This window comes from Nelumbo nucifera, chromosome 8 (genome assembly GCF_055504915.1).
Source record: "Nelumbo nucifera cultivar China Antique chromosome 8, China Antique-T2T, whole genome shotgun sequence".
Taxonomy (NCBI): Eukaryota; Viridiplantae; Streptophyta; class Magnoliopsida; order Proteales; family Nelumbonaceae; genus Nelumbo; species Nelumbo nucifera.
This window is the reverse complement of record NC_142656.1, coordinates 10,539,890-10,684,068: the sequence shown is the minus strand read 5'-3', so window position 1 is coordinate 10,684,068 and position 144,179 is coordinate 10,539,890. Positions and strand designations below refer to the sequence as shown.

Genomic DNA, 144,179 nt, shown 5'->3' with positions numbered 1-144,179 from the left:
AAATGTTATATATATATATATATGCATGTATGTATGTATGTATGTATGTATTTGTATTCCTTCGAAACTGAGTCTTTGGTTGCATTTGATTGCAATACAATTTTATTTGCACTAATACAATTGCATGTGAATTTTGGTTAATTTTTGTGTTGAGTTTTATTTTTATTCTGCTTAAGGCCTTATTTTACTTCATTTATACTGCAATATACAAACAGAATAATTAAGGTAAAGTTTGAAATAAAAATAAATCAGAATTTGCACCCAAATCATTTGCACTATCATAGTTTTGCATCGCAACCAAACACAGCTTTTGGAGAAAATCACAAGTTACCATTTGTTTCAGCTAGCTTCTTGCAGTGTTTTCAAAATCATTACAACTAATAGCACTAGATATTCGGGGTACATCTCTAATTTACTCTATTAATGATTTTAACTACTATTTGGTATCTGTTGATTCATTTTGTCATTTTTCATGGATTTATCCTGTAAGATACAATTGTAAAGCTCGTTCCATATTCATTGAATTCAAGATCTATGATAGACTATGATCGAGAGACAGCTAAATAGAAAAATTCCTAAGGCTCAGTTTGAAAGGAGTATAAATACAAACATGTACAGTGCAAATAAGTGTGAATGCAAATATGTAGAGTGTAAAACAGTTCATATAAATTGCAAAATTGGGTCAGTTTTGCACTGATAAATCTACCTTCTCACCAAACAGCCTTTTAGTTGTAATAGATGCAAACATGAATTCCAATAAAGCATATGTTTTTTTTTATCAAAATGCCACTTGAATACAAATTTATTTCTTTTTTATTAATGTACTTTTACATCTTATTATCAATGTAAATTTGCATTTTTCTGTCATTTGTCAATACATAAATGTAATGTTGCCAAACATAGACAAAAGTGAACCAGAGTGCAAATTTACCCTCCATTTACATCGTTTCCAAATGCAGCCTAAGTTGCAATCCAATTATGTTGCTGAGTTCAAGGTTTTTTTTTCCTTTATCTCTTAAAGGATAGTATTCTCTATCAATTTAGGGGAGGTGATCTACAACAAGAATGTTTTTTGTTTTCATTTGTTATAGAAATCGCCACATCAACAAAAAAGTAATAAAAACATGTTCTTGAACTAAATGAAAATATGATATTATATGATTTATAAAACATGATATTATATAACTAGATGAAAACACGTTTTTTAAACCAAAATTCAAGAACATGTTTTTTATTTTTATTTTGAAAACAAAAAACATATACAATCAAGGACATTTTTTTAAAAGCAATTTGTTTTCAAAATTGGCAACAAGAAAAACAATTTACGTTGTAGAACACCCCTTTAGCTGTCATGACACCCAAGTTCAAAAAAATGATCTACGTGTCATTTGGCAAGTGTTTTTAGGAAGATCTTCCAACAGCCTAAATGGCCGAAAGATGCAAAACGCTTTTTGGGTTGTTTCTTTAAAAATCTAGATTGTTTGATGAGTATCTTAGTATACCATGATCTAAAAAGCTGTCAAATGAAAGCTTTTAAGTGCATAAAGATAGGAGAAGCAAGCTTCATTTGAAGCTTCCATATTTTTGGCCATTCTGGGCTTCATCCATGAGCTTTTTAGGTTATGGGCCTATTTGGCTTCCTTTCTTTCATTGCCCAACAGGTGAAGACCAAATTTTGATCTCCATGGTTTTTAAAAGCCTGAAAGACCATAAGAAAAAACTTGCCAAATGCCTCCCTAGTTAAGTGACATCACCACAAAACTGTGGAATTTGGCCTTGCTATTCATGCCCATGCATATGTTCCCCATGAGTATTGGTGGAAGAGCCTTATTTATTATTATGCAAGTAGCTAAATTTTTAATTCTCTTGAGGTACTCTTTTAAAAAGCACAAATTATTGCATGCTTAGAGTATTTGGTTGTGAATGTTTTGCTCTCATACTCGTGCTATTTTTTCTGGTAAAAATCAGAAAGAGTTACATAAGACGGAGGGGGTAACTCGGCCTCAAACATCACACAAACAAATTTGAGCTAGATCACTAGGCAAATACTCATGCATTTATCTATCATTAGATGGAGTTTCAATCTACTTTTTGTGTATTTATTGGCTATAGCCTAACAAGTGCTTAGAGATCACAAATTGGGTTGCATATATGTATCATGGGTTGTGATTTTTTATGAACAGTCCTTTTCGTTTTACTCTCATAATTCTTCACATCAATAGTATAAAATTAAGGTAGAAAGATGGTTCAGCCCAGGGTCAGAATTTATAGGCACAGAATACTGTTGAAGTAGGTGCCAGCACCGAATTGATGCCAATTCACGGGAGGGTGTTGGTGCATATATAAAATGTGGATTGTTACCATTTTTAATATTTATAGCTCTGCAGAGAAAATCAGAAATCTGCATATTGGGCCTGTCCGTACTTCTCCATAAAATTAAATGCGCAAAAAAACAATCTCCAAAAGTTCTTCCATAGAACTTTCGGATGATGAATCGATACGTTAGACTCATCTCCAAAACCAGGTTCATTACAACCTATTAATATATACTCACCTTATGCAAACTAGGTATATCTACAATTTCAATTTGAAAATGCTTGAAGCAGGATCTCATCATGGTGCTCACACTACTAGTAAGCATCCCATTGCAGATCCGTTTTTTGAATCATCTTGTTTCTCTTAGTCCAAGCTTGAACCAAGATGGTCTTAATTAGCAAAGGTAGAATAGAATATTAATACACTAGTACTAGTTAGAGATGGCACTTTGAGAACTACACTCTTGTCTACCTATCAGACAGTGGATTTACATAAGTGCATTAACCTGATGAACCCAGCACAAACCTTGGTCAAACCGGACCAAAGCAGACTGGTCCTCTTTAGCACTGACTAATTAAAGGCTTAAATATTCTAACATAACAAATCAGCATATGATTTAGTTAATAAACATTCTAGAAGCAAGATAACCTAAGATAGACATGTGTTTTAAATGATTGGACAAGAAATATTCTAGAACAAAAGGGTAAAATTGGAACTAATGATTAATAGGAAAACTCATGAATCTAGCTGACCTAAGAAAACTATAAATAGGGCCCATTCTAACCCATTAAGAGAGGAGTCTCTCTCTCTGAACACCACCAAATACTTATGTTATAGGGTGTAAATGGGTATTTTATATAAAATAAAACAGAATGGTTCTATTAATCAATTTAAGGCTCTTCTCATGGCCAAGTCAAAAAGCGAAGGGATGCTTAATTACCATGAGACATTCAGCCCTTTCACTTACGATTTGTTCTTTGTCTTGTTATTTCAAAAGAAATGGACTTTAAAGAACACCATCCGTGAGATTTGTTTAAGGTTGTTAATTGGACCGAATTCGGTACAATCTGATTTAGTCCAATATAAGTCTATTACAGATGGACTAGGTCCAGTCTAATCCCATGAATAATTCGGACCATTTTAGATTGGTCCAATTCATTGTCTAGACCATCCAATCTGTTCAAATTGATTTTAATTTAGGTTGGTTCCTACCCAAATCTGATCCATTGGCATTTGTATTCTTATCTTGTACCAATGGACTGGATATTGATTCAATCCAACCCAATCCAATATAAATCCATATGGATGAACCAGGTCCAATCCAATCCAACAAATATTTTGAACCATTAAGTCTAGACTGATCTACTTCAATATGTCTTTATTAGTCCGTCCAATCTAGTCCAACCAGTCCAACCCAAAACCGGTCCATTGACTACCCCTAGCTTTGTTTTGTCCAGTTATCCTCTTCCCAATCTCATGCAATTGTTTAAACTCTAATGAGTTACTAGCTAGGTCAGCTGTGCAGAAGATCAAAATTCACAAAGTGGGTTTTGCATATGTTTTAGAGGTAAGTTGGTTTCTTGATCATCACACAGAAGCAATCTACTGCGTCCCTGCTCCAGCACTAGGCATTTGCTTCAGTCACTTCCGAGTTATTAATGGTTGAAATCACTTTTACTTGAGTTGGGCATTACACCATCTAGCTAGCTGTCCAACTCTATGGTGTGATCCAGGTTTCTACCGAACCAAGAACCAAGTATATATAGATAGATGTCCACTTTGTTCGAGATCAAGCTGCAAAAAAGACATACAAATTCAATACATATATCTCAATAACCAGAGACCAAGTGACAGACCTTTTTATCTCAAACATAATGTGAGCGAGTCTTCTTTTTAACTAATAATTATCATCATTTTTTCTTTTTCAATTTTCGTAGATAACTAAAAGCCTTACAAAAAAGTGATATTCACGTATATATATATAAATTCTTTTGACTCCTCAACAATTCTGAGTGAATCTTCTTCATCAAATTCAGTTTTTGATATAAACTATCAAACTTATGCCCTGGTTCTTTCTCTTATACATTTTCGGCTTCCCTCCATTTCTTGTAAAGAACGAGTTATTCATTGTTGGGTTTTCACGTCTAACATATAGTTAGGAGCCCAGCTGGCTCAATGAAGTACTGAAGCTGGAAGCTCATTTCTTCATTTTCCGGTGGCCGGCCGGTGAGAGGCTTCTCTTTTTTAGCTTTGGAACCCACATTCATTCGGTTTTATCATGTCGTGGGCATGCGCACTATCTTTTCTATTTCACATGTACGCCATTACAGGTGCATCTAAAAACCTCCTTTTTCACTAATGCGTCTTTATTACACCCTCTCTATTTTTTTTTCTCGCTTCCTTTTGGTGGGGATTGTTCTGTCATCAACCCATTAAGATATTAGATATTTATTTCTTCTCTCTTTTTGGCTGGTTCCTTTGAACGTATATATATATATATATATATATATTAAGAGTGAGCGTGAGTGAAGAACTCTACTCTGTTTCTTGCCTTGTTGTTCTGATCTTGTATTGTACCTAATTATCCTTTTTCTCCCAGCAAGGATCTAAGTACAAATTTGGTTAAGAAAACACATAGTTTGAAGGGGATTGGCATATGTTCTCCTCCTTCCACCAACCAGCTTAAAAGATACCAAAAAGCTTCTAAAACTAGTAATCGTGTACCCACTTAGCAATTTGTGGTAATTATTGATGCAAGTAGTAGCTAATAGTTTTTTTCTAGTCGACTGCGAAAAGCTTCCATGGAATAAAAGCGCTTTATATTATGAAATGTCACGTCCCACCGACTATCTAATCAAAGCTTCAGATCAGTAGCTAATTAATGCATAAATTACCTTCTTTAAGGGCTCCTGAGAAAAGGTTTAGAGGAGTGGAAGACATGATGTCCACACGGATTCTGTATCTTATGCTTGTCCCTTGGAGGGATCAGTGGAAGAAATGATTTTCATAAAAGTTTTTTTTTTATTTCTTTAATTTGCTTATAAATATATAACCATGACTTGTGGAATGCTGCCTTATAAATATATAACCTTTACAAAGATTTGCAGTCCTCCATTTGTTTTTTTTTTTTTTTGATGATTTCCTATTCCTATATGTCTTTATCCAATAGACACATCATTTGGACACAATGATACTTGATGAAATTTAATTAAGGGGTTTTGTTAATTCAAAAGGCTTCAGAAGGTTCACATTCCAACTTATATTTAATAACCAGCTCGCAATCATCAGAGTGAGAGGAACCCACTAACGTTTTCAAGTAGATAAAGCTCACATGTTCATGGGTATCATGAACAGTATACAGAGAATGAATCCCTAATTGGTTTTCTCTTCTTTTTTTTTCTCCCAAGGACACTGTTGATGTTGGTTCTCTATGCAATCAGCCTATTCTGTAACTTCATTATTTTAAGAAAAACGACATGTATTAGAAATGGTAACTTTCTAAACAACGTACGAGTTCTATTTAATTTTAAGTTGGTTTCTGGGACCCAAAGTTTAGATGATCTTATCTCTATTGAAGCTCCACTTGTAAATATTATTAAGATAAACTTATTCATTTCTGAGCACCATGGATGCCCATTACAGAGAAGAGAGATGAGATGATAATGATGACCAAGAAGTAATTCATTATAATCCAAGATTTCCTTAATTAATTTTCTGGGGGGTTATTATGTAAGATAATTGGGTTTTATTCTACCTATCTATTTCCTCTTGGATTTGATATTTCCTGAATCTGTGTTGTAACTCGTAAATGGATTGATAGCTAGTGTCTTCATTTGGTGTTGAAATAGACAGTCTTAAAACTTCCACATAGACAACTGTATCCTTTTTGAGATTTTCTCATTTTTTCTGATACAATTAACAATTATGAGGTGTTAAGTAAAACTCTGTAGTATGTACAGTCTGTTTACTGTTAATGGTTGTTCTTAAAGCAGGCAAGTGGCATTAATTGGGCTAAGTCCAAACACAGAGCAGTTCTGATGTAGACTAGGCCAGAAAATCAATTACTGCTTGATATAATGCCTTCTAGCTCTTGGTAATAGCGGCATATTCTCTATTCAATATTGTATAAAACAACAACTTTTTTTGTCTGAAGTCTGTTCAGTATACTGTTGAAGTGTCAAAATTTCTTCATAGTTGAAGGTGTTTCTGAGTTGAAGCTTATCACATCAATGGAGGGCGCATTGCTCTCCCTTTTCAGCTCTCAGTAGTGGATGACGATTTCATGCATTTTTCACACACGAATAAGACTATCACGTTTTCTTCTTCTTCTTCTTCTTCTTCTTCTTCTTCTTCTTCTTTTGCCGCCACATAGAAGAGAGGCCTTTAAGCTGAAATAAGCACCATCAAAGGAGACTGATGTGGAAAGCCACGTGGACCCATTTGGAGTTGCCACCTCAAGTGCCACTTGCAACAATAAAAAGCTTGTTTTTGTGTCTAAACAGTAAATTTGCACTCATATGAATTATAATATAATAATGTATTGTTTATACTATCAAATGCAAGCAAGCTTATAATTATACCATATATTCAACCAGGTCGGGCCAGCCAAGTTGAATGGTATTCAAACAGTAAAGCAACAGTTGAATGGTATTATATGATGGGCCAACCAGGTCGGGCCAGCCAAGTTGAAAGTTCTTGCCACCTGTCAGCATACTAGTGGGAAGAAACTTGCCACATAAGAAAGAGGGTTGGCAAATACGAGGTCCAATTTTGAGCTGCCACCTTATCCCTCCGTGACTGATTCGTCTGAACAAAAGGGTTGGGGACATCATTTCCATGATTAAAATGTAGTATTGGTTGATGAAATGGGTGGTGATTCATTAAGCATATATACCATGAGCTAGCATTCTAGCTACTGTAACTATCACTCACTTGTCTGAAAAGAAGAGTAATTCCAAACTTTTAATTTCTTGAAGGAATATATGCTAGTAAACAACGATTTTATATATGCAACTTTTTCTTAATTTGCTTTTTCCAAGAGACATGATACTGGTAGAAGCCATGAAAGGAGAGTATAAGAAAGAGTTAGGCATGTCTCTAAATGGGTTCTACCTTAAGGCGAAAAATTAAAATTATCAAGAGTTGAAATTACACAATGAGAGTGCAATCACTGGATCATCACCATTCCACTGATGTTCTTTATTTTTATATTCAGACTGGAAAATAAAAGATTCCAATCCAATGCTTTTAAGCAATGGGAAGCCCTAGACCCCACCTAGGTCTATTTCATCACCTCCTTTACAATAAAAATTAGTGAAATCCGTACGGGAAAACCTGTATATTATGACCGTTAAGTCAACAAGTTATAATTTATATGTATATTATGCCTAAGAATGTCTGCTGGATTACCAAAACATAAAATATCCCTTCTACTTTGAAGGCTGAAAGTACTTTGGACAAAGCATAACAAGATAAATTGCTCAGAGCTTATATATGTAAAGTATTGAAGACCCACTATACAATTTTCTATTTAATTTACCTCTTTTCTCTCCACTTTTTAAAGAAATCATTTAAAATCGGCTCCAAACTTCATACATAAGTTGTTTTGTTTTTCCTTTTTAAATGGGATCATACAAAGATACACCATCTTTCCCATTAGCACAATAGAAGGATTTCATTGTTCAGTGCATAACTACTTAATTACACTTCGAAAGGGTGACGCTCAAGCTACTTTCTTCTTTCTTCATGTCTCACTTTAATTTTGTGATGATTAGATCTATTTGAATAATATATCTGTCCTAAATTTCCCTTACATGATCTAAGAGCTAGAACAAGTATTGATGAGTGACCCTTTCTTTTGATTCGGTCCAATCCAATCCAACCCAACTAAAATATGATACATTGTCAACTTAACCTACATTTCAAAATGATTTTATTTGCTAAGTACTAAAAGCTTCAAGACATGCGGAATATTATATGCATATTTACTGATTTCTTTCTTCTTTTTTAAATCCTAACCTCACCCCTAGCTCCAACACTCACACAAAGTAGCAGAAGTCGGTTTCATAACTAATTGTGTGGTTTAGGCTATTTCTCTCCGTCTTTATTGGTAGGTGGAGGTGTGAAAATTACCAGATGAAACTGATGGAAAATTAGGTTCAGTGCCTTTAGTTTGAGGAAAGTACAAGAAACACCATCTAGCTACTAGATTTATTTTGGTAGTTTCAAAACCAAGATAGTTTGTGGAGAATGATTAAGGGCAAGTTTGAGTCAGTAATGGTACTAGTTTGTTAGGTATCGCTTTTTAATAACAAATTGAATATCCTTTTTGAACATATCAACACCTACAATCCATCTTGTATTGGCATCAATTCACATTGATACCAATCCAACGATTAAAAGTAACATTGCACATTATGGAACCATTACTGATTTAACCATGTTAGACCAGTACAAGCTTAGTGTAAAAAAAAGGCCATTACTTAATGTTGGTCCCAACTATTTGGGGTTTTGGGAAGAGTAATAGATATGATCCTAACCTTTGCCGTTTTTTGGCAAAGTGCACCGCTTGCAGAACCTGCATTCGCATGCTTGTCACTTGTCAGCCCAAGATTTTATCATTAGAGTAATACAAATTCAGTAAAAAAAAAAAGGTTATTACCTAATACTGGTCCCATCTATTTGGGGTTTTGGGAAGAGATCAATACCGTCCTAACCTTTGGCATTTTTTTACACAAAGTGCACGGCTCTCAGAACTTGTGTTCTCATGCTTGTTAGCCCAAGATTTTATCATTAGAGTAATGCAAAGTCAGGGTCTTTTTTATTTGCACAAAGGATTCTACTTGCAACTATATCAAGTTCAGGAAAGGTGATTACCAAACTGCAGGAGAGATATCAGTAATTAATAACCAAAAACTTCAGAGGAGATTTCAACAATTTACCCTATTAGTTATTACCAATATTATTAAAGATTCAGCTTCGGATCTTCAAATTGGAGACTAAGAAAAATAGAAGAAACCCTGCCATAAACTCATAACATATTCCCAGAGGAAAATGACAAGGACCATATGAATTATAAGTTTTTGAGACGTTATATATAGGTTCTAGTGAAGCTTCTGTGGGGTTAGAAGTGAGAAAACTTTTATATGATCATCATCTTTTCATTTTTTTTCTAATTACAATATTATGCATAAATAATAGTTGGATGCTTATCTCTCTAACCTAAGTGGTTTTTCAAAAGACTTCAATTTGATAGAAAAAAGTAAGATCATAGAAGACCCACCAATTCCATAAGGCCCTACCAGTCCATCCCGACATCATGATTTTACTAAGAAAAGGTATTACATATAATTATAGTTAGGATATATATATAGAGAGAGAGAGAGAATGAATTAGCAAGCTAGTAAGTGACAAAGCAACCCAGTAATTCTTAGCCATGAGGTCTGGCCAGGGAACTACAACAGCCTATAAAGACTAGTTGAAAGGGTTGGTGTTAGGCTCTTGAGGGCACTATGTAACCCATTTGTGTCAAACCACTAAGGCCTCATTCGTTTCGTGGATTTTAGTAGGGGGAAATAGGTCAATAGAATCGTGATTCTCATTGGCCGACTCTCTCACATAGAGTAAATGCTTAAAATATAATATGTTTAAAAATACCCATTAAAACAATATAATCTAAAAAGCATGCACTTGGGCCTAAGGTCAAAATGACAAAACATAGAAAATAACCACTTACCCAAAAAAGTGGGTGAGGCAGAAGAATATGGGAAAGTTAAAGAGTCTCATTTACCTGGGTAAATTTAATAAAAAAGAACATAGGTAAGTGAACTTACCTGGGCAAATAGCCTCTTTGTAAACAAAAGGCCTAAATGGAATGGACATATTGCACCCCTGACATAGTATTTTGTGAGTTTTTTAATAAATTAAGCAAATACCTGCACAAATATAGTGGAAAAAATGCACTCTGGGTGGAAGTTGAGACAAGAAAGAGGTCCATTTGGCAGCTTGGTGAGGGAGGTGGGGGGAGAGATGAGGCTATTTAAGTGGCATGAATAATGATACGAGGTGGGGAGGGATGTGTAGACTAGGGTTTGATATTTTAGAAAAGGAGGAGATCCGATCCACATCTAATCCGTATTTGTATTGCTTTGCAGTACACTGCAAAGACAGCTTGAGAATTGAAAAGATGGTGTCTGTTGGTGACTCACAGTGTCCTCTCGTGACTAACAAAGGTGAGGCTTTCGTTGGTTTGGGCTTTCAGGTTTCCTTGTCATGGGCCCCGGCCCAAGTTATGGACGTGGTCCCTCTTCTCCCCCAACTGGGAGCGACAAGCAAAGAAAATCTGCTTCTAAGTTTAGCAACTGCTTTTTGTATCTCATTTATTAGTGTTTTTTATGTGGCATAGAAAGTACAAACTCCCTCCCATCTTGGAGACTCAGCATCGACCTCACTTTCTTTTCTTTTTTTCAGCCCCAGTTTCAAAACTTTAAAATTAAGGATCATTTTATTATTCACAGCAATCACTACCATTTCAGCAAAAGTCATTTCTTCAAATAATTCAGCAATTAATTATACAGATTCCCTAAAGATATTTGAACAAATAAATCTTCAATTTTCTTAGAATAATGATTTGTCAGCTCAATCATCATCAAAGTTAAAGAGAAGAAAAGTTGATAAATTGCTTATCTAATTAAAAAATCTTACCATGATCAAACGTTCAAGGATCTGATCCCCCCACTCACCCAAAAAATGGAAAAAGTAAAAAGGAAGCCAAGGTTTATGTGAATGTATGAAGTTCCTTTTTTCTTCTTCTTCTTCTTCTTAGGTTTTCTGGGGACAGAATGCAGATCTCTGTAGACAGATTGGGCTACTCCATTCAAAGTCACACTCGTGAGAATGGGCAGGAGCTTGGGTTGTTGTAGCTATATATAAAAACTCAAAGTTGCATGCTTTAACAGTTGATTCCTAGGTTGACTCTGTAAATCAAAATATATATTATTTCCCTAATCGACACGTCCAGAAACAAGATAACGATCAAATCAAACTTTGGGCTATGGATACGTTTAAATGCTCTGAAGAATTCGCATGGCTGATGAAGCTGCATCACTGTATTTGTAATCTGAAGAAATGGATGGATATCGCCACATGTCCACACTAAACCTCATATTCCTTTCGCAGTTGAAGGGCTGAATTGATTCTTCCAAGACATCATCAAGGGTTTATTACACCCTCCAAATCAATCTGATTGGTCTGCAACAGGACTCACAGATACGAGAGTGGCTTAAAAAATTCGATAAGTTCCTTTCGTGATCGAGACGTGTGAGGCGCCAAACTCATTCACTGCAACATCGCCTTGAATCAAGCAACGACTTGATCATAAATCTGACTATCTGAGGGGCCCGGCCTTAGCCTTACTCTCTAATATATTAAGATGCACTGCGTGCATTTAAGTAAGCAGCTAACCAGGGTTGGTTCTCACAGTTACATGGAGTTAGAAAGAATTGCAAAAGAAATGAAACCTGGAGAGTGGAGACCCCTTTTGTGAACCAGGGAGTTTGAAGAGAATCAGGGATATTCTGATAGCTCTCTCTCTCTCTCTCTCTCTCATAGTTCCTGAGGATTGTATGGTGGGATCTGTCCTTTGCTCAATGCATGATGCAGTGTTCACTGTGCAACGTACTACCATAATATATGCGCATGCATTTATGTATGTTCAAGTTGGAATTTTTATATTTGATCTGCATGTTTCCAATCCCATGAAGCAGAATAGATGAACTTTAATTTGTGGGTTTTATGTCTGCACCATTTTACACTCATCAGAGAAGAGAAAGGAGAAGGTTTGGACCCAAAGAGGAATAGGACAGATTGGAGAGGGAGAAGGAATGTCTCCTCTGGTGCTCTTCTAAGAGGCCTCCAACTCCAAGGCTACAACCTATAATTGGATAACTTCTATCATTTCTCAATTTGGGTCCTACACGTGTCTCCCACAACTTCTAATAGTGACACGTCATCCAACTTCTAGGCAGACAAATTTGCTGAAATGGCACACACCTGGCACCAAAGTTCTTACTATAATCTGCACTTCTGCAGAAATTTCTATCCACAAAATGACCATTCTTGGCCTGCCGTTAATGATCTTCTTTTGAAGAATGAGAAATGCCCATTAGCAAAACATTTTGGCATGTTATAGTTAAAAAAAAAAAAAAAACGAACGAATAAGCAAGCATCATTTATGCAATCTGACTGTCAATCATCCTATCTTTTGTTTTCATTTGAAGTCATTTTAATATGATAGATTATAACCCAGAATTACAGTGTCTTGTAGTTAGAAGTAGATAGAAGGGGAAAAAAACTTAAAAAGCTAGTATTCAAATGTGATGGCCTGTAGAGTTCGATTAGAACTTTTGTTCTTTCTCTGCACAAGTGTGTGGTGGGTCCAAAGACCCCTTAATACAATAGGGTAACCATTCAATTTGTTTTCTGAAAAACTGGAAATCGACTAATTAATAGTTTAATTAAGTTTCCTTTACCAATAATATTATATTTTAGGGTTTGTCATGTCCTTGCCGAAAGGGCAAAAAACGTTTTGTTACTGACTGTAGATCATTCATGAAACATTTTGAAAATCTTGTTATTTGTTACATCCCCAGAGTGGCTCATGAATTGACCAAGATGGCAGTGACCCAGAATAAGATAGATCACTGACCTGGTCTGTCAATTCCTGATTTTATTAGGCCTTTATTCTTGGAAGAGATGTAATGATTTCTATTATAATTCAATGGGTAATTTGAGAAAGAAAGAAACCCTTAAAGAATTTAATTTCTTCTTTGTCTTTTTAGACACATTCCCTTCCCTTCTCACTCACAGATCAAGAGCAGTTGTCGACGTTTTGAGTGGGTGAAGGGGAGGAGGTTGTTTAGTTATTAATGTAGGGATGCCCCACTCGCATTATTTAGCGTTACCACTTAGCCTTCCATATGTATATGTATATATATATATATATATATTGAATTCAATTCAATAGCATTGCTAACATAAGGAATATAAGACATCATATCTAAACTTCTCTCCCTCTCCCTCTCTTGTTCTATTCTCCTCTCTCTCTCTCTGTGCTGATTTTACTCCCGTGGCTCTCGCTCTGCTCCGTTTTCTGCTCCATTGAACGAAACAAATATCAAAAACCTACTCCCTCACAAAGTGGATAAGAACCCCTCTTGATCCAACCCACCTATTAAGGAATCCCCTATTTTTAGCCTAATCTTCCCCTCAGAATCTTAGATAAGGGAAAAAATGCTATCACTAAATCCGGCCTAATCTCATTTTATAGAGAGTTTATTTATGAGTTCTATTCTGTGTCAACCAGGTCTATGGGCTTTCACCTCCTGTTTTGTAGTTGCTCTCTCTCCAAGGTTACCAGGATAGTAAGTTAGAGACACAGTTTAACTGCTTTTTGTTTGGAATTCATATTTGCATATATATATTTTGTGTTCATGGACTTTCTGAGAGAAGTGGAAGGCAAGCGAGTTCATGATCGGTTCTTGGACGAGAAGATGAATAAAGCTCCAAGGTGTCTTTGGGTGCCAGGCCCTGTAATCGTCGGTGCCGGTCCATCGGGGCTTGCCGCAGCGGCATGTCTCAAGGAAAGAGGAGTTCCCAGTTTGATACTGGAGAGGGCCAACTGTATAGCTTCTCTGTGGCAGCTCAAGACTTATGATCGTCTCCGCCTCCATCTTCCCAAGCATTTCTGCGAGCTTCCTCTCATGCCATTTCGCGCCAGTTTTCCCACCTATCCCTCTAAACAGCAATTTGTGGATTATTTGCAGTCCTATGCTAACCGCTTCGATTTACATCCAGTGTTCAACGAAACAGTGGATTGTGCCGAGTATGATCACAACCTTGGATTTTGGCGTGTGAGGACTGTGGGACTGAAGAAGGACGACAGGACTGAGTACGTGTCTCGGTGGTTGGTGGTGGCTACCGGAGAGAATGCAGAGGCCATCATCCCAGAATTTGAGGGAATGAGTGAGTTTTCGCGACCTGTTGTTCATACCAGCTCCTACAAGAGCGGGAACGTCTTTCACGGCAAGAGAGTATTGGTAGTTGGGTGTGGGAATTCAGGAATGGAAGTCTGTTTGGACCTCTGCAACCATGACGCTAGCCCATCTCTTGTGGTCAGAGATTCAGTAAGAACACTAACCCATGGCTTTTGCTGTATCATTTTTATCCAAAGTATTAAATTTAAGCGAAACCCATTAGAGATTTTTCATCGTTTCTGTTTCCCATGCTGTGAAATATACATACAGCCGATTTCCAGCTTCTCTCTTTTACTCTCTCTGAACTCTTAACATGAAAGCCGAACCTATAATCAGACACATCTCCTAGAATTCGAAATATTCAAGCAAACCCCAATTGATTAATTTTCAAAGGGAAAGCAACTTAAGCAAGGCCGAGTTTAATAAGATTTTTCACTTTTATTGCCTCCAATCCAAAGCTGTAAGTTGAGCCGGTTCATTCTAAGTGGGCGTTTATTCTCCTATGGAAGTAATATATTATATATAACTGTGTGTGTAACTTTTGTTAGTGAGTTCAACCTCCAACGGATTATTGAATTCACAAGAAGACGAACTCTGACTCTGTTACTAACTTACTATTATTTACTTATTATTTTATAAGTTTTCCTCTTTCACTTTCTCGGGTGCGTATATATTTCACAGAGCCCTATTTATACAAATTGTTATTGTTTCTCTGCGATTTTCCTCTGTAAAGAACCACACTCACACTTCCACTCCCCAGATTGATGACATGCACATATGATAGGGGAATGGGAGGGGGGGCTCACCCATCAATTGATCATCTCTTTCTTTAGTCAATTGTTTTTTTTTTTTTTAAGTCGATCTTCTTTTCTTGTGTTGCAGGTGCACATCTTACCACGAGAGATGCTGGGAAGATCAACTTTTGGGCTTTCTATGTGGTTACTGAAATGGCTGCCCATACGACTAGTAGACCGTTTCTTACTGCTGGTGACCCGCCTCATGCTCGGGGACACGTCCCGGCTGGGCCTCGATCGCCCAGACCTCGGTCCCCTCGAGCTCAAGAACATAACTGGCAAGACACCAGTGTTGGACGTAGGGACCCTCGCCAAGATAAAATCCGGTGACATCAAGGTCTGGGTCCTGCTCCATGTCGTCTTCCTATACTTTTATCTTTACTGTATAGTATCTGGTAGATGTTCTTTCTTTTTGAATTTTGTTTTTCTCAGTTTGTATATCGTCTCAGAGTAGTCTCAACTCTCAAGTATATGGATTTAATCTTGAGTGGTGCAGGTGCGCCGGGGCATAAAGCGACTAACACAGCACTCAGTCGAGTTCGTGGATGGGTGCGTCGAGGAGTTTGATGCCATCGTCTTGGCAACCGGCTACAAAAGCAACGTACCATCTTGGTTAAAGGTAGCTTTTGTCATAAAAGTAGTTCAGTCTTGTAAATAAAAGAAAAAATGAGTTGTCGTTCCACATTGAAAGAAAAAAAAAAGAACTAAAATAAAGGGAGAGAGAGGGATGGGTTGATTGGATTGGATTGAATTGATTTGAAATTGAAATTGTTTTCAGGAGAGAGATTTGTTCTCGGAGCAAGATGGGTTTCCGAGGAGGCCATTCCCAAATGGGTGGAAAGGTGAGTGTGGGTTATATGCTGTGGGGTTCACCAAACGTGGCCTACTTGGTGCCTCGATGGATGCCAGACGGATAGCGCAAGACATCGAGCATTGCTGGAAAGCCGAGGCCAAGCATCATCTCACCGCATTCGGCCGCCCACCACCACAGTCACTGCCATAACCACAATTAATTGTGACTTTATTGATTCCATTTGAGAACTCAGACATCCATACAGATAGAGAAGACTATACATTGAACTAGCTAGAGCTCCTTGAATTTTAAATCTATGGTGGTGGTACCAGACAAGGTGATCCTTCCTTTGAGGAAATCAGAAGAAGAGTGGTTGGATTTGATCAGAATATTTCTATGCCAATTATGTTGGCCTGATGCCTTGGGAATTAGGAGGAGCTGTGACTGAACAAATTGTTTGTTGCCCTGTTGGTAAGGGGACCTCCGACCTCCACCATATTGTACATCGTGTACATTTTGCCATTTTTCTCTAATTAGGCATGACTTTTTTTAATGTGAGAGAGAGAGAGAGAGAGGGAGGGTGTCGGTGTTTTGGTGTTTGTTTCCAAGATGATGGGATTGCTGATTAATGCTTCCAAGAGAGAGGGGGGTTGTTGGTGTTTTGGTGTTGTTTGATTTCAAACAGATTTGGGGATGAAAGTATAGAATTCTAATGTTTTTGCTCAGGATCATAAACCCTGTATTGATATGATATTGATTCTCGATTAAGTTGTGGTACTTAAATGGGCTGTGTCCATCATGATTCATTCTGGGGCCGTTACTGTGCAAATTAATGAATCATAATCTGGAATTGGATGAATGCCATCAGTCAAATACTGCATTCAAACACCAAACCAAAGAGGTGGCCAACTCGATCATTAACAGTCTAATCATACATAGAGTTGGCCATCACTGATCTGAATGCTGCTTTCCAATAATGGAGGTAGTGTATGAAGTCTAATCAAAGAAGGGTCGACACTCCCCAACTCCCTAAACAGTTTAATCAACCAAAGAGGCAGCCACTCTGAACAGTCTGCATTAGTGCATAAGCAAACAATATCAAATGATGCATGTATTGTGACTATAAACTTTGATTGAGTTAGTGGCCCTGCATCATCATGGTATATAGATAAATAATATATCTACATCTAAAAGCAGCAGAGCCCCTCGCTGTTGCTGTTGGTCTCAGGAATACTATATATATATATATATAAAAGAGGGCCCATACCCATACAGAAAGAGAGGAAAGTTGCTCTCAGGGGGGTCGTCAGTTACTGATACAGATATCACTACTGGTCACCTACACTCAACAAGCCGTATGAGTTGTTCATTATCCTTTTTGCCATATGACTTATGTCTGTCATCCTCATCTTGGAGTGTCAAGTCGGCATCACCAAAGGGCACGGACCACAGCTGATCTACTCTATCGAAAGGCCACATACATTGATCTTGGTATATATATATATATATATGTTAAGAGTACTAGTTGAACAAAGATTATATGTAGTGCATTGTACGTACCATGTGGATATACCTGGAAAGGAACACAAAATTGATTGAATATTTCTGCTTCTGAAACTCAGAAGCCAGGTACGTACCCTTTGAAGAAAGGATTTACCTTTGACGATTAATTTAGACTAAACAATAAACAATAGTTCTCGTAAGAAGGAAGGGAAATTTGAAAATGACTTCCAACTACTTTTTTCATGGTGAAGTGACCAACCCATGTACATAAAATTACTATAAGCATATGGTATTTACAAGTAATATAGAGGTATATATACGGATGACAGTATGACTATATAGTGGTACAAAAGGGAGGAATTGGATGGGAATTTAAAAGCTGTGGGTGGTGGGGTTTATTCCGACCGAATAGGGTTGGTGATGAGCAAAAACAACACCGAATCTTTGAATTGAGAATAAAGACTAGACTCCTCACATTTCACATATATAGAAAATCAAAGTGAGAGAGAGAGAGAGAGAAGCTATATATCAAGTAGTATCAACATCAAAGGGTTATATCTTGTGAATCCTAATTAGGGCAAGCAGGGTGGGGCTCCAAATAATTGCGTGGCCCATCAGATCCCAAGTGGCCATCCCCATTGGGTCCCCTTGGCCTTTACTACCGTCAACTGCCGGCTTTTTCTCTTCTTTGCTCTGCCAATTAGTACATATAAAGTAAGGAAGAAGAGGGGGAAAAATGCGATTGATTGTCCAACCACCTCTTACCCAAATGCTATCTTTGCATATTTCATTCACTACTTTTAACTTTTAATTAACAGCCCACTTAATACTTTGGCAGTGTTTATTGGAAAATGACTCAGAAAGCAGCAGCTCCATCGTTCTCACAACGCGCAAACATAATGCTACCAATCGTAGAAGGTAGAACTACTACTGGAATCACTTAACATCATCCACCTGAGTGAAGAAGACTATTCTCTCTTCTCTGTCGATGCCGCCATGTGCCTTCTGAATCACTGAGGAGAAGATGCTTCATCACTAACTAATTAATTAACTCGAGTCCTTCCTTCACAAGTCGTAGTGACAAGTCTAGTAGTCTCTCAACTGCTGCACCGTTATACATAACCACCCCCGAGCTGCCTAACCGTATATACATGGTACGTACAAGCTGGCGATGGTCAGAGTCATTTATATACATCGACCCCGCGGCCAACTCACACTCTTGCGAGAGAGAGAGAGAGAGAGAGAGAGAGAGAGAGAGGCAGATAGCACATGCTCAGAGACCCCCCCCCCCCGAACCAGAAGCCAGCTCTGGACCATCTCAGTGATGGGTTTTGTGCTTTAATTTTATTGTGGGTGGTCCAGACAAATTGATGATCATCACCACCATTTGATTCATATATACCTTCTGTTGGACCATTTTCCATGGCTTTATTGACCTGTACCAGTCGGCATCTCATGATCATAGGGTGAAGGGCATTCAATCTATATGATGAGAATGAGATTTGCCACCCATGGATTCTATTCTAGTCTTGTCCAAATCATCACCTCCTTTAATTTTACATGGCTTCTAATCTCACTTTCTTTAAATTGTAGATTGGTTTCAGATATATGATTATGATCAATTAATATATGTGTGACGTGTGTGAAATGTTATTAATTTAGACAGTTAATTTGCTTTGCTTGTGTATTTTTTTTTTTTTCTTTTTTCGCCTTTCTACCTTCTGGTTTTTGCTGGGTCTTATTGGGTACAGTTACCTACCCACTACCCACCTAATAAAAATAACCGACAAGTACGGACAGGCGCAATGCAGTGGATATCTGAAATTCCACTGCACGAGTGGAATTTGAAATTCAATTATGCTCCGTATATTCCTTTTTTCGAGGAGCAGTGGATATTTGAAATTCCGAGGGTTGTGTTTGGATGGCATGAGTGGAGTGGGATTCCATTGCAGTCCTGATTCCAGGGAATTTAACCCCACCCCCTCCCTCTTTCATTTGATGATTATAAATTCTGCCTGCCTAGAGCACGTCATTCAAAATTGGATATATAGGAAAGTAATTGAATTCGCTATTAATTCTAATTTCACCTCCATCATCAAAATCCAGCCTTGCTAGGTAGATCATCACCATCTAAGACTTGTTGGGGTGGGCTACATGAATCTCGTTTCACCATTTCATTTTGCTCCATATCAATTGTTAAAAGCATGGAAACTTAAATCATTCCTTATTATTTAAGTAATTTTTTTATCTGCCCCATGGTTTTTAAAATCGAACCGGTCAAGGGTTCGGTTATTGGTTCAAACAATTCGATCGTTCGACCTGAATGGTTGGCCCGTTCTAACATAAAAAAAAAAAAAAAAAAAAAAAAAAACTTAAAAGAAAATTAAAAATTTTGAAAAACCGTCAAAATTGTTCGAACAGTTCGGACGGTTCGAACGGTTAATCAGTCGGTTCAGCGGTTTATTGACCAAAATCAACAGTTTTGGAGAAAAAAACGGGTTTGAGGAAAAATGAAACTGGTCAAGTGACTAGTTCCCGATTTTTCCGGTCTGGTCCGGTTTTGAAAACCATGATCTGCCCTTGAGTCTTCTAGTTCTTCCAATTTGTAAATGATCACTTTACTTAGCAGAAATATACTCTCTCTCTCTCTCACACACACACATTTATAGGGGTGGAATCAAGCCGAACCAAATATTTAACTATTCAAGCCCTCTCTCTCTCACTCACTCACTCACATTTATAGGGGTGGAATCAAGCCGAACCAAATATTTAGCTATTCGAGCCCAACTTGCTATGAAAACATGAGGGTCAAGTTCAAGTTCAAGCTCGATTTAAGTTAGATACCTGAGATTGAATTCTACTGAACTCAAAGGCCCTATTCATTTACAAATTTCTCATTTACCCAGGTAAATGCAGTTACACAAGTAAATGTTTCTTTGGTAACGCTCACCTGAGTAAGCTCACTTACCCATAATGTTTTGATTCCCAGGTAAATAATATAATGACCTTTTAACCCATAAAAAGCTAATATTAAAAAGGGTAAACTTGTTTTATCATGTTTTATAAACTTTTCCCCTAAGTGGGAAAGTTAGGAGATAGGTAAGTTTTACTTTGGTAAATAAAGTTCTCTTTACTATGGATCCCAATACTTGATTCAAAAAGAGCATTGTAAAATTAGTCAATGGAAAGAGATACCTATTAACCAACTTTCTCCCTCTTATTTACTGGTAAACAAACAGGGTCAAAAGCTCATATTTCATCTTAGTTCAACTCAAGCTTAATTATGAGTCAAACTTCCTATAAAAAAATAAAAATTATACATATAAAAAAAATTATTTCTTATTGTACATATAAATAAGAATTATAAAAAAAATTATTTATTATTATTAGTATCTTAAGATTTGATCAAACACAAAACTTAAAAGTCTTTTGGGTGATGGGTCAAATGGTTTGACCGTTGGGCTAAACGGTTTGATTTTTAACTGCGAGTTGCATAAAGTATAAAAATGATTTTTAACTTATAACATAAATGTTAGTGGCGACTAGATGGTTAAGGTGTTGCTTTTTAGCATAAATAAAATGACCAGGACTCAAGTTTTGCTACTTGTGGATACATATTTAATCAATATATAATATATAAAAGACATATAAATGAGAATAAAATGAATGATGACTTGATGGTTTGACATCAATAGATACAATTATGAGGCCTTATGTTCAACTTCAAGCTTTGCCATTTGCATTTTAAAATATGTGTATTTAGTGACTTGGGTGTTTCGTTGAAACCTGATCAATTTTCAACGGTTCCATTGAGTTTTGACCGGTTCTTCTGTTTTTTTTTTAATGAAAATTGGGGTTTAAATAATTGGATTCCCTTCCAATTCCCGGGTTGAATGGTCAGCCATCCGATCCAAGTCTTAAAACATTGATTGTTATGCATATAAAAAATTAAAAATAGTATTCATAATATAAGCTCGGTTAAGTTTAGGAACTTCATGAACTTGGAGTCAAGCTTGACTCAATTAACAAACAAGTCTATATATTAAGCTTGAACTCCACTCTAAGTTTGGTTTAGACCGAGTGAAATTAAACTTTTTACAAGTCAAACTTGAATAACTCGTGAAAAACTCAATTCATGTTCACTCATATTCTCCTTATCATCTATTGGAGTTATTAGTACATTTTTTTTTTTTGGTATGACTTCATTTTTAATCGTGTCCCTTCTAACTTTTCCATTCATCCATTTAAGCATTACATTTCTATCATACTCATTTTTCAATAGATTGTTTCTTATCAATCCAACACCCTCTCCTCCACACAATATATGTAGCCTAACACTCATTTTTCATTTGATTGTTTCTTATCTCTCCAACACCCTCTCCTCCATACAATATATCTAGCCTAGTTGGAGAGAAACTTTTGAATTCCGTCAAACTGGATAAGAGAAGAACTGAATTTCCCTTGCATTCAGGCAACATGAAAAGGTGATTTGTTTAATCTAGGTCATCTATTAGATTAGGACAGAATTAGATATTAATTCAGTGCATGATGCACCCTTCTTTTTCCTCACTGAGCTACTGGTTGTTAAGTTGAGTCATTTTGAGAAAATAGTTGTTTCATTTCTTGACCAGGACTACCAGGTGGCTTTTTGCTATTGGGCAGAAGTGTGCCACGTAAGCAGAGGCCATGCGGAAAATACTACAAATATTTAATTCTAGCCCCCATCCTGCAACGTGTAAGACAGCAGACCATGCAAAGCCTTCGATTGCTGGTTGAACAACCGGTCCCTATACCATTAATGGGGGCCATCCTGTTTACAAAGCAATCAGAACATTGGTCCTTAAGCACAAAATCTAGATGTTTATTTGTTTACACCAAACCAAAAAAAAAAGTGTAAAAACTGAGGAACATATTTAATATACTTACAGATTTTTCAGTTTCAGTATCTATTGTCCCTTCAGGCATTTACCCAAGAAAAAAGGCAAAAAAATAAATGCCAGCTGCAGTGTGATTTTTCTTCCCCATCGAATTAGAATCTTCCACTCTTAAAAAAATAAAGGATCAAATGATCAATGATGTAGGATACTTGGCGGGCCTCAGATTATGTTACATGGCATCAGTCAGACCAAATCCTGGTCGCACATCACCAACTACTTCCAACCACTCCTTAAGGCAAGGTTAGTTATAAAAGGGAATGCTCATTTCAAGGTAAACACATTCAGGATCCTAAGAAAATCATTCTCGGCTATTAAGGACTAAGTTTTGAGCTCTCATCTCTTGCCTGGTCTGACCCCTCTTAAGCACTCATCTAACTTGACCATCCGAATTTTTACACTTGAGATAATATTTGGGGCCTCTGACGTGTACTCTTCTCTTATTTATAGATCAGACATATCAGCCTCAAGCACTAAATCACTTTATTGCCCTCGACCTCATATTTGGAAGCAACAATCAAGAATCAGTAGGAAGCTTGGGCTTAGATTTGAAATTGATTCATCTGTGTCGAAAATGAGAAGCAAGATATATATATATATATATGAATCAAAATCACACAATAAAGCCAAGCAAAGTGGACCATGACCTTATTATATTATTCATTAATACTATATTTTGGCCTCACATAAACCAAACTATACGAGGTAGGAAGAAACTATGCACCACATGAGTCTATGAATCTAAATAAATTTAACTTGGAATGAACTAATCACAAGAGCAGCGGGCACATGAGCCCTGAAATCCAGGATCCATTATTTTGGTTAATTGAGATGTGATAGAGACATGAGTCCTACCCAGTTCCCACTCTGGTTGAGGTGCGGCTAACTACCCCACCAGCCCACCAAATCCTCAGCCCAATCTGAAGCAGTCATTATTACTTAGATGAAAAGGGCAGCACATGCGGGCCAGAGAGAGAAAAAACCTTCAAAAACTTGGGAATGTCGTCATCATCATCATCATCTCTTTCTTTATTTTTGGTTGGACCACCCCAATTTGCTATTTGTTCAATTTCTCATTTCTGACCAACTTTCTTCAATCCACATGTTCAATCATCCCTTTCTTCTTTGCTGAAAACGAGGCAAAAGTGTATCTCTCTCTCTTTCCAAGGCTTGTATCACACTCAAATCTCCAAAACTTCGATCTTTAGACTTGACATTCTACTCTTTCTCCCTGCTAATACTTGAAAGTTGAAATATGAATAAAACATTACATAGAAACGATCTTCTCTCTTTTCTCTCTTTACATACATATATCTCTATCGATGCACAGTGCATTTTAAACACTTTGATTGCAATGAATCAAACCATTGGCCGGCAATCACGTCAATTTATGAAAATGATTGTGCATCAGCCAATGGGGTTTCATGGATATCACCTAATAACGTCATCCATATGTCAATTTTATATTTGCTACATCTATTCTTCGCTTCCGATTCGACCCCATTACAACATGCATCTGCTTTAAGCATGCCCTTTTTGAATTTCTTCCCATCCTCGCTCTATGTTTGTTGTTGTGCCTGTGAGAGAGACAGCAAGCAAAGACGGCTCCTTTATCTCCTTTATTTGCTTTTCTTATTTGAGGAGGAAAAGAGCACGTGTGTAGAGAGCACACAGCAACCAACCCACTTTCTCACTTTTTTCTGTGGGGCTTTGTCTTCTTCTTCTTCCGGAAATCCCAAGACCTCTGAGTACAGTGACATCTTAGCACACAATTGCATGGGTGATATTCCAGACGAGAAGCTCTTTTGGAGTTTGTGCTGGAAAGCGAAAGCCTCGACACAACCCCTCAACTCCCTTCCTAGCGCTGCTACAGAGATTTCGTAGCATTTGAACGGTGACAAACAACAAGTGGGATGCAGATAGATTTATTACAGAGAATCTATCATCAGGTCACTCGGGATTTCCTACCCGCCTTGAATTAGAGTCATACATCTCTATTATGAATTGAGAATGGATAGGAAAAGTGAATAAGAAATCTAGGCTCTCATCAAGTGGCTTTAAGACAATGAGAAAGAGACTCGGGAATTAACAAGAAATGCTAAGCGAATTAATCTATACTAATAACTCTAAATGCAGTGTTTTAGGCATCTCAGCTCAGCTCCCAGCACTCCTCAAGTGGTGGTGGGGACTGGGGACTCTCGGGAGAGTAGGGAGATAGCGCCCTTAAAATGAGAAAGAGACTTGTCCATGGCAGAGGGTCCAATTCAAAGTCCGGCGACGGCGAGACATCCATGAAAAGATCCCAGTGTGGGCCAAGAACAAAGCTATAGCTGATCACCTTCAAACAAAAGAAGGATCAAAGAAGTGATAGAACAAAAGGGGTAATGGGTAACTGCATCGAACATATGATGGTCACAACTTAATAACGAAGACAACCCAGCTATTCGCTAGACCACTAATTCACCCAAGTGTCGCATCCTGATTGACCCACCACAGTATGGGAGCTTCTGGGTCGGATTCTGACTGCTGGCTGACCAGACCTCCGCCGCCGGCACTGTTACCATCGGATTGGAGGAGGACACATGCAATTGATGGCCACGCGCCCATACCATACCTGACCATGGATGACATGAAACGTGTCCACGGCACGGCCACGACGACACCATTGAACATTTGAACCCCTGTCATGGCCTTCTTTCAATTCCCAAACCAATTAATAGCAATGTTGGGTGCATGCATACATCCCCTCTTGTGCTCAGCAGTTGCCTATCAGCTCAGCTGCCCATGAGTAATTATTATTACTCTGCGTAGGCTTTGCTTTCTCATTTGCATTGATCAGAGGAAGTTCGATTGAGATCGATACCTGGGTCAAGGTGGGTCAATTGGAATTTCAATCTTTCCTTCTTGCCCGGCCGGCGGCCGCTTGATATAAACTGGACTGAATTGACTGATGAGGTACCCATTCATTATTAATTAATTAATCTCGTTGCTTGTGACGGGGCAACTTGAGCATCTCAGCCATACCATTCAAGATTGAACTAATGAATGAAAAGAAATTGAGTGAAAGCAAACCAAGCGTGGCATTTGGCTTGTCCACTCATTCTATAACAAAATATCATATCAACTTTGTGTATTTGGTGTACAAACCATGGCCAGACCCTCTCTATCTATGCTCATGGCTTTTGACTTTTTCTAACAGATGAATTAAGCAACCATGATATAGTTAAAGAAGTAATAAATGCATTGCTCGATTCACAGGGCCAAAGCCTTTCAGATGATGATGACTTGAGCTCAACACCTTAAAATTATACAAGGTGGCTGCAACTTGGGTGGGTTTGGGTTGAGCATTTGTTGTGGTTTCGACACGGGCCTGAGCCTAAAATCTACGAGTTGGGTACATGAAATCCACCCCTGTTTGGAGTTTGGACCACCCTGTTGCTTGGGAGTGTTTACTGGATAAATAAACGTTTATCAAGTGCTTCTGAGTTAGGGGTGCAAGTCGGGTGGGTTGGGCTGGGTTTATGGTCAATCCAGGCCCATCCCTAAAATTGGGCCTAAAGCCTAAGCCCAGACCAAGCTCGAGGTCAAGTCTAATTTTTTCAACTCAAGCCCAATTTTTTTAATTGTAATTTGATGCACTCAGGTTGGGCTTGGGTTGGTCAATAAACCCATTCTAAAATTATACATATATAAATGTATTTATGCAAATATGTATACATATGTTTATGTATATATGTAAATATGTATGTAAAATATATATATATATATATATATATATATATGTGTATATAAGCAAATATGTATACAAATGTTATGTATATATATGTACATATATATGTATAAATGTATATAATTAGGCCGAGCTCGGACTAGGCCCGAACCCATGCCAAGGACCGAAAATCCAAGCCCAACCCGTATAAAATTCCAGACTGGGCCGGTTCAGGCTCGGACTGGGCTGGGGCCACCCAAGTTCCACCCCTATTACGAGTGTTTGATGAAAAAGTGTTTCTGTGGATAGTATTGGTATTTTGAAAATTACATGACGAATCAAGACGAGCCAAAAAATCAATAAACACTTACTTAAAAATAAGCTGAGTTGTTCGAAACAGTCTTATTTTCTGGAATGAGCACTTACATGGATTTATTCCAAATGCACATAAATATAAATACTTATTTGAATAAGTGCTTAAAAATATAAACACTCTTTCTTAACCAGAGGCTAAGTTAAGTTTAATTTTTATGTGATACACTCTTTAACAGCTTATCCTAGCAAACCCTTTGCCAAGCTGATTTCATTGAACATTGGGAGAGTCTGAATCCAAAAGGCGTGCATAATATGCGATGCGACAGTGATCAGATAAAAGAGACCTTCTAATTTGTCTTTGTGAAGCATTAAGTTACTCATATATGGGCTTAATGGTCCATGTTGAGGACTTCTTTGCATTATTTCTCATACATTAAAAAATGTTTATACATTAGTTATATATGGGTGGTTTCTCCTTCCAGCTCGTGCGAGTAGATTTCGCGTCTCACGTGATAGCAATCCAAACGTATGAAGCACTGTAGCTCGAATTCGAAACCCGCGTGAGAGTTCCCTTCTTTTGTTTCTTCCTGATTGACTGACACATGGCGTGCTTCTTCATTTCATGATACGATACTTGTCAAAGTATATCTATTCTATCAAACCACTTCCACGTCTCACCGTCTCTTTCTCCTTCTCTATCTTTCCCCTCCTCCCTTTCTCTTCCCACTCTCCTCCTCTCTTCTCTGCCTTTTTCTCCCGTTTCATCGTTTTCTTCGCTTTTGTCTCTCTTTCCACTCTCACTTCGTCTCTCCCCGTCGTTCTTGTGGGGTTTTTGAGGGTTGGGTGTTGCGGAATGCGGAGATAGCTTTTGCGGTTCCGTTTGCTGCTGGGGTGTTGCGCAGAGGGTTTTTGGGCTTCCGTCTGCTACCGTGGTTTTTGTTCACCGGTTGCTGGAGAAGGGGGCTCTTCATGCGTTGGCTATTGTGGTCTAGTCGAGAGAATGAAGATCTTCACGCGTTGGCTCTTCATGCGATCCTCCTTACTTTTGTCGCCCGAGGTATGGGTGGGCATGGTGGTTCTAGTGAGTGGTTCCGATCCCATGTGAATTGCTTAGTCTCCCTAGTGAACCGATGGATTTTTGTTGTTTAGTATTCAGAAGCCCTTGAAACCAACCAACTATCCCAATTTTTTGGTTTAGACGCCTTGACAAACAACCTCCAAACTGCAATCCAGCATTACTGTATAGCATGTTTTTGAATTTCACAGGACACCTTGCGATTCAAAACTTGCAAAATGGCCTATTTTTAGTTGTCCAGGATCTATATGGAATCTGCTACTTAGAAGTTTCCCTTTCTAACTTAAGACTTGAAAGCCAGGGTTTGTGTTTCTTGCAATAATAAATTCAAGTTATTGGTTTTAAGGTCAAATCTTCTGTTCCTTCTACTCTTTATTTACTACTGCAAAGAATGTGCAGCTATTTTTACTTTTATGTTGTTTCTTTTCATTTTTGCATTAATAACACACTTGGCGCTAATGGTAAAGCTTCTCTTTTACTCAGCTCATCCGAAGTCCTTGTTCTGATTTTTTGGAAAAACTACAGCGAGATATCACCCAAAGTATGCGAGGAATTTCGATTGATTAGCTTGTGGAGGTTTGTATTGTTTCTTTTAATGTATCCACATATGTTGACATAAATCCACTGTAATGTGAAAACATGAGCAAGTAAAATTCTGTTAGGCCTTGTGATCCAACATAAAATGAAATGGCAATCTTTGTTTGGGCATTCAACATTCCAATATTTTGTATCATGGAAAGGCTGCTGCAAGCCTGCAGGGCGGAAAATATTGTGCTAGAATTGCAAATTCATCATTCAATGGTTTAACTCTGGAAATATACTTCTAACTTGTAGTATTTCTTATGAACATCTGTAAAATTTAAATAAAAGTAACAAAAAGGAATTTCCTGAAGTGATTTAATTTTGGAAAAACTATTGTTCTTCTGTAGTGTTTCTAATCTGGCTATAGAAGAGTAACAAAATGCAGGGTATTGATTTTGGAAAAAAAATTCATATAATGCAATATTTTTTATAGTAAAGTAAAAAAAATCATTAAAAAGAGACGTAAAGAGTCAAATAGGTGGTCATGAGAAATCACCAAAGAAAGGGAACCAAACAACTATGGTCCCATCCTACTATTTGGCTAACCAGGCCACACGCATAAAAAACAACCCCCCCCCCCCCCCTCATACAAGTAAAAATTCCTTTATATACATTACAAAAAAAAAAAAAACACCCCTATAATCCTCATCCAATCAACTCTACTTCAAACAGTCTTCAAATATTGACTGTGCCTTCCTCCTCTCCCCACCTTTCTCCATTTTACCAATATCCCATCCCTTCCCAAATCTCATAGATTAAGACTATATTATTCATCTCAACACACCTTTACTCAATAGACTAAGACTATACTAAATCCAAACCTAACTCCAGACTCCTTTGGTGGGGTTTATCATGGTCTGGGCTTACCATTTAGTATAAGGAGCTTAATCTAAGTTGAGGCCCGGTCCAGCTTGCACTTCAGGTCTGAAATATTAGCTTGTGTTGGGATTGTGCTTTATGCTATATTTAATTTAATATATTATTACCTTACACAACTCTATGTTTTTATTCACTTTTCTCATCTCCTCTAAGTGCACCTCTTCCTCCTCCTCCTCCTCCTTCCCTTCTATATCTTCTACAATAACTCTGAACTCCCACCCTGTCTTTCCTTTTCATCTCTACAATTTAACTTTCCTCATGAATGCCCCTGTTCTTGGATACAAACGTTTTTTTTTTTTTTTGAGAGAAGCATACCATCTTCAACCCCATCTGTTCTCCCCAACACTTCAACATATTCCCTTCTATCAATACCAAAAGACTTAAAAAGCTTGAGCAATATTTTCTACTCTTAAAACCTGAGGATCAACTTCAGATACTTATAAATTTGCAAGAATCACCGACCTTGACAATAGGGTGATGTGTTGATACCATATTGTTTTCTTGTTATTTAAGTCTTCTTGTTTTAATTAGGCATATTCTTTTGCTCCTGCCGTAATTATGTATGTTTTTGTAGATTTGTTTCAATGGGTCATTAGTCCGTTGGAATGATCAAAAAGATTTTCTTGCTATTTAATTACATGCCGTTTTATTTTGTTAATTTTGTAGTCTCTTCCCTAGAATTGCCTAGCATCTTATTTCACATGTGGTTTTTTTTTTCTGAGTTGTCCTGATTTTATTCCTCTCTTCTTCATCACCAAGATTCAGTTGGTATAATTGCATATCATCTTCATACACATTCCTCGTATATTCTGCCACTTTTTTTATTCTTTCCAGAATGTGGCCTACGATAATGGACCGGTTTTTTCTGTTCCATTGCAAGATACCATGGACAATAGCAAACTATTTGTTCCTATGATGATGGGCCAGTTTATTTCCCTACTTTGTTCCAACCAATGCTTTTGTTTATTTCCCTACTTTGTTCCTATCTCCCTTGAAGCTATTAATTTATGTTGTGTTCATAATTGATATTTTGCATTTTCTTGCAGTTAAACAATCAACCAATGTTGCATTTGGTAGCATCTCATTTTTGCTCACCTAATGGTGATTACGCGTTGGTGATTCCCTGATTTTTCCTCATTTATTAATTTATTTTGATTCCTTTGTTTATAATTCATTGTAATACTTCTTGGCTATTGTACTCATCCTTAGGTCAATTGATTGTTTTCCAGCATCTAGAACTACAAAAGTCATTAAATTAGGTTTTGATTATGAAATGTGTTTCAAAGCAAAACATGCTAAGGATCCTATATTTTTGTCATATTTGAAAATGATAGATTATCCATTCCCCAAACATGTATCGTATTTGATAATGGTAGAGAGAGAGAAGGGGGGGGGGGGGAGAGAAAGAAAGTTAATTTGTTGGAGACAAGAAAAAAGATGGAATAGGAAGAAGGGGAAGTGAGAGAGAGAGAGACATATTTGAAATGCTAAAACTGTCTTTTAATCTTGAGAATGCACTCATTTTTATTACTTCTTAAACATAAGAATTGCATTTGGTATCCAACATGGACCAGCTGATGATCCTGTAGTTGCAAAATGGCCAAGATTTCAGGTTCTCCAATTTATTGATTCTAAAAAATAACTAGGTTTCTCCTATAGATTATAATGGTGGTAAATATTGTTTTGGGGGTTTGTGCTAGCCTTTCTTCCAATATAATTTGAAGTCTGATGCTGAGTAAGCTCTAGATTCGGTTTGGTGGGAGTAGTTTCACTATTTAACCTTGTCTTAGATTGCATCCTCCTTCACATAGCCCTGGCCTTGGTTGAATCTCCTGCAAACAAAACTGAAGTTGTTCTTCTGTTACCACTATCTATTATTCTCTTCAAATCTGCCCATCATCTTTAGCAAGTTTAGTGTCAGGAGTTAATATTACCCTTTCTGTTGTTGATAATAATAATAATAATAATAATAATAATAATAATAATAATAATAATAATAATAATAATAATAATAACAATAATAGTACCCTTTCTATTGGTGTCTTTAATTTGAACGTCAAGTTAGTTTGTGTTCTCACTACTAGTGTCCACTGTTGTTTTCTTGCCAATGTTTCCAAGTATAATTTTGATTGAAAGACACTTGGCCCTGAAATATTATTTGCTACTGGTTGGTTTATATACATGTGCCCAGACATGTCAACTGTACAATGCATTCGTTCATGTGTTGTGTATATTTTGTTCCAACAATGACAACAATAATAATCAACTGCCTTGTCAGGTACTTTGAGGAATGTTAAGTTGGGATACCTCAAAGAACTGATATATGAAGAAATTATTTTTCACTCTCTCATATACTAAACAGCCAGATTATAACTTCCTCAGTTTTCTATTTTCTTTTTGATACGTAACAATGAAGTTTTATTAAGTAAAGTCAAATGTGTACAAGATGTACATACACCATTACAACAGATTATGTAGCATGCAAGATATACAAAGATTGATGGGGAAAGGACAGACATTTGCTTCCTTAATGATTATAAATGGGGCCTTCTTGGTGTTTCAGATGTTGAGGAGGTGGAAGGTTTGACAAAATGACCTCAGGTTGGCAAGATGGACCAATTTCCTATAAGCAACTTGATCTTTTGAGGCCATCAGTTCAATATTATTCAGTTGTTAAAGTTAGTATTCCTGGGATTCCCCCTCCCCCCAAAAAAATGATAATAATAAAAAATAACTACATTTTAGTTGTTAGAATTGTGATTCTTCAAGTACATTTATTTCTTTCATGGTATGGAACTTAATCCCTTGCCTCCTGATTTCTGTTGATTTATTAATAGTTTGTGATGGAAATGGCTACCTTGTGATTGATTCCATAAGCATGTAGTCCCTCCCATGTTTTATTGATGAAGCCAACTCAAAATACCCTGTTTTCAAGGCAATCATCACTAGATATTTCAGACCATGCTCGGTTGTGCTGTTGGTCGTTGTGTCTGTTCTTAATTTTTAAGTGATGGTGCTTCAGTTTCACCAATGCTTCTCACCTTTGTATTATCCCAGAATGAGAAGCCCAAGTACATATTGTACAAAAAAGGTTGCAGCAAGTAGCAACAGGAAAAACTGCATAGGATGGAATTCTTGGTTCCCAACTCTTTTTCATTTATGTTGGTCTTCTCATCATTTTTTTTCATTTTCCTTTTCCCTTTTACCCTAATAGAAGTTTCAATTATCTGACCCCTTCATTTGAAATTAAAGCTTTAACCAAGAAGATGATAGAGTAAAGGAAATGTGAAGTTTGGTGTTTTCCTCTGTTGCATGCTGCTGGATCAATTTAAGTAGAGATGCATTCAGGGAATCAATGTTATCAAAATAAATTAGATATAAATTTTAATTTATTTTAAGTAACTTTTTTTCTAAGATACTTTCACTGAAAAAATAACTTCTCAACTTTTTTTTTATACAATAATTTAATTTCTACAAGCCCCTGCAACGCAGGGCCTACATGCCCATTTCACTTTCCTTCAGATTAATGCCTTTTGCCACGTGGCCAACATAGAGGCATTTATCAATGTACAACCATTGACAGTGTGGGAAGCTTGTATGGTAAATTAAGTCATGATCTTCCCTACATTCAGACTTCTATACTTGTTCGTTTCCTTGATGCCAAAATATAAATTAAAAAGGATGAACAACATAGTTTTATGATATCGGTAGCAGACAGAGAGAGAATGGCTGAGGTATTTCGGTTTTAAATTTTTGTCTTCTCTGCTGCTAATATTAATTATTATTGCGACAAGAGAAACAAACGCTCCCTTAGTAAATCAATCACATCTTTGAAAGAAAAAGAAATATTGCAAATTGATGAGTATTGTACTGAGCCGATCCATTCAGGGATCGTGATGGAATCCGGATTCAGTCCTCACAAAATTTATACTCACACCGTCCTCAATGAAAAAATATGAGCACAAAGTTATAAATGTCGTGAATACGTGTGAGGACAAATTTTGTGATGACTGAATCCGGTCTCTCGATCAAAAGAAATCAAATCAAGAGTCCGTTGTGCTCAGTTTGGAAAGAGTACAAATACAAATATATACAAAATACAAGGCTTTGTAGTCTACAAATTTATATTTGTACTCCTTCCAAACTGAGTATTAATGGTGAGGTCTTAGGGAGAAATCATGCTTGCGTTTGGATAAGCTTCAAGATTTGTGTTTTTACTTTTAAAAGCCCTAGAGCATAAAGCTCCGACTTTAGACTTTATTTGAAAGTGTTTTGAGTTTATACTTGTGTTTTTAAAAGAAACACTTGCCAAATGCTTAAAATACCTTTTTATCACTTTTTCGTTTACCACAGTCCAAAGCTCAAAAGCAGAAGTTTATCCAAACATAGCTGATAGCCTATAAATTCTTATTTGGCTATCATCTCAAGATACATGCTCCAGGCACCCAGGGTCTTGGAGGGGAAACTTATATCCACCTTGGTAGCACATTAGAAGAAACAATTTCACCTGATTTTTACGTTGAGTTTGGAAAGAGTACAACTAATATTGGATTGATCATATGTGGGCTTGCATTTTGTAACAACAGTGCCAATCTCCTTTAAGCAGACATAAATTGGGCCTACCCAAAAGTCATAAAGCCCTGCTCAAAAGTCATAAATTGGGCTTGCATTGTGTGGTGATTTATAAATACCCATCTCCTCTTTTGGAATGTTATATATTCGGGTCAGTTCCAAGTCAGGCCAAAAGTCATAAACCCTGCTCCTACCGACTAGGATTCTACAAGCCCCAGCTCCAAATCAAGTTCAGGCCTTCAGGAACCTATGCCTAGTCTTTCGGTCATTAATCCTTGATTTAGGGATGCCCTAGTTCAGACTCACTTGGATTGGACCTTTGTCCAAACACTTGATGGTCCCAACCCCCAATTTGCACCATTAAATTAAAACGCTACATGGTTCTAAGGAAAAAGGTGTTTTAAAACGAACTTTGCGCATGAAAAGGGTTATGATGTTTCCATGCTAAGCCCATTCCCGGATCACTTGCTACAAGTGCACATGGGCTGAGATGGGTTGACTAGAACCTTAGCCAGTCATCCATTTTGTGCCATTCTTGAGGTGGTCTTAACTCCGGTTCCAGAATGGGCCAAGCAGGGTGCATAACTGTTTGTGGTTCTGTCAATGATACCCGAAAACCCGAAGCCTAATTTGACATTGATCCGATTATCTTGGATTTGGATGGTCTATATATATAATCGGATCATATTCGGATTTGACTCCTTGCAATCTGATTATAATATAATTTTATTAATTTTAATATATAAATTTTATATAACTATTTTTAAAATTATAAAAATATATTCTATATAATATATTATATGTGAACTTATATATAATAAATTTAGTGTGTTATATTTATATTAATTTATTATATATAAAGGTTAAAAATAGATACTTTTTTAATTTTTTTGTATTTAAAAAAAATAGTGAAATAGGATTAAATCTGAATCTGATCCGAATTAGTTAAGATCTGGATTTGAATTCAAATCTTTGAATCCAATCGGATTCCGATGTATGCTTTCAAGAATTGGATCGGATGCGAATTTTGCTGCATCCGATCCGATTACAGCCCTGGGTCGAGAGACAGGTTTGGAATTTTGGACATAGGCTAGCTATCTGTTTGGGAAGGCTGAAGTGAAGATAAGCTTTGGTTCGGCTGCTTAGAAGTATGTTTATTAACAACTGGCTTAATTGAAGCGGATCACACTTCCACTAGCTGATTCACAGCTTGGCTCTCCGCTGTGTTTCAGGTTTTTCAGCCATCCCAAATGGAAACATGGGTCATGGGTTTGACTTTGACCCCATGTTTCCAGACTCAGATGACACAAGTGATTGAGCTGTTCATTAGTTGGAAACTCCCCCTTCATCTCTGAGAGCATTTGAAGGCACAATCTATTGACTAACTGACCTCAATATTTGTGAACCAAACGACACCCATCCGAGTCCAACCCTTTCTTTGAGCCTTGCGAGTGAGAGGGAAGTTGGTAAGTACATCTACATTTACAAATTGTAATTTTTTTAGCCTTTTAGGCACAATTTGGGAATAGTATAAATACAATTTTGTACATTACAATGTATATTGTATTTAAACTTTGTATTTGCACTGTAGATATTTGCATTTGTACTTTTTTTTCAAACTGGGCTTTGGAAGGAGTACAAATACAAATATGTAAGGTTGTGTTTGGTTGCAGTGCAATTTTATTTGCACTATTACAAATGCATAGGAGTGCAAATGAAAAAAAAATATAAATTCTCGTTTAATTTTGTTTGGGGTTTTACTTTATTCTCTTTCATGCCTTGATTTACTTCATTTGTACTGCAACCAAACAAAAAAAAAACTTAAATTTAAAACAAAAATAGTTCAGAATTTACATTCAAATCATTTGCACTGTCATAATTTTGCATCAGTGTAAATTCATTTGCATTGCAACCAAAAACAGCATAAAGTGTAAAACCATTTATTTTGTATGTATTTATATTATACATATTTGCATTTGTACTCCTTCCAAACTGAGCCGTAGGTAAAAAGACTTGTTAAGGACTATGGTGGTTTGGATATATAATAATCAAAAAGTAAACATTCATTGTTATTTCTTTTGTTTTAGAGACTATGGGTCATGGGCGTTGAGCTGCGGACTGCATATGCTTGCAACCTTGGGAATTAATAGACCCTACATTATCATTAGATTTAATCGCACTGATTTGGGCCGTGTTAGGGAATGCTTTCTGGCCCAGATGGAGGGCTTCTGATAGTCAATAGACGTATTGAGATTTTGACATAAGATCTGGGCAGACCAAAGACTGTTTGGCAGATGCGCGTCTTTCTGTGTGTCGTTTCAGGTCTTTTCGTGCGAGATTAAAACGTAAAAGATGCGAGAAACTTTATTTGGAGTTTCCCGAAATCAGCCCAAAATGGGCTTCACGCGTCTTTTCGGCACCACGTCTTTTGGCGGCTAGATCTTCCACGTGCCAAATGGGAATAGACTGATTTTCGGTCTTCCTAGCTTGTAAACAGCCGAAAGACCGTGCAAAAAGATGTGCCAAATGGTGCCGAAATTTAGGCTGCCTTTGAAAGTGGTGTAAATACCGGAATGGTGGAGTTCTAAACCAATTGGTTTAAAAAGGTGATAGGAACCAGAAATTGTCGATGTAAAGTTTTACATCGTTCTTATGAGACAAATTTCTCTCGATTTCAATTTGTGTGGAGTTTTACATCAATTTTCGATGATTATTTACACTTCATCCAAACGTTTACAAAACCAGACCAAAGCGGTCCAGTTTTACACCGTAAACAAACACAGCCTTAGTAGTTGGCTGGTCACCAGTTTTTTTCCATTCAAAATAGACACTTGTAATATACTAATATGTAAACATAAAAGGTTAAAGGTGGATTCTTTATGCATTTTAAATGGGCTTTTTTCTTGGGTATTTTTATCAGATGATTTTTTACTAGTTTTTTTTTTATTCCCTAATGGGAAAACCACAAAAATAAAATAAAATAAAACCGGAAAATCTATGATGAGAAAAAGGCATGATAGTAAAAAGCCTTTGAACAATCAAAACATGAAAACTCACATGATTGTTTGCCAAATTTATAATGCCTCTTGATTGGTAATAAGCTTTTCCAGTATCATGTCTTTTCCACCATCATACTATAACCCAAATAGAAAATAGAAATAAACAATAAACCATCGCAAAGCACTAGGATATGGTTCCAACACATAGTTGGCGCAATGGTCCAACTCTAGCACATAGGGGTGCAAGTCAGGTTGGCCCAAGTTAATAGTTTACACTGTTTTGGGATTGGGCTTTGGGTTGAGCCCATTGAAATTTTGACAAAATCCCAACCCTAACCCAAAAAAGTTGCACCCCTACTAGCAGAGGCAAGTAGAGGTGGGGTTGAGAGTTTTATTAGAAGGTAGTCATGCATAAAAATAGAAGCATTATTTCGCCAAAAGCATAAGCATATGGTACTTTTAAAAAGTATAAAAGCAAAAGCATAAAATATACAATACAAATGCTATATCGTACTTTTTGTACGTTTATACTTATATACTTTCATGCTTTCAAAAGTTCGAAAGTACTTTATAAAAGTTTATCCATATAGGGCCTAATAGTCTCCATCTTCAATCTCCAAGGAGACAAGTTCCCCATTAGGGACCCAAATTCCCAATTCTTTTAATTAAAAGTTTGTTTTTGAAAAAGAAATATTCATTTAAATAACGGATAAAATTAAAATATAAATAATATATTAAATATATTTTCATATATATAATATAAACAACATAAATAGTATTGTACATTTAATATATACACATATTTAATATGAATAATATTTAACGTATAGCCGGAGTCGGGGCGGGCTAGAGACTTCGCTCCCCGTCCACAATCAAGTATCCCTTTTAATCCCATCCCCATCCTTGTCCCCGCCAAAACAATCTCCATCCCTGTCCCATAGGGTCGGGGAAGTCAGGTGCCCAGCGGGGATAGGGAAAATTGCCTCCCAACCCATCCCTATATTAGGGTCTCATAATCTCATGTTAGCATCACAAAAACTGAGTAGCTGGTTGAACACTTGTTATCTCATGTCATACATGACAACACAAAAATTGACCTATTGGTTGAACCACTGGCCCATTGATCAAGAAAGAACATTGGTTCAGCCTTGGACCAGAAAGGTGTTTGATACTAGAGTCGTTTTTCTAGGACATTTCATCATGGCAGCATCATGTAGGCATATTGCTCTCTTTCTCACTTCTTCTTGTTTGGTTGAGCATTTAGCCTTATTTGCAATGGAAACAACATATTCACCATTTTGCATATACGATACCTAGGCTCAGTTTGGAAGAAATACAAATACAAATATATAGAGTGCAAAATCTTATATTTTGTATTATTTTATATGTATTGGTTATGTATATATTTGTATTTGTATTCTTTCCAAACTGAGCCCTAATGACGACTAATTTATACCAAATAAAAACAAAAAAAAATGAAGGGAATGAACTATAAAAAGGGCTAAAAATGAACAATATAAAATATCGCATAACCCGTAATTATTCTACCAAAAAATTTGAAGAAGTATGAAATCTCAATTCATCTTCCCCCAATTGACATTGGTCATGAGTCATGACTATTTCAGAGGGCAACGGACATTTAACCATTTGGCCAGAATTGGGCACAAAATTAATCCCTCCTCCTGCCCAAGAGTCGTGTATGGTCGAAAATCATTCTCAACCAACCATCTCCACTTATTCCTTCTGACGGTACAATTTCTTAAAGTCCATAGATCAAGTTGGCAAAGTACTCTGTATTCAATTGGTGATGCTGATATTTTTGATCCTGAAATCATGTGGATTCAAACTACATCTTCTTAATTCCATGAGTTGTTCAATCTCTATTATTAATTCCATACTACTTGGTAAAATTATTCACAGAGAAAGATCCATCAGAATGTATAAAAGAACAAAAGAAAAAACAAAGTAAAAAAAGAAACCAAGAAGATTTCTGATCCACAACGAAGGCAGAATTAATCTCATTATCCCTGTAAACTATCTAGCAAATGAACCAATGAGCAAACAAAGATGTTGCAACTGTAATGTTCACAGATCCCCACAAGCTTGCAGCTTCTCTCTTCCAGGAAAAATGCACCAATCAATTCTATTATTTGAAAACAAGAGAAACAGAGACTGATTCAAGATACACCAAGTAATCAGTAACCAAAGTCTAGGAATTCTGCGGTGGGATTATTCTTATCAACTCAGCGGTGTGAACAATTCTGAGTACATTTCCATGAAGAACTTGTCAACAATGTCGAGGTAAGCCGGGCATGTAAGACGAGAGTAGTAATGGATTACCTCTTCTATGTCCAGGGCATGATCTACATCGTTCACGTCCATCATCTCCAGCTCCCTCAGCTTTTGCGCCATCAAGTAACTCCCTCGCTCTCTCACACCAGAAGAACATGATTGTCCTTGTTTTCGTCCTCCATTGGCTCTAATTATCGATCTCTTCTCGTTATCTTTCCTTCTATCTTCGTTCTTGCTCTTGGCCGGAGTGCTCTGTTTTACGAATTTCATGAAGCTTCCATTAATGTAGACATCTCCTTCCTTCATGGGCTCTTTGGTCGCCATGGCTGTCTTCTTGTTTTTCTTCCTGGCCTTATCTTGATTGGAGTCCCATTGCTTGGTGAAGTCTGTGTAAAATTTATCCAATTCTCTGAAACTTTGATGGGTTATTATTGAATCTTCACCAGCGCAAGAGAAAGGATTGGAAGGAGGTGATTTGGGCAGCCTTTCGTACCCTCCACCACCTCCAGATAGGAATAGGGACTTAAAGCTTTGGATGGTATTGCGTAAGAACTTCTTTGTCTTGGTAATAGGATTCCCTTGCACCATTTGTGGCTCTGATAGTGTTAGAATAGGCCTTTTTTTTTATCTGTTCTCCTCTGATATTTATCTATCTTCCTATCTGCAGAAACAGATGAGGATCACTTTCTCTTTAGCCTCTACCTTTTGTGTTGCTTTCGATGTACAGATAAGAGAGATGGAGATATGAATTACCTTGAGATCAGACAAAGGGACCAAGCAAGCAAAAGAGACGACGATGAGAATTGGTGCTTTATTGCTTCAACTTCCTCTGTTTTGGCAGGATTCTCTCTTTCTCTGTTGTCTCTTCTTTCACTATGTAATCTACTACTCATCTGTAGAAGCTGCAGCCTGCAGGCCAGGACGAAATCCTAGGACCATTTTCTTTATGAGAGGCTTTTGTTTACTTTTTACTTTCAATGGTAGAGTTGGTGCAGTCAGTACCCCCTCTTTGGTAGGGAGGAAAGATCTCTCTCTCTCTCTCATCAAAATCAGGGTTGCATAGCTTCTTTTTTTTTGTTAATTTAGGTGATGATACAATGTTTTTCAGCCTTTTCTCAAAAGTTCCATAGATGAGACTGTTCATTAAACCAAATATTTCCTTGGAAATGGATAAGGAGGAAATCCTCCTTTTTGTACCCAACAAAGGGGATACTAGAAAAGAATAGATATATGTTATCTATAATTTACCAAGAGCCGAAGGAATCCTAAGTTTGTTTATGCAATTAATTTACTCAAGATATTAATTATGGATACTCAACCCATCATCATTTGTCTGCCCTTTTAATCATATTATATGGGCTCCCCTGAATTAAGCAAAAAACAACAGATAATGACGGTAGGGCCCCATAAAACACAAATGCTAGAAAGCAGATCATCCACCAGAGTTTTGAATCTAAAATAAATGATACAAGGCGCTCCATCCTGGTTAGGGATGGGCAAGAATCGAAATTTTGTAATGCATCAATCCGTATCGGCTAATCGAAGTTTTAAGGCTTTTTTTTTTAATGCTTGTTTTAAATGTTAATTAACATTATTTCCACAATCCTTATTTCAATTTTCCACAGTATAATACAGTATTTTTTCTAACAATATTAATAACTCTTTTCAAAGGTAGTGAGAGCCGATAGAGCCCAGGTGTAACCTCTGCCCAATCCAATCCAGGGCTAATGCAAAGGGAATATTGAATCCAACTTGACCCGATCCCTCTAATATATAATACATCTACACTCAACCAAGACTATATATACAAATATTTCAATGAGGTTTAGCATGGGGTATCCAATCCAAAACCCGGTTGAGGTTGACCCACTTCTAACCTGATGGAGTCGAGTCAGTGTGGATTTATCACTTAACCCGACCCATTGACATATCTATCAATGTTTTCGAACTGCCATTAATTCGAACAATCGGATCGTTTGGCCCGATAATCGTCCAGGCAACCGGTTCCATTTTATCCCAAACCAGGTCCCTGGTTAAAAATCGTTGAATTGATCAATGACCCATTAATCCGAACAGTCGAACCATCATCCCATTCAACAATTTTTGGTCATTTATTTATTTTAATTATTTTTTTTTTATTTTTTTTATCTTTTGTCAGAATATTGGGCTATCTATTCAAACCAGATGATCATCGAACTGTCGACCTGAAAACCAGTGGTCATAATGGTTCTGGTTTCAGATCGTTTTTTAATACATTGATAGCTACCTGTTTGCCTACCGTTCCTAAGTCTTGTGCTACGTATAATTACAGTAATTCTCTTGTACATGTGAAATAGTTACCCACTGATAACTGACAAGGGCCTGTGAACGGCTTGGTGGAGGTGTGAAGAAGACAGCTCTATAAACCTGGATTAACGTTTGGCAAGTGGACACGCATCCGTTTGGGTTGGAATTAGTCTCGATCAGACAGAGAAGACTCTGCAGTCTGCGGGAGAGGTGGGGTTCTCCATTCCCACCTTCAACTTCCAAGTGGGTGTTCGGTGCTAGTATAGATTGATCACTTAAGTCTCATTTTTCTCTCTTTCCAGTTTCCAACCACCGGAGGCCATTTCCTTCTTTCAAAGAAAGAGGCCATGAATGATGAATCATCCTAGCTTTCTTTATTACAAGACTACCAAAGAGAAACCCTGAAATGAAATGCCATTAATTGGCTCCAAAAAGGATTTCCTGGCCAAAATGGACAAGCTCTCAGTCTAAAGTCATTTGCTGATTCTTATAATGAGCAAAAAGATCGACCATATCATGGTTTTCAAAATCAGACCAGAAGGTCAGATCATAAAAACTAGGAATTGGTCAAGTAATTGGTTCTCTTTTACCTTAAAACAACTTTTTGGCCAAAAACCATTGATTTAGCAAATGATTTATTGACTCGGGTGATCGATCCGTTGATTCAGACAATAGTTTTTTACCCTTTTTTATTTTTATTTTTTTTTAAATTAGCATGGGTCATCCATTCAAATCGGACTGTTAGACTGTCCAACCCAAAAATTGGTCCCCAGGACGATTCCCTGTGACTCAGTTTTAAAAATCTTGGACCCCATTCATTTCAATGGCGAGAAGAAAAGAACTAACATCTCTCATACGTTAGTTACTTGAAAAAGGGTACAAAAATCCAAGAATCATGTCATAGTCATATGGTTAAAGATTATCTATCAAGCTGCTTTTGGCCCTGGAAGCAAGCCCCATTTACCTAAGTTTCTTGATCATCGTTACCTAATTAGATGCTTTGTTGGAAGTGTGGCACAGTTTGTGACTTGTAACTCAATCTAGTAGGCACTGTCCATATCCTAGATTTCTTTCTACATGGTGCTATTTTAATTCTGAGGGTGCATCTGTTAGAGAATAAAGCCTATTCAAGTACCCATTTTAATGATTTAAGCTTTTAGGTTGAATGATTCTTAAGAATTAATCAAAGGTTATTTCATCAAATAGTTAATGTACACTCCTTGTCACTACCTTATAATTAATTAAATTTCAGCACAAGATATAGATGGGATTGTATTTATCCATATTTCAAGCCCAATGGCGAGTTTTCATGTGAGGGGGCATATGTGGATTTGGGTCGAAAATTGCTGCCACAGGGACTACTACATACTTCATATTTGGTAGCAAAGGCTTAGATTGGAAAGGGTGCAAATACAATTGTGTACAGCATAAAACCTTGTATTTTGTATTATTAAACCTGCATTTGCACTATATATATTTATATTTATGCTCCTTCCAAGAAAAAGACTATAATGTGATGTTATAATTGAGAGTTGTATGGTCCCGACCTTTGTAATGGTTGAAATCAAGATGGCATGTAACCACTCTTCATTTATTATCTAAAAAATGTCGATTTCACACAGTTGCTATGTATATTCAAAATTGGAACTCCATCATTTGTAACTTCGCCATTGGCCCCTCTCTTTATTTATCACATCATTTGTAAGGAAGTTTGTACTGATTCAGTAATCAACTGAATGATAACCTTTCGGTTAAAAAAAAATAGAAGGAACTCCATCGCCAAAACCTTTCTGTAGTCAAAACGTGAAAGAACTGAAGATCTGACTGCCCACTAATTTTGGTTTTATGAGTATTGGAGTAGCAAGTGATGGATTGCTTTTTTTTTTCAATCCAACCATCCCACTTCCCTCTCCAACATCAGACAGAGAGAGATGGCACGTCCCATAGGTATTTCACATGTACATCTCAGTGTGTATTAAAAACATCTTTGTCGGGATGTGCTGTAAGGCACTTATAGGGCTTGATGTGAACTCATATTCATCATCATCATCATCATTATTATCACCCCACATCACATCTCAATTGTGTATTAGGAATATCTCCCAATGACAACAAAGGAAGACGTGCATGTGAGGTACCTATGTGATCTCCAAAATATAGCATATTATGGCTTCCAATAAGAGGATTAATTAACCACAGTCTATATAAATAAGTTCATGGAACACAAAATTATGCAGAGGTTTCTGTAACAAATTATTATCATATAAAAGTTCAAGCAAATTTTATGAAAAAAAAAAGTGTTTTCCTTAATTAAATTAACAATTCAAGAATACGAATGAATAACATTCTAAAGAAATAATAATGATAAATTTAAAAATCCCAATGTACAAAAACAAGATCAAAGAAAGAAAACTAGTTCTGGACCGGGATAATTTTGGAGAGGCCAAATCAAGAATGGAGCACCTGATATGATAATGATTGACCTTGTTTCCAAACATGGGGATTCGTATGACAAACCATTGTTGTAGAGCAACATTAGCATATGAAATACAGGGCCAGACAAACCAGGAATTCAGGCCTAAAGATCCAACCATATTGTATGATATGTATAATGTACATATTTGTATTATATTTTGATCATAGTCTTGATTAAATATATACTGAATGAATTAATTATGTAGTACATAGTACATATTTATGCATCTATTAACATATTCTACCAATATCCATATAAATGCATGAATTTGCAGAAATTTCAAATGAAAAGTGAAAAAGACACGTGTAGTGAAGTGAGATTCAAGGACAAATTGATAACAAAATGAAAGAGCTTATGCTACTGTACCACCACAATTCTACATGTGTAAATAGGGGTACAATTTGGATGAGCCTAATGTGATTTTTTGGTACAAATTGGGCTCGTCTTTTCAAGTTTTTAGGATTTTGCCCTTGGTTGGATTGGGTTGGACTTGGACTGGATGAGCCTAATATGATTTTGCCCTGTGAATTCAGCACAAAAAAAGTCTGAAAACTAATGTATTCTCAAGAGCTTTTTGGCCGAATATTTTATCAATCGAACTCAAGTTCAAAATAAATCAAATTTACCCGATATTTGAATATGAACCCAAATTGCTCAATTAAATCTGGAATCAGAACCGGTTTCAATTCCAACTGTTTGGTTGGGCAGAATCAGAATCCTATTTCCATTCATGCTGGAATGGCATTTTCCTATTTAAGGGAATGGCCATTCCCTGCCCCTTCCTTGGGAATGAAAATTCATTCCTATTGATTTCAATTCGCATTCCTATTCTTGTCTGAACCAAACTGATTATAGGAATAGATGATTCTAGTTCCGATTTCAACTATAAACCAAATGGACTCTAAAAATTGTATCCCTTGTCCACTGGCACTCCAATAATCTTTGGATATGATAGGTCAATAGTTAAATAATATAGATAAGGGTACGAGTCAGGTTGTGTTGAGGCTCAAAATTTTTTGGTTGGGTTGAACTTATCTACTTCCATGTATCAAATGTTTTTTTAGTTTGATCAAGGGTCGATTTAGCATTGTTATATATAAAATGGCGTAATTATCATGTTTTAGTAAAAATTTGCACAACTTATGATTGTTGACGCACTTATAAACAATACATATAGATACATACATACATACGCCATACATGCATATATAATATTTACACAAATACATGCGTATATACTAATTATACATATAACTAAGATAAGTTGGGTTCTGGTTGGGTGAAGTTGGCTAAAACCTCAACTTTTAAGGTGGGTTTATACTTTTCAAGCCTGAGGTCAAGCTTGATTTGTTCAGCCCAAGCCCAAACACATTGCAATTTTATATGCTCAGGTTAGGTTTGAGCCCAGGCCAAGTTTAGGGTTGGTCAATCACCTACATTGAAATTTGGCATACATGTGTGTATGTATGTGTATCTATGTATGCATATGTATAAGTATATATGCATGTATGCATCTGTGTATATGTACAGGAGGATTAAGCTTGTCTTGGGTTGAGGTTGGGCTAAAGTTACCAAGGTTCAAAGTATCAATACGTATTGGCCCGTATTAGCGATACGTATCGTTCCGGTACCCCTCCGATACACCCCTACAATGGGTGTATCGGGGGTCTGACTGGTTCAGGGTGTGGAAGAGGCCTAAACCGGCTCCCCTGAACCAGTTACGAAAAAAAAAACACTAAAAAGTTGTATTGATTTGCCCGATACGCCCATACCGGCATATCAAGCATATCAATATTTTGAACCTTGAAAGTCACTAAAAATAAGGAAGTAGAAAGTTTTGAGCATAGACTCAGCTTGAAGACCAAAAAATCTAAGCCCAACCATGGGAAAGTGTGGGTTGGATCGATTTGGTCTTGGGTTATGCTCGCCTGAGTTGCACCCATTGTAAATATTATCTTTAGACCTTTGCTACTCACTTAAATGCTCAAAAGGCAAAAACTATTGACTTAAGGCCATGTTTGGTTCAATCCTCTGGGCCTCATTCTTTTAATTCTTGTTCATTTTAGGCAATAATGGGCAAGAATGAAAAACATTAGAGTGTTTGATTACAAATTTTTTGCCATGGGCCACATTCTTTTTAGAATGAAAAATCAGCCCCATAGCACAAAAACCGAGCAGCCTGCAGCATGAAAAATAATCATGCCCCATCTTGCTCATTTTCATTCTTTGAGGAAACTTTGCCTACAAAACTGTTGTCATAGTCTCATAGATGTTTACTTTTGTAAAAGCTTACTAAAACATTTTTATAAAAGTACTTTTACACAATAGCACTTTTATAAAAGTAAATTTATGAAAAGTACTTTTGTGAAAGTAAAGTACTTTTATGAAAGCATGAAAGCACTTAAGCACTTTTTATAAAAGTATTTTTACATTAAAGCACGTTTATGAAAGTACTTTTACATTAAAGCACTTTTATGAAAGCACTTTAATAAAAATACTTTTACGAAAGTGTTTTTATATAAGTACTTTACTAAAGCACTTTTACAAAAGTACTTTTATTAAAGCACTTTTATAAAAACACTTTTATGAAAGTGCTTTTAAAGCACTTTCATGGAAGTACTTTTATGAAAGTACTTTTATAAAATCACTTTTATGAAAGCACTTTCATGGAAGTACTTTTATGAAAGTACTTTTATAAAATCACTTTTATGAAAGCACTTTTGTAGAAATACTTTTATAAAAGCACTTTTATGAATGTACTTTTACAAAACATCTATACGTAAACATTAACTATTGGAGACCTAGACTGGCGGTTTATGAACACCGATACAATTTTTTTTTTTTTGTTTGAAGAATGAAAATAAGCAACATAGGACACTTGTTAGTCTCAAAAGAATTCATTTTTTAGGAAAAAAGTGTTTGGTTCATCGCAATATTTTCTCATTCTACCTATTTTTATCCATTCTTATCCATTTTAGAAATTCATCTTAGGTAAGAATGAGAAAGAATGAAAACTGAACCAAACATGGCCTATTTTGCTACTAGGAGAATGCTCCCAACTAGCTAGACCTCTCTTTTGATTGTCTTTCTTAATTCTAAGTTTAGTTTATTTATCAAAAAAATGTGGCACCCATAGCTAAAGTCTGCTTGGGTTAAGCCACATTCAAATTCAGCCTAATTATTGAAACTTCAAATCTGAATCTAATCAAAATCTTATATATCAAATTTAAATTGAATTCGGGTTTAATGTGAAAGTGCTTTGTTGTGTTTAAAATAAAGAAAAGTTTAGAAAGTTTAAAAATGTTAATTAGTTTTAACTTGTATGTATATAAAGTTTATATAAATATAAAATATTGAATTTATTAATTATAAACTTTATATATGTAATTATATTACATATATACATATATTGATCATATTAAATGAAAATAAATATGGTAAAGGAGGAGTAATTCCAATGTTTTTAAAACCGAACCGGACAATGAACTGTTCAGGGGTCTGGTTCCCGGGTCGAATGGTCCAACCGATTGAACCGAATGGATGGCCCATTATGACAAAAAATTTAAAAATTTTAAAAAATAAATAAATAACCGCTGTATGGTTCAAATGGTTCGATCGCCTGAGTCAGTGGTTTGTTAACCAAATCAATGGTTTTTGGCCAAAATGACGACTATGGGGGAAAATGAAACCTATTAGTTGACTGGTTCTTGATTTTTCCGGTCCAGTCCAGTTTTGGAAACCATGAGGAATTCGTTATTGACAATGGAATGGCTAAAACCAAAACATAAAAAGAATATATATTTAAATTATAGTTGTGATCGACCCCATCATTGAGTTAAAATGCTTGATGGTTCAACCAAATGGATTACTAACATGGTGTTTGGAAGCGTGGACACTTTTTGGGACCGATTTTCAAGAAAAAACATCCATGCTTCCAATACCTGTTTTTCACAAAAAAAAAAAAACGCTTCTGCCACGTAGGCAATGAGCAACACTATAAGGTGATTTTCATCACCGTTTTTCATGTATGTACTGACAGATAAGCACCAGATAGGATACACATCAGTCAACCGTTGGGGGAAACGGTTCACCATTGGTGGGGTCCCAATTTTTGAGGCATGCCTGATTTTTTAATAATCAGCTGCTGAACTAAACAATGAGATACATGGGCGTTTGTTGAAACGCCTATGTGGATCCGACGTGACACCATTTTTTTGAAAAACGGTTATGGTTCCAAACATCCCCTAAGTCACTAGTTGAGTTAATTTTTAAGTTTCAGGGGTGAATAATGCTATCTAATGCCCTCATTCTTATGACTATCATCAAGAGAAAAGACAAGGTTATTTGTGTTTGATGCCTAACCCTTAATTAGTTTTAAATTTTGAAAATAATGCTATAAATTATCAATTAAGGGTTCATTCTGGAATTTTATTTTGTTGAACATGAAAATATTTGAAATGTCATAGGACCTTGTCTTCGTTAAATAGTAAGCCCGATTTGACTCGACCTTAGGGTTGGGTTAGGGTCAATACATTTGGCTTTAGGGTTGGGTTAGGGGTTTTGATTCTTCAACCTGAGTCAGGTTCAGGTTGGGTTTAGGTTTTGGCTGATTCGTCCTGTCGGGTCATGATACGCTACATATATATAAAGTATTATTGTAACTTTTTTACTTCCAACTCTATAGCTTAAAGTTTAAGATTTATTTATATGTTAGTTTTGATTTTTTTTTCTTTTAATGGGAACAGTGACACCTTATAATCCATAAATAATTTCCTAACCTAAATTAATGGATTTTAGGCCTTCAAAATGTGTTAAAAAAATACAACTGAAATGCTACAAGTTATGTCGGGGCGGGCGGGTGGGTTTGAAAATTGTGTATTTTTAAGTTAGGTTCGGTTGAGATAATGTAGGGTCAGGTTAGGGTTGGACTGTCAACGGGTCAGTTTTGGGTCAGACCTGGTAGAACCGGTCCTGAACCGACAAAAAACCATGGACCCGGAACCAAACCAGACCCTATATGGTCTGTAATTTTTTATTCTCGGGTCTATTGGGCCTGACCCGATGAATCCTGCAAAAAGAACTAAACAAACCTGGGGCTAGTAAGTAGCAAATGGAAATGAATCACAGGCTCACAGCCAAACTATAGATTTTTCTGTTGCATAGGATTCCACTGGTCGGACTCCACTAATCGTTGTTGTCGCTATTGCCTCCACTGGTAGATGTTGCTGCTAATTTTGGCCTCGCACTCATAGTTTGTACAAATTAGATTTTGATTTCTTGGAATTCAATATATTTGAGACTGAGAGAGGGTTGAGTGAAACTGTGAAAGGGAGAGTAAGTGTGATTGAGTGAAAAAAGCAATTAAAGGAATAAAGGAGAAAAAAAAGAGGAAAGAGAGGAAGAGAGAGCGTACCTGCAAATTGAAGTCTGAAACTTTAATACTTGGAGGTTGGAGCCGATGGTCAATACATGAGAACTAAGAAAGAGAGGGGGAGGAAATTGAAAAGTTTTGGTATTTTTCTCGTGTGTGTGTGCATCGATTCGGGTCTGAGTCGGGATAGGGCAGAACCGGTCCCAACCCGATAATAATTGGGACCAAAAAGGAACCAGAACCGAAACAATCGGTCTGGTTATGTTGGGTCCAATGGATCAAATCCAACTCATTGACAACCCTAGATTAGGGTTGAGACAAACCTGTGCCGAACCTAATCTATTAACATTCCTAAGGGGGCCTCTATGGCCCATAAATCCCCACTTATTTTTCACTCTTTCAAGAACCCACATGAAATTTGAACCAAATCAATACTTGCCTTGGGTTCTATGAAGTTAAATTGAGATACCTTGTATTATATATATGATCAATATCACAATATGTACTTAAAGGTGTGCATAACATGTGCTCATACATTAGTAATTCTTGTACAATTTAAGCTCTACAGTGTTATATTGCCATTCTTGGTAAAAATCAAATCTACTTGACTTATTAGCACACCAACAAGTAAAAACATAAAAAAATTTTATGGATCGCCAAGAACATTAGTATATATATATATATATATATATATATATATATATATATATATATTTTTTTTAATTTTCCCTCCGATCTCAACCATCGGGTTCACGGACAATCAAAAAAATTAAGAAATTAAAAAAATGGTCAAAAACCGCTGGTTGGTTCGAACAGTTTGACAGCCTGAATCAACGATTTACTGATCAAGTCAATGATTTTTTACCAAAATGATGGTTCTGAGTTAAAACGAAACCGGTCCCAGTTTTTTCAGTCCAACTGTCCGATTTTGAAAACCATTGTTTGTATATCACATTCGAATCTGCATCACTTGTTGTCCCTACTCTATGTGTAGGGAAGTTAATGGGGTAGTACCTGATCAAACCAAATTGACATTATCAGTTTTGGTTTTGTGATTTTGTCCAGATGAATATTTGGGTCGGTTTTGGTTCATTATTGTTCTGAACCGATTAAAATTCAAAGCGATTATTGAGTTTAAAGTTTCCTAGTTTTCATGTAAATTTTATTATATCTTAGTCTAACATGATTAATTTAATAGACTATATATAACATAATTTGATTAGAGACAATTGATTTATTAGCTTATACCATGGTTTTCAAACTGGATTAGGCTGGATGGTTAGACCAGGAGACCCAATAACCGGTCAGGTAATCGGTTCTGTTTTACCCCAAAACCGTTTTTTTAGCCAAAAATCATTGATTTGGTCAGTGATCCACTAATCCAGATGGTCAAACCATTCAACTGAACAATGGTTTAGGCAGTTCTTTTATTTTATTTTTATTTTTTTTAAGTTAGAACAAGCCATTTGTTCAAATCAAATGGTTGGACCGTTCAACCCAGGAACCAGTCCCCATAATGGTTCCCTATCCGGTCAGTTTTAAAAACCTTGACATGTACTATTTTATTGCCATTTTTATTAAGTTTATATTATAAAAATAAAATTTTAAGTTATTGTATATTATTGCAAATTTGTAATATATATATATATGTTTATATTGCAATTTTTTTTTATAAAAAAGACATATATGTTAATTTATATGATAAAAATAATTGAAAAAATACTTATACATTTTTCTTTTTAATAATTTATTAATTTTTCTCATAAATTAAAACCCAATTGGACTAACATCCCTAACGGATTTAAATTTAAATGACTGTTTGTGAGATCTGATCCGATATTTAGATTGGATCAAATATAAAACTTGTATTATCAGATAGGGTTCCAATATATCTGTTTTGAATACGAACCAGTCCATTCACATTTATAGTAAGTATAATCGGATTATAGTCGGGATGATTTTGGATTTATGATTTTGTCCTGACTAATAATCGGTTCGGGATAGGAATGTACCGGCCCGTTGACCAGGGATACAAATGGATTGGATTGGATTCGAATTCAATCCAACATTGTTTCATGCTGAATCTGATAGGACTCAATTTGAATTCGAATTCTATCAGTAAGTTGGATCTTCGGATTTGATCTAGTATGACTTGTTTTCTTTAAAAATTAATAAATTATTAAAAAAATAAAATACACTAATTAAATAAAGTAAAAACAAAAATACAAATATTTTTTAATTATTTTCATCATATATATACATATTTTTATAAAAAATTAAATAATATAACAAATTTATAAAAATATAATATAAAAAATATATTTATAAATAAATAAATAACATATATATGTACTATATATATTTATATTTATAAATATATAATATATATCAAATCAAATCTTGGATCAAATAGGGGTGAGCCGAATTTGATCCGATTTCTGGTCGGATACCATTATCCAACCCGAAGATCCGTTCAAGAGTGATCCGAATCCAACCAAACAGGATTGGATTTCGGATCGAATCATGAATCGATCCATTTGCACTTGACAGCTCCACCTACGCGGGGGAAACTGGGAATAAAAAAAAAGAATCCGCATCGCTTGCGGGAATCGGACTCAGGGTATTAGGGTCACACGTGCCAACCTGACGTGCATACAAACCTAGCGACATGAATTACTGAATCTGGCTCGCTCTCTCCTCCGGTCTCCCCTCCCTAAAACCCTTCAACAAAAGCAAACCCTCTAAACCCTTCTCGGCCCGCCTCTGATTCTTCTAGGGTTTGCTCGTTTTTTCTCCATTTCTTTCTTTTTCTTTCTTTCTTTCTTCCATGGCTTCAGCTGCTCTAAGAAATCCTAATTCAAGGCGCCTTATCGGCTTATCTTCACCTCTATACTATTGCTGTCGAGGAGCAACTTCGAATCGTTTCACCGTATCTGAATCATTGTTTGGAAATGAGAGAATCTCGGATGCGGGGCCATGGTGGAGATCGATGGCCACATTCACCCGAACGTAAGTTGAAAACTGGTTAACACATTAAGCTTCTTCTCGAACGCTGTGGGTTTTAGATTTCCGATTTGTTTTCTCCCATTCATTTCGTCTTTACAGGATTCTACGCATCAACGTTCCTTTGTATGACTAGTGTTGTTCGTCTTTAGTTTGTGTTGGATTTGCATAGTTGCATGCATTTTGAATGATAAGTAGTGTCTGTAGTTGATTTGGTGTTTATCTTTGAGCAGTTTAATTGGGTTCTGTTCATGTATGAACCTCTGAGTTCATTGAGTATTTCTAGCACGTTGTTTTCATAGAAAAAGAATAATTTTCGTTCTGATATGGTGTTTAATTTTAACGACACCTTTTTTTTTTTGGAGATAAGGTGAAGTTGATTATTTTAGTCATCGGTATTTGTTTCATATGGTTGTCGGCTCACTATGTTAGTCCACTTTTGATGATCCATTCAGTGCCTATGTTTGTCTCGCGAATTAGTGGTTTTCCGTAACGCACTTTCAGGTGGAGTCCATCAGATGGTATTAAGGGTAATTAATGGGAATGTAAATGTGAATGCGTGTGTTGCATTTATAATAGTTCTCCTTCTCAGCATAGTATGCACATCTTGGTGCCATTGTTTCTTTGCCATTCTATTTTATTATGCATAAACTCCAATCATTCTCCATTATCGATTGGTTTGTAATTTAGTGGGAGAATAAACTAAATCAATTGGAGAAGAGAAGAAGCTAAGTTAATTCAGACTACTGTAACTTAATTCTGTATTCTTATTTTCTTAATGTTTTCATGGAACAGAAAACCCCATGTAAATGTTGGGACAATTGGACATGTTGATCATGGGAAAACTACACTTACCGCTGCAATTACCAAGGTCGGTTCATGTTCCTCTACATTCTTTGATCTCTTTCCTCTAATTTAACTATCCAACATTGTTTTTTCATCTTGTATCTGATTAAAAAGAACAATAACAAGGGAAGATTTGTCTCCCCACTTACTGTTTGTCTTTAAGATTCCGGTAAAAGTTAAGAACCAGATTGAAAAAAAATGTAAAGGGACTTTATTTGGGATGGTGGGGACGACAAGAGAGACCATCTAATAAATTGGTAGGAGGTTTGCAAGCTGAAGTCAGAAGAGGGGTTGGACTTAGGGCATGTACTGGAGAGGAATGTTGCTTTCCTGGTAAATGGTTGAGGAATTCCCTTTGGAGCAGGGTGGTCTTTGGGTTTCTGTCATTAGGAGATGGAAGGAATAGAAATGTTTGGAATTAGTAACTTGTCTCTTAATAGAGCTTCCTACTTCAGCCCTTGAAAATCTCATACTTTGGTCTTTTTGTATCCTTGTGATTCATGTTTGGAAAGGGTAACTGTATAAAATTTTTGACAGACCTTTGATTAGGGCAACAACCCCTTTGTCACTCTTTTCCTGACCTTTTTAGTCTCTCCCGGGACAAGGAACCCTTCATCTCCTCGATCATTTCTAGAGGGGAGCAAGAACTTTCTTTCAATTTCAACATCCATAGAGCTCTAACAAGTTCTGAATCTCACTCTTCTTTAACTCTCTTTCCTCTTGTCTTTATTGCCCCAGATCTTCCTAACAAAAGAATTTGGTGGCCTTCTTCAGTTCTTCTAATGAGCAGTTCACAGTTAATTCTTTTTTCCTCAATTTGGCTTGTGGTTCCTCCTAGAATTTGCTTCTTTATATGGGAGGTGGCTCGTGGTGGCATTAATACTTTTGATAGAATCTTGAGGAAGAGAAAGGGTTATTTGTACCTTGCCCTTCATGTGTGCTTATTTTGCCTAAAGGAAGGGGAATCTTCTGGTCATCTTCTTATCAACTGTGAATTACCTCACAGTCATTGGCAATTTTTTTGATAGATAAGTCTTTGGTAATTTTTTTTTGATAAATAAGTCTTTGGTAATTTTTCCTCAATGTCTTTTGTAACAGCACTTTCTCCTGGGCTCCACCTCCATATGTTGGAGATTTTCTCAACCAATGGCTGGGTTGTAGGTCGGAAAATAGAGGTAGACTGTATGTTAAGGTGGTGTGCATGCTGTAATGTGGAGCATTTGGGAGGGGCTGAATAAAAGGATTTTTGAAGGGATGTTCATCCTTAGAAGGCTTGAAATTGAGAATCCTGTTCCTGATTAATGGTTGGTTGAAAGCCCACAAGCTGTTGGAGATATACCCTTTGGCAATTAGGAAAGAAATCTGTGGCAGGTTCTAAACTCCTCATGTTTGGTGCCTCCTATTTCTTCTAGCCTTTCTCCCAGATCTCCTGTGGACTTTATTCATCAGTTTGACAGCAGCTGCAGAAGTGTTTTGATCCATAGGGGTTATGCTGCAATTGGGGGTCAAATTATTAAAGTTAATGGTGAGCCGTTATGGCCTTCAGTGGGTCAATTGGTATAACAGACTCAGTTGATGCTGAAAAATGTGCCTTTTTAGTGGACTTGAGATCTGTGGCTAATCTGAACTTAACTGAACTGGTGGTGGAAGGAGACGCTAAAATGGTTATCGGTTGGATGAAGGATTTAAAAGATGGACTTTGGAGATTCAGCTTTATCTTTAATGAAATCAAAGAAATTTTGTCCTTTGTTTTTTGTTGTTTTAGAAGGATTCCTAGAGAGCTGACTGAATAGAGTGGCTGAGTTTTTGGGTAAATCGGGGGGGGGGGATTTTTTTTTTTGCGTAGTGATTCCTCAATGCCTTCATAACTCCTTGGGGGATTTCCTTTTTTGGTTTTGGTTTGACTGAAGCTTTGTGTACATCCTTTGTTCATTTAATGAAAGTTAACCTTTTCTCTCAAAAAAAAAACAAGGGTAGATTTTTCTGTGTATTTTTTTCACCTCTTCCCGTAATCTCATGGTTCCAAGATCATAACCTGGACATAATACTAACTTGTCATGTGTAACACCATAAATTTGATAAATGATTAGCAAGTAAATCAATAGAAAGCTGTACAGAAGTGAAGAAAAAGAAAAAGAGAAGAAGAATGTGGTGAAGAAAAGAAAACTGGAGAAGAGAACATCTTGGGGCTGTGTGCACCTTTCGTTGCTAATTATACATATATTTAAAAGAAAAGAAAATTACAGTAATACCCTTATCACTAGTGACAAAAGCAACGCTAAACAATAACTGAAAACAGCATAAAAACACTACCAATACTCTCACAACATGTATCAGTATTGCTGCTCTGATTAGATTTAGTAATAGGTTGGAACTTGAATTTTCTTCTTTTTTTGATCAGGCTTGGAAGTTTTCTTCTTATAGTTATGATTGCATCAATTGTTTGGACTCTTTATTGATTATAGTGGAGCTTCTCTTTCAGGTGCTAGCAGAAGAAGGTAAAGCTAAAGCAATTGCATTTGATGAGATTGACAAGGCTCCCGAGGAGAAAAAGAGAGGGATTACCATTGCAACGGTTAGAATTATTGCTTGCTTTCGTGGTGTTCAAATATAATTATGGTTTAAATAGTACGATATTACTTATCAAAAAAAATAGTATGATACAGCACTAGGTCTTCTTTCACATTTTCACCAACAAATTGGTATTCTAAAAATGTGTAATATTGGCAAAATAGTATTGTTCCTTATTTCTTAATGTGATTTTTGCAGGCCCATGTGGAATATGAAACTGCTAAGCGGCATTATGCACATGTGGATTGTCCTGGACATGCAGACTATGTTAAAGTAAGTGCTCAAATGTTTTGGAATTGTTTTAATGGGTTATATTTGTCATTCATCCTCTGCTTCCTTTTTAAAGAAAGGTATTTTATTACAGTGTGATAAACCACGATAAAGAACCTATATTAGGAAAAGGAAAAACTAGCAAGGACAAGAGGCTTAGTTTTTGTGGTAAAATAACTGCTGACTTATGGCTTTCCTTTAGCACAAAAGAATGAAAAGAATTCCCAGAAACTGTCATAGTGGAGAACAAAAAACAGTTGCTTCTATACTTCATCTCAAACAGCATCTTACATGTCTTGGTTTAGTTCTCAAGCACACATTGGTTTATTTTGATCTTTTCAAGATGAAGATGCTCCAGGTCAATTCTAGAGAAATCGTGTTCAAGTATGTTTCCCAGTTCTTACTTGGTCCACTTGTCGAAGGCACTGCCTACTGCTAGGCATAACCCAGTGATCTCCAAAGATGAACCCAAAAGATCACCATATTGCCTAAACAACATTATCATATGGTTAGGTGATTGTTAAGATTTAATCAAAGGACTTTTACACTAAATGCCAATATTGTTGTAACTTTGAACTTTACACTAAATTTGTGGGAAAAGAGGGAGAAGAACTAACATGGAATCAATAAAGTATGACAAAGACTCCTGATTCCATTTGCAAAACCTGTTTATTATCAATTTATCAGCATTAGGATTGACTTCATTCAGTTGGCCCTATCACAGCTTGAGTGTAATTGGTTTTGTGGTTGTTCAGGTTATGATACAGTTGGAGGTTCCAAACAGCCTATTGCACAGAGTAGATAAAGCACTAACTAGACCACACAGGTGTTCTTGGAGTTCAATTGCCTAGGTAGGGAGTATATAGGGGACAAATAATTAATCATGCTCCCTTTATATATGGATATAGGTGCTTATAATGCATTTTTTTTATGAATAACCTGGATATTGTATTAAAACTTAAAGAGAAAGAGATTACAACAAGAGGTTGTTAGAACTGAAACCCTTTACAACAAAAAGATCTCATCACCCTGTTATAATTGAGCCCAAACAATCGAGTTCTATGTACTCCTTGCTTATACAGTACTACTTTCATGGGGAGGGCATTATGGAAAGAAACCCTAGCTTGATGAATAACATCCAAAAGAAAATTAACAGAAGAAAAGGCAAAATATCTTGGAATATTTTTCCTAATTTCTGTTAGACAAACTATCATTGCTGTAGCAATAAAGAAACCCTTTAATTCCAACAAACTATCATTGCTGTAGCAATACATACTATTCATGTATGGTATTCTGTTTTTTGATGAACAGTAGTACATTTTATTAATTCAAAAGCTGATTTAAGTTGTGAATTCATACAACATCCCAGGGAGAGGTGCGAGCTGCAGCCCCTCCTTGAATCTTACAAGTAAACTAGGAAAGAAATACAGGAACCACAGCTGAGCCCAAAACAATTCTTCCCTATTTACCCCTTGCTTGGCTAACACATCGGACAAAGTATTTGCTGATCTCCCCATCCACTGTAAAGAGACCAACATATTCCTTGTCAACCAACTGAATTTCTTCATTTCATTCTTGTAGCGCCATATAGCATCTTCAGGATTTTTCAACCAGCTCACCACCACTTTGGAATCCCCTTCAATTATTAAATGCTGTACCCCCAGCTGGCTTGCAAATTGCACCCCTTTGTACAGCAGTTAATAGCTCTGATAGAGTCCCCAACTCCTAAAGACCTGAGTAGAGCAACGGAATCTCTCCCTTCATGTATGGTGTTCTTTTCTTCATAATCAATAAAGTTAATAGTTGTCGATAAAAAAAAAAGAAAATCCTGTTTCGCTGTTCCTTTGTGTTCAATGCCATTATCCATTGTTAAATTATGGATGGTTAAATCATTTCTTGTTACTTCCACCCAAGTCCTTTTCAATCTCCTACTAGCTCTTCTAGCTCCTTCAACTTCTAATACATCACTGTTTCTAGAAGATGCTGTAGATTGTCTTCTTTACATGTGAAACCATCTCTCAATCTACTTCTCTCATTTTATGACCTATTGGTGTATTGGTGCTATTCCTAGGTTCCTCCATATGAATTCTTTTCTAACCCTATCCTTCCTAGTTTTACCAATCATCCATCTAAGCATTCACATTTCTGTGACACTCATTTTTTGGACATTCTGTTTTTTAACCGTCAAACACTCTGCTCCATACAACATAGCTGGCCTTACAACTGTTCTATACAACGTACAGGTCTTATCCTTCATCAATCTTTTGGCCATCAGATAATTTTTCCTTTCTGAACCTTAGTTCTTCCAGTTCTAGAACAAGAAACTTCTTCAGGTTACTCCATGGTGCAGTAGGTGGTCTTCTATGCATGTGCTGAGATCCTTTCACTACTGCTCCAGTGTTGGATAAAATATTCATTCTATATCCATGTCAATGATATATTTTTTTTGGATGGAGCATTTTTAGGTAATTATGCCATATTCTGACACTTTGGTTGTTTTCAGAACATGATTACTGGAGCTGCCCAAATGGATGGAGGCATTCTAGTGGTTTCGGCCCCAGATGGGCCCATGCCACAGACAAAGGAACACATTCTGCTTGCACGCCAAGTGAGTAAGCATATTGGTGGCTGCCTGTAATGCATGCTGAGTTCCTAATCTGCATGTTACAAAATTTCTGTGCTTGGCATTATGTTCTTATGGTTCTTTTGACTGTAATTTTCTTTTTACTAAAAGAATTATATGCATTATTCAGGTTGGTGTGCCATCACTTGTGTGCTTTCTAAATAAGGTTGATGCAGTTGATGATCCAGAATTACTTGAACTTGTGGAAATGGAACTTCGTGGTATGTGAGCATTGGAGCCATAATGCATGTATTAGTTAAGTGATTTAATGGCTTCAGTCACTTCATTGCTTCAGTGAATCTTTTACATTAATTAATCTATTTTTTTGGCAGAGCTTCTTAATTTCTACAAGTTCCCTGGTGATGAGATTCCAATTATCCGAGGTTCAGCTCTGAATGCCTTAAATGGGACAAATGAGGAAATAGGCAAGAAAGCCATACTAAAATTAATGGATGCTGTGGATGAGTACATACCTGAACCTGTTCGCCAACTTGACAAACCTTTCTTGATGCCAATTGAAGATGTTTTCTCAATTCAGGTAACTGCAAATATATTTTGCAATTGTTTCTATTGAACGAGTATGCCATGCTGGAAGGAGGATTTGCTGTTCCTTGTTCTTTCTGTTGGGTGATACCTTGTTGGTATTTAGATTCCTTAAAATACATGGCTTGGAAATTTGTGCTATGACTTTTTTCATCACATTTTGCTTTCGTAGTTTCTGAGTTCAATTAAGCTATTGAAATAGACAAGTGATTACTGGGTGGAAATATCTGCAAACATGTTCACCAAGCCCTTTAAAAGTTGTATAACCATTTTTTTCTCATTAAATTGATCTGATTTGTTAATGATACTAGTGTGTATGTTGAGATAGAGTTGAGTTGGCAGGCTTCAGGATATTTTATTATATAACTTGTGGTTTTGATCTGTACTATTGCTATTAAAGGGACGTGGAACTGTTGTCACGGGCCGTGTTGAGCAAGGGACTATTAAAGTTGGAGAGGATGTTGAGATTTTAGGATTGATGCAGGTACTATTATAGCTGGATCTTTTAATTGATGCTGTGAATCACCAAACAGCTGATAACCCTGAACTGCTGGTACTCGTAGTGTTTGGTGCTTATAGTAGTCATTTATTTGTTCAGGGTGGACCTCTGAAGACTACAGTGACAGGTGTAGAAATGTTCAAGAAGATTTTGGATCATGGACAAGTAAGTGCTGGTTTCTTATTGCAATCCATACTACTAATTCCTGTAGCAAATTGGTATGATATGTTTTCATCATCATTTAGGCTGGAGACAATGTGGGCCTTCTCCTGCGTGGTTTAAAACGTGAAGATGTGCAAAGAGGACAGGTGAGTATCACCAAACTAGCTTTCACACAAGCATAATATTAAGTGTGGAAAACTGTAGTTAACAAACATTGTAGGATAAAAACCATTTTTATATGGTAAATAAATATTCTTATTTACCAATTAAAAAGATTGAATATGCATAACTGATCTTCATTTTATTTTTCCTACTGTTCTTTATAGACCTATATAACATATATTGGCATATTGTTAGTGGTCAAAGCTAGACATGTAAGAATCATGGATACATTGGCCATTGTACAACTCTTGGCATGTGTATAGAAAGTGAATAAGAGACTCTCCAACATGGCTTTCAGGAAATGGATTGCCTTGTCACATAGGATTTTTCTTGGTTTTGCCATTGCCCATTAAGCAGCTAATGGACATGTTGAGATTTCTAGAGAAAAAAAACTAGGATTCCTTTTCTTTATTAATGTTGTAATGATTCTTGATTTCCAAGTCCACACTTTAATAATATGTTTTCTTAAAAGTAGTTTCACTCAAGCTGCTTTCAATTCATAAAAGGTTACATCTTGATTGGCTTACACTATTCTTGTATGGTACTTTAATGGTCATAGGTGGTTGCTAAACCTGGTACTCTGAAAACATACAAGAGGTTTGAGGCAGAGATATATGTCCTAACAAAGGATGAAGGTGGCCGTCATACTGCCTTTTTTTCAAATTATAGGCCTCAGTTTTACTTGAGAACTGCAGATGTGACCGGAAAAGTTGAATTACCTGAAAGTGTTAAGATGGTGATGCCTGGTGACAATGTAACTGCAGTTTTTGAGCTGATATCACCTGTTCCACTTGAAGCAGGTAGTGTTTCAAATGCCATTGCCATCCTTTGAAAACTTTTTATATTGCATGAAAATGGCTTGATGAGCCTACATCTTTCCAATCTTTCAAAGATCCCAATTTTTTAGGTTGTATTATTCTTATATTGTGTTTTTATCGCTTGATGCTATGAATATCTTGCCTCCTTTACTTAACAGTTTTATTATCTTTGTTGGTATGAATTTCTATAAATAGAAGTGGTTCAAGCTATATTTAAGAATTATTATATAGGTGAACAATAATTCAAATCTTATGTGTTTCTTATCTTTCAAAGATTCCATAAACCATTTTTTTAAGGTGAAAATTTCTTTATTCTGTTTTCATTACTTGATGTTGCGAGTATCATGCTTCCCCTATGTTTTCTGTTTTATAATCTTCATTGCTGTGAATTTCTATAAATAGAAATGATAGAGGATATATTTTAGAATTATTATAGGTTACTGGTCTGGAGGCTTGCACTTCCTGCATCTGCAACATGGACATTGTAGAAATGTATAGCCAGGTTGCATCTTGCAACACTGTAGATGGGATACTGTAGGATTGTATGAGAAATTCATGTTTGGGTAATTTAGTATTGGCTGCTTTTCTTGTTTCTTTTTCAATTAAAGCTTTGATGCATGTCTATGTTCGTGCTTCAGACGAGTATTTGATCTTTAATTTCTAACTAATTTTCTAATTCAATAGTTTTAGTTTACTAGATGGTTATAGTTTACATTGGTGAAATTTCCCAAGTTTTATTTATTCATGTTAAAAGAGACGGTGGGGTTTGAAATTTGAGCTTCAGTTCTTTTAACCTTTTTCTTCCATATTTAAATGATTTAACAGGACAAAGATTTGCTCTGAGAGAGGGAGGTAGAACAGTTGGTGCTGGTGTAGTTTCAAAAGTAATCAGTTGAGGTGTTTTTAAAAGGTGCACGGTATCTCTTTTTTTTTCTTTTTTTCCCCCTTACAATTTGCAAACGATATGCAGAGACTGGAAAACCACTTCTTCCAGTAACATGCCATGTGGTAATATTGTTCATGTAGTCCACATTTTATTGATGTTTGCTTTGAGCATTTTTAGAGAAGCCAATCAAGTTGCTCTGAATTTTTTGGGTTTATATTAAGAGGACTCATTTTCTGCAATTTTTTAGGAGTGGACTTTTCATCATAGTTATTCAGCAAAACCTTTACCTGTACTCTGAATAATGTTCAATATCAATGATATCTAGAACTGGTTAACTGCATGAAGATCTTGATATTGTTATTTTAGGTCATCCAATAACATATACTTTTCTGGGCATTTGTGCTTACATTTGTTCTTCCATTTATCTTGTGTCTGATTCAATTTCTATGCAAATAGGAAGCACCCCCCCCCCCATTGGAGAAATTGGGTATTGAACGGTGCTTTGGATAGTTGAGATCTTGTTGTCTGGCACCTCTGCTCAGTTTGGAAGGAGTATAAATACAAATATGTACAGACAAAATACAAGGCTTTGTACTCCACAAATTTGTATTTGTACTCCTTCCGAACTGAGCCCTATGTATCAGGGGTTAGGTCATTCTACACAAGTATTCAGATTAATATAGTATACGATTGTACTATTTTCTCAAATCACCTAGGATAGCTATGGGCCATGAGCATAGTCATAGTATTCAGTATTCTTAAGAGAAGCCTCTTTTCCCATCTTCTGCAAAGATAATTTCTTCCCCTTAAATCTGCAAAGAGACTTGTAATTTTTCTTAATAAATATATTACCCACGTCATCCATTGCAAATAAGCGGTTGAGCCTCTTGGTAAATGACGGTTCAGCCCATGGTCAGAATTTATAGGCTCAAAGTACATTTGGGGTAGACCTGTTCATGGGCCGGGCCGGGCTGGGCTTTTACTGATTATTAATGGACATACGTTAGGCTCGAGCCTGAGCTTGGCCTGACCAACGGGCCTATAACTTGGGTCCAAGCCTGGCCCTGATAAAAAGCCTGAGCTTGAGCCCGAAGCCTGACCTAATAAAAAAAAATACAATTTTCCCTATTCAAATTAGAATTAAAAATTCAGATGGTTTTTTTCCTATTTAAATGAACAATGGGCTTACAAGATGGTTTTTTTTTCTTTTCTTTTATGTTTTAAAACACGCTTTTACATTCTTAAATCAAAAAAATTATTCAAATGGACATAATTACATAATTCATTTTAAGTCTAATTTTAGGTCGGGTCGGGTTGGGTTATTTTGACAAAACCTGAGCCCGTTTTGAATTTATTGTGGGCTGGGCTTTTTGGCTCTGATTTAAGCCCGTGGGCCTATAAACATGTTCAAGCCCGTCCGGGGCCGAGTTAGGTTATTTTGACAAAACCTGAGCTTGGCTCGAATTTATTGCGGGTTGGGCTTTTTGTCTTGGGTTTAAGCCTGTGGGCTTATAAACATATTCAAGCCTGTCTGGGGGCCGGGCCAAACGGGCTAGTCCGGCCCATGAATAGGTCTAATTTGGGGTAGGTATCAGCTTGGAATTGATGCTAATTCACCGGCGAGTATGGATGCATAGAGTGTGGGTTTTTAAAATTTTGTTTGTAGATTTGCAGTGGAATTCAGAAATCTGCATTATGCTTGTCTATACTTTTCCGAAAAAGTAAAAGCCAACTTCTCTCATTTCCATTTTATTGGGACCTGGAATCGTGTCTTTCTTGGTAAAGGCCCATCATATCTATTTAATTATTTCATTTTTTCTGGAATGGAGTTCAAAAATGCCGATCAGAATAGGCGAGGGATTGGGCTACTATTTCCCATGTGTACCGTGTGGAGGTTTTAATCAAGCACTCCGAATTTGCTACTCACAAATTGTTCACATCTATACCTACAGAATACTATCAACGTGTATGGGGAACATCTCCATGAATGACAGGAGATATTATCGATGTGCACCTGTAATGTCCTGTGGGCAAGGATGTGGGAATAATTGTTAGGCAGCAGATCTGAGCCCTTTACCTTAGGGCCCTTTTGGTTTGTGGCAATGGAGGCTGAGAATCTGAATAGGAATGGACACTCTGATTCTAACCATTTAGTTGGGTCATTTGGGTGGAATCAGAATTTTATTCCGTTTCCAATGGCATTTCCCTATTTGAAGGATGACCATTTTCTCCCCTTTCCTTGGGAATGAGATTTCATTGCACCAAATTCTAAATTTGATTATTGTCTGAACTAACCTGTTTGACTTGTTTTTAAAACACTAAACCTCCTTATCCCTTCTTATTATCATAATAAATGACTGCAATGGAATCTCGTTCCCAAGGGAGGGGGAGGGGATGGCCATTCCAATTCCGATTCCAGACCTGCATTTCAATCAACCAAAGAGGCCATAAGACTATAAACATTAACAAGGTTCAAAGTATCGACAGTATTGGCCGATACGTATTATTTCGGAACTCCTTCGATATGCCCTTACAGTTGGTGTATCTGAGGTCTAACCAGTTCAGGGGGTAGAGAAAACCTAAACTGGCCCCCCTGAACCGGTTGCGAAAAAAAAAGGGCCTGAAATACTGTATCGATTTGCCCGATACACTCATACCGGCGTATCAGAGGTATCGATATTTTGAACCTTGAAAATTAGCAAGAACGGGGCGTGAGACAAAACTGAACGTCTTCGAGTCCACTGAAATTGCAACCCATCAGAAGTTTTGTCTGTTAGAAAACCTTTTCACCGATGGATGGGATATTGTTATTTAAATTTTCATTGAAAATAAAAAATAGCAGAATTCAAGTTTGAACAGGACAAACCCCTTTCTCATTCTTCAACTTGGACGAAGCCCTTTCATTTCCGACTAAATTTATCATAATTTTATTTTTTGAGATATTAACGGGCAAGAAAATACCCGTGTAGGAGCAAAGCAATTATCCATCATGATAATTAGATTTTTGAGATATTACAATTTTATTTAATAAATTATAAATAATAATGATTTAAAACGGAAAAAAACTCCATTAGCTTTATCTGCCCATTCAAAGGAATCAAGATAAAAATTCCAAACAAAAAAACCCTATTTGTTCGAAGAGAGAATAACGCCATGGCTTTGAGCAATTGAGCTTAGGATTTGATTTTTTTTAATTTTATTTTTCACTGTTTTCTTATCTTTTTTTCTAAAAAATTAAAACTATATGCTCTCTAGTCCTTGCAGAAAAAAATTTCATCCATGTCAATTCTGAATTATTTCTTGAATCTCCATTTAAAATCATTGCACACTCCTTTATCATCATAAAAGGTTAGCCGATTTCTTGCTCTTCTCTTTCGTATCACTCTTTGGAATTTAATATTCGGATGGATCTTCATGGATTTTCAGTTTCTCTTTTCTATCTTTTGTTTTTCAATCTCGCTTACAAAAAAGATCAGATATTGACTCTTTTGCAGGAAGCAAGTGTTAATTTGGTTGATCATCCAATCCATCTCTTCATGTCAGTCATATAACCCACCAATGTGGTCTCATGGTTGATTCATGTTGTTTTCCTCTCTACAATTTCTTCTCATAGGTCCAAGTAGACTGGGCTGGCTGGGTTCGGATTGGGTTGGCAGAGGCTAGATCCTAACTCTAAATATTCAGGTTAGGGTTGACCCATAGGTTAGAGGTATCAATGGTTCAACTACCCGGGTCAATTAATCTTTGACCAAATCAATGGGTTTTTGATGTTAGACAAAACTGGGGGAAGATCTAATAGTAATTGGTATGGGAGTGACGTATACTTGTAGAGTGAACATACCCAATCTAAATATGGCTTGATTGATGTTACATCGTGGTTTTGAAAATCAGACCGGAAATGGAATCACATTTTGGCCACCGGTTCTTGAGTCAAATGGTCCAGATAGTCCAGTTTAAACCCGGTTTGGATGGTTTTAAGATATAAAACCAGACCCGACCTATGACTGGTTCCCAGGTCAACCGGTCCAATAATCCAATCCGGTTTTCAAAACCATCTCTTACATTATCTTTAATATATAAGTAACAAATTTATAACGCAACACATAACATCAGTCATCAAATTTCTATTCTACCGAAGTTGGAGTACTGGAGTTTTGCTCAACTCCCAAACTAACGTTAGTCGTTACTCGTTAGTGGCCCTTGGGCTGCAGAGAAGTGAAAGGGACATCTCTCAACACTGTGGGATCGAGTGTGGAAGAAGTTTTTAGTTTGGATTATGCAAGTTTTTGAGTTCCAACGCTCTATTGATTTTTTTGCCACGTCAATATCCATCCCCATCTTTATATTTTCTTTGTTCTTTTCTTGGAGGGTGGTGGATGATCAAATAGAATAAACCGCGTTCCAAATTTGATTTATTAATACTTGGATTCTTTTCAATCTTATCCTTCACTCAGGAATAGTTTTTTCTTTCAAACAGGTTAGTTAACAATGCAACATTTTCAAGCTCAATTTTATTAATAAATACATATTATATATGTATTTTTATTTAAATATTGTTGATAAGGTTTACAATATCGTTACGTATCGATCTGTATCAGTCGATACATATTATATTGTAGCCTATCTAATACACTCCTACAAGGAGTGTTTCAGGTCAGACCATGATTCAAAAGATAAACAGGTCTTAACCAATCCCTTTGAACCAGATTTGAAAAAAATAAAATAAAATACACCACACACAAAAAAGCACCGGATACTTTGAACCTTGATTGTTGGGATTTGGATAAAATCGAATCATTATTGATCAAAAAAGGATTGAATCAAATCAGAGATGAGGGTGGGTTGATAGGGTTCATATATATTGGAGCCAATTGATGAATTAATTAGATAAAGGACCCAATGACATGATGGGGCATCTTTAACCATTGGATTGGTGTTATTTAACAGATGGGATTAATTAGTTAGCACTAATACCAAATTTCCTTTATCATTGAGTGGGGACCGTGGGTTGGTGTTCGCTGGATAATCCCCACATAATGTATGGTAGATGGTTCAGACTCGAGATACCTATATTACGTATCGTGTGTTACACACACCCTTCTTTCCCAATTCTTCAGAGAGAGAGAGAGAGAGGTGGGTGAACGTATAAAAAGAAAAAGAAAGGGTGGCATTAATGAAAAGAAGGTTATCCAGAAGAAGCAACCGTGTCTTACCTTCCCAACAAACATTCTTCAAAGCAGTAGCCAGAAGGCCCAGAAACGTCTGATCTACCCAACAGCGACGTCTTGGTCTTGCAATGCCAATGCCTTAACTCTCAAGTCTCAATGGCCAAGGCAAATATGTGTCCAGATGATGATGATGAGACAGACAGTCTAGCTACGAGCAAAGCTGTTAACTACTGCTAAGGGGAATGAGTTAGCAGCATCTTTGATTGCAACAGATTCTTGCTACCCACCAATAAAAATATATGGATACGCCGATAACCCAACCTAATTAATAAAAAAGCAAATCATCTGGTGTATTCAATTTAGACCCCGATAAATTATTTATCCGGATAAATATAATTACTTAGATAAATTTTTCTTGAAAAATATTTATGCGAGTAAATACATTTACCCATCTTGTTGTTACACCATAAATGATCAATCAAACGCAGATAGCGCCGAGCTTCACTAAACGCTAATAAAGTTTTTACTTCGCACTAGCTTTTGTTTAGGTAGCGGCTGCAGCTGTTTCCTTCTGCCCCTCTTCTCATATAAAAGAAACCACCCCAGATTCTACGTTGTTATTTTTTTATATATTATTATATTGGGCGTATTTATTTAATTAAATTAATGGAAACATTAAGAGAAAAAAAAGGATCACTAACTAAATTTTGTTGTCCAAACTTTCTTATACTCCAGATTTTCATTATATTTTTTTAAGTCACATATCTCTTTGTCGGCAGAGAATCAGAGATAAACACACATTCATCTGATCCGAATCAAATGAGTAGAGACTAGAGACAACATTTATGGGCCGGTTTATATTAGTGGGCCCATCAATTCCACTATTAATTAGGGAAATGAGGGTTTAGAGTAATTTATGGGCCGGTTTATATGGTTGTGGGTCAAGTTAACGGGCTACAGTATGATTTCTTCACAAGCACGATCGATCTTAGTGGGTCACTTACACTTTTTTTTTTTTTTTGTTCAAAAAATATTAGTGGGTCACTAATATTGGGCCCATCTAATGTAAACAAAAATTATAATCAGAACGGATCCAACTAAACCACGAAAATTAATGTTGGACAAATTTGCGTTGCTTTTGGTTGCATGGAGGAGACTGTTAGATGTGTAAAGGAAAATCAGAAGTCCAATCACAGAAGAAATCGAGACACTCAGTAACGTTTTCTCCGGATCAATTCGTCGCTTCTGGACTGCTTTTTTCGATGTTACATCCGTGGAAACTCCACCCCAAGTCTCAGTTCTCAAAAAGGAAGATCCAAGACAACTTTCGTCGTTTCTTTTCCTTCAACTATCTCTCCAAAACTGCAAGAAAATAACAGTTTAGAAGCAAGACAGCTTCTCCTCTGCTTCGCCTTTTCTGCAGCTTATCCCCTTCATCAATTTGAAATTGAAGGAGAAAATAAGAAGAACCCATCCAAAGTTTTACGAGAAAAAGACCAAAATAAGAGTACCATTAATTAATTGACACAGTTAATAACAGTTAGATCTGCCAGAGAGTGAGCAACAGAAACAAGAAGGAAAAGCTAGCTACTTTCTTGACTACACCTAACTGTAACTATAACATGATCCAGAAGAAACAGCAAATTTCTTCAATACAAGTTAGAGAATAAAGCTTCCCATATCTCTGAAAACACCTCCACGATCACTTTATGATGATGAAAGGAGTTCAACGATAGAAAGCACTGCAAAAGCTGCTCGAGATCCTTTGCGGCAAATATCTGCTTTTCTATGATCATCTCCACCATGGATGTCCTAAAATCACTGTAAGGATCGCTGGAACTCTTCACCACTGCAAAGCTCTCCTGTAATTTGCCCTTGGTGGAAAACGTGCAAAGACCCATATCAGAATTCCTGCTCACTACTTTTCTCCGTTGAGCTCCGGCGGCTCTCCGGCGAGAACTCCTCTTGTTCAGGCGATGAGACTCCGAGGAATCAGAAGAGAAGAACGTTTCCGTCTCGTCTTCTATTTCGTCGTCACTGCTGAACCACCCACCATTAGTTTCTGGAGAAGACGAGCTGAGATGGCAGCAACTCTCTTTCTTCTTGTTCTTTCTCTGGGTCTTCCTACTCTTCTTCGATCGTTTCTTTCTCTCCCTGGGTTGGAATTCCTCGAAGTTGTAAAACGAATTCAGAGGCGAAATGGGCGATGCAGGAGGACATGTTCTTCCCTCCATATCACCTGGCCTCACGAAACATGGACTACGTTCCGATATTTTCCCCCTCTGAAACACCTCCTTTGGTACGACACTGTCGTTTCCGTTCGTCTCTGTTGTTTCCGGCCATCTGGGCCTGCACATAGAAGGAAATATTCGAACCTTAGGAGACAAAGGTTCGAGCAGATGGAAGTCCCGGCTGTTCTCAGCGACGAAAACAGGCCTTTCGATGACATCCGATACGTTTCGAGGCTTACAAGACCCGAATGAAGAACGAAACATGCGAGAGATTCGCAGCTTAAACTTGGCCTCCATTAGAAAAAAGAGGGTGTGATGACTGATGGGTGGAAGGAAGGGGAGAAACAGAAAGAGTAGAAGAAAAGATGGCGAATGTTTGAATATAAATACAAAAAGGAATCCTTTTTTTAGCGAGAAAGAGAGAGAGAGAGAGAAAGATTTAAAAGAAAGTCTGATGGCTTGTTTCTATTTTCGTCTCTTTTCACTGTCTGAATACGAGAGGAGAGAGAAATTAAAATCTATACCTTTCAACGTAAATCAGTATTTCTTTACCTTTTCAGAAATACGTTTGGTTTGACAAACTGATTACCTCGATCCAAAGCGTTTGTTTTCTTCTTTTTTTTATGAAGAATATAAAAAATGAAGGTCAAACAGATGCCAAATCTGGGTACATTTTTCCTTGTTTAGTTATCCAGTAAATATCATCCACCGTAATAAGGTAGTACATATGGGGTTGGGGTGGGGGGACCAGGATCAAAAGTGACCTAGTATAGGATTTGTTTTTGCCAGCAAAAGAGAAGGAAAAAGGTGAAGCAGTACGATAAAATTTAAAATTCAAAAACTAAGAAAGGAGAGATTGATATTGATATCTCAAGGATGGGACACATCACAGATGATGAGATGATGATGGTTTGGTCTGATAGCCCCGGTTCTATGATACTTTTGGTAATAATCTTCTCAGCCATGCCATACATTGCCTGCATGCTCAGTCAACTCAAAACACACCAATTTGGAGCCCTATTTTAGAAATTAATAGAAAACCCACAGCCCACCATTAAACCTTCATCTACCTAAACCTACCCATCCAAGCCCATTTAATCTCTATTTATCTAATAGATATTACTATTGCACTGCTCGAGAGAGAGAGAGGGAACCCTATTCTCATAACCTTACTTTGTTTTCTCTTGGTAAGTACTTAGAGCCTTACTTAGATGCATTGAATCTATAGCTTAGGTTGAATGAGCATCAACCAATTCTTATAATATATAAAGTTTTGTAGTCTAAAATAAGTATGATAATAGTGGGGTTACTGTTTATTTAGATTAGGTTCCAATAAACAAATGGGTAATGAAAGATTGAGTACTGTGTGCAGATTCCCTTTGATCAAGCAGTTGATTGATGGACCATGGCACATTGCATCCAACAGACAAGACATTACTCTAGTGTTTCGACCATGTCTATTGACACCAGAACTGATTTTCTTTTCTCACCCCTCCCTGACCCCATTTGTTTGCCATGTGAATCCAATCCCTTCATCTGATGTTTTGATCTATAAATTAAATGAGAATGGCTGAAGGAGAAACCCCTTTGGTTTGTAGTTTGTACTAAGCATCAGATCATGTCACCAACCAAATTAGAAATTTAGAACAACCCAGTCATGTGATAAGCTTCTGGCATGAAAGAACAAGCAAAATGATGCTCTCTGTCTCATTTAATCAACTGAAATCCTTCAAAATAATTAAAAAGGCAACCAAATCCAAATGAGGATTATCTTGTTTATAATCCTCCCTCAATTATTTCATTCTAATTAGTTAGCACTACTAAAGGGGAACATTCCCATCTGCAGGATATCAGGTAGCAGGGAACCCAGTCAGGCAAATGGTTTAATTACTGATGGAGGCCTAGTGCTTGTGTGGGGCGTTCCAATTTGGGCGTCTCTGATAAAGACTAGGCCTTGTGGTGCAGTGTGGCTCACCTTCCTTTGCACTGTAAACACTCCCTCCTTCTGGACTTGTCTGAAAGGGATAGAACCAGAGCAAACTTGTTGAACATTGAAGATAGCAGAATCCAGCAATCAAATTGAGACCCTCCCATCTGTTTTAATTCTCATAACAATGCAGTGACTAGTCAATTCCTATGATTTTCTTTTTTACTTAAATAGCACAAAGAGGACCTAAAAACTTGGACCCTTAATCAAGTGGGTAGATCAAGCTTTTTATGCTGCACAGTACCTCTGTATCAAGAGTTCAGGGCACTAGTGTGTCCAATCTCCACCTCTAAGGGCCCTACCCACAATTAATCTAATAGATGGTGATGGTTCATCTTTATTGAATGATTATGGGTTAATGGGTATGATATATCTGATAACAAATTGAGACATATAAAAGGAACAGTATACACCCTAGTACTACAACTTAGAGACCATATTGCAATGTCCCTCTAAGCTCTTCTCTCTCCTTTTCTTTTAAAAGCCCACTACTGAGAAAGTGAGAAGTTATAATGGAAAACCAGGCATAATCCGGTACGAATAACATAACTTCTGAATCTTAAGATAGGCAAAAACTTAGGGCCAAGAGCTAGTGGACCCACAATAGTGTGACCTGCATGCTACATGGTCATTAACCCTGTTCTAATCAAATGGTCTTTATCTACCAAATCAAGTAGATTAATGATTCCTAAACTACTAACAATATAATAGATTAAGAGAGAGAGATTTTGAAATGAGGGAGGGAAGGACAAAAGCAATTTAATTACCACCTTTTTTCCATGCAACTTATTGGTACAGATTTCAAAGAAAAATGTCAATATGCTCATGTCTGGTTGGAAGATATAAAAGGATATGGACAAAAGAGAGGGGTTTTACTTCTCATTTCTGAAGTTTTGGGTCACCGAGAGGGATTGATTCTTAGGAGAAGCCGACCCAAGAGAGAAATGGCCTAAGCCCATAATAATATATTACTATGGCTGACTCTCTGTTTATGACTCCCAAAAGGGTATCTTAATCACACCGAAAAGCTTCCAACAACACACAAACACACAGGAGCGTGTATCTCGTCCCCTTTCCTCAAGCAACACCAAGAGCAAAACGACACTTGTGGTTGGTTTTGTTCAGCTTTTCAAACCTCTCCACTGAATTCCCAATTCTGGGACAAGAAGAACCCGTTAGTGGAGAAACATCTCCTGGCCTACTTTTGAATGTCTGATGCCAGGGCTGTGAAAAGGGGCGCTGAAAAAAAAAAAAAAAAAAAAACTAGCTAGAAATCTACATACAATTAAGCTCCAAACTTGGGCTGCGTCTCTCTTAGTACTTGTTTGGGGAATTAATAAAATATGGTCCATGCAAATCTATTGCTGTATCAACCACTAACACAAGACTGGTTTTATTTTTCTTTTTGGCATTTCTCTGATAGGTGGGGTTGCGATCAAACCCATGACATTAAGTCATTAATTGTTGTTTGACAATATGGAGCTAGTTCTGGTTGTTTGAGCCGGTGGTGGACCCCTTGAATGAAGATCACTTGAGACTTTTCATAGCAATAATGTATCCATCAAATGCTTTCTCCAAGAGCTAAAGTAATTGTTAGAGAAACCAATTCAGAGACCTTATCTTCTAACAGCTTAATAGTTTTTGAGATGATATGCTTTTAGTGTTCAATTCTCATCACCCCATTATAATTGAGTTCAGATATGTGCCACTCAAGGGGGGCGCCCCACAACATCCCACAGCACATTCTTGCCGTATATTGGAAATATCTCTCGATAATGATATCATTGGTTCTGATATTATCATCGGAAGATATTCCTAATACATGGCGGGGATGTACTGTGGGATGTGGGGCACAGATATAAACTCATTATAATTAATTAAATTTAAACACAATGTATAAATGGGCCTGTGCCTATAAATGCTTCCAAAGTCCAATAGGCTTTTGCATTCAGGAGCATGTTAAAGAATAAGCAAGCACAGGTCCATAAAAACCTATTTTAGGGTTAAGAGGAGGGGCAGAGCCAAGTATATGGTGGGGGGGCCCAAACTTTTTGTTAAAATCATCACTTACATAACTAGTAAGTGGAGGCGTAGTAAAGTGGGTTCTCCGTGAACTTGAACTGAAATGTTAAGGATCACTCTATAATGCTCCTAATTCACAAAATTAAATAATAATAATAATAATAATAATGTTTATTCTTTCTTTAAAATAGTTCGTAATAGATTCAAACCTTCCCACCCCATTTCTCTTGAAATCGTACCTCTTTTACTTGTTATTTCAATTTTCTTATTTAACTTGACCCCAAAAGAAAATTCCTGTCTCCGCCAGTGGTTGAGAGTAATATTGACTAATGTAATATTCATCCTTTACCATATGTGAATAAGTATAAACTATAAAGTATGAGAGCACTAGTTGATACACAGGTGAGAGAATTCCAAAATTGTAAACAATTTACTACTATTGGGCCAAGGGGAAAACAGCCTTTTTACTGAAGTGAAATGGTTAACATGAATCTATCTGCACATTGGGCCGGAACAATCTTCCAAGGTAGCTGCAGCCTTGCAGTGGACGGTCCAACCGAGATGGTCCACCAACTCTGTCATGAACCCAAAAGACAGGCCTTATGTTAATACTTAATTGGGCCGAGGGAGAACAGTTTGACATTTCAAAGGCTATGCCAATGCCATACAAGAAATGAAATGATGTGGGATTGACAAAAAAAACAACAATTGTATTACCACAATTGGTCAATCCCGAGGGTGAGGGTACCCTATAAAATGAAACTCTACTCTAAACGGTCTGATCACCCTTCATCCGTATTATCCGTACGTGCACATAATTTGGAATATACAGAAGAAAAATTTAGGGATTTTTACTGTGATGTGTTGTTATATGTAAACCAAGGGATGTTGACGTAGTTTTCCATCACAAATTTACGGTACAGTACAACTTCACATCTACAGAGAAAGAGAAAAGAGAGAGATGAGAGCATCATAGACCATATTTGTTTACTTTTCTTTGTATACAGATGTAAGTAGCGTAGACTTGGATCCCTAATATAAGACATTTCAGATGTGAAGATGTATGGTGTAAGATGGATTAATTTGTAATTTATAGTGCAGTTCACCCTGGGTGGAGCTAAAGTTTCTGTGGACTGAATTCTGCTCGTGGATTGATGTCAAATTCACATGCAGGATGTGGTTTATAAGGGCTACTAGCAGATTAGGAGTGAGCTGCAATTTAAAATGGACTGCAGTCTACTTATTCCTAAATTTTTATATAATTAAGCATTTTGAATTGCAGAAATGTTTTAGAAATAATTACATGGTTAACAGGAAAAAAATTTCTGAGATTGTTGACCTGTAGTGTAGTGAACCTCTTGAGAGGAATAAGCTTGTCAGTGGGTGTCTCAGTCCTCTACGAGAAAGGACACATAATGCCTATGATGGTGGTTGAAGATGAGGCACTTCATGGTGAGTCTGGATCTGCTCCTCATACAGTGTGCCTCACATGTAACTCATAGCATGTCTTGGCCGTATATCGAGAACATCTCTATTATTTGCATTTATTATTTATAAGAAAATATTTCTAATATAGGGTGGGACGTGACTGTAAAGCTGATATAAGACGCGCTTTGTGAGGAGCAAATCCCAATTCCTTTATGACTAACTTGAGTGAGAAGGGTCCCTCTAGTTATAATACTTACTTTATTTATTTTTTTCCCTCCTCCAATTCTGGGAGATATAGCATGTGGCAGTAAACAGCAGGGAGAAGAGAAGACATGCAATGACAATATTGTCATTTGGGGTTCAAGAATCAAAATATGAAGGGAGCAAGATTCCTTGAGGTTGAGGGAGGTTGCTACAGATTTTGGTTGGTGCAACCTCAGGCCCTCCAGTAAACTTGGGTCAAGCCTTGTTCATTTATGCACTGGGTTTTGTCTACCAAAAATTTCAATTCTAGTCTTAGCTATATGGCCTCGAGGAGAAGAAGAAAGGAAGGAAGAAAACAACTTCAGTCCCAACTCCCAAGTACAGACATGAGGTACATTTGCAAAAAGTCTAAACAAGTCAGTGGTACAGATTTTGAAGTGGATTATAATTATATATAGGTGAAAAGGTGGGGAACTTGGGATCTCATTGACACTGTAAGTCTGTAACCCCATCGATCTAATGGTGAACCAGAGTAGTACAAAGGGTGCGCCTTGGATTCCAGGAACTAATTATAAGAGTATAATCCAGGTCATGGTTAGGTCCACAGCCTGGGGCGAGATGAATGTCGCTACTTCAGCAACCAATAGTGGATTACGTTGATGTGTACCATTTCACAGTTTAATTCCATGTGCTTTGATATATAAGTAAACCAATTGAGCCCTTATTGTTTCTATTTCATAACTATATCTCTCGATTTTCTAAATAAACAAAACAGCTACGTCAGGCCCAAAGGCCAGATGTAAATTTTCACATGCTAGTACTAATGCCGGGTGGCCTGGGAAAGAAGAGGGCCCCCTTAAAACAAAACAGACTCAAGTTCAAAGGTCAGTCCTTCACAGAAGCTTTTACAGGCGCCCCTGGAATCATGGCTCAGTGGGCAGCAGCCCAGCTGGTGCATCAAATCAACAAGGTTGCAAGAGGCTGTTCGAACAGTGTGAGCATGGGTTTGTATTGAACTTCAGCTGAAAAGTCTCAGCCTAAATGAATTTGGGTATTTCCTTCCTTTTCTTTTCTTTTTTAATTCTAAATTTTAAAATTTTATTAACCATTATCAAAGAGATAATACAAAGTTACAGAAAAAGACGTAGCCCACCTTACCTCAAAACTCAAGCTTACAAAGCTCTCTCTCAAGTCTCACCGACTCAAACCCTCCCAAAGCAACCAAAACCCAAGCTTACAGGGATCTTCCCTTCCATGTCCTCCACACAAATTTCAGCCTGAAAAGCCCTGACACGTTTCCTTGTTCTTTTCCATTTTCCATGTCCACAGACACAAACTTGGCCTTTTCACTATGACAATCTCCAAATAGTAAACAGGTCAAACTTTGGAGCAGTTGACATAATCACCATGCTCAGTTTCTGGTTCTGACAATTACCCCATCAAAGAATGGGCTTGGGCTGCCTTCAACAACTCCAAGCTGAGACTTGAACAAGATAGTGGGCCCTCCTTGGGCTTGATTTTTTTTTCAGAAAATGGTGCATGTGGTGGACCAGGTAGGTGACCAATAATGAAGAAGTGCTCCAAATTTGAAGTTTCAATTTGCTACAGTTTTCTTATGGGCCAACCACTCTCACAAATAGGAAATCTAGCAGTTCCAAGGTTGGACTTTTCTATGAATAGGGCCCAGTAGAAAATCATACAAGCAGAAAGAACTGAACAGAAGAAGCATCAGGCATCTTCTTGAGCTGAGATGGTAAACGAAAAGGCTTCACGTGTTGGCCCTATAACCCTCCACTTCTCTAGGAAGTTTTTAGCCCAATAGCCCATAAGGGGCAACCTGCTTAGTTCTGAGTTTCTGACACTACTCATATTTGAAGTGTTGCAATGACAGAGGCTGTCTCCTACTCCCAGTCCCTCAGTTTGGCAGGTGGAGGCCAAACCGCGTTTACGGATGTTCTGGGCCTTGCCCGGCCCATTTTGATCCAGATCTCAAGGCCCGGTCAAATGCATGTACTCAAAGTATACTATTGCGTTTTTTTTTTTTGAATTTAAAGATAGAGTAGGGTTATAGCATTAAAGTCTGATTCTCCATCCAACAAAATACGTTCCAACATGATCCGGTACCGCACATATGATGGATCTCGATTTCATGGTGTGTGGGATCATGTTGGAACGTATTGTGTTGGCAGGAGATTCCAATTCCCAACTTGAACTTTATTACAGCAGCTTGATAAGCGGGAGAAAAAGGAAATGTTGTAGCACTTTGGTCTGTACTCTAGTAAACATTTTATGTAATCATTTGGTTTAAATACTTCCCCCCCACAAGGCCATAACATTATGTTTTCCTAAAACAGTTTTTTTTTTTCCTGTTTGTTTTTTGTACTTCTCTCCAAGTATCATTGCTGCTAACAGCTTTGATTTATTGATTTTCAGAACAAACCAGAGAGAGAGAGAGGGAATCCATTTTGGGTTTGGCTTCCACTTAAAGCTTCTGCACATTAAGGGGAAAACTAAAAAGCAGAGAAATTTTGTTTTTGTTGCATGCACCGTACACCACAAATCTGGAATGTAATGTGTAGAAACACCTTTCCAGATATGTGGTGCACTGTGCATTTGTAAAGCATACAATGCAATAAATTTGTCTGTTTGGCATGCAACAAAAGTAAAAAAGCATTTATTTTGGTCGGGCCAGGCCTGGTGCAACCTTCTTAGAGGATAGAACTATAGAAGAAGTGTGTATTAACTAACTATTAACGTATTTGATCCGTTCTTGACCCAATGAACGAGTGAACACGCCGGTGCTCACTGTGGGCCCCATCTGTACTGAACACTGGCGTGTTCAACTGTGATAGATAACTCAACCTGGTGTGTATGAATTATGATGTTGTTTCCAGCTCATCCGGATTCTTCTCTGAGATGGTAAGAAAAGTCATAGTCTCATAGATCGATACAACCTCACTAACCACCCGGGGTTCACTGATAACCTCATTGGAAATATCTCAGATCAGAGGAGAACACCCACGTGATGGGCCCAAGCCCAGTCAGAATCCTCGAGAAACTTGGAGGCCCGAGGCCCCGAGCCTAGACCAGCCAAATGAGCCCAATAGCAAGAGAGGCCGCCTTCCAAACTGGTCCAAGAAGCAAGGCCCATTATGATGGTAACGCCAATCTTTGTTTTCTTCAGATTTCTGCAATCAATTTGTTTCCCTCTAAGTGCAAGACACCCTAAAACTATGACCCATTTACAGAAATTAAAGAAGAATGAAAATAGGTAACTCATGAGAGCTGGGTGGGTGGGGCCGTGGGGGTTGTAATTTGTAAAGGTGTTTGTTTGGCTCCTGAGCTCAAACTGTGCAAATTTGTAGGTTTACTGATCTGAAATAACGCAGAGGAGAAAACGATGAGTTTGAAGCCAAATAGCATTTGTAATTTGTAAATGAGTGGACTGGACGTCTTTATCCAAGACAAATTTCCACTTTATAAATGACCACCTGTATAACACAGAAGCAGTAGGTGTAGGATTCTATGAGGCAATGAGGTTTAACTGCAAAAATCATGGCCATAATTAATGGGGCCTACCGGCCTAAATATATGTTTTGCCATTTCATCATCTTTCTTTCCATTTGGCAATTTAAGCCACATCATCCCAATATCGTCTGGTTCCCCTGAAGGATCAGGATCGGGATACCTATATATACTTTTCCCGGTTCCTGAGTCTACATTGAAGATGCTTTTTCTTTTTCTCTAAGAAGATATCTTTAAAACAACAACAACGAACAGAGTGAAAGACACCACCACTAGAAGATGAAACATGACAAGACTCAACATTCATTTACTCCAACAGTGGAGTGATTTCCTCGAAGCAAAAATCTTGTTAATTTAACATACAATTAAGGGGGTTCCTTTTTTTGGATTTTGAGAGGGGGAAAAGTTAGTCAATGGGATTTTGGTTCCCATTGATCAAGAAACCCATGTTCATTTTTCAGATTTATGTGGGGACCAGTGAAAGTTTATTTTCCTGGGTATCATCCATCTTCTAGGTGCGTAAATTAACTTTCCCATCTAGGGGAAAGTTTCCAATACTTGGATGGGACAAAAATGCCCCTTTTAATAATGGAATTTTTATGACTAAGATGGTCATTTCCTTATTTATATGGGAAATAAAAAAACATGGGTAAATGCACTTACCTGGATAAGTCTTTCCTGGTAAACACTTACCTAGATAAGTGCATTTACCCGAATAAGTGACTTACCGAAAAACAAACAGGGAATAAGAGATATTTCGAATGTATGGTTGGACTTCATATCCCTGCACATCATTCCTCCCAGATGCATAAGGGTCAGGTAGGGATATATGGTGAGCACATTGAGTAAGCACTTCTGCACTTGGAAAATTTTTATAACACTTGTTCCTTAAGGTTGTGTTTGGATTGAAGGAAAAAGTAGGGAAACCTTTACAAAACTTGTATAAGTTTCCCTTCCTTTTCCTTCAAACCAAACATAGCCTAAAATACCCCTAGCCTGCCTTTGAAAACAACTTTTGATACAGTTGTCAAAAAATTACAAAGACCCCCCATTGATCATTCTCAATGGTGATCTTCCTCTGTGAATTTTGAAAACCTGACCGTATGTTTCCAAAAAAATATGTGGAATTCCAACAACTGTATACAAGAAATGACCTGTATCGTATGCTCATGAAGTGTCTACAAAAAAATTAAGCACTTAACCACTGTCAACAAAAAATTTCAACAACCTGACCCTATGTGCTTCTATGTCGGATTGGGTGATATTCCAGCCTGTATCGTATGTTCATGAAAATAAACAAAAAAGGGTCCAATTGACCCATAAGTTCTTCCACCATTTCATCATTCCAGCCCAATGAATATCAATGGCTACACCCTTGTCCAAATTTTGATGAACTCTATAGGATGCTTTCTGCACCATTGGAGAAAAACTAATGTTAGGGAATGATTATGTTTTCAGATAACTCACCATATAAATCCAACAAACATGATATACTAACAAATCAGTACATCACACCTAAGGAAGATACTAAACTATAAAACAAATCAGAATATGATTTACTGGCACATTAAACTTGATTATCAAAGGAACTGAATGACAAGCGGTTTGAATAACCTCCCTACTTAAGAAACTTCAAAAGATCAGCCATAGAACTGCTTTTGTATTACTTTGTTCATCAGTAAATTTATCAGTTGATTATCAAACCATTATATGTTTGCTTGGGCTTTAGAGGGTGCAAAAATGTATAATTTCAATGAGTTAGATACTGTTCAATACCCCTCAATCTGGACATCTCATGACTCAACTGATGCCCATGTCCATAACAGGTCTACTGCTATACATTGGGCTTGAGTGTTGAGGTTTGAGTACCAAGGACTTTTGCAGTGATTGTAAAGCCATGCTTAAGACAGTCAACATTCAATTGATGTTGGACTTGGTTCATGTTTATGGTCTCAGTTATAGGTTGGCCTGGTACAGTAATCAAATGTATAGATTATTTGAATGAACCATACTATTGAACATAGAATAATGGAATATTGGTTTTGTATCTCAATTTCATATGCACCTAAGACATTAAACAATAATCAAATCTAATTTTTAAGATAATAATTCATTTCAATTTAGATGGTTCCTGCCACTTGATATTCAACATGAAATGTATTTTTCTTTTCATTTCAATTCGGATGAAAGATTCACTACCATGGATGGGAATGATGTATCTGCTGACCATGTGATTGCAGAACTGATTGAGATGGGATTTGACTTTTGTAAAGTTAGAGAATCAAATGCTTGGGCTTTATTTTATTTATTAACTCAAATGCGAATCTGAACAAGTACAAGGAATAAAAGGAGCTGGGAGAGGTTTTGGAGTAACACAAATGCTAGTTGTTATAAACAACAGCGTGGTACAAAGACATAAACGGGTATACAAGAGGAACATAGAAGGGAGGAGAAAAATGCTCACAGATTGAGGTGGGGCTTCAACACTTGTATATTTTAATGACACTGCATATAATGACAATGATACAATAGCTCAGACAAACATAATAATTTGGGAAGGGGATTGGACTTCTTTTCACCATTGCCTTGATTTATATTTTCAGCTTTTCAATCATATTTACATAAAGCTCTGAATCCTTCCTGCTGTAGTATGACTGTAGGTTCTTTAGTCGTTGCTGCTGCTGTACCACCTCCCTGCTCATATGCACATAGGAATACTTTGAAATTACCAAGAAGCACTTCATGCATGAATATGAAAAAAAATAATAATAATGAATACAAACCCATTGCTAGGATCAATTTCAAGTGCCTTCTTCAAGTCCAATTCTGCTAGGTCCAGGTCAAGTGTCTCCATATATGCTTGTGCTCTCCGGAAAAGAGCTTTAACATTGTTTGGTTCTAGCTTTAATACCTGTATTGGAGAGGAGAATCATAAAGATAACACTCAAAATAAATTCATAAGCTGAACGTGTCAACTTTGGTCAAGCCTCATCTGTTGAGTTGCCTTGATGATATTAATTAAACATATTGAAAGGTGACATTAATTAGGACAATGGCAATGTTCTAGCATTTGAAATTCCCTTGATGTTGAAACAGAAGGCAGTAAAATCACAAGTTCACCTTTGAGCAAAGGTTAGCAGCTTCTCTATACTCCTTTAACTTGAGTTTGCAAGCTGCATTATTCAGATGGCAAGAGACTTTGAAAAACTTTCCTGTTTTCTTCTGCTCATCAGTGAAAGTGCTATCAAACTCCACATATTTTGCTGCCTGATCAAAGAAATTGTGAGTAGAAATGTCAGCACCTTTATCTTACCAGATAGGTCGTGTATGAGTCATCATAGTATGGTCCACTATATAGATAAGTGGTGACATAACCAACATCTTATTCAGTTGGCTTTATGTGAACAACATAAAAGAATGGAAAATTTTGAAGCGCAGAAGATTTTGTGTGTGTGTGTGTGTGTGAAAGATAGAGAGAGAGAGAGAGAGAGAGAGATTGGTTAAGAGGGTCTCAAGTGTGAACAGAAGAACAAGCTTACCATGTCATATCTCAATGAAGCTCGCTGGTACTTTCCTTGCTTGAAATAAGCATTTCCTTCTTCTTTCCTTTTGGCTGCATACACAAGCTTTTCTTCTGGCTCCATGTCCCATGACTCAGTTACCTGGATATATACAATGCAAGTTGATGCAATTAAAGGAAATGTTTGAAAAAAAAGGAAAGTTTAGTTATAACTACCATCATACTTGAATTTTTCTAGTACACTGGGCAGATGCTAAGTTTATTTTAGCTACCATAAATTTCTGATTTTCTAGTAAACAGCTTAGCTGCTAAGTTTGGTATGGTCCCTACTAGCCGACCTGATCAACCAATTCATTGTCTCATTTATGGTGTTCACTCATAGCTCACTTGGGACTGCCAGAACCCAAAAACCATGAGGATTTCCTGGAAACAAATATCTTAAAGGTTGAAATTAACTCCCACCTTTGTAAATCCAACAACCTCAACTTCATAGTACAAAGTTGACTTTGCAGGTACAACAGCCAAATCTGTCTTTGTTTGATTATTCCCAAAACCATACTCGTGATCAATAATGATAAGTGCAACCTCTCCTCGTTTCATGGTGGCAACTGCCAAGTCTAAACCTTCAATGACTTGTTCTGCACAAACATGTTTACTTCTTAAGTATAGGAACCGCATTTCAACCATTAACACTTCTATTCAGGATTCTTACCTTCATCAACTTTAAATTCAAACGGGTCTTCTCCATCATATCCCTTCTTGTCAAAAATTGTGCCATTGGAAAGTTTAGCAATATATCTAACTGCATCCCATGCATATGCTCTCATTATTAGCATTTAAGAACATAATCCATACACAGGGATTGTATGACAGATTGAAGCACTTACTCTGAGCAGTTGTTCCACTGTTTGGTTTCTCAAAGCCCATCCCTGTGCTGGTGATTTTCTTAACAACTAGCATATCATCAGTGACATATTCAAGAAGTTTGTAAGCGACCAATTCCAAGGAGATATTAACAATCGCTTTTTTCGGGACCGCAGGAAAACCATCCTGTGCAGGTCTCCCAGTCTCTCCAAATGCATCTGCAGGCAAGATCAGACCAGATAGACGTGGGTGAGATATATAAATATTTCAAGTGAATCGTGTTACCAATGGTCTACAATAGAATTCAGGCAATGGCATCATTGCTAGAAACAATGAATGCATGGAAATTGTTGACAGGAATCTCAACTAACTTGATGCAGTTAGATCAAGTTAAAATTAGGTCCAATTTCAAGCCTATTTATTTAGTAGATCTTTGTGCAAAGTCTTGCAAAAGTTAAAACTGTTACTTTTTCTGTTTTTCATAAACAAATAAAGAAAACTATTTGAATCGACATGTGGAATCAAGAAATTTTGACAAAACAATAATAATATAATTAAAACTTTTGATATAGAATGCTCCTTCTCTACATCTCTGGCTCTCTGAAAAGAAGATCCACCAGTATTTATTCTACCATCATTTGATAAATAGAAGATCAAACCAAAAATCTTTACATACATTTGGGTTCCACCCTTAAGATTGCTTGTTCTCCTTTCCTCATGGTTACGACAGTCTTTGCAATGGCAGAACATAGGTGACCTGACAGTACATCAAAGGGCTAATGAGGTTAGAGTAGAAGTTTTCTACAAGATCTGACTATGCATTTGCCTGTAAAACAAACTGAAGTTACCATCAGACACCAGAAACTCGACCCCATCTTCTGGTGATTTTGCCACAAGGGTACCATCCTCAAGTTTCAGCTCATATTTCACTGCAGAACAGTACGTAAGGACTTATTTTAGGAATCAAACTGAAAATTTGAGTAATCTAAGTATTATATGTTCTTTACTTCAAGTGTACCTGTTACTTCATCTTTCTTCTCTGCTCGCTCCAACACCCCACTTTTGTATAAAATTTTTTTCATAATTCCCCCATCCCCACAGACATCTACAACTTTGAACCAAGATAACAATTCAACCTGAAATTGTAGAGTTGCCTCAAGAGGGATATCAGGGAAGAGATCCTGAATTCCTTGGGTTAATGTGGGTGGAACAGTGAAGATGGAGGTTTCTCCCTTCCTCATGGTGATAAGGCCCTCCGTGCACCCTTTTAGTATGAGGTCTGCATAAACAAATGGTTGTTGCAAGGATAATTCATTAAATTGTTAGATGTTTACTGATGATTAACATACCAAGACCAAACACACAGTACAATTCCTGATCAATTTTGCCAGGGTGTCTGTCTGTGCTACATTTACAACCCCGCCAAGACTTCTAATTCTAAGTCGAAAGTATGAATCACATACACCACCCGAGCATATGAAAGCAAAGTTCCTAACAATCTTTCGCATAGAAAGAGGGGAAAATGGAAATAAAACAGAGGATTGAATAGTCATTTGTACCCTTTCCAACCACGACAACCAACGGCTCCCCCTTGTCTGTACTGGAGGCAAATTGTGACCCGCCAAGCACAGAAGCTGTGTAATTCACTGTATTGCAAAGTTCAAGCTTACCCATTAATCAATTACCAAAAAGGAGGGTATAAAATATACATTTACAGACTATCTGAGATCTTTAAAAAAGAACTACGAAGAGAATTAAGCATCTCAGTGGGTAGGAAAAAGAACGAATGTGACATCAATAATCACTCAAAACCCAAAAGAAGAATAAAGAGAACAAGAGATACTACAATCAATAACAGTTCCTAGTTTTAAATCACATTCAAGAAAAAAAAAACATAAATATAATTAAAACCAGGATCAGGCTCAGGCTCATAGAATGGAAAAAACAAACAGTTAAAAAGAAAATTGAAATGATAATCATGTAAAGAAGCAAACAGGGAGGACTAGACTAATGGTAAATGATAATTCAGTTGCAAAAGTAAAGCAAAAGAAGAGCAAGAAGAAATGGGTACCAGTGATCTCGTCTCCTATTTCTGGAACCTCCCATCCTGCTCCAACTCTGACAAGTTTCTTCTTCAATCCATCCTTGGTGAGGACGCCTTCATCTTCAGCCTTCTCAGGGTAGTAAGGCCTGAACTCCTCTTCTTGCTCGGACTTGGGTGGAACGGTAGCTTCATCTATGTCGTCCATCGTTCAAGCGTCTCTGAGTGGAATTCTTTCTGGTTCACAAGTTCAAATGGTGGTAGCAGTTGGCGCTTTCATGGGGCTTAAAATAGAAGGAAAGAGACGCCAGACCACGAGATACACGACACAGAACTACTACTACTAACCAGATTAACCAGAGGTCCAGAGCTCTGTCCTCCATCATTCAATAGCATTTACATCAGTTGATCAGTTCAGTTCCTCGGGAAATCGTCGAAACGAGACGCACGTGGGAGACTGTCTATCATACGAGGCGACAATCTATGATGAATCATGCTCCTCTCCTCTCCAACCATTCGATTTCCTAGATGAATGGGCCTCAGGCCATCGGATGATCCTTTTTTGTATGAGCCTTATAGCAATTGAATAAAGAATGTGACATTTTTTTTTTAGTTGGATAATGTCACGATGCTGTGTTGTTGTCGTTCTGTCAATCGTTGGATTGAAATTTTTAGAAATGATATTATATGTACCTTTTACCTTGCATGATCGACTTGATGGTAGGCGATCTTAAACTTCCTGGGGTTGACTTTACAAAACACGACATGATCACATCAAACAGCTCTCCGTTGGCCACCAGGAAAGAATATAACGGGCTGTAGAAACCAAACTAGCCACGTGTTATGTTTAGATGATCTAGACTCACCAATGAAGAAGCATCCTATACAACTGAGGCCGTATGGTATCGGCTGAATTGGCTAAAATAAGGGTGCATTTGGTTTCTAGGAATAGGAGAATGGAATCGAAATTGGAATGAGATTCCCATTCCCGGTGGTGAAATGGCATGTAAATGCAATTTGACATAAAACTCCATCATCGGTTTGCCTTTGCATGTGTTGGTTTTTAGTATAAATACGAACTGGTGTAAAACTCTACTCTCGGTCCGTATTTTCACATGTTTGTTTTCAGTGCATCTTTCCATCGATTATCACATAAAAAAAGCTCCTGTAGTCTACTAAAATTTTAAACCCATCAATTGAGTTTTACATAGATAAATTTTCCAGCAAAAACAAATGCAGACTCATTAAAGGGAATGAGAATCTTATTCTAACTAATCTAAAAAAATGGTTTAAAACTCCAAAACCTATCTCTTTTTACCCAATGTCAATCCTCCCTAGGAGTTGTACATGTCTTATGGAATCTTATTTCAATTTCCATCCAAATCAAACAAATAGAGGAATAGGCAATTCTAATTCTAGGGGATTTCAATTTTAATTTTGGGAAATGAAATCCGACTTTTTTAGTGGAAAGACCAAATTCCATTCATCAATCTCAGAATAAACCAAAGTCCTTCAAAAATTATGTGTATTAGATTATGATTGTGAATTACATCTCATAATGAATCAAAAGTCCTTAAAAAATGATGTGGATTAGATTATGAGCGTGACAAGACATATCTCACCAATTTGTATTGATCAAGAACAAATGTGTCAATAAGAAATGGCAATGATATCAAACGCAACCTTTGTCATTGAGGTATTATGCTTAGTAGCATATTGAGAAAGCAGGTGGGCTGCTTGATTACAAAACCAAGACGCATAACTAAGTTCTGAGGAGACATGAACCAGCAATCTCCTACGATCAAGATAACTAACAATCCGTTTGGTTCGCACAACTTGGATGAGAAAATAGGAACATTTGGCGAATATTCTTATTTTTTCATGCTTGTTTTGGGAGAGATGTTGCGATGCGATGAGAATAGCATTCTCAAAATATGGGATGTGGGGTCTCACCAAATAGGTACAACCCCACTGAGAAACAAAAGTTGTGCGATGACAGTGAGAAAATTTTATCAAGGGGTGGACCGTTCTCATCTCCCACTTCTACAACGGTCCGAACTCCGACCACCTGTATCCTTCATCTCCGATGAAGGTAATGTTTCCAGCGGTTATTGTCTTCGTCTTCTCCGGTGAAGACACCATGAACAGCAAGGACAAGTTATTATCTTCATTTCCGGCAGTTATTGTCTTCAGATCTCAGACAACAAGGACATGCTATTGTCTTCGTCTTCTTCGGCGAAGGTAACGTTTCCGAAGGTTTCATGCAATGGTTGTTTATCTGCAAAGTATTAAATAGCATGGTCAGCCCTCAACTCATTGAATCGCCCATCCAACCATGGTCGGTTGGACTAGTTTTTCCTCGCCGATGAGTTGAAACACGACACATGTGTTCTAGATCTACTACTATTGTCCTCTGGTTTAACTTCGGCACTCTAAATCTAGCCAGAGACATGTGTTTGTTCCAAACCTAGAGTTTTTCCCATGGATTTGTTCCAGTTCTGTAGTATTTCTTCATCCCTTCGTCTCATCAACCAAACACTAGAAGCATATTCTGTAGGATAGTCGGTCTCAACAAACAAACACATGGACCAAAAAATGAGAAAATAAATTCTTCCTTTCTCATCTCATCCCACTATTTCTTAGGAACCAAACAGACCATAAATGAATTTTCCATGAAAGCTAAGGTTAGATGAGAGCAACTCGAAGACAGCCTTAGCATTACTTCTGGACAAATAGGGTAAATTGATTATTTTAGTTCATTCTTTATGTTGATTCTAATTAGTTCAAGTCCTTTGTGATCCAAGAATCAGGGGTGAGGCAAAAGAAGGGTGTACATGAGGCCTATTCGCCATACCATGAAAATCTTACAATTCCATAGGTTTGATACCACATCTCTTGTTTAAAGAGGTGATGTTGTCCAACCCAAGGTGTGTCGAACCAAACACGCAACAGATAATCCTACTAATTGGATAAAGCCGAGGTGGAAGGATGAGGTCATGCACCGAGGAGATCTATAAACAGGAAAGAGTTAAAGACCCAAGGATGAGGTCCAGTGGAGGAACTCCAATTCTCAAGTCAATAATGGGGTGATGTAGTCAGTCATGTTGGGTTGGATCGAGCCAAGGAGAACAGTAAGTGAGCAAGAGAGCTAGAACACTTAGAGAATTTTGAGAGTTGAATCCCCTTTACCTTGAGGAGAGATACCTTTAAATAATTGAGTGTCCGAGTTGTACCTAAACACGTTCCCTGTGGGATCATTGGGATGAGGCCGCCCACTGAGGTTTTCAGGGAGCTTTGCCTTCCCTAGCAAGGGCGCTTATCCTTGGGAAGCAGTGTTTATCCTTTTCCTTACGGGACTTCGCTTTTATCCAAGGTCTTCGTTGACGTAGTTATCCACACTTGTAGATGAGCAATACACTGACATGGTTTGAGGACGTCGGCCACGGAAGTGCTCACATGGTAGCTCCAACCAACTAGGGCATTGCTCGAACACTAGTCCCCCAGTTCTAAAGCGAGGAGTGAGGTGCTTAATCGTGATGCAATGGAAGAGTTCATGAAGTGCTCGACTGAAGAACTTAGTAGATTTCTCTAGATGGTCGAAGCTTAGTCAAACCAGGTCTAATGCTTCAGGTGTTCTGCACTATTTGCTTCGGTAAGATGTCTTCCTCTTCGTCCTCTTTTTCCTTCTTCCTGTTCCAATAGTTCCGCTTCGAGTAGTGAGTTTGAGTCGAGGCCTCAACTAGAGGTTGTCGAGCTTGTACTAAAGATTGATGCCAACATGGCCGAGGTCAAGGAGACCAAAGATGAGGTCGAGGTCGAGGAAACTGAATATGAGGCCAAGGAGGCCATGGTCAAGGAGACTGAAGGTAAAGTTGAATTGGACAAGGTCGAGGGGACCAAAGGTAAGGCCGAGTTGATCGAGTTGAGAAGCTCGAAGGTGAGGTCAAGTTGGCCGAGGTCGAGGAGACCGAAGGTGAATCCGAATTGCCCGTGGTCGAGGAGACTAAAGGTGAGGCTGAGTTGGTCGAGCTAAAGACATCAAAGGTGAGGTCGAGGAGACCAAAGGTGCGACTGAGTTGGTTGAGGTCGAGGAGACCGAAGGTAAGGTTGACTTGAGGTCTTGGGCTTAATGGTTATGTGGTCAAAGTCTTACAATAGCTGAGGTCGAGGACTTCATGGCTAGGTGGTCGATCCCATGCTGGCCGATGTCTTGGGCTTAATGGCTAGGTGGCCGAGGTTGCAGACTTCATTGCTAGGTTATTGGGGTCTCAGACTTGATGGATAGGTGGCCGAAGTCTTACGATGGCTAAGGTTGTGGACTTCATGGCTAGGTGCCCTCGATCTTATGCTAGTTGAGGTCTCGGGCTTAATGGATATATGGTTGATGTCTTACGAAGGCTGAGGTCATGGACTTCATGGCTAGGTGGCCTCGGTCTTATGCTAGTTGAGGTCTCGGTCTTAATGACTAGGTGGCCAAAGTCTTAGGATGGCCGAGGTTGCAGACTTCATGGCTAGGTGGCCTCGGTCTTATGTGGGCCAAGGTCTTGGGCTTGATTGTTAAGTGGCCGAAGTCTTATGATGGCCGAGGTTGTGGAGTTCATGACTAGGTGGCCTCGGTTTGATGTTGGCCAAAGTCTCAGGCTTGATGGCTAGGTGGCCAAGGTCTCGGGCTTGATAACTAGGTGGTCGAAGTCTTAGGATGGTTGAGGTCTTAGACTTCATGGCTAAGTATCCTCGGTCTTATGCTAGTCGAGGTCTCGGATTTGGTGGCTTAGGCGACCCCCAAGCCTAGTTGGTCGAGGTACTTCCAAGCTCTTAGGTTTCTTAGGGGGATTGGTGGAGCCTGGTCATCTTGGAGCTAGTCGGCTACTCCTTAATGGGTCAACCATGGTGTTCAGCTGACTCTTCCTTCAACACTAGGTTGAGGGGATTGCCATGGGTCCTTGTTTCCTTAAGGCCATTATGACACCATGAAGTGGTCTTCGTTGGTCATCCTCAGGCCATGAGTGGTGAGGACGTCGTTCCCGCTTCACCAAATCTAAGCTAGGAATCCAAAGTATTTGTGCTTGGCCGTTAGAGTTCAACCAGGTCACCATGGAGAGCACTTGGTGTGTGCAGTATGATAAACACATCAAGAAGTATCGAAGGATCTGCGGGGCTCCTTTTGGGTCCTCGACATGAGGATCAACCACTATAGGCACCCATGGAGCTGGTTGCACTACTGTAGGGAAAAGTCCTTACTGCCCCAATGCTTCTATCATTAGGATGAGGCCGTCAACCTTCTTCTGTAAAGTGTTGAATTCTTTAGTATTCACCTAGTTTTGCGGCTGAACTTCACGGGGGGAAAGCTGTGTCGAGAATGGGATCCCCGAGATTGGGAGTGAGCGTCAAAGCAGTCGAAGGTGTTTTTGGGATGCATGATCTCTTTCGGTGCACAAGGAGAGAGAAAATTAGAAATAGGATTTTTGTTCTAATTCCCACAGACGACGCCAATCTGACGTTGTCCAATTCGGGGTGTGCCGAACTGAACACACAACAGATAATCCTACCAATTGGACGAAGCCAAGGTGAAAGGACGAAGTCGTGCACCAAGGAGATCTACAAACAGGAAAGAGTCAAAGCTCAGAGGACGAGGTCCCTAGGAAGGCACTCCATTACTCAAGTCAATAATGGGGTGATGTAGTCGGTTGGGGCTGAGTTGGGTCGAGTCGAGGAGAATAGTAAGTGACCAAGAAAGCTAGAACTCTTAGAGAGTTCCAATAGTTGAAGCCCCTTTACCTTGAGGAGAAATGCCTTTAAATAATTGAGTGTCTAAGTTGTACCTAGACACACTCCTTATAGGGTCATTAGGATAAGGCCCCCCCACCTAGGTTTTCGAGGAGCTCCACCTTCACTAGCAAGGGCACTTATCCTTGGGAGGCATTGCTTATCCTTGTTTGTGCAGGACTTCTTTTCTATCTGAGGTCTTTAGTGATGTAGTTATCCACACTTGTAGGTGAGCAATGCGTTGACGTGGTCCGAGGACGTTTGCCACGGAGGTACTCATATGGCAGCTCCGACCAACTAGGGCACCACCCAAACAAGAGGTACCAAGTGACCATCTTGACTATTGGGTCATCAATTATTGATCGATGGGCGTAAGCAAGTGGATAAGTTTTACTTATAACCAAATAGAACTACTCTTGTGTTGGCCTTGAACCAACCCTACCATATTTGCTACAGAGTGGGGTTTAGTTCCAAATTCTTGGAACCAACCCCAACCCAAGCCAATTCTAGGGTCTAGGGGTTTACTCTACCAAATCGATTCAAAGAACCAACCTTGAAACTAAATTTGCCTTGAAAAAAATCCCAAAATACTTTGAGGATGTAAAGATTTGAACCCAAGCACAAATGGTTACAAAAAGAACATGATCATGTGTCTTCAATTTAATATTTGAATATATTAAGTAATGTAAAAGGTAATAATTACAAACTTTAAATTATAATGATAAATTTTGGACTTTATATTAATATATTATGATAATATACAAATTAAATTACTCAATTTAGTCAATAAAAATAGTATAAATTTTGGACCTTATTATTATTATTATTAAAAATCAAGTTTTTAAAGAACAAATTCCTCTTTTTTTAAAAAAGGGGTAAAGAAAGAATAGATTCCAGAAGTAGACTTGAAACCAATCTTAATAAATTAGGTTCCAGTTCCACCTATGTTCACCCCTACTAATTGATCTAGGAATGTTAGTGGTTTGAATAAATGCAATAAAACCTATATCAAACCAAACCAAATCAATTATTTAATGCTTGGATTTATATTACGTGCCCTAATTATAATGATGACATGATTAGTTTTGGTCGTTCCAAATCAATTAAATTAAAATCCAACTATGTATCAACAATTTTAAATTCAAAGGTAGGCATTTTCTAATGTAAATATGTATTATACTCCCAAGGCACCATGACTTTGTCTTGGACATATAATAATGTTAAAGTAATTGATAAAAAAATGGATAAATTATAGATTACCACCCTATATTGTGGATTATTGACACTTAGCCCATGGACTTTCATTTGTGAGAAAGACTCACCTTGAACTTTCACATTCAACACTTTGCTTTTACATTGTTGATGGCCTTAATGATAAAGGTAAAATGACAAAAATGTCCACATAAAGTTATGTGTTCTTTTGTATTTTTTTTTCTATCTTTATGTACTTGTATCTTTTTCTTTGCCTGCAATTTTTTGTATTTTATATTCTGTCAAGCTTTTTTTCTTTTGAAAATTTAGTATTTTCATTATTTCCCTCTCTTTCTTTATTAAACTATGCAATTTTCTATTTTTTTGTATTTTGTTTTTATTTATTTTCTTTTGATTGCATTTTATCAATTTTCTACAAAAATGGTCTCTTAAAATGATATAGGGGCAGTTTAAGGTTTTACAATATTTAAACATGCACATGACAATCGCATGAGAATCTTTTTTGAAGTTAACTGATATTCTTATGTTTGGCAATAAACGATGGGAAACCGAAAAGACCTCCATCCCATAAAGCTTGTAGAAGCTTGAAATGGCTGAAAATTAGGAAACTTCACTTCCCGTCTTTCCATGCCTAAAATTATTCATTTAATATCCCAATAGTCATGGTAAATCGGGATATCTATTAAAGACATGACCTATAAGCTCAATACGTCTTTTGGCTATATGGGCTATTGAAAGATTTTCTTCAAGGCCAAGTTTGGCAGTGCTTAAAAATATTATTTTGCGTAGGAACCACACTAATAAGCACTTATAGGCATTTAGGAAATAAGCTTGAAATAAGTGCTTATTTAAGAAGCCCGGAATTTCGACTTTATATTTGAACTTTACCTTCCAAAACACGAGTTAACTTTGGCTGTTGAGGGCCAACAGTCTATGCTGTTGAGAGAATTTTTAGGCTGGACACACTCACCAATTTGCGCCCATGTCTATGATTATGATTAAAAAAGAAATAGAGAGTAATTACTATTTTACCCCACTCTATGATAACGTGGCATTCCCAAAAAATATTCTTAACAGCAGAGGTTGTTGGCCCCCAACAGCCAAAGTTTATCCCCAAAACACTCCCTTTATTATATTTCAAAATGCCAAATAGTGCCCTTTGCTCGAAGAACACAGGATTGTCTCTCTATTCGATGAAACTTTCTTATCTGTTATTCTTCTCACAAACCCTATAGCAGAGGCAACACTACCCCAATCTCGAACCAGAAGCTCGTACATTCAAGTTGTGAACATTATTCTCTACTCTTTTTTTTTTTGGTTTTCTCATCTTCAACCGAACAATCACTACAGTCGTCCAATTCTATTACTTGTTTTTTTTTTTTTCCAGTGAATACCAATTTCTTTTTCCAAAATGTTAGGGGATTTTTCAAGCTTGAATCAGAAACTTGTGCATGCAATTGGTGAACATTCTTCTTGATGTGGAACTCTTAAAATGAGGGTTAAATTTATCTTTTTAAATGGATAAGTGCTTATTGAAAGGAAAAAAAAAAAAAAAAAAAACACCAAACACCCAACATGAAATAAGCACTTGAAAAAGCTTGGTGCCAAACACAAATAAATGATTTATTCCAATAAACACTTATACTTGCCAAACAGCACCTAATTAGACGCTTATGGCAGGGCAAAGTGTTGGTTGAAAATTCTGTGTAGGCCTTTGCTGCAAATGAAAGTTTGAATGGTTAAGTATCACCACCCCTCATAATATAGGGCTGCAGTCTGTAATTTATAAATAAATTTTTTCCAACCTCAAAAAAATAGTATTGAAAAATTGTGCCAACCCGAGCCCAACCCGATTTAGAATTAGGTTGGGGGTTCAACAGTTAGGATTGGGTCAGGGTTGACCTCAACCCGACCTAACCTGATCCGCTACTTAAAACCATGATTTCCCGGGTTTCCTGTCCTGTGAATATGGAGAGGCGTGGCTGGCTCAATTCGCGAAAACCTTTACTGGATTGGATTGGGCCAAACGATTTGTCCCAGATTTTGGGCCTAGGTCCAGATCAAGAAAACAAGTATGTAGTCAGCCCACTCTGGCCCCGAGTTGCGATTCCTAGCTAAAATGCGCTCATATCAGACCTCTCCAACCCTAAAACCCCGATCCGTCCTTCCAATATAAATACGACGTATTCCAGTAGAGCAACCTCTTGCGAAGCTAGGGTTTCTGAGCAACCGTGCTAATGGTGAGTTCGTCGCTTTCTAATCTCTCCATCTCACTGATTTTCTCCAAATTCCGATCTTTAGGAAAATCTACCTCTTTCTATTCCTTTTCTGCTGTTTAGGAATCGTATGAACCCTAACTTTTGATTTGATGCGAACAGGGAAAAGGTACAGGAAGCTTCGGTAAGAGGAGAAACAAAACTCACACTCTCTGTGTGAGGTGCGGGCGCCGCAGCTTTCACCTTCAGAAGAGCACATGCGCCGCTTGCGGGTTCCCTTCGAGCCGTATCAGGAAGTGTAAGCGAGCGATTGATCTACTCTCACATTTAGATTCTTTTGACACCGATTACTATTTGATGCATTGGCCATTCGATATTTATTTTCTCCTGATCAATTGCGGTTTTTGGTTGTTGTATTAGATAACTGGAGCGTGAAGGCGATCCGAAGGAAGACCACTGGAACAGGTCGGATGAGGTACCTTCGCCATCTCCCGCGCAGATTCAAGAGTAACTTTAGAGAAGGTAATCCGGCCCTTTATTTTCATTATTCTTCAGGATTTCTGTTCTGCTGAGGTATGCTTGATTGGTTTACTTTATAAGCTAATGTTGTTACTGTGTTTATTTTTCAGGTACTCAAGCAGCTCCAAGGAAGAAGGGAGCCGCCGCTTCTTAAGGTGTATGTGGACGTAATTTTGGTAGAGTCTGTTCTAGCTTCAGTCGTATTTGAATTATGAATACTGGTTTTTAAGATCCCCTCCGATGAGTGTTTTAGCAGTAGAAGTTTTGTACTGGAGATTAATTGTTTACTACTTTTATTAATCTTTGTTTCATTATTTGAAGCAATTGGTTTTCATTTTGAAATACAATTTGGATGTCTAATTCCAGAATCAACCTTTACTCTCACCTTTCTCTTATGCACTTGTTATTTTATTAATAGCATATATGTATGTTTACGTGGCCAATCAGTTGCAAGTGATTGCAGTGTAGGTTTCCAGAGGGAATATTGATGGTGAAATATTGGATAGTTCGAAGTAGGTAGAGTTGAAAAACGTGTTATTGGATAAAAATGATGGTGAAATATTGATGTTTCACTGGGAGTTTCGAGATGGACCCATGAGTTGGTATTGATAAATGTTATCAAGTCTTAAACGTGAGGGATGTCTCAGGGGTTGGAAGATTTGATTTGAATGAGTAATCTTGGTGGAAACAGGAATGTTTGTAGGGAAGTTGATTTTTCTCATCAGTGTGATGTTCATTCTGCCGGTTCTAAATTTAAAACTAGTGAATCCATGGGGTTTTTCTTCTCGCTTTCTAGTGATTAGATCTTTGCATATTGGGAGAAATGGTCTGTTTCCAAGTTCTCTAGGTTGCATCGTTTGAATGGACTTTGTTTGATTCTACAAACAAATATTTGATTATTGATTGATCATGAAAGATGCTGATTTGCCATTGATGCATGACAAAGTAGTTTAAGAAAGAAATTAAGGTGATGTTTAATGGACTTTGCTTGCATGACAAAGTAGTTTAAGAAAGAAATTAAGGTGATGTTTAATGGACTTTGCTTGCATGACAAAGTAGTTTAAGAAAGAAATTAAGGTGATGTTTGGCATTGATGCTGATTTGCCAGAAATTGGTGCCACGTCTGATCCACATAGAAATTGAAGAACCATTGGTTTTTTTCATGTTTGGTTGGCCAATTATGCTGATTTTTGGGAAATCAGCAAAAAATTGATCCTTGAAATTGGCTTGGGTGAGGGGGATCACCACATTTGGGGAGGGTGTTTGGTTCCTTTTATGTTTATGGGTGAGGGACTGAAGGTTTCACTCTAAAGGTTCTTTACTCTCCATCTCAGATTAATACCTATTAAAGTGTGTTCAACATCAGCATTTGGTTTCAAGAAACACTGGGGCGTCAGGGGAAACAAGAATTTGATGTTTTCCTAAATGCCCCATGCACAAAAATCAAAGTATTGTTTTCTTCCATTTATTTGATAAACTGTAAAACCAAACAGTTTTTCATTTTGTTTCATATGCAATAGATGCCACCTGTCTATGTGGTGGTGTTTTTTCAATAAATGCCAACGGAACCAAATACATACTTGGTGATTCCCTGATTTACAAGCAACTTTGATTTTGTTGGGTGAGGTAGCATCCTATGTGGCAGGGGCGAGGTGTTCTAGTGGTTCAATGAAAAATAATCTCTTGAAAATCATTGCCTAACAATCTTAAAAGTGATTTTTAAAAAATCGGCATGCATGTAGGAAATGGTACTAATAACAAAAAATTATTTCAATAATCACAGATTTTCATAAAATCAGCAAGTGTGAGGAATCATCATCGAAGCCATACATCAGCTAAGCTTTTGGAAGTCATTTGTATGAGTAAAATCTTGTGTATCATCTGTTCTGTACTGTGCTGAGGCTTTGATCTTAATAATAAGTCTAAGTTGAACTGGCTTCATTGAATGTCACATTTTTTCACCAAGCTCTTTTCTCGGAGGATTAGTTGGAGTGGGCCTGCCTACGAGGGCTACGGCCTACGACTGAAATTGTTGCCGTTACGCATTGCAGCCATGTCTTTTGCCGGCATAATGAATACTATGTCAGAATGAATGTTAATTAAATGCTAGATCAGAAAGTTACGTTACTGTAATTAATTAAAATGGATGACGGAGCATAGAGATAGATAATGGCTGGGGTGTCTGAGCTCCGAGACTTTGTCGTGAGTTAAGCCTTGGGATGTGTTGCTTACCTTGTTAGAGAAGTGCATTCTGAGGTGAGCTGAACCGTCATTCTTCCTAGAAAGAACTTTTTAGATTTTCAGGCCAACCATAAAGCTAATAAAGGGGCTCAAGCGGTTTGACCCCATTAATCATTGTACTATCGAATTGATGTGATCAGCTTCAGCTCTTTCGCATGCTCGGCATGGTTAATGATTTGATCCAGAAACCGTAGTGCGTGTCTGGGTCTACTCTGGTTCAAAGTATCAATACACAAAAATTCTGAACGCCCTTGATCTAATCTGAACCGAGACCAAAGAATGTGTGATAGTGCACTTCGAAAAAAAAACATTTAGGATGGGTATGAGACCTTGAATGAACCTTGATTCGGTTCTGATAGCATAGCGTAGCTGTTAAACTATTTATAGCTCAGTAGATGATGTGTTCAACCTGATCAATGACTTGGGTTTGGGACCTTGGCTAGTGCCAAAAATAGGGGCATCAACAAAAAATGAAATAATTGTCATCACAATTAAAATGGCTTTTTTTTTTTTTCAAGTTTTCTTTTGTCTCCATGATGCTACCCAACAGGGGGGTAGGGGTAACTCATCCCCCAAACCCATAACCTCCCAAACTCCGGTGCATGCGGCATTTGATCCAAGTTAACACCTTGAAATCAAAGTGACACTGGAAGAAGCGAATTCACTCTAAGGCAGGGTCTCATTAACAACTAGTCAACTATTTCCGCTAATGAACAATATAATAATATCCCCAGAATCCTCGATTTGTTGAACCTGCCTAGTAGCCTATCTTGAAATTGAAGGCGGCTACTCAGGAGCCGAGGATTTAAGGGAGATGTCAGATGTGGGACTGATCAGTGATAACGAACTTAAACCACCTTGGCCCAGCCAGCATTTGTAAATATGGACAACAAGATTGCGAAATTAAGTTTCAGCCTTTCAGGATTTGGTTCTGGTTGTCTTTTGCCACGGGGGGGGGGGGTGGTTATTGCTTATTTCTTTTTCCCCAGGTAATAGTAATACTAAAATACAGCACGAGATCCGGTATTGTCGTATTGGTATTTTGCTTGCACAATCGGCTTTGCAGTTGCAAGCAAATAAATATGCATGAGCCTCCTGCGTCTGCTTGGATTGGACCCTTTAAAGCTTTACTTAGTCACTTAAAAAAAAAAAAAAGTATAAAATTATAGTTAGTGCCCGCAACACATTCATTTGTAAGGTGTCTTGATGCTATTATCTCTACAGTGATTACACCACACCGACAACGAAGAGGACGATTGTGTAACAAAATTAGAAGAAGCTCCGTCCATGTCAGGGGCCAACTAAAGAGGGATAATCAGTCTCTGACGCTGGGTCATGCAGATGCAGTGCCAGAAACATTTTATAAGGTGACATCCGTGGGGAGCACTGAGCAGCACAGAATGAATATTAAGGTTCATGGCAGCATTGCCATCATTCATCATCCCACCACCCAAATTACAATAGCACTTTCTGGCACTCTTCTAATAAGACTAGCAGGATGAATAGAGAAAAAGCCCGACTTACTTCCCTAGTGTCTGAGCCAGTAATTTCGAAGCTGAGCCATGTGCAGTAGTATTTCTTCGCGACCTTGATTGGTAACACTGCTGGTCATAATCCATGGTGGTGCTGCTTGGAAGAACTCACGAATAAGCTCTTGGAAGTCTTGCACATTCTCTTCAGGTCTTTTCCCTCCATTCCTTTTCTTCTTCCGCTTATCGCATTTGGTGAAGATCAATGTCATGGGGATCTGGTGGAATATAGAGAAAAGGAAAGAAAATCAACTAAGCGTTACTACACCACATCTTCCCTGCAACTCATCATGAGTGAAGTGAAGAAGACAGCTTCATCAAATAAAAGCAAACCAATGCAACATACTTTCTCTGTGTCTGGTAGAAAAATGAACAATTAATAGAGAGGTAATGATGCGGGCAAAAAAGTCTGTCAAAACTTTCCATATAAAAAAGATATTACTTGATTCTTGAAACAATAAAATTATGTTATTTTCTTCTACATAACCCAGATAGAGAAATGCTACTAAACATTAACTTTCTGTAACTCCTTGAATTATTTGCCCTACAGACAAGACGGGACCATGAAGAATACATGTCCAACTCCAACCTTGTCTTAATAGTGTGTCTTTTCATGACTCCACCGTGTGTCTGTAGGCAAAGTTTACAAGCATTTTGCAAACAAATAAATTTTACCTGGTTCTGGCCCAGCCAACTGGCATACTCAAGATCAATCTTTTTTGCAGGAATGCTTGCATCTATAAGGAGGAATACAGAGACAAGTGTTGACCTATTGAGGAAATAGTCTTTGGTAAATTTATCCCAATCTGTGCGAAGTTCCTGTGGTGCAGCTGCATATCTTCATCAAAATATATGCTTAGTTTTTAGTTATAAGAATGGGAAATATAATAATAAAAAAACAGTAATGGATAATAAATAATGGAATAGCTACAGATAATGATGGCCATTTTTGGTATTCAGGATAGAGAAAGATTGGGCAATTTCAGAAGATGTAAGTGCATATATAAGCAGAATAAAAAGAGGAACAACATGGAATCTCATAGAAATTTTAAAATGTTTTTTTTCCTGTCACATCTTCAAAATATGATATCTAAAGAAATGTATACAAATGTATGTGCTCAAGCCCTAAAAACAAAAGTAAACTTGAGGAGATTAAGGGAGGCCCCACACCTCCCATTCCAGCATTCCCTAGAAGGCTTGAAATATCTCCAGTCATAAACATTTACGACTCTAACTAAGAGGTATTAACCATGCCATTCACAGTTTCCTTGTCAACATTATTGAATATCCCAATGGCAGAGAGAGAAGTGCAGATTATAAAAATTGTATTGCTGATCTTACCCATATCCAGGCAAATCCACTAGGTACCAGCTATCATTTATCCGGAAATGGTTGATGCATTGTGTCTTCCCTGCAAGTAAAGAAAGAACTCTTATGCGGTTAACCTTATAGGCATGAACATTTCAAAGAACTAAAAACTAGCTCAAGGCTGAAAGAATATATATTTTTTTCAAAGACAAAGAATATTATGGTCAAGAGCAATATTACTTCTTTAAATGTATGCTCAAATTTGAAAAATGTCTGAAAGGGGGATTTCCCATGAGATTCCCAGAAAAAAAAGGCTACACTGCTGCACTGTAGGATAGATATGATCCCAAAGAACAAAATTTCTAGCTTCAGGTAGGGAAGAAATTCAAGGTTTAAGAATTGGAGTTTAAGCAAGTTGTTAAGACACAGGCAATCCTCTCAAGATCATACATGGCATTTAGCTGTTGTAGCCAACATTTCTTTAAGCAACGTGATACATTGTCATGGTACATGATTTATTCGGAATAAATCTCTGAATCATCAATCAAACATAACGTAACATATATTCCTAACAAACTTCCAAGATTATCTACAAATTATGCTTGGACAATGAATTAGGTTTGATGCTTGTGGTTCCTTCAACATAAGTTGGGATGATTAGGAAAAGTGCCTCTTTCTTCCTTGATACGTAACCATTTTGATACTGTTGTCCATATCCAATGATGGTCTTCCTTTTGTCTTGATAGGTTTACCTGATATAGGCTAGGTGTAAGAGATCCAATTTCCAGGTTATTAACCTTTTTTTTTTTTTGATAAATTTCCAGGTTATTAACATGCCTCCTGAACCTTTTGAAACTCCACCATAACTTCATTACTATCTTCAGAATAGCTACTCAAGGCAAACTGTAGGACCAATAGATTACAAAGATGCATGCATAATTTCATCTTCCCTTACATAGATAATAGTAGGTATAGAAGCATATGCAAGTTAAAAAATAAACTAAATATACAAAATGAGGTAAACCTTCTTGTGTTCCATCAATATTTTTCTTTCCAATCTGGAATAAAAAAAAGAATAAAGAACAAAGGTGGGTTGCGCATCCAAGAGTGATGCCATGGAGGGATTTGATAAATAATTCCAATAGACTTTTTTTTTTATAATCATTCCAGTAGACCACTTTGGCTCTAGAAAGCTTCTATTGTGCTTGTGTGTTTGTGCTGCAGTCCCTGTATGTGCAGAGAGAGGAAATAGTATATATTCGTGTGCATGCATGTGCTTTGTTGGGGGAAGGAAGTTCTTGATCAGCTCAACTAGCAAATCTCCCTCAACATCCAAACTTGTTTCCTGTTTCTGCCATGTGGAGAAACCCTCTGGCTGATCTGAATAGTCCATTGGATTACAGACCTTTTGGACCTGCCACATATTCACTACCTAGTCAAATGTCAACCTTATATTCCATTGCCTACCCAAGTTATATGAACCGTCCAAAGTCTCATTTGAAAAAAGGCCATCAAAGAAGGGCTTATTTTGTCTATGTAACAAGGGTTTAAAGCTAAAAGTTTCCCTATGAATATAAGGCGTTAGAAGGAAATTTGTGGTCCTATTGAGCCCCAAAATATATTATCATGTAGCAGGTCCCTGGGAGACAGGGAGGGTATTAGATGCATATTTATACTTTCATATACAGCCCTCAGAAGCACCTGACCTTCAATAAAACAGGAGAAATCACCAGGGAAGTCTTTGGGATATAAGACAAATAGAGTATATCCATACTTGTAAAAAAATGACGAAGTCTAGATACCTATTCGCTTCGCCCTCAAGGTCCAAGCATAACATAGTCAACAGACTCAAAGCTGCAAAGGCCAGTTTCACAAAGGAAACAAGTTGCCTTCCATGGCCAATGAAACACATCGTTGACTTATGGATTCATGTAGATGAGTCCCATGTAAAATTGATATTCCCACAACCAAGACCTATTGGATAAATCTAATTCCACTAAGCAAGCAGGAATTTAACAATACATCATGACTCCATGCCCAATTCCTTGATGTGTCCCTTAATGTTTTTGCTAGTTCCCAACACCTTTCTCCTGTCTCCGTCCAAGTTTCCATGTCCCCACATGCTTCTGTTAATTACATGAAAACATTTCCTCATTTAATCATTCTACTTAAGCTATTTCTTTCATCTCAAGTTCGTGGTTCTCAAGTGAAACTATCAAGACTTGTTGATGTTGGTGGTGGGTATATGTTTTAATGAATCAATTGAAACATAAAAAATCTCACCATTATCCTATGAGCTGTTTCAATATGTCTGCATCCTCACTTCTGTTTGCATTTTTTTATTCATTTGATCTTCCAAATTGCATCTTAATTCATTATCTCATCTGGCATTTATTTTCATGCTTTTAGTAATACTTTTTTCTTCACTCTTTTTCATCACTCAAGCCAATCTGCATAAAGAATATAAACGACTACCCTACCACCTCATGTAAATCCTATTCCCAGCAAAATAAATTAGCTTATCCACTGTTGCTTAAAAAATAAAGAAAATGAAAAACTAGTTTATCCAATGTCTACCTTTTCAAGAGCTTGTGTCATTGTAATTAATGGCAAAAAATGAATATACCAATTATCACACTAACTAGTTGCTACCAAGAGTTTTAGGCATGTGGATACACTGCAACTAATCTCAGTAAAAATTGAAGAAACCAAGCAAGAGAAAGAGACGGGGCTACCAACCAGGCTTCTTCGAAGTGAGCGCAAGCCGCTTCCGCCTAACTAGGGAATTAAGCAGTGACGACTTTCCAACATTTGACCGGCCGACAAGAGCAAACTCAGGCAGCCCATCCGAAGGGCAGTGCTCCGTCCGCGTACTGCTCTTCACAAACTCCGCCTGCGTTATCTGGGCGTCCCTTGCATACTTGCTAAGAACTATGTTTGAACCCTTCAACACCCTAGTGCTCAGCGGAGTAGACCCAGATGAAATATCGGTTTCCGGAGGAACAAAAAGTTTTTCGAGGGGAATTTCAATCTGGGGCTCCTCTGGAATCACCAAATGGTTGTGAATATCGCTTTGGGTATCTTCTGAAATCTCGGCAATCGAAGAAAAGTGCGAAATTGAGAGCGATTGTGAGGGGATAGCAGATTTGGCTATGCAACTGTATGTAGAAGTAGTGGGCAATCTTGTTTTGGGAAGAAGGAAAAGATGGGCATAAAGAGAAGACGATGGGACGGAGAAGGGGGTGTAGAAACGCGGGAGTTGAGTGAGAAACGTCATGTCTCAAGTCTACTGGTTTTATTCCTTCACTCCGTGAGGAAATATTAGCGATGCTTAGGCAGGAGGAGGAGGAGGTTAAGCTTGTTATGGCACCAAGCTTATGGAAAGCAGCGGCTTTTAAGAGGGAAGAGATGTCAGCTGGTAGTAGAAGGGCAAGAAGCAGATTCAAAAAGCTTCTCAATACTCCATAGTTCAAGTAATGTTAGAGACAAAGCTTTGTATAGGGGAAGTGGTTTTCAATTTTACCGGCAAAGAGGGTGGATGAAATCACGACAAATTCATTGTTCCCTCCTGGTTCGTGTTAGCGAAGAATCTGTTCAAGCGACTAGCAATGTAGATTTTTCACCATTTTAAGCCAAATGGAATATGGACCCTCTTCGAGCAAAAAGGATATTTTGCTTTTGGGTAAATTACTCAACCCTCCCCTGTTTGTTCCGAAAAATGCTTTAACTTCCCCTTCACTTTTTAAACTTCTTAAAATTTCCCCCTCAATATTTTCGAGAATTATACAAATAGGCCCTTTCTGTTTGTTGGACAATAAGAATTAACCACAATGACAAGTTGACAACATACCACCATCAAGTCTGTCATCTGTTGATTCAATGGTGATGGTTTTGATATCTATGCCCTCTTAGCCATTTCAAAGCCTGAGATTAGAATTTTCAGCCTCCGGGATATGGGCTCACTCAAAGCATAAACATTCTAATCTTCAAATTACACATTTAAGGCATCTGAAGATTATTGACAAAAGCAACAAAGTTTTTATCTGCCGAGGAGTTTTAATGCTTCTAATGGTTAATGCTTATTAAATCAGGAGGGCTTACAATCTTTGGTTATTTATACAGGTATCTACAGGAGGCCTCCATGTTTAGTTAAAAATAATGTAACTTAAACACTGCACCATGGAGATTATTATACCATCTTTGCATTCTTAATAAATTGACAAACTTCAGAAGCAGCCTGAGAGACCCAGTTCAACGCAGTGCTGAAAAAGAGCTCCCAGAGCCAGAGATCAAATGCCAGGACTAAGGAGAAGATGAGCAATGCCACAGTCTGGTACCTATTCAGTGGCCAACCTGATAGTTTGGCTAAAGTCTTCAGGAATGGGAATGATTGACTCTCAAGTTCCCGGTTCCTTATGGACCATGCTGTTATCCATTGAACTTGTGATGGTAGCAGACCAAGTTCCTCATGTAACCTCCTACCCAAGTCTGGCATGTGCCCACCCCCATACAACACCGCAATCTTATTGTGTCCTTCATCAATGGCCCTCTTCAATGCCTCTATTGCAACTTTGTTCCTCTCACCAAGGATAACAGATTTCTCTTCCACATCTGCTATTGCCCGTGCGAACCTTCATGAGCAATACAGATGTTAGTTCATTGAGAAACATGCCTTTCCCTTAAAAACTGTAGCAAAAAATGTGATAACTGACTATGAGAGCAGGCAATCAATAGTGCAAGGCATCTTCAATACTTCACAAATTTATCTCAGCAGTAAGCACCTAGTGAATAAGGCACCACTGGATCCAATGGTCTTTTAACTTTTAGCCATTGATTGATGTAGATTCATTCCAAAACAATTATAATACTACAGACAAGGAGTAGAATGATGGTAGTAAATTTCCAACTTAAAAGGCAACGAGTACTCGTTAGCCCTCCTCTCAGGAAAAGGAGATAAAATGATTTTTATGTTTAAAGTAAATTCAGAAACCACCAAAATTAAGCCTGGATAGCACATGGGATATTCATGTAGTTTTTATGAACATTAGGGAGGGAAACTTTACACTTACTCAGAAGTTATCCTCTTTGCCAAGAAAACTTTCATTGCAGCACCAAAATCAAGCATGGACAGTGCCTCCACCTCTGGATATTCAGATGTCTCATTTTGCAGATCTAAGCAGATGCTTCTTATAATGAGAAGGCCAACAAGGGGCATGGGTAGCACACAGGAAGCCCATAGAAGCTTGGATTTCCAAGGACCAAGATCTACAGGACTACTAACTGGCTGCACTATGGCCTTCATAGATTTAAGGCTCATTTCTCTGGAAAATGTAAAGAAGTTCTCACCTCTTTCCAGCTGAAACAGATGACAAAGTATAATCAAAGACATCAACTAAGAGGCTACCCATAGATATTGTGTCATTATTAACATTCCAAGAGCAGAAAAATGTTATTGTATGCAAATTAACTGTGCTTAGACATTTTTAATGCCAGAATTAACCACTTCATGCCAAATTTGCTCTTGTAAAGTTAAATTTTAAAACTATACCAGCCTCTAGGAAGAGGAGAAATGAGAGGGGAACTTATGTATGAGAGAAATCATTTGCTGCTTCAACATGCAATTCTATTGCATATAGATGGAAACATCATACAAATTTTCTTGCCTATCTAGATAAAAAGTAAAAATTATTATGTAAACTGGTCAAGAAGTACCATTATAAATATAAAATAGTCAACTATTCTGGAGGCCTCTATTAGACAACGTCCTTAGTATTTCCATTAATGCTGTTAACTCAACTCAGCTAAGCCTTGTCCCAACTCCCAACTATATAGGATTTGTATTTCTATTGATGCTGTATTGCTTTTAATATCCTCAATGCATGTGTGCTTATGTACAGACTTTAAAATAGAGAATATTGATCATAGAAAAAAGTGATACCTGTAGAACCTTGAAGGACTCATAGTCAAGGTCCGCATGGTACCAATTTTCACCCTGATAGTCAAGACAGTCCAATTGGAAGTCAAGAGTAAGAATTCGAGCCATTTTCCGTTGAATGCATCTAAGAATATTGAATCCATGTGATCTTGAACCTTTCAGTTTTTTGGTAGCAGTTGGGTTTCTACTATTTTCTAAGCTCTCTCTGCTTGCAACCATCTCATAAAGAACGCAGTCATAGTGTTCAAGTTCCTCCTGAAGGGTCACAAAATACCTGCATGCTGAGATTAGCATCATTCAAACTAGAATTTTGTAATTTAAAAAAAAAAAATCCAACAACAGAAGAAAAAAAATATATGCCAAGAAATTTTGCTGAAACAAAATTTCAAATTATCACCTCTTTTCTTACACAAGTTTGAACTAGAAAATAATCTTGGTTCAGAGCAAGTTTAGAGATTAAACATATGATAATGATGTTGGGAATCAAGATGGTTGTAAGATTCAACAAACTTCAGAGAAGTCTTGACAAGGAGGAAATGGGAAGGGACTTGGTTCATTCCCTGAACCTTCCACGAATGATTCAACAATGTTTAACTTTGGAAATAAACAAAAACACCTAATCGACTTAAACCACACCAACCTTCAACAGAAGAAAATATTCTTATCCAGCTTAAATCTAATACTACAACACTGTGAGATATGAAAGGAAACAAAACAAATCAGATAAAAAAGCATACTCTTTATCTGCGATGTGTATTGTGGACACCAAATCAACCTGCAGAAACAAAACATCAGCTGATAAGTAGCATCTTCAAGAAGAATGTTAAAAAACTTATTACTTAACTGGCCTTTAATATATATAGGAACTAGGCAACTGATTAAGTTTAGGAAACACAATCCTTTGAAATCCACTTGAATTGAAACAGGTCTTCAATATTCTTGCCCCCTCCCCCCCCGGGTTCTTGGGTTGTTCTTTTTCACTTCAAATGTTCAATAAATCCTACTCTTTTGTTGTCGATAGCTTCCATACTAACATTACGTGGATAAAAGAAAAAAAAAGGTGAAGAAATAAGAGAATTGCAGCACACACCTGAAGAAAAGGCCGAAGAGAGCACGGGAACTTCTTTCTGTAGCTGACAACTGCCGTCTGCAACTCACCATTGCTTCCCCCGTTCCCTCTTTGGAATCTCATGAAATCAGCAATGGAATTATTCTCAGGAAAGTTATTGGAAGCACCATCTTCGATTGGTTTCTGCGAAAAAGCTCCAATCTCCAAAGCTCGGGGAGCAAAGCGGAAAGAAACTCGTTTCACGCCTTTGGGTTTCCATTTCGAGACTTCCAATGATCTGCTCTTTGTAGTAGTCGTAGTAGTAGCAGCAGCAGCAGTTGCCGAAGGTGATTCGTCATTGGAATAGGATGGAAACGAAGATGTGGAGGACAAGATGGAGATAGCACCACAGACCATAGCCGGTGACTGGTGTAACTGTGTAAGTAGATAGACGAATAGAACACACAGAGAAGCCCAGAAAACCAGGAAAGAGAAGAAAGAGAAGGCCTGGTCTACGGTCTATTGATCTCTCCCAATCATAGTCTCCTCTCCCCTTGCACAACTGCTGCTATCCAAAAAATTTCTGTTTATAGACCGGTTAGGATGTTGCTAAAAGCTGCACTCACGTTTAACTGTACAAGTAACGTCCACTTTGAAAAAACAATGGCAGTACCCTATTTTTAACTAGTAAGAATGTTTTTTAGAACATTTTGCTTGCACGTAAGCATGAAGCTGAGTGAGGATCTTTGAATCCGAAGCTACCGTCCGTTATACGGCCGCGAAAAATACATCGGACGGCTGGAAAAGAATTAGTGAGTGGAGTATAGTATATATAACACAATGCAGCAGAATCTAATGGCTGGAAACCGTTCGATCCTTCTTTCTGCATTAAGACACCTTATTGCTGATTCAGGAGTGAAAATAAACTGCACAGGAAGTCTTCTACGCATCTGCCACAGGCCCAGTAACTGATTGATTATTGATTTTTTTTTAAATTCCGTCAAGGCTTAATATTGGAGATGAGCAGACGCTGTGGCATTAACACCAGAGGTATTTGCGTGCAACCAAACACAACTTTGATATAGAGTTGAAATGCTGTGTAGTTACCCTTAATCCATAGACTGATGGACCACCCACTTGAGTGCTCTCTGCATTCAAAATTCCAACCCTGTATACAGCAGTGCTGTGCAGAGTGGTCCGTGGGGAGACGGGAGACTCCTTTTTCTTTTTTACTTTTGTTTGAAAGCCTCGAATCACTTGATTCACGTCCCCTCAAGGCCTCAACCTTCCTCTGGGACATTTTAAAGCTACCAATCTGTACTAGTTACCAAGCATTGCTATTAGCAATTGGTATCCCTTGCGTATGGTGATTGAAAATCTTTCATTCCGACAAAGCATGGGAGAATCTGGAAATGTTTGGATTTGACACTTGACGATAACAAGAGCAAGTTTTCAGACAAAACTTGTATCAAGCTCATGATTTCTATATATTTCCTTGGTACCCCAAAAATGGGAATTACAAAATTTGGATCCAGAGCCTCACCTGGTTAGTAGTTGAAACCAAGGAGAACGAATAATAATTAATTACAGCAAGCTTGTGATGACAACAAACAAACAAGAAACCATGTAATTGGAAAGATGATGAAAGAAATGAAGAGTACTATATTCCACCCAAGGTCCCTAGTTGAGACTGCTTTAAGATTTCTCTATTCCAACCGAGCCAACGTGGTGCAATGAAGAAACTCATGAAGTAGAATTGACATATTTAGTATATACAAACACCATTTATTGTGCTTGGAGTTGTCCGAACTTTTGCTTCTCTTCATGCAACTCTTTAACAACAGAATCAAGCTCTGGAAATGCTGATAAGAGCAACAACTCAATAAGGTCCAATGCTAGTTGCTTCAAACACACAGATGACTGCAGAATAAAAGAGCAGACAAACCATCAGAGAAACATCAAACAACAAGCAATGACAAGAGACAAAATGGTGGCGTGTTACTTTACAATTAGGGACATTAGCTGACAATGTGATACTTGTACATATATATAAAGTCACTGCTAGATGAAGCCATGAAAGGTAGCAGTAGCAATACAGAAAAAGGGAGGAGGAACTTTTAACAAAAAGCACTTTAGTCAAAAGAGTTGCCATCCCTGCCAGCCAACTCTATCTATTACGATAATTGATTGATCAAGCTATAAAAAAATAATCCACAGAAAAATCAAGATGCAATTTTGGACATTCAAGTTCCTTTGTTGCTTACCCTATCACCCCGTCTGGTGTTTTGAAAGTAATTAAATGAAATTATGCAATCAGAAGTTCAGTAGATTCTCATCCTCTACTATGACAAAACTAAGAGTAATACAAATTTGCCAGGTTTATGTTATCAATAGGTAGGAACCGATTTCAAAAAATAAAAGAAAAAAAACACGAATGAGAAGTGAAAACTCAAGTGGCATATCGAGAAGCAGCATCTTCCTTCTAAGGAGTTCCACTAAAATTAAAAGATATTACATAAGAAACCTGATAGCAGAAAAAATAGAACAGTAAGACCTAGAAGTTACATTTTTCAACAGAAAAGTACCTGAAGAAAAAAATAGAGATCCTTTGCACAACGTTCATATTCCTTACGACCAAAAAGACCTACGAGAGCAGCTGGTGCATTATCTGGAGGCAAGGAAAAGAAACTTGAAAACTTAGCAATAAAAGGAGAGGTTGGAATCTTCAAAGAATTACAACAAGAATTTGAACGCAACAAAGTACCAACAGGGAAACCAAAATAAAATGAAAATAGGACAGATCAGAAATAGAAGAATAAGTAACCACATTTTAAGGGTAAGCTGTCAATAAAACCTATATGCAAGAACATAATGGATAAACATAACCAAAAAGGGAAAGCCATAATAATAACATGTTACTGATTGTTGAAGGATTTTTTTTTTTAAATCCAAATAATATTTAAATAATTTATAACCCAACTAAGTAGGTTGGCTAGTCTGCTAGCTAATCATTAAAACTAAAAAAACAGGTGTCCCGTATAGGAGTTCCCTCTCTTTAAGTGGGAGGGACAGGTGTCCTTCACCTAGGGGAGGGGGTAGTTATGCAACTACCCACTCCCTATTTAAGCTCCTTAAGGGGAAGCTAGAGGCTCTGCCCTCTTTGGAGAAAATTGTTTCTCAAGAGATTCTTAAGAAAAGCCAAGAAAGAGAGAAGAAAAAAGTTCTCAAAGGAAGACAGGGAAGGAAAAGAAATCTCACTAATACAAGTAAGAAAAGGAAAGTCCTCTCTGTGAATACTTCCTATATATGTCTTCTGCTATGCATCCTTCTTCCTCTCTCTTTTATTTTTACTTTTAAGAAAAGAAATAGAGGGAAATAAACCATCTACAACCGGGTGCTTTTACTTGGTTGGTTATGGTCCCTCTATCAAAACAAGTTAGGGATTAAACCATCTACAGTTTAATTCCTAAGGGCTGATTATGGTTCTCTTCAAATGGAAATGAAGAAAATGAGGGATAAAAACCATCTACAATCAACTTGATTGACTACGGTTCCCTTCTTGTATACAAAATCCAGAGGATTAAGGCTGTCTACAGTCAGAATTTCATCTGATTGACTACAACTTATTGTGAAGGAACGAGTGAGAAGGAAATCTTCTTTGTATCAAAAAGAAAAGAAAGAGAGAAATGTATTGTTGTAGAGTTTCTCGATTGTATTTCTTTTTTTTTTCTTCTCATTCTTGTACATAAATGCAAATGAAAATTTATTTTTTAAAGTACTTTATTGCTCTTTTCTTTTGTTCTATGCATTCATTTCTCTAAGTCAGAATAAAAAATTGTTCTCTACTTTCTTGTGGAGATGTAATTAAGGCAAACAGATCATATGATTTCCTGAATGGCTACCCAAAACAATACAAACTCAATCACTTGATTGAGTGAATTATGATGCATGAGAATTTATTAAAATTTTCACACCAACGCTAATCAAATAAATAATATTAATTAATAGCAATAACAATAATAACAATGTCATCATTAAAATACAGGTAAACAGTAGGAAACTATGTAGGACCACTGACTTACCAATCATTAGTTCATAAACAAATTTTTGACGTCGAGCAGCTTGTTGCTCTTGTTCATCTTCCTGCAAGCTATTCTCCTTCCCATGTAATTGCTGAGTATTCTCTTTCTTAGGTGAAGATATATGCGTAGGCTGACCAGCATGATGTGAATCCTGAGATTGTACTACAGATTGTTGTGGCCTTTGTCGCTTTGGATGTTTGGTTATGAAAATTCCATCAGGCCAAAGAATCTATCCAAGTGATAAAAAAGCTAGGTTAGATCATGCATCATATAAAGTGTCATTACCCTATGTTGTTGGTCCCAACTATCCAGGGTCTTGGGAGGGGTGGACTAGATATGAATCAACCCTTAGACTTTTTTTTTTTTACAAGTTGCCACTCTTAAGACTCAAATCTCCTTAGAATATCAGCCTGAATTTTACCATTGGACCAAGCAGTGGTCCCTCTGCATGCATCATATCAAAAATAGAAAACAATATACAGGTTCGAGTTTACTATTGAGTCTAGTATTCACAGGCCCACAGCAGAACCCAGGCAACTAAAATATGTGCTGGGAAAGGAACTCAAACATGGATACTGAACTCCTACCATATTCTTAGCAAAACAAGAAACATATATTTTTAAATGCAAACTCAATAATATGACAGTCTATGATGTGCCCAAGTATCATAAACATTTATTCACTTTTTGTTAAGGAAAAGAAAAAAACAACCATGCAAAGGTGTATGGATACTGGGGCACAATAACTACAAGAAAAAAGTTCATATAACTTTTACTCTCTCATTTAAGCACGCCCTTTTCTTTTGTTTTTTGGATTGGTTAAGCATGCCACTGTTACATGGGCTATTTAATTATTCTTTCTGGATATCAATGGTTATTATAGTACATTTCAGACTTTCTAGTACAGTATTATGCTTATTTTAGCACTTCTCTTTGGAACTTCAAATCATTGAATGCAAATTAAACATTCAATGGAGAAGATCGAGTATCATCATCATCATCATCATCATCATTTAAGCAGATTATCAGAAAAAAATCATCATCATTTAAGCCTTGTCCCAACTATATGGGGTCAGGTTGGCTATATGAACCCGGTTTCACCATTTCGTTCTGTTCAGAGCTACCTTTGCTCACTTGACACTACACTCGAGTTAAGGTGTAGTGTGTCACTTCCAAGGGAAGGCCTAACATGAACATGTAAAAACAAATTAAGATTCATGACCACTAGAGCTTGGCAAAAGTTTAAGTGCTGTCTTCCAACCTGATGCAACCATCCTCCTTTATCCAAGCTTGGGACTGGCAGCGTAAGACATGCTCACATATGCCACCTTGGGTTATTGTTTCCCAAATCCATTGGAAGTTTCAATACTAAGCTTTCTCAAGAAGAAGGACCATTTTGATCACATGGAAACAATTATGGGCTTAAATTTGGCCCATTCATGAGGTTAGTTAGAGGAACTTGTGTGGCCATTTTTATCTCCAAAACAATTTTCTATGTCAAATATTCCTTGGTTATTTAACCTTCGTTGCTAAACAACCCAACTATATAACCTTCAAACCTGATTGGAGAAGACCATGTATGTCATAGATAATTCAAGGTACTAGGAAAATGAAGATGTTGATAGTTCTTTCAGGGAGAAATGAGAAGGAAGAGGCAATTGATTTATTTATTTCCATACAAGAATTTGGAAATGAAACTTTTGATTCTACCAAAAAAAGAAAATCAATTTATACAAAAATAATTCATGGACCAATTTAAACAAAGACAATATTTAAAATCCAATTTATCTCTAATTGTAACTTTAATAATATCCATGGGGATGTGGACTGGAAAATTGAACAGGTAGCCAACCCAAGGGATCCCTTATGGAGCAATTTAAATTATCCACATAATTCCTCCAGACAGCAAAATATGGCAAGTCATGTAGGGGGATCTCCTTGACCTCTCTAGCAAATAGAAAGAAAGGTAACCTAGAGGCCTGTACAAGGGTGCTTTACTGTGTCAAATACCTTGGTGTAAATTCCATATCTTTTTTGATAAATAACTTAAATTTTATTAACAAACTTAATGTAACATCTTTACAAGCATCTCTTAGAGAGGCACGAGGTGCTACCTCTCCAATCAATAGAACACAGATTACAATTATGCCCAGAATGAAAATGACTTATTCACCCCTTGCTTAGTCAAAGCATCTGCCATCCCATTTTCTGATCTCCTCACCCATTGTATCCTCAAATTCATATTCCTGGTAAGCCATTTAAATTTTTTCATTTCACTCTTATAGCACCAAATTATGGATTCTGAATTCTTTAATCACTCCACTTTTGAATCCCCTTCGATCACCACATTTGCCAAGTTTAGCTCGCTAGTGATCTGCACCCCTTATATTACACTATAGATCCGATCCTATTTGGTCGAATTCGGATCACCTCCTATCCGATCCAAGAAGATCCAATCCGATGTGTTATATATTTATAAATATAAATATATATAATACATATATATATATGTTATTTATTCATTTATAAATATATTATTTATATTGTATTTTTATAAATTTGTTATATTATTTATTTTTTATAAAAAACATGTATATATATGACGAAAATAATTAAAAAATACTGGTATTTTTTGTTTTTTCTTTATTTAAATTGGTATATTTTATTTTTTTCTTTTAATAATTTACTAATTTTAAAGAAAACAAGTCAGATCAAATCAGATCTGAAGATCCAATAGGATTCAAATTCAGATCAAGTCCTATCAGATCCGATCGGGTCTTTGGATCAGATCAGATTGAACATGACCAGTGTCGGATCATATTCAAATATACCCTGATTTGAATTCGATCCGATCTGTTTGCATCCCTAATTACAACAAGCAATTCCGCTTTGAGGGAGTCACCCATACCTGTAGGGCCAGAAAAGAGTGCTATAAGTTTACCTTATCCATCTCTCAAAACCTCTCCTACTCCATAAGGGTCTAGGTTACCTCGGCTGCTCCCACCGAAGTTTAATTTAACAAAACTTTCAATTGGTGGTACCCAAACAATCTCCACTCTATCCTTTCTATTAGAACTTTTAGCTACTGCTTCCCAATTCCTCCAAATATCATCAAAAGAAAATTGGTAAAACAACTCCAAGGTCTTGGTCCAATGGATCACCCTAACCATCACACAATTCATGATTTCTTCCTTACTTCTCTCCTTCTCTAAGAAGATGCTCGCATTCCTCTCTTCCCAAATGGTCCAAATCAAGGTTGCTCTGATACATCTCCATATTGTCCTTCCCTTCTTCTTTGGCCAAGTAAACAGAGAAGGATCAAATAGCATATTAACCTCCATTGGTAAAGTCCACCCGCACACAAACAAAGAAAGAAAAACAAAGCCAAATAGTTGCAACAAAGGGATAGGAAATCAGTAAATGAAAGCAACTCTCATTACTGGATTTGCATAAGACACACCAATTAGGGAGGTCTGGATACGCTTATCGGGTTTACTGGGGGTCCAAGCACAAGAAAATATACCCTTAGGGCAGGGGCCCCAAATACGCTTATCAGGTTTATTATGGTCCAAGCAAATATTTTGAAGGATTTATAGGAGATCCATACAAGCCAAAAGTTCATTGTCCCTGAGGCCTCTGCGGAAACCAAAGTCCCAACTAAGACCCACAGGATGTAATGGAGGAACAATAAATCTTGATACAGACTCACTTTTGTACAATGAAACCAAGTATAAGAAAAAGGCTCCTTTAGCAGGCAAGAGCCAACCCAAGTATCCTCCCAAAATTTAACAGAATCCCCAAAGCAAACATCATACATAATGAAATGAAAAACCTAAGGCAGAACACAATGAATAGCTTTCCAAGGCGAGGCCAGACCAAACCATAAACCGTATTAAACCGGATTATTAATAATATATTTATTAATGTATATAATATATATAATATATATAATACATATGTTTAAACATATGTATCTATGTATGTATGTATGTGTATATATATTCATTTAACATTTTTTATCAATAACTCTGAAATGATTTCTTAATTAGAAAAATATGGATACAACAAGAAGTTGTGAAAGAAACCAGCTTTAGTAAGCTGACCCAAAGGAGTTGTTTATGTTTGGCAAGCTTTCTCCAAGTACAACTTACTCTGTTTTTTTTTAAGAGGTAATGTAAATCTTATTCATGATGAAGATAAACATGCAAGAAAAGGGGGAGACCAAAGATCAGTTCACCCTCTAAGGATCTGATCATAGATCCCACAGATTGACTGAATTAAGCATCACGAACAAGTTCTGATTACAAAACACAGGGATGGTAGAAAGCCAAGAGGCAAGTTTGGCTACAATACACTGAATCAGCATCTCTGGCTCTTTCTTCTCTTTTCTAAAAATCCTGTCATCTCTCAGACCATATAGTGCTGATAACTGCAGCTGGAATGACACTCCAAATGTATTTTCCTTTCTTTGATAAGCCCAGCAGGTACCAACACTTGAGCAAATCCTTCACTGTGCCCGGCATTACCCAACTAACAACACCAACAGTATTAAGGAAGTGAAACCAGATTCTCCAAGCAATCGTGCAATGCATGAAGAGATGGTCAATGGCCCTCTTCAAGACCACAGGTTCCACAGCTAAGGTCGTCTAAACTAAGACCTCTTTTTGCCAGATTGCTTTTTGTTAGACATTTCCCTAGTGCAGAAGCCCACAAGCCCACAGCAAGAAGTTGATTTTGGACGAAGGTTAAGGATTCCAGATTTGTTTATATGGGAAGTCAGTTGCCCTTCTAACAGTCATACTCTCAGCAAAAGATCTGACCATGAACTTTCCATCAGCGGTCCAAAATCCAAATCTAGATCCACTTGTCTTCTGAATGGGGCTGAAAGGAAAATGCATTAAGGCAACTCAGCAAATTTACAACATCATCCACTTCCCAATCATGGAAACCTCTTCTGAATGTAGGCTTCCACACCACTTCACCCTGGATTAGCTCGAAGGAGTCTGCCACCATTGCCTCTTTATCCTTAGCCACTGAGAATAGCCGAGGAAATTTCTCTTCCAAAGATGCCTCATCAAGCCATTTGTCCCTCCAAAAGCGGATTCTTTCCCCATCTCCTAACTTGAAGCCCACTCCTTTTAGGACATTAGGAAGAGTTTTCATTATAGTTTTCCAAAAAGAACATCCATAGGAAGGCAAATTGATAGCAGTCATCCATCCCCCTGGCTGTAGACCATATTTAGATGCAATGAGATTTCTCCACCAACCATTTTCTTCCACTCCAAATCCCCATATCAACTTTCCCAATAAGGTTGTGTTGAATATTTTTATTCTTCTCAGACCTAAACCACCTGAATACCTTGGAGTGCAAATCTGATCCCAAGCTATCACGTGAATCTTTTTTCATCTTCCCACCCTTCCCATAAGAAGTCCCTTTGCACCTTTTCTATTCTCTTAGCTATTGAGCTAGGTGTGGGGAAGAGAGACAAAAAGTAAGTGGGCAGATTTGCAAGAGTGCTTTTGATCAATGTTACCTTTCCCCCTTTTGATAAGTACTTTGCTTTCCAAGAAGCAAGTTTCTTCTCTAGTCTTTCCAACACTGGCTCCCAAATTGCTGAAGAAGAGCACTTTGCACCCAACAGAAGACCAAGATAGGTAGTTGGGAGCCTGTCCACTTTACAACCCAGAGCTCCAGCCCACACAACTAAGTCCTAAACTCTGCCCACCGGAATCAGAGAGGATTTTCCTAGGTTCAGCTTTAGACTTGTTACCACTTCAAACCAAGCAAAGATTCCCACAAGTGTTTCTAACTAAGAGAAAGAAGCACCAATGAAACAGCGTGTCATCCGCAAAATGGAGAACATTAACCTTTTCACCCCCCCCCCCCCCGGAACAATTTCAAAACCCTCACAAAGACCAGCCTGTCCTGCCCGATTGATGAATTGGATCAGGACCTCCATTACACAAAGGAAGAGAAGAGGTGACAAGGGCTCTCCTTGGTAAATGCCTCTTGAGCTTTTGAAGAAACCAAAGGTATTTCCATTAATTATAACAGAAAATTTTGGCGATGAGAAACATACCTTCATCCACATTCTCCATTTCTGACTGAAGTTCATTTTTTCAAGAACGAAATTTAGGCACCTCCAATAAACATAGTCATAGGCTTTTTTTAGGATCCACTTTACAAAGGATTCCTAGTTTTCCTGCCCTCATCCTTGAACCAATCACTTCATTAGCAATTAAAGCACTGTCCAGTATTTGTTTTCCCCCGATAAAAGCACATTGGTTTCTTAAATTACACATCCTAGATTCTTTTCTAATCTCTCAGCCAGCACTTTTGCAGGAAGCTTGTAGAAGCTATTCAGGCTTATCGGCCTGAAATCTTTGATATTTGTTGCCCTTTCCACCTTTGGGATTAAAGTAATGAAAGTGGCATTCAAGCTTCTGAACAAAGAAGCAGAATCATGAAATTCTTGAAAGGCCTTTAGGATATCCTTTTGATAACATTCCAGCACTTCTTGTATAAGAGATTGGTTAATCCATCTGGTCCCAAAGATTTATCCAAATCCATTTTCTTAATTGCATCCCAAATTTCTTCTTCCGAGAAAGGTTTATCCAAATCCTCCTTTTGAGTTTCACTTAAAGTTTTAAACTGAACCCCTTCTGGCAGAGGCCATCTCTTCCAAGGTTCCAAGAACAGAGTTTTGTAGAAGCTTGTGGCAATGGTTTGAATTCCATTTGGTTGTTCCCCTATTTGACCATCAAACTCCAGCCTATCAATATTATTTGCTTTGCAGCGTGCATTTGCCATCCTATGAAAAAATTTGGAGTTCTTGTCCCTTGCTTTTAACCACTTCACTTTTGCTTTCTACCACCAGATTATTTCATCCTTGTATGCTAGTTTATCAAAGATGATCTTTGCTTCGTCTCTCTGTCTTCTCTCTTCTTCAGAAAGCTGTCTCTGTTCTTCTATTCTATCCACCTCCTTGATCAGCTCCAGGCACTCTAACTTATTTTGCTTGGTTAAAGCAGCTTTTCCTTTCCTCCATTTTTTATGACAGCCTTAATTGCCCCTAGTTTTTTGGCCAGCACATAAGAGCGTGTGCCCTCCACATGAATATCATCCCATTTCTCTGCAATTAGATTCCTCAGCTCCTCCTCTTCAAGCCAGCTATTGTCAAGTCTGAAAGGTGCATGTTTATTGATTTGTCTGCAAGAAATCAGCTGAATAGGGGCAGTGGTCTGACAATGGATGCGGTAATACTTCTTGCTTTACCAGGAAAATTGTCCTCCCAATCAGCTGAGATTAAGAATCTATCAAGCTTCACCAGAACTGGGTCCTTTTGACTATTGGACCAAGTAAGTTTTGCACCTGAGAGAGGTAAATCTATCAGCTCAAAACAGTTTATGAACTTGAAAAGTCCCGCATTGCTCTTGTTCTACATTGAAGTCGAATTTCCATGGCAAACAAGCGAAGTCGAATTTCCTCTCATCTCAACCAGCTCCTCCCAGAAAAATTGTCTTTCCCTATCAGTAAGTACAACTTACATTGTTACACACAAAGCCTTTCCTCCTTGATCTTCTCAAATCCTCCACACATTCATTAGTGTAAATTCCATATCCAACACCTTATCCAGCCATGTCCTTGTTGTGTCGGGGTAATATAATTATGTGCATGCATACATATGCACATGCATGCATAAATACACACATATCATTTTTTTTGAAGAATAAGGAAAAATTTTCATTAAAAAGAAAATGATAAATACATACATATCATATTTATCTATGTTTGTGTTAATATATAGAGAGAGGAATTTGCTAGTCAAGTCATTTAATGAATTCTAACTATCCAGAAATTCTCCACATGATGATGTTGTTTGAAGCCTAAAAGGACCAACCATATTTGCCATACATTGGACAACTATTATCATATAGAGAAAGGCCAATACAGTGTAGGGTATAGCATTAATTTTTGATTGGGAGATTGAACTGGTGGATAAACCAAGGATTTTCCGATTAGTTAATGGTTCAGATTAGCTACATCATCCCTCCATGTGGCATTAGGTTGTGTGTGGAACTCTACTTAAGCCAATATGTAGGTATGCATGATCAATGCAAGCTCACAAGACATTATGTCAATCTCCTTTAATTAATTAAAAATGGCCCAACAAATCACCTGTTCAAGCCGATTGATTACTGAAGCAATTATAGATCCCTTCCGCAGAAGCTGGATTTTCTCAATCAGCCAGTCATCAAAAGCATCACCCATTCCCAATTGCAACACCTGTTTAGCTACCCAAAACGCCTGCCGCCTGAAAGGCAAATGAAAAATACTGTCCTGAAGAATCTATTGACTTGATATGACTATGATGGTAATTCTAAAGACAAAAATTAAAACATTCTATTGAAGATAGAACTTTTTACTTGTAATACTATACAGTATACCTGATCCACCCACCATCATGCAGCTGAAAAATAACATCAACTAAATCTAGTATTGGAACACTCAGATTTGGTGGCACCCACTGCATTGATCAAAGAGAAAAACGAATCTATGAAGAGAATGAGCATGATAGGAGTATAACATTGATGGAGAAGCAGACAAGCATGCAAAACTGTGAGGAATGACAAGCCCCACACTCATCAGGAGATAATAACAAAGACTGTTATGTATCAGACATACAAAGTTACTGAAATAATGAGAATTGAACTGAAGTGGGATAGAAACAATTTATATACCTCAGTGGGAATAGTTGGGTCCATAGCGACATCAAGAAATGACTCAGATGTCGCTTGTGGACCATCATTTCCTCTTTCTTTTGCAACCTTCCCAGATGTTCTGATGGAAGGAGAATTCTTCTGTGCTGTACCATCTGAATCACTTCCTGAATCCACCAATGTATTTTCATATTCTTTACCAGAACTTCCTCTCATTTTCAATCTTGAATTATCTTCTAAAAGGTTCTGCTTCATCTGCATTGCAGTTCCCTTTCTTTGAGTGCTTAGCTTCTGTTCTATAGAGGAAATGGGATCATGAAGAGAATCAACAGTATTCTGAACCTTTGCACACTTTTCATATGGCTTATCATCAAGATCAACTAAGAAGTTCAATGTCAAAAGAAAAAGGATATATATTAATAAAAATTAAAAGGTTAGTGCATGTAGAAGGAAAGAGAAGTATATAAAACACTGGGTATAAGCATGCCCCACCTGACAGTGTTTGAATGATTGAAAGGGAATTTGAGAATGCATATGTCTGCACCATAAAGTACATAGTAGTAAGGAGCAGAATCCAAAACAGAGATGATAAGTATATAGATAGATAGATATAGATATACATTTTTGTGTGTGTGTGTGGGGGGGTTGGGGTTTATCAAACCTGTGAATCAACACTAAGGAAATCCCAAACTTCTATTGAACCCGATATGGTTGGCAGCTCTAGTAGCTTCTGAAAAAGAGCAACACATGGAGTTATTGAAGCATACATAGCATATGATTGTAGGAATATTGCAGCTCAAGGAAGAGAACAAAATTGTATAATGTTATGTCAATTAGAAAAATAAAATAAAATACAAGCTGCAATCAAATCCCATTCCTAGTGTTTGGGTAGGAAATATTGAGATAGCTGATCCCAATCCCTACTTATGAGAACACAAGAGAATGCATAATCTATCAACCTATTTAGATCAAACTTAAACAAAGTATCAATTGATACAATTTTCTGGCACTGAACAGAGCAGAATGGAGAACAGGATTCATGTAGCCAACCCCATACAGTTGAGATAAAGCTTAGTTCAGTTGAGATTACTTGTATATCCCATAGATACATTCTGAAACATAGAATTAAACAATACTAAGCTAGAATTATTGTACTAACGCAATGGAATAACAAAAGAGGAAAACTACAAGAAAAACCTTTAAATATTTGTCAAGCAATTTGCACCGTTCTTGAACAACAGGAACTTCTAATCCTGATGACAGAAAATGTTTGGGTGGCAAGCTAAGATTATACTGAGGAAATTCTTTAAGACGCCGATTTAGCTCCTCAAAATGGCGGAACCTAATTGAAAGAGAGACATATTATGAGTTACAGAAGGTAGGGTTAATAAATCAGAGAAAATGAATTCTTGAGCACCTTCTTTTAATTGACCAACTATTATTATTTGCATCTGTAACAGATATGGAGTACACAGCAAATGTTCCAGAACCACTCTTCACAATATTTGCACCCAGTACCTGCAATATGAAGTTACATTCTCCAGGTAAATCTCTATGGCAGGGCATGTTTGAACAAATTGCAAATATGGAGCTAGATGACTACCTCACATCTCAACTTTAAAAATGAATCTGCCAACACAGAAGAACTCTTTGGGGGGTTAATAGATGAATTGCAAGCTTCAGATATAGATGGTGCAGATGAAGAAGCAGCTGCTCCACTATGTATTCTACCCCAGCTTTCTATATCGAGATCATCACTAGATTCCTCATCTTTCACATCTCCCTTTGAAGCATTTAGTATATCCTGCCCATCTCCCAACAAGAAGGTGGTTCTTTCAACCTCTTGCCACATGTTCACCTTCTTACTGCTTAACCGAGACCTTTTCCTGCCTGAATGAGTTCTAGATATTCTCTGGTAGCGGACATGCCCTTTACCAGTCTTTCTCCCTATATGCCCTTCAGAACTCTCAAGAGGATGGTGTATATAAGAAGCTGAAGCATTTCTGTTATTTTTACTATCCCAAACCTTAGTCACAGGTGAATCAAGGCCTGTCACGTTGCTGCTTTCATCATCATCATCAGTTTGGTAAGAACTGCCACTTCCTGATTCAATCTCCTCCAAATGCATGGAATCATGGTCATCCTTTTTTTGATGTGATGAAGCTGGAGTGGGAAGTAAGCTGTTTGCAACACTATGGGCATGCAAGTTTCCTTTCATGGATTCACCATCACGTCCTGGGGAAATGGTTGTCCTCTCAGAAAAGCCAGGCTTCCCTATCCCATCCTTGTGCTTTGATGACACATTTGAGTGATCCAAAGAATTAAAATTCCTTGATGATGGATTTTCTGAAACTTGTATAACAGACTGACCTGCAGTTTCCTTTCTTTTGTAGTTTCTCCCTTTTGTCCACATATTTTCAAAATGCTCTGGAGCAAGAGCTTGAGTCTTTCTGCGGGAAATTATATCCAACATATCACCCCATTCTCCTGATCGATGCCATTGGGTGTCCTTCATGTCTTTTCTTTGGGAACTTGAAGGTAAAGAAGTCCAGGAACGGGAAGATCGAGCATCAAGGGAAAGCAAAGGATCCTTTGACACAGATTCTTCATTAACATTTTCTTTCACAGGTTCACCTGAGGTCACCCCAGAATGATCATGTTTTAATTGCACAAGTTCAACACCTGTGACAGACTGATCAAGGAACCCAGAAAAATGATCAGATCGGGTCCTTGAAGATCCCTTTGCCTTAGATTCAGATGCCTCTTGTGCTGATGCTGAAACTCCTTTATTATCCTTATTGGTACGAGAAAGAATAAAACATTCAATCCTTTCATTAATAAACCTGCCATGAAAGATAAAGAAGAAAATTAGGTAAAGAAAAGGAGTACAAGGAAAGCACAAGCAAAACACAAACAACAAATACCTAGGTGTAGCTAAATTCAAGACTGGCCGCATCACTGCACAAGCAAGAAGCTCCCTGACAATATAACGGAAGAAGGAGCAGTGCAGATCTTCAGGTTTGAAAGTAAAAGAGATAAGTCCATCCATCAAATGCTGCAAAACCTGTGTGATACAAAATAAATAAAAATCACTATTATAGAGTTCATCAAAAGAAGATGAACTTCATTATTCTAATAAATTTAGAGATTTTATTTTTTTTAGGCATTATTGGGTGTATATGTAAACTGATTGCATAGCCGGTAATGATTTGAAAAGTGAACAACCCTGTGCTCAGCATCAGCAGAAAATAAAGCAGGATGCAATTTGTTCTCAGCAGCCAGAACTAGCTTTAGTTCCTCATCCCTGTGATCAATAGTTAGCTTTTCCCCTTGTTGTGCAACTATCTTGACTTGACATACACGAAAATGTTCTAAATGAGTGGAAATAAGATTGACAACATCCCTGCATCATCCCAGACTCAATTAAATCCTTATAGACACATTTTTGAGTAGAGGAAGACAACAAATGACAACTCTGAAACTAAAACCTGGTCAGAAGATCAATAAGATTTATTTCTCTCACACGACATGCAACTTCTCCAAGGACATCATTCATGATCTGCACCAGCTCCTCTGGGCCATCCCTATCAGGTGTCAAGCGGGAGTACCAGAGATCGGTCACCCACTCAGAAACTAGATGTCTGGTGAATTGATCTATTGCAGCCTCAACAACAGGGGAGCTCACCTTCCTTCTCCAATTAGATGTCTCATGAACAACCTTGTAACCTTGAAGAGATTTCTTTTGAGAAATTTGGTCTGCCAAGGGTGTTTTGCTGTTGTATGTTGCAGTTCTTCTTCTTGTCTCAAGATCTAGCGATATGTAACGGAGAAGGACAATCAAGGAGGCAGCAGCAGGCAAATTTAGCCAAACAGAAGAGCTTGTCACTGGAAATGAGATAACAATGGTGAGATACAAGCCAGGGCTAGAAAACATCAGGAGATTTAACATTCATCAGTGGATAATGCTGGAAGCATAACCACAAGAGGAAAAAGAACAAGAAGGTAATGAGTTCTTAATGGATAATTGCATTTAGATGGCCCTAATTGAAGAATATAATTTGAGCTGTCAACCATAAAGTAGGATAAGACAGATGATAATAGCAACTTAACTAAAATAGGAAGCTTCAACTAGCATTAACCATCAAGTTTCAGTACTGTGTCTCAACATTTTCTTATTCCCTTGAAATATTAAGTTTCTAATGATGAATAATGCATAGCAAGGATGGAAAACAATACATAATTTCCTCTATTTACTCAAATGCTGAAAAGTGTTGTCAGCATTTGAGTGTGCTCAGTGCTATTTAGGGAAAGTGTTGTCAACTCATCAATGATGCATGACATAGTTCAAACCTAATCGAATGCCCACAATGGTATTAAAATGACTCCGCAAAGTAATTTTGCTTGTGAATAATGTGTCCATTCATTTGTTTCACATATATTGCAAACTTTTCCAAGAAATAGGTCAAATCAACAGAATTTCTTTTTAAACTGAACAGAACAGAATGGTGAAACAGAATTCATGTAGCCAACTCCATAAGTTGGGACAAGGCTTACAATTTACTTTGATGATTGATATTCATTATTACAAAACTATAAAGTGCATGTCCATAATATGTTTGCTGGAACAAGCAGAAAAGATTGCTTGATCAGAATTGTGCCTAGAAACTAAAAAATAAAAGTAAAGAAAACACAGAAAAACGCACACAACAATGGCATACACACCAAATCAATCCATTTGGAGTGGGAGCAGGATGCTATTTTCTAATTAGAAACAAGGAAAACATATAATACAAAGAAATACATCAAAACTATCTGGGAGAATGGGGAAAATATATCAATGATGAAAACCAGAAAGCTCAAAATTTTGGTTATTGTGATATTACAAGTTATTCAAGATACATTTTAGTTCTTTTGATTCCTTTGAAGATGGTTCAGAAGCATTGATACTTCACCCCAGACTTTGTTATCTAATTTGATTACTGTCAGCATCTAAATTGAACAATGACTATTATAAATTTATAATTAAATCTAAGTTTCTTTATAATCCTTTAAGGGAAAGATCTAGAAGGTCTAAAATCTTTCTCCATCAATAATCTAATACCTTTGAGTGAATGCCTGTACCACATACAATGATAAAAATAAAGGCCAATTCAGATAATTAAGGATAGATATAAAAGTGAGTGAAATGAGCAGTATGGTTGTTGCAGGTAAGGATTATTGGGTCTTGTCCACTAACTCCAAAATGATCTAATCCTATTTCATTTTTTTCAACATTCTTGATGAAAAATGTTTTACATGCACTGAAGTTTGAAGTTGCTGTATACATGAAAATTAACAAATATTAGATGCAGCAATGCAGACCAAAAAAATTTGAAAGCCATACTTCATGTGTACAACTTGTCACACCAGCATGCCATTCATCAATTAAGGAGCTCACGTCCCACTTAATTGCTCATTCACTAAAAGACAAACCTATATGCAATTCAGTTTAGCTAAATCAGCTGTATTAGATGGTCCTTAGCTTCATAAGCAAATATCATTTCAGATGCCTCCCAAGGTCAGCTAGCTCAGAAATCTGTCTTGCCATTAATGAGGATACGAGGACTCAGCTGTAGTGGGAACATGGGAATTGTATGGATTTTACAGTTTAAAAAATCCATGCATTTTGAACCATAAAGAACTTGACAAAGTCAAATCTTATGCGAAGGTAAAGATTAGAAATGTTGATGCCTGCCCCACGGACTTTGAAAAAAAAAAGAGTAGAATGTCAGCAAAAACACAACAGATGGCATTTTACTACATTGCTCAACCATAAGATGGCCTAATTCAACAAAGTAAAAAAAATCAAAGCTTCTATGTTCACTATACTTCCTGTAGCTATCTAGGAAACTGGGAAAGAAGAGAAATATCTTTTTATCAGTAAAGAAGAATAAATTTTATTAATCTGAACAAGCAGATTACATCAGCGGGAAATTACAGACAGAGCTACAAGAAAAATTACAAAATGGCCCAGAAAAGATGCTGTCTGTAAACTACTTGTTTTGCTAGTGCATCCACCATTTGCAGTCCTTCTGATCCAAGTGAAAGTGGCATTAAGCTCCCTTGCTAAACTTTCAATCTCTCACAAGGAGTGTCTATAAATCCAGGGGGCACTACCTCTGAAATTTGACAAAGAAATCACCAGTTTTTAATCTCCTTCAACCTCCAAGTCTTTAATATCTGCTTGTTTGGCTAGTTTTAACCCCTGCAGAAGTGCATGAAGCTCAGCCTTTATTGAGTCTCCAACCCCTATAGGCCCTGAATACATAGCCAGCACTTTATTTGCAGAATCTCTGAACACACCCCCTACTCCTGCCAATCCCGGGTTTCCTATGGAACTGCCATCAAAATTCAGCTTTATCTCATTTGGAGCCGGAGGCTTCCATTCCATCCCTATCTTTTCTTTCTTCTTAGTTGAAAAGGCCACTTCTTTCCAAGCACGCAAGATATCATCCACTAAGAAGCTTTGGAACAGCTCAAGTGTTTTCACCCAATGAACAACTTTTATCTTTATAGTTTCCACCAGTTCTTCTTCTGGTCTGCACTTTCCATTGAAAATTCTTGCATTCCTTTCCTCCCAAATCATCCACACCACATTGTTACCTAAGAGTTAGTTTGGAATTAGGACTACATTTAACATTAATGTGTACTGCCCGATTGTTACCTAAGCTCTCACTTAATATAAATGAAGGAAGAAAACCAAACACAAAGAAGTCCTTGGCTAATTTGACTGTAGAACCTAAAGGCTCAGGCATTTTACTAGCCTAGAGTAGCTAATTGAGAAATTTCCTTTTTTTAATGTGATGTGTTATCTTGGAAGAAAAACAGTAGAAGAGAAGAAGAAGAAGAAGAAGAAGAAGAAGAAGACAAGTTTGGAGAGCCAAAAGTTGGGCTGGCAGCGCCAGCTATTGTATTTAAAATAAGGCAACCCAAAACATTATAATTATAACAGTGCCCCTGCGGCACTAAATAATAAAACTAATAAGTAATAACAGTTCTAACACCCCCCCCAAGTTGGGACATAGATGTCAATCATGTCCAACTTGTCACGTAAGTCGTTGTGCCACAAGTGATGTAAACCCCTTACAAAAATGTTAGCAAGTTGCTCTTCAGAACTAACATAGGGAATACACACTTCTAACTTCTGAATTTCAATTTTCCAGTCACCAGTAATTACTATGTCATCAACATATACTATCGGGGCTGCAATTTTCCCTTCCCCTCTTTTCACAAATAATGTATGATCTGTCTAGCAGTGTTTGACATCTATCTGGAGGGAGTTGGGATGGCGGCGCCAACTATTGTATTTATACTAAGGTGACCAGAAACATTATAAAAAAAATTTCCCTGTGGCACTAAATAATAAAGCTAATAACAGTTCTAGCATGATGCAAATACTTTGATTGCTTTATTGGTAGAATTCAACCAAGGCATTAACTTAAAAACAGCAATTTTGACTGACCTTCAAAAGGCATCATTAGGGGTAAAAAGACTTCTATTGAGAAATAAGGGTGATATTAAATATAGAAGGAACAACATTGGGATCGTATCCAGTCTACTCCTCCCAAGACCACAGATAGCTGGGACCAACATTGGGTAATGGACTTTTATATCAAATATAGAAGGAAAATGTAATTTATTGTCATTTCCAAGTTCCAACATATGATTGTTGCTCAAGCCTTACATATCCCCTTTGAATCATCCTCCTGAATGTTTCTGTATAAGCTCTACTGTTATAAAATTTTTTTATCAATATGTTCATATGAAGATCAAAATAAACATCTCTAACTGCTCACCCTAGCCAATATAAGCTCTACTATTGTAAATTTTTTTATCAATATGTGCGTATGAAGATCAAGACAAACACCTCTAACTGCTCACCCTAGCCAAGCATAAAAGAAGACTTCAATGGAAACGATAGTGTCATTCTAGATGTAGGAAACTGTGGACCCCACATTGAGAGTATTTGTGTGATACCCTGAGATGTACTTAGATTTAATTGATTAGGATCAGCTTTCCTAGTAGGATAAGGATAAGTTTTATTCTATCTTATCTAGGATTAGTTATTCTATCTTATCTAGGATTAGTTTTATTTTAATCTTATCTTTTATTGCCATGTAAGCATTAAAGTTCTTTTACAATTAGGAAACCATGTATATAAATTAAGGAGTGGGGCGGCTGTTTTAAGCACTCCAACCATTCTCTTCTTTCAAAGCTTCTCCCACAAGTGCTTCTTCTCTATCTCTCTTCTTCTCTTCTCCTTTTCTCCTTCTCTTTTATTTTCTGTTCAAAACCTAAAGAGTCTCTATAGTCTTGTACAACTACTTGGTATCAAAGCCAGGTTTAGGGCTTCTCATGTGAGTTTGATCCAGCCGACCACATGAGAACCGCCTAGAGCTGGAAGAATAGAGAAAGCTCCCTTCGGCTGATTCTTGGAGGTTATCTACAGCAGCAGTCCAAAGATTGGATCAGATCTTTGATAACCAGGAAGAATCAAAGGAAGAGAAGAGGATCAAGTCAGTTCTTGATCAAGACTAGAGGTGGTGATCAAAGTTTCAGAAGAATTCTGGTTCAAGATCGGTTTCCGCTATTCAAGACTGAAGCTGATTATCAAGATCAGAGTTTCTCAGAATTTTCTGGTAAGTTTTCAAGCCTTACCAGAAATCGGCAGCAAGGATCTCTTGATATAAGAGGTACGGTTAAAAAAAAAAAACTTCCTTTCTGCATTTTTTAGGGTTTAAGAGAAAACCCTCAAGTTTCAGAATTGTTATTGCTTCAGGGAGGTAATCAGATTTGTCTCCTCTCCCTTTATTTTTCTTTGCTCTTTGGAAGATCCAGTAGTTCCTTTTAACAGGACTGATACAGTTCAGTCTCAATGAGCCGACTATCACAAAATTAGGGTTTCTGAATCAGAACTCTCCTGTTATCTGCTACAGGCCGATTGGTACAGTAATTAGGAAGCATTATAATGGAGTTTAAACGCCAAGGGGAGGGTGTTTTTGGGGCTGGTTCAGGCAGCATGGTTGAAAACACCTTCCAGATTACAACTGTGAAGTTTGATGGTTCAAACTACTTAGAGTGGGCCCAATCAGCCATGATGGCCATTGGGGGAAGAGGAAAGCTGAACTATTTGTTGGGCGATGTGAATGAACCAACCAAGGAGGATCCCACTTATGCTAAGTGGATTTAGGAAAATTATTTGGTGATGACATGGTTGTGCAACTCTATGCAGCCACACATCAGCCGAAATTACTTATGGGCAAAAACAGCTAAAGAAATTTGGGATGTTGTGAAAGAAACCTACTCTCGGCCCCTTAATGTTGCTAGGGCTTATGAGCTGAAATGTGAGGTCAAAAATCTCAGACAAGGGGAGAAACAGGTCTCTGTTTATTTCTCAACCCTAAAATCCCTGTGGCATGAGATTGACCACCTTGAGACAATTGAATGGGAGAGTCAGAAAAATGCACAGACTTACAGAAGGCAAATTGAAACTAACAGAGTATTTAAGTTCTTGGCTGGTCTAAATTCTGAATATGATATTGTAAGACAGCAACTATTGGCAAGAGAAAGTGTGACTCTATCTCAAGCCTATTCCCTAGTGCACAGTGAAGAGACTAGGAGAAAGGTCATGTTACAGTAACAACCTTTCGAATCTGCCCTGGTAGCAGTTAAACCCAAGCCAGGGGGAGATAAGGAAAGGGATATGAAGAAAGAGACTAAAAAGGACCTAGTTTGTGAACATTGCAAGAAACCTAAACACACCAAAGACACCTGTTGGAAGTTGCATCCACATCTAGTTCCAACAAAACTCATAAACAAAAAGGGTAATGCCAATATGGCTGACAACACTGATAGTGCAGCCTCAACAGCTTCAAGAGGTACCCCTCTTGATACCCTAGCTGTTGTCCGAGCTGCTCTAACACAATTAGAAAGTGAAGTCAGTAATTCAGTATCATCTCCTCAGCCATCATCAGCTCCTTCAACCTCATCTTTTGCTCAATCAGGTAATCGGGCCTTAGCTTGTCATGCTTCAACTCCAAGTAATACAAAACATTCTTGGATAATAGATTCAGGAGCATCTGATCATATGACTAGCTTGCCTTCACTATTCTTTACCTATCATTTATCTTTTGGTAAAGACAAAGTGTCCATTGCTGATGGATCTCTTGTTCCTATTTCTGGCAAAGGAGACATCAAGTTGTCTGATACAATTTCCCTATCCTATGTCCTACATGTTCCTAAGCTTAATACTAACTTGCCCTCAGTTAGTAGCATTACAAAAGGGCAGAATTGTTCAGTAACCTTTTTTCCTGATCGATGTGTTTTTCAGGATCTGGAAACAAGGAAGGTGATTGGGACTGGCCGTGAGACAAATGGAATCTACCTACTTGGAGGAAGTGCTCATCAGGAAGATAGTGAAACTAAGAAATCCTTTGTTTCTCAGTCTGTTGATCAGGTGATGCTTTGGCATAATAGATTGGGCCATTTATCCTTTCAGGTTTTGAAAAGTTTGTTTCCCAGTATATTTGAATATGTCCAGATGACTGGTTTGAAATGTGAAAGTTGTGAGCTTGCAAAACATTGCAGGACTACTATTCATTAAGTAATAACAGAAGTAATATTCCTTTTGAAATTGTGCATACTGATGTTTGGGGACCCTATCATACCACTGCCATGGGGGGTACAAATATTTCCTATTATTTGTTGATGATTACACTCGATTTTCATGGGTTTACCTTATGCGTTCTCGAGATGAGGTTCCAACATTAACCCGGATCTTTCATCAAATGATTTTAACCCAATTTGGGGTCAAAATTAAAATTTTTAGATCAGATAATGCAAAAGAATATTTTACAAACCTATTAGCCTCTACATGCTTAATCATGGGATTATCCATCAGAGTACCTACCCACATACACCACAACAGAATGGGGTTGTTGAAAGAAAGAATAGACACATATTGGAGGTAGCCAGAGGCATTATGTTTACCTCAAATGTGCCTATACGTTTCTGGGGGGATGCTGTTCTTACAACTGTTTATCTCATCACTCGGATTCCCTCACGGGTTCTTAACATGAAAACTCCATTTACCCTTGTATACCCTGATAAAGAATTATTTACCATTCCCCTCAAAACCTTTGGGTGCACTTGTTTCGTTCAAATCCTAGGCCCTCATCGTTCCAAATTTGATCCCAAGGCCTCCAAATGTATTTTCCTTGGTTATGCCCAAACTCAAAAGGGATATTGTTGTTATGAACCGACTTCTGGAAAAAGATTTGTCTCAATGAATATCCCCTTCTTTGAGGATAAACCCTATTATCCAAGGGTTTCTCCTCAGGGAGAGAATAGTGAAGCCGGGAGTAGCTCATCGGATGTTCCTTTTCCAATCCCATTAAGTGAAGAAGGATGTAATGGGGAAGGATGTCAAAGGTGCAAGGATGTGAGAGTCTATCACAGACGATGGAGACAGGTCGATTTTGGACATCAGCAGTGCAGGCCAGTCCCAGTCCCCACTACAGATCCAGATCCCGGTACCACAATAGCCCCAGTTCCTTCTGCAGATCCAGATCCAGGTACCACATATACTACAGATGAGAGACATTCGACCATGGAGCCTTCACCTTCATTCAGTGACCTTGTCTCCCCATAGTAGTCCGTAAAGGCAAACGCCGTTGCACCACAGCTCACTGCATTTCTCAGTTCCTATCCTATGATCATTTGTCTCCCTCCTACAAGTCTTTTCTTGCATTCATTGTTGATATTCCCATTCCCAGAACAATACAGGAAGCATTGGAAGTACCAGAATGGAAAGATGCAATAAAAGTAGGAATGGATGCCCTCATCAGAAACAATACCTAGGAGATAGTTGATCAACCTAAAGGAAAGAAACCGGTTGGATGTAGATGTGTATTCACTGTGAAACATAATGTTGATGGTTCTTTTGAAAGGTATAAGACCCGATTAGTTGCAAAAGGATTTACTCAGACATATGGTATTGACTACTTAGAAACTTTTGCACCAGTAGCAAAGATGACTACTATCAAAGTACTATTATCTCTTGCAGCTAGTTACTCTTGGTCGTTGTATCAAATGGATGTTAAAAATGCCTTTCTCACTGGAGACTTGCAAGAAGAAGTTTACATGCAGATGCCTCCAGGATTTTATGGTACAGAGACAGGAAAGGTTTGTCGGTTGAACAAAGCTCTATATGGACTAAAACAGTCCCCCAGAGCATGGTTTGACAGATTCAGACGAGCCCTTGATAGGTTCAGATATGTGCAGGCTCAGTCAGACCACACCTTGTTTATTAAGAGAGTGGGTTCCTCCATAACCTTGCTTGTCGTGTATGTGGACGATATTGTAGTAATTGGGAGTGATACTAGTGAAATTGAGTCTCTTAAGCAACTCCTTCATCAAGAGTTTGAGGTAAAAGATCTGGGGGAACTACGATACTTCTTGGGCATTGAGGTAGCTAGATCCAAGCATGGGATTTTTGTCTCTCAATGAAAGTATGTTCTTGATCTGCTAGAAGAAACAGGAAAGTTGGGAGTTAAGCCTGCGGACACACCTATTGAACAGAACCACAAGATTAGTGCAGAGGGTGGAGAGCCTATTGAAGATAAAGCTATCTTTCAACGGTTAGTTGGAAAGCTTTTCTATCTTTGCCTCACAAGACCTGACATTAGTTATGCAGTCAATGTAGTTAGTCAACATATGCACTCTCCTAGAACTACTCGCCTCCTTGCAGTTGAAAGGATATTAGCATATTTGAAGAGGTCCCCAGGCAAAGGCATTTTGTTCAAGAAAAATGACCACATGAAGATAGAAATCTACACAGATGTTGATTGGGATGGGTGTGTTGATGACCGAAGATCTACCTCTAGATATTGTGCCTTTGTTGGAGGTAATCTGGTCTCCTGGAAGAGTAAGAAACAAAGTGTTGTTTCTCGTTCAAGTGTTGAAGCTGAATATAGGTCCATGGCAAATGGTGTGGCTGAGATTCTATGGTTGAGGTCATTACTAGAGGAATTGGGTATTGTTTATGAGAAACCCCTAATGTTGTACTGTGATAATCAAGCTGCCATCAATATAGCCCATAATCCAGTACAGTACGACAGAACTAAGCATATCGAAGTGGACCGACATTTTATCAGAAAAAGGGTTACATCTCAAGAAGTATGCCTTCCCTACATCACCTCCAACATGTAGCTTGCAGACCTTCTCACCAAGGTTGTTTCAAGAAAGAAGTTAGAAGAAGATCTATGCAAGTTGGGAATGACAAATATCTACTACCCAACTTGAGGGGGAATGTAGGAAACTGTGGAGCCCACATTGAGAGTATTTGTGTGACACCCTGAGATGTACTTGGGTTTAATTGATTAGGATCAGCTTTCCTAGTAGGATAAGGATAAGTTTTATTCTATCTTATCTAGGATTAGTTATTCTATCTTATCTAGAATTAGTTTTATTTTAATCCTATCTTTTATTGCCATGTGAGCATTAAAGTTCTTTTACAATTAGGAAACCATGTATATAAATTAAGGAGTGGGGCGGCTGTTTTAAGCACTCCAACCATTCTCTTCTTCCAAAGCTTCTCCCACGAGTGCTTCTTCTCTTCTTCTCCTTTTCTCATTCTCTTTTATTTTCTGTTCAAAACCTAAAGAGTCTCTATAGTATTGTACGACTACTCTAGGCATGAATGTAAATCTACAGTAGATATAAATTCATAACTGACTTGAACAAATACCAAATGAACTCCAAGGGTGATGATACATCCTAGCTATTGCTCTTGAGGAAGTTATTTTGAGGTTTAAAAAGGTTCAAGCAAGTGGATTACGAGACTGACAAGGTGTTATGGTCATTTCACGCTTGCAGCTGGCATGATACTTTCTTCCGAACACATGTTGAGATGCATAACCAGTCTAAAAAATTTAATTGGGAACGAAGGATAAAGAATTAACTAAAACAGTGAGCTAGATGTTTATGTACCAAAAAAAAGTGTTAATAAAATAGCATAAATAAATGTAAGAACGAACAGCCGAGCCATAGAATTCACAATCTGCATAATGACATCGGAAAAGAAAAATAAAGGGAATGAGAGAGAGAGGGACGAAAAAAAAGGTCATTTAACAGCCGCTGTTCAACATGGATCAACCAAAGTCAATTCCAAATTGAACCAACTACAAAAATGAAATTCATCACGCTGCCACATTCTTAATAATACAAATCCGAATTTGGCCGTATAAAAAACTTAAACCAGTGAAGGCAAAATTTCTCAAAAACCAAAACCAGATGTTCATAATTCATAACTCACACGACATTAGATACGACAGTCCCACGACGCATATGAGCAGCAGTACAACCCTCTTCTTGGCTTCCTCGACGAGGTCCCGCACTGTCTGCCTCCCCGTACTCATCTCCTCAACTCAATTATTGTTCACGCCATAAGAATCACAACGGAATTCCCTCACAATCAAATTAACTCGATGAATCAAATCAAACGCTTAACCCAAGCATTTCCTCTTTTTTTTCCCATTCACAGGATGCAAACAAAAACTCTGAAAAACCTTGCAAATTGGCGCACCATTTCATCTCCACGATTCGATCAATCACCAACATCACTTTTCTTAAATGACAATCCGGATTGATTCAGAATCCAAACAATCCACACTAACAACACAACCAAACTCCTCAAACAAACGATATCCAGCGCAGAAATCAAACCCGATCCGCTCTGCGAAATCAACAATCAAAAAGAAGAAGAAGAAAATATAGAAGCAGAAAATGGAAGGTAGGGCGCAATCAAAGCTCTTCAACGCGCGGACTGTTAGGTTTTCGTAACTCTTGCTGTCTCTGAAGTTTCAACTGCCGAGTGCTGGTAGGTTTTTGTTTCGGCGTTTTCCGTGCTTTCTCTGTGCTGGAGACCGGAGAGAGCAAGGAGAGAAAAATAAAAATTAATTTGGGTGGCATCGGGAGTTTCTTACTGTTTTGCTTTTTTCAGTTAAACTCTGTACATTCGGCTTATTTCGCGAAAATGCTTTTATTATTGACTAATGATTCTAGTGTTTTTGAAAATGCTAATCATACAAATTCATCCTTTCTTTACAAGCCTTACAAATACATCTTACACTACAGATCTGAGACATCGTGATCGAAGCATGTGTACTGCAGTTATGGGTCCCACCTGAAAACGATACTGTACAGTTCTACAGCAGGGCTGGGCTGTGTCCGGCACATTTGTAAAGCAAACCAAAAAAACAAATTTGTATCGCACTTTCTTTTACCCTTTTCTTCAGAATGTAAGTTTATTGTTTTAATTTTCCCCTGGAAAGAGAATAATAAATAATTAAGTCCAAAAATAGGAAGAAGTCAAGAAACAATCGTTGCCCGCCTACGTAATTGCGTCCAATATTTTGATTTTTGAGCACATTACCTGCCCGTCCTCCCGCCTCCGGTACAAATTTGTTGTTGTTGGGTGTAAAGACTAAAGAGACTTCGGTCTACGTTACACACCGTGCTTAATACGCACTCACGGTTCCCTACGAGGCCCACTTATCACTTGCCGGTGACGCAACTCGCAAACCCACTCAATTGCGAGAGCGAGAAAGGTGAATGAATGTTTGCTAATTCCAGGTTGTGAGGGGCGATTATGATACTATTGTTTTGAGTCAACAGTAAAGCATTTTTCAATAATACACAGAATTGGTAATAGTACCAAATTAAAAAGCCAATAGACAATTTTTTAGAAAGAAAAAAATATACATAACTACTGGATAAAAGAGAAGGAAATAACTTGGCGGTATAAACGGATCGAATCGGATTAGATAATATTCAAATTCAAAACTGATTAAAAATTTCGACTCAATATCCGATGGATATTGAAAATTAATATTTGAATCTAAATCCGATTAAATATTCAAATATTCGATTTGATTCGAATTTGACTAATTAATTGTTTTAGATAATTAATAAATATATAAAATATATTTTTTTATATAAATATATAAATATATAAATTATTTATATAATTTAACTATTATATATAGATTATATAAAACATTTAAAACTTTATATATTATATATAAGAATTAAATAATCGATCAAATTCGGATATTTATCGAATCAAATCATGTCATATCCGAATTTGAATCCAATTAGCTATTCAGTATAAATAGGATATCCAAACTTTACAAGTTATATATTTGAATTATTCGAATTCGATTCAATTATGTCGAATCTCGAATTTGAAATCAGATTTTCGAATACCTTTGACACCCTTAAGAACTTTTGCAATTGACAAATGATGAATTAAATATCACTAATAGAAGAAACAATAATCCAGTGTAGCTCCATGCACCAAAACTAAGAGAAAAAGAAAAGAAAAGAAAAGAAAAGAAAAGAAAAGAAAAGAAAAAAGATAGGCAGAATGCTCAAATAAAAGAATGAAGTGTCAGAAACAGCACGAACAGAGAAAGCTGCAAAAGATGACAAAGCCCCAAATAACTGCATCCGTTACCAACAATGGAACCCTGTTGGTGAACTACAACTGCCACCAAGAAACTGCAAGGACCACCAAAAATTGCAATTGGCGGTGAAATTAGTCGGGAAACAACCATGGATGGCAAACCAAAGCAGCGACCATGGCCACCGCCCAACAAGAAAAGAAAGAAGAATTCACCCCCTATACCAAAATCCCTACACAACATAAGTAAAGAAATGAACAAAAATAACAAAGAAGAAAAACAGTGAGAAGGGAAAACAACAAGGTATTGAAGAAAGGTAAACAACTAAAACAATGGAATAGAAAAATCAAGATGGAGAGAGGAGTGAGAAGGGAAGAAGAAAAACAAGAGAATGACTAGAGGGAGTGATATAGGCACAAATGGCAGGGCCTAGGACCGTGCCACGTGGCAACGGTTGGATGAGATCCTAGTCGTCCATTCCCAACAACCTCCAACCACTCCAAGGCAAGGTCAAGTATAAATAGGGGTGCCCAACTCTAGGTAAAGATATCTTGCTCACTACTGCTCTCTAGCTCTCTTGCTCTAGAGTGACCTTGTATGAACCCTTGTCTCAAGCTTGGTCTGACCCCTTTGAAGCACTTGACTAACTTGACCATCGGAGTCTCTGCCCCTAGAATAACACCCGAGGCCTCTGATATACTCTCATATTCTCAGGTTGGACACATCAACCTCAACTAAGGAAGAAGATTTACCTTGTTGCCCTTGGCCCCATCCTTGGTAGCAAGCCAGCAACAGAGAGAAAGGAGGAAAAGAAAAGGGAGACAGAGGACTCCCCAAGGGGAGCCACCCCAATGGACCGATGGTGGAAGAGGAAACGGTGAAAGGTAGACAATGAAAAGAACCTTGAGGAAGCCTCGAGAGAAAAGCTCTCTCTAAACAGAGAAGTACTCTTCCCACTTGAAGAGGAGGGGTTTGATCCAACTATTGATTATTTCCTTAGGCCAATTATGATACTAGGTGTGTGCTAGAAGAAAACTATTTTTATATTCTTATATATATAGAGGAGATGTTGGCTCTTTCCGGTTATATACTGATATCTCCTTAAAGGAAATATATGGAACCCCTCGTGTCGATGTTTTAAAAAACAACCCATAATCGGAATTGTTATGGCCATCGGTTTCTAAGTCGATGGTTCGACCGTTCAGTTCAAACGGATGGTCTGTTCTGATAAAAAAATTAAAAAATCAAAAATAAAAAATGGCCAAAAAAAACGTTGAATGGGTCAAATGGGTTGATGGTTCGGCCATCCAGGTCAGCAGGTTATTGACCAATTTGACAGTTTTTTGCCAATGACCGGGTTTGGGGTAAAACAGAATTGGTTGCCTAAACGGTTCCTAAGCCAAATGATCTGACCGTCTGGGTCAATGGTGGTTCAAAAGCATTACCCCATGTTGGCTTTAATATTCCCCTTTGTGCACAATTTCATTGGGCCTTAAAGAAGTTTGGGCAATTATTTGCCAAGTCATACCTTGCGAGTGTAAAGATCAAACACTATAGTACTATACCACTTGGTCAAACAAGTCTCATACATCTCAAGCAAGAGTTCACATCCGCATCTCACAAGGGGACGCCCCATAATGCCTCATAGCACATTCCGACCTTGTATTGGGAACATCTCCCGATGATAGTATGAGAGATGATAAGACATGATCTGTGGACGTTTTCAATACAAGGTTGAGATGTGCTGTGTGACATTGTGGGTGGAATCCAGATTTATTCCTCATATAGTGTATACCTGATAGCATATCCCACTATGTATTGGAAAAATACATGTATGAAAGATGTTTTTGACGTGTGATTGGGGCATCTTGTAAAATCGGTGTGAGGGGCACTCTATGAAGAACAGATCATGAATCCATCTCAAGGAACTGTTTAACCTAAAAACTTTAAGTTGTTAAGTGAGATCCTTGACCATGTTTTTATTATCTAACAAATTCCTTATAAATTTATGATTCTTTATTTATTTGTTTGTTTTTCTCTAGAGAATAAGAGAAAAATAGAAGAACTACACAATCAGTGTAGTTTTTCCTCTACTATCAAAAATAAATAAATTTTAAGCCCATATAAGAAATTTATTGGGTATCATTAGCATTCCAACCTGAAGCATTTTGGGTTGAAATGCATCATATTTATACTTGAATAAGGGTTGCAAATTAATTGCTTATCTGGTTTTGAATTCAATCCACGAGTTCAAATCATTTATAATTGAATTGAATATGGATCCACCCCCTTCCCACCTGATTATATTTAAAGTTTATATTGTATCTATTAATAAATTGGTTTAAAAGTTGTATTTTCACCAAAGAGCTGTACGTTAAAATTTGCATACAAGTCATATGACAGCTAAATCATTTTTAATTCATTATATTAATAATATATAATATTGTGATGGTAAGATTTAGTTCGATTTGGATCCGGATGTAAATTAATCAGATTTGAATCTGCCCATTTCCAATTAGATTCAATCCTTTGCAGAATTGCAGTCCTAACTTGGAACCTGTTTGGTGAAAGATTGGTGTTGTTAAATTCAAGCCAACACCATCCCACTGCCACTTCAGCCAGAGCGTTGAGAAGTGAGAACTTGAGATTTCGCCGCTTAAAGCCCAAAACATCATTTCGATATTTCTTCAAACAGAGCCCACCTTGATTTCCATGAATCCATGCCACGCTAATTCCATTTTAACTCAAAGTCAAAAATAACCTCAACCAAACGGCACTTTTACCATTAAAGTCACGACAATTACATGGCACCCATGGCTTTGCTTCTTTCCTTTAACAATTGTACTACGGAATTCATAAACAATCTTTTTTTTTTTTTTTATGTCATCAGTCAGCAAGCAAGTTCAAAACGCGACGGAAAATTCAAATCCCCAAAAATTTTTTCGATTATAAGTTAGAGTGTGTTTGCCAATGTGAATGTTTTTATCCTCTAAAACAAAAAGAACTGCTGTATCAACAAACATGTTCTTTTTTTTTTTTCCTGATATTTCAGTTGTTTTGACAAATCCATTCACATCGACAAACACCCCTTAAGCCGTGTTTGGTTTGAAAGAAAATGCACGGAAAGAAAGGTCTCTGAGCCTAATTAGTTTATGAACAAGTTCTTAGAGACTCCAACTATAATACAATACCTCTTCTCTTAAGCAAATAGAATACTCTCTCTTAGAGCCTAACTTGTTAGTCTTGTTTATGAACAAGTTCAGTGCGAACATTGATGGACACTTATGGTGAATCTAGCCACGTGTCCTAAGGAGAAGCGTTGCCTATGGGCATAGAAAAATGTCAAAAGCTCTGGTGCATAAGATTTTGTCCTGGGAGTCTTGGTCAGCCATCGGAGATTCAGACATTAACCACTTTAATTCCCCCAAGGTTCAACCCCATAGGAAGGAAGCAAATATTTGAACCTTTATGTGCTTGTTTGGTGAACTGAAAGTGCAAAAATCTACCAATTTCCAGCTCGGCTGCATGCTCTCAGTCAATCCCCTCTGTAAAATATGTATCAAAGCTTAAATTAATTAGATCCCAATATGCCGGCATTATGCTATGATATATAATGGTGTTAATCAGATGAAGAGATGGACTTAACCAAATTACCACCAGATATCTTGACATCCACATGGGTACATTTTTGTATCGATTCATTTAGACCTACTTTTATGTTTCTTTGTTTCCATCTCCTCTCCAGTTGGGCTCAGCACAATCATGGATTTGTTTTGACCGGTACTGCTTGTTTTTAACTTTCTTCTTTCAACACATCTCCTAAAGCACCCCCAATCCAGGCCCGTTTGTTTCCTTTTTGTGTGCAGCACATGTGATGCTTGTGCTTTGGGTGTGGGCGAAAATTTTTTCATATTTGACAATTAAAGAAAATGGATCAAAAATCAAATTAAAGGAAAATGAAAACTTTCTTTATCATTTACATAAACTAATTAAAAAGGGACAGAAATAAAATTTTTACCATGAGAAAGAAGAAAATTAATTGGGAAATTAAAAGATCCGTTTATTACATACAAACAAACACAACCCTTTTTTTTTCAACAAGAAAAATTCCCTTTTCTTCAGCCATGTGTTGGCTGTGGGTCTTTTGGTTGGGCCAGGCACTTTAATGAAATGGACCAGCATGTTCATGTTGCTGCCCTTTATTGATAGGGCCTTTTTTTTTGGCTCAGAGAACCTTTTAGCATGTTCTAGAATATGGCCCCTTTATGAGCAATCTTAAATCATAGATTTTGAATTTTGGATACCAAGAAAACATCATTATCTATCCACGTGGCAAATATGACCATGTCAGGAAGATCATAAGTGATAAATCAACATAATTAAGAACCCTTTTCCCGCATGCATATAACATAGAAAGAACTTGGTATGAATCAAATTTTTGGCAACATATAGAGGATGCCCATGACTTCTAATTGCAACTTTGCACAAGTGTGTTTAGTAAAAATAAGTAAAGTGTCATTATATGATTTACCTTCCATTTTGTATAATGCATAGGATAAATCCCTTAGAACTTTTCCTGAGTTTTCTGAACCTTCCCTTAAATTTTCTTTACTATCTCTTATTAGCTTATACCTCCCCCCCACCCCCAACCCCCCACCGGGCCTGGGTTTCCTCTAGAGGCCCATCAGCATTATGCTTCACAATACCTTCAAGAGGAGGGGCCCACTTCACCCATTTATGCTTTACATCAAAAGAAAAGTTATAAAACAAATCTATGAGAGAAACAAATTAATTTTACTAATAAATGTTTCTCTGAAAAAATTACTAATGAATAAGCTAGGCTGATTCATTTAAAGGGAAAAAACAATAAGCCGTGTTTGGTTTGAAAGAAAGAGATAGGGAAACCTAAATTCACTATATTTTCTTTCAAACCAAACACAACCTAAATAAAATCAACAATAATACTATAATACTAAAATTATGATATTGGCCTTCACACGACTCTTATCAATTATATATAAAGTGGATAATTATTATGGATTTTGTGTGGATCATAAAAGTTAAATCCAAATACTACATATCATATATAGTTAATACTTATTTGGACACATGCATAGCATAACCTTCATATACTTAATATCACTTAGGTTCAGTTTGGAAGGAGTACAAATACAATGTTTTGCACTCTACATATTTATATTTATATTCCTTCCAAACTGAGCCATAAGGACAATATGTAAAACCACTTAAATCTCCTGTCTTTGTACACAAATCCCTATTTCTATAGACAACATCCCCAAGATGGACAGAGGGCCCTGCTCATTGTACCACTGAAATTGATAAGTGAAACCATCATTCAAAATTTATCACACAACTAATTACTTGTTGATGCTTTCTATATAAAGTTATTGAATGAGTTTAAATACAAAATGGATAAGCAACAATGCTATAGAGCAATGCTTACTTGTGAGGGGAATTTACCTCTTTACATTTCCTTGTTGAAACAATTATAATAATAACTCTCCTGGGACGGAGATGGTAGTTAGGGGCCTTTCCTCGTGGCTTAGATAAGTTGATAATATGGTTTAGAGTATATTTTCTAGCATATATATGACCCACTTAATTGTTTTACGGATGCCCATGCTATTCTATTGCATTTTTGTAGAGAATTTATTTATTTATTTTCATGGGGCTATACCATGGAGGTAAACCATCCCCCAGATTTTATCTCAAGTATCAACTACAACCAATTAATAGGAGTGTTAATGGACCAGGTTTGGGTTGGATTTATCCGAATCAAAATTAGTTTGAATGGATTGAACATATCAATAAGATATATTAATTTTAATGGTTTAAAATATTTATTGGATTATTAAATCTGATCTATTTGTAATGGATTTATATTTGATTAGGTCGAATTGATCCAACATCTGGTCTATTAACATAAGATAAAAGTATTGGTGTCAATGGACCAGGCTTGGGTATGGTCCAGACATTGAATTGGACCTGGTCCATCAATAATTTATTCATACCAGACTGGATCGAAATGGACCAATATCTGGTCCATTGTCAACCCTACCAATAAGCTAGGCACCTTACCAACTAATGATACACAATAGCCTTACAACCCAAATCTATCATATATGACGAAATTGTTATAGTTTCCATATATAAAAGAAAAATGGCATCTGTGGTTTTATTGAAATCTTAAAAATGGCAACATTCAATGTTTTATAAACAAATTTATTTAACGTGTATACAGCAGTCATTGCCTTAAACATACGTGTAATATTATATTTTTTTATTTAATACTTTAATTTTAAAGTGTTTTCCCTTTTTTATTAAATTTTTAATTAATATTGCTCAGAATGTGGTGGTCCATAATTTAATGATGGATATAGTACTGAACGAAATGTAATGGCATAATAGAATTCATGTAGCCGACCCCATATAATTGGGACAAAGCTTAGATGATCATGATTATTGATGCTTTCTAAATATTGGTATAACAAATTTTCAATAGAATATTGCCATTTTATTATTTTTCTGCATTTCAATTTTGAAATTTCCTATACCATACCAAATCGAAGTGTGGGCAAGCCAATCCGACCAAGCTCATCTAAGGCTAATTAACTTGACCCAACCGATCTAACCAAACTTACACGAACCCAATCAACTTGGCTGAACTGACCTATCTTGGCTGAGCTCATCTTAGCCCAGTCAACCTGGCTTAGCGAGCCAACCTAATACCATCTCACGACATGTGGTACTTGACACACTCACACACCTCATTTAAACACTCGACCGCATGGTGTCAGCCCAGGCGGTGTGAACAATAAACGAAATTCAACATGAGAAAGCGTTTTAAAGCTTTTCAATTTGGCATTCAATAACCACGACTCTAATACACTCCTATATCTCTCACACCTTATTTCATCTCGCCTCCCCTTATATCATATATCATTAAGCTCTTTAATGCATCACTTTTACTTTTGGTGTTATTAACTTAGACCGTCAAAGTCCATACCTCCGGGATATCACCTTGAGGCCTCTAATATTCTTTTTTTGGTCATAATTGCTTTGCAATAGTTGAGGTACGGACCTAATGAGACACAAACCATATGACACCTCATAACCATTATGACACTCTTTTTACTGAGTCTCCAATAATTTCTTTATTGTAAATTTTGGCAGCAGCAGAAGGGACAATTAGTAAAGAGTAATTAAGGTGATGTTTAACATTGATGATGATTTTTCCTTGCTGATTATCTAGAAATCTGGAATCAGTAATTTTTGAAAAATCACCAAAAATTATTGTTTGGTATCATTTTATGACATGTAAGCTGATTATTGAGAAATTGGCTTTGAATCTGTACTGATTTTCAATAGCCCATTATTTTTGCATTAGAGTTATTATTAAATGCTATGTTGGATGCCATAAAATTGGAATCAATTAAAAATCAGGAAATCACCAGAAAAAAAAAGGTGCTCCCTGAAAAGGGCTGATTTCAGTCATCAATTTTTAGCTGATTTCCCATAAATCAGCATAATCAGTCAACCAAACAAGAAAAAAATCACTAACTTTTCAAATTTCTGATGTGGATCCTACATGGCTCCAATTTATGACTATTTAATTTATGATATAGTCCCACACAGTTGGTTGAATTCAAATCAGCCCCCCACAACGTCCCATAGCACATTCCCGCTGTGTATTGAGAACATCTCCCGACGATAATACCCGAAATGATGATGTATCGGGAGATGTTCCCAATACATGGTTGGAATGTGCTGTGGGACCTTGTGGGGGGTTGATTCGGTCTCCAATTGGTTTGCAATAACTAGTGAATGTAAAAGAGGATTAGATGCCATGGGCAGATTCATTATTTAGCATATTTAATGCAGTTATCTACTAGTTATGAATGTGATAGTTTTCCATTATTACAATTATCACCCTCATGATGACTCTTCACCTCATTTTAGTCTTGAGACTTGAGAGCAAGGTTTTCAAAACCGGACCAGACCAGAAAAACCAGGAACTGGTTAGGTGATTGGTTCCATTTTACCCCTGAGCCGTTATTTTGCCAAAAATCGTTGAGTTGGTTAGCAAACCACTAACACAGGTGGTCGAACCGTTCGAACCATTCAATGGTTTGGTCATTTTTTATTTTTTTGTCAGAACTAGTCGTTCGTTCGGTTTGAACAGTCAAACTGTTCAACTTGGGAACCGGACCTCTAACCGGTTCGTTGTCCGATTCAGTTTTAGAAACCTTGCTTGAGAGTTTATAAAATTGGAGAGTTCCGATTCCAAGTGTTAAACAAATCAAGGAAACTCTCAAATGCATAATGTTTGATTATTTATAAATTTTCTCTCAACTTTCTATTTTTTCTCTCATTTATTTCCAAATATCAAAATTTTGATATGACATGCCTCGTATCAAATTTTTTGGTCCCAATACACCTATTTATAAATGTTTTCAGGAAAACAAGAGGGAGAGTATCTTTGGAAGTATCTATACACCTTTGTTGATACATAGATTGATAGAGGGGAATTGATACTTTGAACCATGTTTGTTTCAAACCAAATGCTGCCTTATATTCATCGATTAATCCTATTGGGATAAAAGCTAAGACGTACTTAGTAATTTTAATTCCTTTAAAATAAGGCTCCCAATGGAATGCAAGTTTCATTTGCACTTCAAATCCAACTTTATTTATGTTTCAAGTTTTTGGGTCTTTTATTGTTCAGTCCACCTATAAATTTTTACGAGTCCATACAGTTGGAAACCGTGGAAAGTGGGGA

General features: G+C 37.4%; 8 protein-coding genes and 1 long non-coding RNA gene across 13 annotated transcripts; 4 read left to right on the top strand and 5 right to left on the bottom strand.

Annotated features, from left to right (window-relative positions):
• Positions 1–13,673: 13,673 nt before the first annotated feature.
• Positions 13,674–16,737, top strand: LOC104592211 (indole-3-pyruvate monooxygenase YUCCA2-like). Its single transcript, XM_010251439.3, has 4 exons — positions 13,674–14,498; positions 15,231–15,479; positions 15,639–15,761; positions 15,921–16,737. The coding sequence occupies exons 1-4, from the start codon at positions 13,806–13,808 to the stop codon at positions 16,143–16,145; spliced, it is 1,290 nt and encodes a 429-aa protein (XP_010249741.1). The 5' UTR covers positions 13,674–13,805; the 3' UTR covers positions 16,146–16,737.
• A 10,324-nt stretch (positions 16,738–27,061) lies between these two features.
• LOC104592210 (uncharacterized) lies at positions 27,062–31,895 on the top strand. Its single transcript, XR_734390.3, has 4 exons — positions 27,062–27,453; positions 27,955–28,047; positions 29,979–30,047; positions 31,496–31,895. It is a non-coding gene; the product is annotated as an uncharacterized LOC104592210 (long non-coding RNA).
• A 19,685-nt stretch (positions 31,896–51,580) lies between these two features.
• LOC104592208 (elongation factor Tu, mitochondrial) lies at positions 51,581–61,651 on the top strand. Its single transcript, XM_010251436.3, has 12 exons — positions 51,581–51,937; positions 52,727–52,802; positions 55,260–55,352; positions 55,547–55,621; positions 58,122–58,226; positions 58,372–58,462; positions 58,574–58,779; positions 59,185–59,268; positions 59,383–59,448; positions 59,529–59,591; positions 60,167–60,407; positions 61,251–61,651. The coding sequence occupies exons 1-12, from the start codon at positions 51,756–51,758 to the stop codon at positions 61,319–61,321; spliced, it is 1,353 nt and encodes a 450-aa protein (XP_010249738.1). The 5' UTR covers positions 51,581–51,755; the 3' UTR covers positions 61,322–61,651.
• Positions 61,652–67,609: 5,958 nt separating this feature from the next.
• On the bottom strand, positions 67,610–69,114 carry LOC104592207 (uncharacterized). Its single transcript, XM_010251435.3, has one exon. It carries the CDS (start codon positions 69,005–69,007, stop codon positions 68,129–68,131), a length of 879 nt encoding a protein of 292 aa, XP_010249737.1. The 5' UTR covers positions 69,008–69,114; the 3' UTR covers positions 67,610–68,128.
• A 9,868-nt stretch (positions 69,115–78,982) lies between these two features.
• LOC104592205 (peptidyl-prolyl cis-trans isomerase FKBP65-like) lies at positions 78,983–84,704 on the bottom strand. 3 transcript variants are annotated; one of them, XM_010251433.3, is made up of 13 exons: positions 84,332–84,704; positions 83,820–83,906; positions 83,279–83,539; positions 83,109–83,189; positions 82,937–83,017; positions 82,284–82,478; positions 82,109–82,198; positions 81,859–82,034; positions 81,416–81,538; positions 80,997–81,143; positions 80,660–80,787; positions 80,456–80,570; positions 78,983–79,286 (listed from the first exon to the last, which is right to left on the bottom strand). In XM_010251433.3, exons 1-12 carry the CDS (start codon positions 84,507–84,509, stop codon positions 80,468–80,470), a joined length of 1,650 nt encoding a protein of 549 aa, XP_010249735.1. In that variant the 5' UTR covers positions 84,510–84,704; the 3' UTR covers positions 78,983–79,286; positions 80,456–80,467. The 3 variants fall into 3 exon arrangements, with proteins under 3 accessions (XP_010249735.1, XP_010249736.1, XP_010249734.1); XM_010251434.3 differs by having other exon boundaries at positions 80,462–80,570; XM_010251432.3 differs by lacking the exon at positions 78,983–79,286 and having other exon boundaries at positions 80,150–80,570.
• Positions 84,705–93,381: 8,677 nt separating this feature from the next.
• LOC104592204 (large ribosomal subunit protein eL37z) lies at positions 93,382–94,398 on the top strand. The gene is made up of 4 exons (XM_010251431.2): positions 93,382–93,519; positions 93,658–93,793; positions 93,916–94,017; positions 94,125–94,398. Exons 1-4 carry the CDS (start codon positions 93,517–93,519, stop codon positions 94,166–94,168), a joined length of 285 nt encoding a protein of 94 aa, XP_010249733.1. The 5' UTR covers positions 93,382–93,516; the 3' UTR covers positions 94,169–94,398.
• Positions 94,399–97,441: 3,043 nt separating this feature from the next.
• LOC104592202 (P-loop containing nucleoside triphosphate hydrolases superfamily protein) lies at positions 97,442–102,692 on the bottom strand. Its single transcript, XM_010251428.3, has 4 exons — positions 101,832–102,692; positions 99,126–99,195; positions 98,460–98,622; positions 97,442–98,002 (listed from the first exon to the last, which is right to left on the bottom strand). Exons 1-4 carry the CDS (start codon positions 102,367–102,369, stop codon positions 97,784–97,786), a joined length of 990 nt encoding a protein of 329 aa, XP_010249730.1. The 5' UTR covers positions 102,370–102,692; the 3' UTR covers positions 97,442–97,783.
• A 463-nt stretch (positions 102,693–103,155) lies between these two features.
• Positions 103,156–106,635, bottom strand: LOC104592203 (uncharacterized). Of its 2 annotated transcripts, none has more exons than XM_010251429.3 (5): positions 106,118–106,635; positions 105,765–105,802; positions 105,031–105,301; positions 104,162–104,448; positions 103,156–103,723 (listed from the first exon to the last, which is right to left on the bottom strand). In XM_010251429.3, exons 1-5 carry the CDS (start codon positions 106,490–106,492, stop codon positions 103,282–103,284), a joined length of 1,413 nt encoding a protein of 470 aa, XP_010249731.1. In that variant the 5' UTR covers positions 106,493–106,635; the 3' UTR covers positions 103,156–103,281. The 2 variants fall into 2 exon arrangements, with proteins under 2 accessions (XP_010249731.1, XP_010249732.1); XM_010251430.3 differs by having other exon boundaries at positions 105,031–105,308; positions 106,118–106,320.
• Positions 106,636–107,538: 903 nt separating this feature from the next.
• On the bottom strand, positions 107,539–133,932 carry LOC104592201 (phox (PX) domain-containing protein). Of its 2 annotated transcripts, XM_010251426.2 has the most exons (15): positions 133,231–133,932; positions 122,366–122,762; positions 122,103–122,280; positions 121,802–121,941; positions 120,481–121,720; positions 120,295–120,395; positions 120,075–120,219; positions 119,539–119,607; positions 119,370–119,415; positions 118,899–119,257; positions 118,605–118,684; positions 118,336–118,471; positions 110,158–110,386; positions 108,661–108,743; positions 107,539–107,995 (listed from the first exon to the last, which is right to left on the bottom strand). In XM_010251426.2, exons 1-15 carry the CDS (start codon positions 133,331–133,333, stop codon positions 107,861–107,863), a joined length of 3,441 nt encoding a protein of 1,146 aa, XP_010249728.1. In that variant the 5' UTR covers positions 133,334–133,932; the 3' UTR covers positions 107,539–107,860. The 2 variants fall into 2 exon arrangements, 1 of the variants encoding a protein (XP_010249728.1); XR_016079403.1 differs by lacking the exon at positions 118,605–118,684 and having other exon boundaries at positions 133,231–133,930.
• Between the last annotated feature and the right edge of the window lie 10,247 nt (positions 133,933–144,179).

What these genes read in the sequence shown, in the direction of transcription:
- LOC104592211 (XM_010251439.3), top strand. Translation starts at nt 13,806, where the DNA reads ATGGACTTTCTGAGAGAAGTGGAAGGCAAGCGAGTTCATGATCGGTTC. An exon ending in TAAAATCCGGTGACATCAAG is followed by an intron (nt 15,480 to 15,638) that starts GTCTGGGTCCTG and finishes TGAGTGGTGCAG; the next exon opens with GTGCGCCGGGGCATAAAGCG. An exon ending in ACGTACCATCTTGGTTAAAG is followed by an intron (nt 15,762 to 15,920) that starts GTAGCTTTTGTC and finishes AATTGTTTTCAG; the next exon opens with GAGAGAGATTTGTTCTCGGA.
- LOC104592208 (XM_010251436.3), top strand. Translation starts at nt 51,756, where the DNA reads ATGGCTTCAGCTGCTCTAAGAAATCCTAATTCAAGGCGCCTTATCGGC. An exon ending in TTACCGCTGCAATTACCAAG is followed by an intron (nt 52,803 to 55,259) that starts GTCGGTTCATGT and finishes CTTCTCTTTCAG; the next exon opens with GTGCTAGCAGAAGAAGGTAA. An exon ending in AAGATGTGCAAAGAGGACAG is followed by an intron (nt 59,592 to 60,166) that starts GTGAGTATCACC and finishes TAATGGTCATAG; the next exon opens with GTGGTTGCTAAACCTGGTAC.
- LOC104592207 (XM_010251435.3), bottom strand. Translation starts at nt 69,007, where the DNA reads ATGGAGGCCAAGTTTAAGCTGCGAATCTCTCGCATGTTTCGTTCTTCA.
- LOC104592205 (XM_010251433.3), bottom strand. Translation starts at nt 84,509, where the DNA reads ATGGACGACATAGATGAAGCTACCGTTCCACCCAAGTCCGAGCAAGAA. An exon ending in GGTTGTCGTGGTTGGAAAGG is followed by an intron (nt 83,540 to 83,819) that starts GTACAAATGACT and finishes TTGTTTATGCAG; the next exon opens with ACCTCATACTAAAAGGGTGC. An exon ending in CGAGTTTCTGGTGTCTGATG is followed by an intron (nt 83,018 to 83,108) that starts GTAACTTCAGTT and finishes ATGTACTGTCAG; the next exon opens with GTCACCTATGTTCTGCCATT.
- LOC104592204 (XM_010251431.2), top strand. An exon ending in TTCGAGCCGTATCAGGAAGT is followed by an intron (nt 93,794 to 93,915) that starts GTAAGCGAGCGA and finishes TTGTTGTATTAG; the next exon opens with ATAACTGGAGCGTGAAGGCG. An exon ending in CAAGAGTAACTTTAGAGAAG is followed by an intron (nt 94,018 to 94,124) that starts GTAATCCGGCCC and finishes TTTATTTTTCAG; the next exon opens with GTACTCAAGCAGCTCCAAGG.
- LOC104592202 (XM_010251428.3), bottom strand. Translation starts at nt 102,369, where the DNA reads ATGACGTTTCTCACTCAACTCCCGCGTTTCTACACCCCCTTCTCCGTC. An exon ending in GCTCACTTCGAAGAAGCCTG is followed by an intron (nt 99,196 to 101,831) that starts GTTGGTAGCCCC and finishes CTTTACTTGCAG; the next exon opens with GGAAGACACAATGCATCAAC. An exon ending in GTTGGCTGGGCCAGAACCAG is followed by an intron (nt 98,003 to 98,459) that starts GTAAAATTTATT and finishes ATATTCCACCAG; the next exon opens with ATCCCCATGACATTGATCTT.
- LOC104592203 (XM_010251429.3), bottom strand. Translation starts at nt 106,492, where the DNA reads ATGGTCTGTGGTGCTATCTCCATCTTGTCCTCCACATCTTCGTTTCCA. An exon ending in AGTCCTTCAAGGTTCTACAG is followed by an intron (nt 104,449 to 105,030) that starts GTATCACTTTTT and finishes CATCTGTTTCAG; the next exon opens with CTGGAAAGAGGTGAGAACTT. An exon ending in GCAAAGAGGATAACTTCTGA is followed by an intron (nt 103,724 to 104,161) that starts GTAAGTGTAAAG and finishes TTGCTCATGAAG; the next exon opens with GTTCGCACGGGCAATAGCAG.
- LOC104592201 (XM_010251426.2), bottom strand. Translation starts at nt 133,333, where the DNA reads ATGAGTACGGGGAGGCAGACAGTGCGGGACCTCGTCGAGGAAGCCAAG. An exon ending in CTTATTGATCTTCTGACCAG is followed by an intron (nt 122,281 to 122,365) that starts GTTTTAGTTTCA and finishes GGGATGATGCAG; the next exon opens with GGATGTTGTCAATCTTATTT. An exon ending in AGTTGGTCAATTAAAAGAAG is followed by an intron (nt 120,220 to 120,294) that starts GTGCTCAAGAAT and finishes TCTTTCAATTAG; the next exon opens with GTTCCGCCATTTTGAGGAGC.